This window comes from Genypterus blacodes, unplaced genomic scaffold (genome assembly GCF_046128005.1).
Source record: "Genypterus blacodes isolate CSIRO-AG114 ecotype Tasmania unplaced genomic scaffold, CSIRO-AGI_Gbla_v1 ptg000118l_1, whole genome shotgun sequence".
Taxonomy (NCBI): domain Eukaryota; kingdom Metazoa; phylum Chordata; class Actinopteri; order Ophidiiformes; family Ophidiidae; genus Genypterus; species Genypterus blacodes.
This window is the reverse complement of record NW_027466921.1, coordinates 1,211,725-1,355,903: the sequence shown is the minus strand read 5'-3', so window position 1 is coordinate 1,355,903 and position 144,179 is coordinate 1,211,725. Positions and strand designations below refer to the sequence as shown.

At 45.2% G+C, this 144,179-nt stretch overlaps 2 protein-coding genes across 2 annotated transcripts; one reads left to right on the top strand and one right to left on the bottom strand.

Annotated features, from left to right (window-relative positions):
- The first annotated feature begins 7,178 nt into the window (after positions 1 to 7,178).
- Positions 7,179 to 14,126, top strand: stx19 (syntaxin 19). The gene is made up of 5 exons (XM_076162033.1): positions 7,179 to 7,355; positions 8,232 to 8,515; positions 8,606 to 8,842; positions 9,722 to 9,934; positions 10,315 to 14,126. Exons 2-5 carry the CDS (start codon positions 8,294 to 8,296, stop codon positions 10,549 to 10,551), a joined length of 909 nt encoding a protein of 302 aa, XP_076018148.1. The 5' UTR covers positions 7,179 to 7,355; positions 8,232 to 8,293; the 3' UTR covers positions 10,552 to 14,126.
- A 40,158-nt stretch (positions 14,127 to 54,284) lies between these two features.
- epha3 (eph receptor A3) lies at positions 54,285 to 137,074 on the bottom strand. The gene is made up of 18 exons (XM_076161988.1): positions 136,937 to 137,074; positions 130,292 to 130,356; positions 122,457 to 123,117; positions 95,097 to 95,252; positions 91,478 to 91,828; positions 84,545 to 84,669; positions 80,004 to 80,166; positions 79,252 to 79,357; positions 78,825 to 78,889; positions 78,037 to 78,162; positions 73,927 to 74,112; positions 70,836 to 70,897; positions 68,874 to 69,083; positions 67,119 to 67,268; positions 66,636 to 66,829; positions 62,559 to 62,714; positions 58,557 to 58,679; positions 54,285 to 57,339 (listed from the first exon to the last, which is right to left on the bottom strand). Exons 1-17 carry the CDS (start codon positions 137,028 to 137,030, stop codon positions 58,598 to 58,600), a joined length of 2,952 nt encoding a protein of 983 aa, XP_076018103.1. The 5' UTR covers positions 137,031 to 137,074; the 3' UTR covers positions 54,285 to 57,339; positions 58,557 to 58,597.
- Positions 137,075 to 144,179: the final 7,105 nt, after the last annotated feature.

The window sequence follows — 144,179 nt, the reverse complement described above, 5'->3', positions numbered from 1 at the left end:
ACGTCCAGTACACTGATTTGGTTGTGGATATGACTACTCACCATCATTTCTCAATCAGAAACAAGATGTGAATTTAAAACCATCACAGATGAGTTACACAGCAGTGTTAAACGGTTTCAAGCTGGAGTTGATTTTGTCACCTCTTCCATTAACTGTGTCCATCGACCTCAAATGAAATAGCTGTCTGCCACCCCGCCTACCTGTCTCTCTGCTTGTTTGCACCCTCTAGCCTCCTGCCTACCTGTCTGTCTGCCTGTCTGCCCTCCTCTAGCCTCCCGCCATGGAATCCATCTGTCTTTCTCTCCGTGCGCTGCAGATGGAGCAACATGACAAGGGCACAGGAGCCAATCCATTCCCACCTTGTCATCTGCAGGCATTTTCGATCTGACACAGCGCTCTTCCATCTCGATTAGGGCCGGCCTGATGGCAGGAGCCCTGCCTGTGAATGTGTGTGTGTGTGTGTGTGTGTGCTAGGGAGGTGGGGTGGGGGGTCTAGGGACAAATTGCTACACCCTGCCCCCCTCCTCCTCCTTGTTGTCAACCAGCCTATCAAAGCCCAGCCCATTGTCATGCTATAGATTGGAGGTCCGACGCCACTTTACCTCCACAATGACAATTTCTTTCCCCTGGCAAGTGGAAATGGCAGCTAACCAACAGCCAATCTCAGATCTGGCATTTCTGATAATTGATGAAGAGGTGTAATATACGAGACAGGAGGAACGCACGCTTGATATGAACACGCACACACACACATACACACACACACACACACACACACATGCGCGCACACGCACACGAACACACACACACACACAAGCACACGTGCGCGCGCACACACACACACACACACACACACAACAGCCCATGCTAAATGTTGTTCCAATCAATGTCATATTCCACTGATGGATGTGACCCTGTTTGAAGAATGAATCAATATCACTAATTGTGTGTGGGAAGCTCTTAAGCTGCATGTGTATATTTGACCGCGGTTTTATTACAATAATTAACTCAAAACTATACGCTGCTTCCATCAAAATATCAATCAAAAACATTTCTATTCTATCAATAGCAATAAAAAACAATCATTTTTCCAGACCACACACAGACGCCCACACACACGCACATAGCTGCCCCCAGCTGTGTATTATGGAGGCTGATGATAAATGTTTATTCACCAAAATGAACCTGTTTCTGTTTCTAATGTTTGCTTAATTCTGTTTGTTAAATCCTGGTTAGTGGAAGCCAGCAGAGCAAACAGGGATAGAGAGAGTATTATCATGATATCACACACGAGCACGCACGCACACACACACATGCACACACACACACACACGTTGACATCCCCGTACTGGCCTTCTCAGTGTGTTTGCCATGAACAAATGAGTTTGCTCTTCCCCTCACACAGCTCATCAGTCCAGCCTGGATCTATCACCAACAGTTGGCTGCCATCGCTGTGTCCTTCACAAATCCCTCCATAGGCCACACTACCAATCACTGTGTTTACATTGCGCTTTAATTATTCCACACTTTTAGCGGTAGCCTGGTTTATAACAAAAGAACGTCCTAACTACTCACTGTTTTTCGTTTCAGGTGGATTTTCAGTCAGATTTGTACAGGGAGACACATTTCAGTAAAGTCTGACATTGTTAGAGCAAAGCAAGCACACTGTTGAATCTGCCTTCACCAGGTTTTTTTGTCCTTAACCTGTTTTTTGTTTGCATGGAAACATATTCAATGAGGTTGGAAGGCAGGTGAGGAAGAGTTGCTGGATTCAAAGTAATTTTTGTATTGTGGGACAGAAGTCACGATGCAATTAGTGGATTAAACAGTGTTACTGTGATTTATGTGTGATTAAAATCCTAATTAGACTTGAGAACACATGCTGAACACACACAAAAACACACAGGCACGCATCGACACCAAAAGCAAAAGCAAATCATGGTTTAACTGAGATATTCACTTTTCAACGTGTGAAACCAATATTGGCTCGGCTGGATCCACTTTAGTCTGCATTAAGGAGCTGCCAACATTTCCCCTTTATAGCTCATTTTACATGCTGCCAAGAATGGAAATCTGGGAACACACAACTTCATCATATTGGATTTGCATGAAAACCAGCACAATATCTCATCTCGATAAATGAATGGTGACCTGAGCTGGTGTGTGAGTGTGTGAGTGTGTATCTATAGACACTGTGATGCTTCAAAACAGCCACAAGGGGGAGGAGCTACGACCTTGAGTGAGTGAGTGAGTGAGTGAGTGAGTGAGTGAGTGAGTGAGTGAGTGAGTGAGTGAGTGAGCGAGTGAGTGAGTGAGTGAGTGAGCGAGCGAGTGAGTGAGTGAGTGGATAAGCAAGTGAGCGAGTGAGTGCGTGAACCTGGACCTGAAGGTGTGTATCTGTGTGTGTGTTTTGTAAACATGAGCGCTGAGAAGTGAGGCTGTATTTGTAAGTATGTGTATCTAAGTATAAGAACAAACAGTTCCTCAGTATGCGTTATGTTAAGACTCACACATTATTGTTGATGTTGCAGATAAGCCAACCTTGTGTTTTGATAGTGAAGTCACTATGAAACAGTGGATTTTAAAACCACAGATTATATCAGCTGAAGTTGAATCAACAATGTAAATAAAGCTATCTCATGTTGATTTACACTCAAAGCAAATAAGCAGAAAAATGAGGGAGTGGCTGAGTGAAAACAACGTTTAAAGTCATCTGAAAATCTGTATTTCCTTCTGCAGTGTATTCCATAATAGTAACAGTATGATTTAAAATATAACCTGATTTTTTTAGGCGGGGGAAACCAAGAGTACACACAGATTTCTGTCTCAAAATGAATGAATAGTCTTTGTGGGATGTGAAGCTTTTTCCAAACGTCACAGCTACTTGTGTCACTTCTCTCCAACTTCATACTGTAGTTATCTTCCTTAAAGTATGTGAGGCATATTAAAGTGCAGCCAGTAAAGTTAGAGGATCATACCAACCTTCATTCAAAGAAAACAAGCCAAAATGATATGCGACAGAGTAGAACAGTAGAAATTCACTTTATGAACAGCAGGGGGGGAGAGATGGCTGACGTGCTCACTCAAACAGACAGTGCAGTCGACTGTGTGGCTCCGGTTTGTGCGTCTCTATCACGGCCGTCAGGAGAGAGCAGATCTGCTGCTTTCCATTCAACACATCAAACCTGTGGAGTTATTTAAAAGTGTGATGTGTGAAATGTGTGTACTCATCCTGAGCCACCGGGGAAGAAACGGATATGTGAGATTCAAATCTGTATCTGAAGCTTCCATCACAGCAGGATCAGTGAAGAGAGAGGAAGCAGCCTCTGATGACAACCGGGAGAAATTGCTGTGCGCTGTAAAATCGACTTCAGGCAAAGTTGTGCAAGACTTCACAAACGCCCTTCAAGTGCTTTAGTGCATGAACTTTCAACAGTGTAGCACCCCAACCAAACGTCTGTGGCTGTATTAGTGCAACTGTGGTAAATGGTTGATGCCACAAACAAGCTGCAAGTGGCCAAGTGTGGTCAAGGTAAACAGAAGCCACTCAGTCAATGAAAGCAGTATATTTATCTTTGTTCCTATAGTGAGGGTTCCTTTAGTTCTTATAGCATTTGCTTGTGTCCATCTCCCTGACTGCTTAACCACTGAGGACCACATGTCTCACACAGGACAACAAAAGATGGACTGTAACACTGAACCAGGACGGCCAAAACTACAAACCTCTCAAGCCCTCCTAGATATCCTGAGTAGAGCACACAGCCCCTCTGGAAGCTACAGACATGTTACCATTGCACAACATTACTTACAAGTTGACCAAAACTGCTGAAAACCCTTCCAGACATGTTTGATTGAATAGATCTGTAAGCTGAAACACACTGGTGTTCAGCTGCAGACAGTACATCTCTGTGTGCATGGCTGCCCCGCAAGAGTAAATACTTGAGTCAATGTGACCACTACTGAGACTTGGAGTGTTTGTATAACTTAGGGAGAGTTTGACAGGGTGAGCAATGTGTCTGTGTGCTGCTACTGTAAATGAAAAGTGAAATGACCCGGGGCGGCAGCTTGTACAGTGCTCACAGGGAACATTTCATATTCACATCTTTGATTGCCTCATTTCAGCCGGCAAGGCCACTGACCTCAGTATCAATCTTGCTGATTGGCTTAATGGTGATGTTTTTGACCTCATTATCCTTCCCCTCTGACCGTCTCGCTCCGCTCACACATTTATCTCCTCTTTCTTCTCGCCTCCTCCCTCCCACTGTGGATCCCGTATGTTACGCCTGCGAGCCTTTTGTGGAAAATTGGATATTGTCCCGTTATGTCATCCAGCTTGGATATGATGGGCCTCCCTGTGACTGCAGCTAGTTCATGTTCATAAGGAAGAGCTACTCCACTCACTCTGTCTGATCAGATGGCACCAAAGGATGCAATGAAGATGCAAGAAGATAACTGATATTACTCTGCATTTGATGATGCATTAGTACTTGTTATTCCAACCCACATAAGCTTGATTTAATAAATCATAAACTTTAAATGTGAGTACAAATGTTGAAATGTGGGCTCCATTCTACACAGTAATTAGCTGTGTATAAATAACTGTGTTGGCATTTAAAAGTTCAGAGTTACTGAGAATGACAGTAACAACACAAAGCACCTCATAACAACAGCAATTTCAGATGCAGAAAGTAAAGCAATAACAATCAAACTGCTCAGCGTGACAGCTGACAGCAATCACACACATTGTCTTCATTTAAGTTTTATTCTCTCTCTCATTATATTAGATGCTTAACCAGAGTAACCATACCAGTGTGGTCTGGAGGGATTCAGCCTCACAGCTTTAGGGATGTTAAAACCTGCAAAACAACCCACTTTGTTCTTTTATCACCCTGGCTGACACAATGTTTAGTTTCCAATGATGTTCCACAGTAACTTCTCTTCCAGATGCTTCTCCATGCAGAGATTTAGCACTCGATGGAAACTCTTGAGCTCTTATTGAACTTTTGATATGAAAGCAGTCACGACCTGTGCGACCCGGTCTTTACCAGCATCACAGCTGGCCTTTACTTCTTTCTGTCTCAATCCAGAGGAAAACATTGCATTTTCCCTGGTAACGCTCAAACTCTCTGATAATGCGACTGCGTGGGTATAAACTGTCTCGCCCTCCAACAACATCATGGTTCGGTCCGGAAAAACTTTGCTTACAGTCAGTCAAAGAGCTGCAACAGGTTTATTATGAGACAAACTAGACCCGAGGCTGTCTCATCTATTAACAGCATTTGAAGTGAAACTTCAAGAGATTTTGCTTTTGATCTAATCCACAATACGTCTATGCTTTTTTACCCAGTGGATTATGTTATACTGAACTTTCAGATATCCACGTGCCAATCTCCTGCCTACACGGTCTTATTTTCATGGGCTTTGCAAATATCTTAACCTTGACCTTTAATATTTTTACATTCTGACATAATGAGGATGAATGACACTTATTTCATAACATTACACGCAGGAAATATAAGTTTGTTATATTTGGACAACTTCTGTGATTTTGCTGCTGGAAATGAAGACAATGACATAACATGTTTATCATCTTTTGGGGGTTTTTGTTGGCACTGGACTCCTTTTATTCCCTCAGCTGAGGTTGTCCGGCTGCTTGTCCATTCAGGCATCATAAAGAATCCCTCCACCTTCTGTACGATCGGCAGACCAAAACTTTGCCCATCTGTTAACTTAAAGCGTGCGGTCGGTGGAACTTGTTGGAGGGGGGCGAGAAAAAGTGCTGAAGGCCCCAGAAACAACAAGCTTCACATTTGATTGATGTGTATTCTCCAGTGTTAAGAGTTTCAGGTAAGCCCAGAGATGCAAAGTTATTGAATAAAGGCATCAAATGTGAAGCCAATCTGGATGGAACATGACAGTCCAGTCCTAAAGACAACGACGTGCACACACACACACGCACACACAGACACACACACACACACACACACACACACACACACACACACACACACACACACACACGCACACACACACACACACACACACACACACGCACACACACACACACACACACACACAGGCTTTCAGCTGCAGGGTGCAGGTCCACATGCAGGGAGCTTGTTCCTGTGATGCTGATGAAGGAGAATTGTGACGGCGGTGACACTCGCAGGAAACCGGTTTTGCTTTGTTGTCACAATATCTCGCCATTAGGGAAAGATGACTCACAGTTAACGTGTCGCCGTGGAGTTATTACACGCGTCGGCTGCCATCTGGAACAACTGAGATAACAGTTTAGCATTTTGCATAGTCATCACATGCTTATTTCATTTTTTTTTATTTCTCCCGGCAGTGCCACACCACCACCCAATGGAATCATCACTTGGGTGTAGTGACTCATCATTGTGTTGCTTTGATTTCTAAACGTTATACCCTCAGTTCAGGGAGTAGATTGTGCTGTTTGGCTGTAAAAACACAGAACGGTTAGAGTCAAATCAGAAATGAAACTATAGTACGGAACAAGCGCCTCTATGTTCTCTGTGGTTGTGTAACACGACAGGCGTGACACAAACTCTGCAAACAGCCTTGAAGGTTTAAGGTGACATACATAGATGAACTTTTGACCTTGCAAAACTCCTTTTATCCCGAAAACTTGTCTCCTCTCTCCTTCTCTGTCGCTCTACTTCAAACAGATTCTTCACAGAGGGACAGAAGTCTCTTGGAATATCTCTGTGCTTGTCAGTAGAAACATGTCAAAAGTGGGCCACGGAGTCGTGAGAGAGTGTGTTCCCCTCACACACATCCAGATACAGGGCGTAGAAATGATCTTCACAGATCAGAAACACAATGACCTGGCTGATACCCAGATACCTCAAACCCCATTGTTAGGCCTCAACAATGTAAACAATGCGTTTCTATTTGCTGTCCACTGTTCCCCTGCTCAGGAATACGCCTGAGGGGAAGCTTTGGGGGTTCTGCGTGCTCTCCTTAGTGTCTCTCCCTCCTCGCCATTTGCTTATTAACGTCATGTCTCATGTCAGCAGATAAGCAAACACTTCTCTAGTCTGTGCCGGCCCTATTGGCTGTAAGCAGGTTCTCCCTCAGGAGGAGGGGAGGTGCTTCACGCATGGCTCAGCTTCATTTCCTCAAAAATTCCTCTTTCCCTCCTGCTTGTCCTAACAAACAGTTAGAAGGAATAACTGTTAGCTGCTACACTACCCGCTCGGGCCGGTCAGGTGGAATGTGAGGAGATCTGGACATGAGCTGATCTGGAGGAATGTGAGAGCTCGGGTCACGCGGTCAAATCCGGATGGGATCTCTCAGCAAACTGCTCGCAATGGATTACTGAGGAGATTAAGGTAAAAACATGTTCACATTTAAAGATGGCCATTTGTAAGGGCCATGAGTTACACACACTGACCTTCGCTGTGATGGACACTATCTCCACTCTTCACCACCATTCACAAGGTCTGGAGTGTGTTGAGTATATGAGAGAATGTCAACAAAACTTTCTCCCTCTCTCTCTCCCTCTCTCTCTCCCTCTCCCTCTCTCTCTCCCTCACTCTCTCTCTCTCTCTCTCTCTCTCCCTCTCTCCCTCTCTCTCTCTCTCTCTCTCTCTCTCTCTCGAGCAACGTGAGGCAGGCATATTAATTCTTTTAGGGAGGAAAACTCTCAGCCGGAATCTTGAGCTTAACACACAATCTTTTAAATCAGCTGTTCTGGGTTAGAGGTGTGTGTGTGTAAGAGAGAGAAAGACAGCAAATGAGAGAGCAATACTTTTTTTTTCATGAAATGTGAAGAGATTGCTTGTTTGACTGAAATGAGATAGCAGGTCATTTGAAACGCTCCATTTCTCAGCAGCCAAACATTAGGTTCAGCACACAATCATGTGCTTGAGAGAGATTATGTTTAAAGGCCTCTAATACCTAAATCCTGCTGTTGCTAAGTCAGTTTTAATACTGGCTGTGTCTCTAACTGAATGCTTCAGACTGTGTGTTTGAATGCACTTGTCAAATATCAAATGATGACGCCACGATTCAGCTTCTACTTTCTACTGACAGATATCAACACAGAGCTGTTAAATGTGCAAGATGCTCATGTTTGTGATGTGTTTTCATGTATTTACTGTAAACACACACCTCACTTCTCATGGGAAAATAAGTTGAACTTAATTTGACAGAAGATGACAGATGAAATTGGAATAACATAAACATGTTTATGCTTCATTTCTCAGTGTTTGGATGATGAAGAGCACATAGAGCAGAAAGCTCCGGTCCTGCTGAGAAATCTTCCACAATGATAGATCGTCTGGAGGAGCTCCAGCAGAGAGCTCAGGAGGATTCTGAGTCTCCCGGAGAGAGCGCCAACCCTGTCTCAGGGGAGGGTGACCATGACGATGACGTAGGGGTCGAGATCATAACACCACAGGCGGTGGTGTTTGAGGAGGAGCCAATCATTGAGAACTTCCTGTCTGAGGCTCAGCAGATCCGGAATGACATCACAACGCTGGAGACTGAGGTTTGGATTGTTTGGAGGAAATGTTTGTTGTTCTATGAATTCATAAAGACTTTGTTGTTATTCTCAATCAATTGATCTGAATCTCAACAGGTGCTTAAGTTCAGTCAGCAGCAGAAGAACCTGGTGGCAACAATGCGTCGCTTCAGCGTGATGAAGAAGGAGAGCAGCATCGTCCGGGACATCAAGTTGCAGGCGGAAAACCTGCACAGACGCTTGGACGCTCTCTCCAAACAGGCCGAGAGGACAGAGGAGCAGCAGGGGCTGGCATCTGTCACATCCAGGATCCAACGCACCCAGCATGCAGCGCTGCACCGCAAGTTCCAGCAGGTACGACCCTCCTGCTGCAGCAGAAGAACAGGCAGTGTCTTTCAGCAGGAACATTTTGGGAGCCTGATCCCAGCGTTTACACAACCGCCTTATTTACATGAAACTGCTTTAAACAAAGTCAATATTCAGCTTTAAAGTGTTTTTTGTTCTGTCTGTTTCTGTGCTCAGTGTTACCTAATTCTGCTCAGATGGGACCAAGCAACTGTAACAATATGAAAATGCCACTTATGTGTGTGTGTGTGTGTGTGTGTGTGTGTGTGTGTGTGTGTGTGTGTGTGTGTTGTGTAAGGATTGTTATGTGACGGGATGAAGGTCCTGAGATACTACGACAATATACTATCTGAGGAGAACATTTGTCATTAAACTTAAAGTACACAAAGTACTACAAAGTAGACATCCGTCTTTAGTGGCTTAGCTGTCAAAACCTCTGTTGCCTTAGTTATCCACAGACACACACACATACACACACCCCACATGCAAACACACACACACAAGACCCAACAGGAGCCTCTAGAGACAAGTTTTGCTCTTAGTAATTAAGACAAGACAATCTCTCCATCACTTCCAACTGTTAATCTAAACAACCCGAGGTCCAGCCTGGTAGATGTAAAATGAAATCTCAAGATGAAATCTCAAAGTGGCGGATTTGATACTAGATGCAAACTCAGGAGACCAGAATCAACAAAGAGCACAATGGCAGAAAGTACCTCATCAAGAAAAACAAGGAAAACTATGTTCAAGTACCGACCCACACTTGAAAGTGAAGTGCGAAATCACCACTGCTACAGAAAAAGCCCTCTTCATGTTTGATTTCTGAAGATTGATGTTTCCATTCTCCTCCTCCTTCTCTCTCAACCTTCCTGCTATCTCTACTCTCAGGTGATGCGGCTGCATAATGAAGGTCTGCTGACCAAGCAGGAGCGTTGTAAGCACTTCATCATCCGGCAGCTGGAGGTGTCAGGAAGGGAAGTGACAGAGGAGGAGGTGAATGAGATGGTTGCCACAGGAAACTGGGAGGTCTTCAACGAGAACCTGCTGAACGACGCCAGAATCACGCGATCGCAACTGTCAGAGATTGAACAGCGGCACAAGGTGAGAACGCGCTAAACAGACTTTCTCAGACACGTGTTCCAAAAACTTCCAAATAGGGAAACAGAAGTGTGATTTCATACGGAACAACCAACGCCTGTTTGAACAAAATAACACCCAGATCCCTGTTGGTTTCTATTGAAACCAACTATGAGGGAATAAGGAAGATCTTGGGTGTCAGGTGAATGTAATTGACACTTTGGTGGAGACAGAAACCAGGAGCAATCCGGGTCAGGAAGAACAGATATGGTAAAATGCTGAGAGCAAGAAAAAATTGAAGCAGCATTGATGTGTTTCTTCAGTGAGGAAGGATTTGACCAATGAACCTCTGGCCTGGACTTTGATACCTCAGTATAAATCTCATGATCCTTTTGTGCCGACAGGAGTTGCTGAGCCTGGAGAACAATATGATGGAGCTGAGGGACCTGTTTGCGGACATTTTCATGCTGGTGGAGGAACAAGGAGCCGCCATTGACCACATTCAGACCAATGTAGAGAGAACACAAGAATACGTGGTTTCCTCCAATGACAAGATCAAGACGGCTGCCAGGTACAAGAAGAACAATCCCCTCCGCAAGCTGTGCTGCTGCTGCTGCCCTCCATGGAGATGTTGCTTATAAAACCCGCACTTTAACGGAAATGTGCATTGTGGTTGCAACCGGTTTGGATGTTTAACCTAAAGCGCTGCTTCTCGCACAAGTCCAACATGTTAAGAGTGAATAAGTCTGGATTCAAGCAGTGTCAGAGGAGAAGGTTACCGTCTCTGCTGCAGTTTGTGCCGCTGAGTAGAGAAACGATGGAGACAGATTCAGCAGAGCATACAAAGCAATTAGCAGCAAAGGCCAGATTTGATATTTGAAGCACTTGTTTCTTTCACAAGGATATGATGTGAGTGGCACCGGGTGAGACAGTTCAGTGAGCGCTACTCACCAGCACCGCTACTTACTGGAGACCTTCACTGCCATCTGACAGAGGTCGCAAACAAGGGGAGACCACAGCTCCATCAGCAAGACTTCACAGACTTTCTCACTAGAATCTGCCACAAAAAACAAAATGACCTTTTAAATGTACAATTCCTCTTTTTGCACATATGCACACAATGTAGCCTTAAAAAAATATATTCAGCACAAACTCACATTTATCTTCATGGAGAGAGAGGCTGGGTAGGAACGGGGATTTGAAGTCATTGCATAAATATGCATTTCATTTCTGGTCCACATGCTAATGCAAGAAGAACTTGTTTAACAATTAGAGATTAGTCTCATTTGCATTTCAAAGTATAGTTTTCAAATGAAACAATGTTATTCATTTATTCAGTTTCCTTTACAAGTGGGAGCAGACAAATTAATTTGTCTGCTCCCACTCATTGCTCAGGGTGAAGATAATGATATTCGGTGTCATTTAAGCAGGAATTCTAGTATGACTTTGAATCACAGGCGTTAATCAAAGTATTTTCGGAATTTAAAAAAAAGATAAGCTTCTTAGTCACACATTTCAGGCAATATTTGAGGTTTATACATGTTCAGTATTTTGGATGGGAGCGATTTCATCATTTAGATTGTGGTTACAAGGTGTAGTACTACTAACTAGGATGCATGACAGTAATATGTGGATTGTACTATATTCCAGATAAACAGACTCACACCTGGTGACACGTAACCACCTACTGAATGTCCCTATCTGGGCTGAGGCAATAATAGCCTATCATTAATGTTAATCACACTCTGATCAGCACAAAGGTTCATTTTCTGCTCAGTATTTACTGTGATGTTCCTCAGTGACCCGTGGTGAACATAATACAGGACATAACACAGGTGAACTGGGTGTGCCAGAGCCGGACTGGAAACTCCGGTTTGGCTGCTTTCACATGAGAGTTTTCAGACGGAGGAGTACCTGCAGGGCGTACTGTGTAAATAGAACCGTTACATCCACCTGATAGTAACAGGAGCTATCTGGGTTAAACAACCATGTAACAGAATAGAAGGACATATAACAGGAAAGGATTCCAGTGGAGAGAAACTGATTGTGTTTTCATGTGATGGGCCTTATGCCTCACACGTGCATTTACTTCATTTAGGTGATAACATACTGTGTGATAGTGTAGAGCTAATCTGTGTTATGCAGTTGGTGTTTGGTATGAATGAACGCTGCTGTGGTCCTGCAGGTCTAATAAAGGAAAGGAGGCAGGAAGTAACTGCTGGGATCTGACAGGAGAGATTCATCTCTGAGAAGACCAACCAAAAAATACATCTGATATATAGAATGACTGTTAATGCATCATCGTACAGTACAGCTTAGTTTGTGTCAGTTGCGGTCAGAGCTGGAATTATTAAGTACCACTGCAAATTACAGGGTTCCTGTACAGCAACAATGCCATCCAGTGTTCACTGAGATAAGTGCCAGTGGGAGAAAAAGGTCACACATGCCACTCACACACTCACACTCACACTCACACACACACACACTGCACACACACTCAGGTTAGAGAACATTCAGCCTGCAGGACTTATCATCACAATCAAACATAAATAATGTGGCGGTAATCGATCTTATGTTGTTGAATCTTTTATACCGCAGAACAACTACAACCAATTGCCCATCGACTACTTGTTAATCACGGCATTTACTGTGCACATGGGCACAAGAGGCTCCAACAAAAAGAGGAAAATAAAGCAGAAATGGTTTCTATTTTTAGCCGATACACACACAGACCCCACGCCTGCTCCGGGGACGATCAATGGGAGATGATTTATGTTACTTATGCAGCACAATCTGAGCATGATTATGCAAAAGCACATTGTTTTATAGCAATAATAACACAGCTCTCTACAAATCTCCCTCTCGGCTCTCGCACAGCCGTTCTTTTCCCATATATGACTTATAGTTAAATATCATTCCAGGTATGATCAAACAGATCTCTCTTGATTATTTAAACGTATCAAGTAAGAGTAAGTGTCACAAAAACACTGAGTAGGAGCGGGAACGTATGAAAGGATAAATTTCAGCTGAATATTTTGGTAGCAGCAGGCGCAGGTAGACAGCAGACCTGTGAGAAAGTTATCTGCAGACACTCGTTCGTATATCATCGGGTTCCGTGAGCGTACAGGGGTCGTGGGAGAGGCAGAGGAACCGCCGGTCAACTCAGAGGCAGACAGACATGTGACTGCCGGGAAGGTCAACCAGGGTCACCGGCTTTAATAAACTGCTCTGATTCTCATCCATGGGAACATCTATAGAGCTCCTTACCCTGAAATACCTGGAATTACACTATCTAAATACTTTAAAATGGCAAGATAGGAATAATATTGCTGCAAGGTTGCCATTTTTATCGCTTCGTCTTCCAGCAGTAACCAGACTGTATTTTATTGTGGCGAAGTAAAGCATCACTCAGTGAGTTTTAATGACTGAACATCCTGAACACATGGGGGTTTATGACGTTAATCACGACCGACCGAAATGATTGGTGACTTCTGTATATGACAGCGTTCCGTATGTATTCATCATATCTGCCCTGTCGGTCCCAGCGAGGATCCAAATACTTTGTCCACATGTTTGAGGAACATCACAGCGGGCCTCCTGCGGTTAGAGAGCGCTGACATTACTTTACTGCCGGTTTTTATCACTGCCATCAAAATGTGAACAGAGTTATATCAGGACCCTCAAATAAGAGATAAATCACACACAACTGTCCCGGTGACTCCTGCAACTACAGACCCAGGAAAAGGTTCCACGCCTGCAAAATCCAACCTTTTTTCCCTTTTAAACCTATTATAATTCAGCCACATTCCATTTTCTCATTATCTATGCCTCAAAGGTAAAACACTGATATCATATTGCTTCTGTTACAATCTTTTATCTTTAGAGAACTCACTTTAATTTCCATTTTAAATAACATAACAGTGTAAAACGCCCTGCACGTGACCTCCGGAGTTCCAGCCTGATCGGATTCCAGCTTCCTACTGTTCTTTGTGCCAACAGCTTCTATTTGTGCTTTTATAATGGAATATAGAAATATAATGAGTTATGCTATGGAGGTCAGTGAAGAAATGAGACGGAATAGTTACATCTACGCTGCAAAGTTTATTCTAATTTATACTAAAGTTAATATGGAAGAGGTGGCAGCCTTTGCCTTCAAATGTATTTTAGATGTGGTGTGATAATGTTATTCCTATTTAAAGGTGCAATAAATACAGAATACGGAGCCTTCAGCATTATTTTCACTTTGTGTCCTGCATCACACTGTTCCATAATCTAACATATTGCTTGATTATGCTCAGGGAGAAGCTGTACACGCACTAAGGTCCTGTTTGTTTATAATATCAACCAATGTGTGTGTGAGCTCTGTGTTTGCCTTTACATACAACCAGCTAATGTCAAAAATGGACGTATTTATGACTTATTGAAGGCTACACGTTGAAAGTTGTGTACACGGTGTCAGAATGATGTATGAGCTCCAGTAATGAGAGCGGCGGTGAGGTCAGAGCGCCGGCCCTCTGCGTGGATCAGAAGAAGTTACCGTGATAAGCAAATAGACACATCTGCGGCTGTAACGCTGACTGAAGACGTGTTTTCATCTTCTTTGACAGGTAGGAGGAGGAACGGACGGCGACTTTAATGCGCAGCACATGTGATGCGGACGGAAAACAAAGGAGAAGCTTTTTTTTTTCTTTTTTTTGTTCTGTGTGTCGAGGCCGTATATGATCAGTCATGTCCACTAAAAAGCTCCCACTGTTCTTTCATGTAGTGATGTATAGAAGAGGTAGAGGAAGAGGAAGAAGGTGAAGACGTTACGGTACAAATTATATGTTTTGTTATCAGCATTTTTGCAGCACATATATGTCCACACACACACACACACACCCATCACAGTGAGAATGCAGGCAAAACATATTGGGCAATGGTCCAGTTGGGAGCTTTCCTCCAGAATTCTCTCCTCACCAGATGTGATTGTCATATTGCCAAAGATGATGAATCTGAGCAAACTGGGCGACACTCTCACACAAAGACGTCTCCTACAATCACCGCACAACAAAGAACGGATGGAAGGCGGGTGAGGAAACAAAGAATGGTTCATTAAAACACCAGAAAGGAGATGAGACGAGGTTCAAACTGCTTTCAAAGAATAAAATCCATCAAAGCAGCCATTTCTTCCTCAATGACCTCTTCCTTACACCCCAGTGGTCAGAATCCTATTGGATCCCTGACCTTTGACCTCTTACAGATGGGTTTTCAATTTTTTTGATCATCTAACAATGGGAGCTAAGTGTGTGCGCTCTGCTTTAGAGTGTCGTTATGATGATATACTGTAAATCTAAGTGTAACTGCTCCAGCTGGAGACCTTAGGGAGAAGACAGAAGTGTCCAGCAGAGGGCACCGACATCCAAGAATTGCAGCCCCCTTGCATTTAATCACAGTTGGTTGCCATCATCTTTGCAATCCAGCTGCGGATATTATAATTGTTTTTAAATTACATCCTATAAAATGTAATTGTATGAAATGTAAATGATATTGAAAAAATATTTGCTGTTGTGTTATTGCCGTGCCAACAGCGCTGACGATTGATTAATTTAGTCAACAATAAAACATTAACAGTGTGAGGATCAGCCGAGGCACAGCTGACACACACACGCACACTCACACACACACATCAGCACAGAGCGGAGGTGAAAATGAACTGACATGCAGCGTCTCAGAGGATATTGTCTTGTTCTGCCAGTGTCTCTGTCGTGCTCAAAGGGACTCACAACCTCCCAGATGCTTAATCCCGTCTGTAATGACAAGACAGACACGTTCAGCCCCACGGCAAGCACACACACACGCACACACAACACAACACAACACATGAACACACATTTGGTCGACACACACACTCAAAGTCACCATATATGCTGAGGCGGTTCTGTTTTGGACTTGGTGCACTTAGAGGACACACGTTATTACGGTCAATTGAGCTGATGTTGTCTCGGTCCAGTCTGTGTGGTAATATGATCCTGACTCCAGGCTTTACTCTACCTTGTCATCAAACTCTGCACAGATTGATTAGATGGCTCCCTAAGCTTCATAATGTCGTTTAGTCTATTGGATAACTGTATGGGGAAACGGCGTAAGTGCATTCAGCGCAATTTCTGCTATCATAATCAAAAGTGGAAATCAGGTTAAGTTGTGTCTCGTCTACGAGTTGAGTCTGAAGTGCACCGCTGACATTAAGACAAACTGTTTGTGTACTTTTGGGTTTAGCTCGGCCCCTTTTTTTGGTGCTATAAAGACCCGTTCTAGAGTTTCACTGCAGCACCGAGCTCCAGCAGGTCCAGTTACACAACAGGGCCACACACAGTGCAGCTATTATGATCCATGACAAACCACAGCATCAGAGGAGCTATGAAAGGATTTCTCCACTTTTGGTGTTTTTATAAACATCTATATGAACCGTGACAATCAAATTTAATTCCAAACCATGAAAGACATAAAACCATGTCCAAAGAAGAACTACAGTTATAGAATCTGCTCTGAAAGAAGCTTTATAACAGACTTTACTCTCCTTTATTTAATTACATTTTATGATGGTTCCACATGTACTATTCCCATCAAAAGAACCCTAGAAAACACTGTTTTCTGTTTTCTTGATCTAATCATGCCAGTGTGTATGAATGACAGCGTGTGTGTATGTGTGTGGGTGTTTGTGTGTGTGTGTGTGTAGCCATCCACTAAGGCACAGACATTATGAATGTGTTCTTATGCTTTTGCACCATCTGTCTCTCCACTCGTCTATCCAACCCTTCCTCTCCATCCCGGTTCTCCGTCTCATCATCGCTCTGGTGTTCTACTGCACCGCGGGGAACGCAGAGCAGCTCCATCAGCCAGTAAAAGATAATGAGACAACATTGTCCACAAAATTGTGTCTTAAATTAAAAAGGATGAATTGGGAACTGCCTGCAGACAAAGCATGTGGCCTCTCAACCAAATTTGATTATAAACTTGTCGGTGTTTTTTGGGGGTTTTCTGCGCTGCGGCCCCAGCGAGAGAGCCGACAATCATAAGTGTCACTTGCGTTATGGATTACAACGGTGCAGGACTCCAGTTCTCACCTCAGGGACTTCATAAAGCTCCTTACTCGCAGCCAGATTCTCATTAGGCCCACACATCCCTTTGCCCTCTATCTGACAGCACCACTGTCTGAGCAAGTGTGTGTGTATAAGACTGTGAAGCCAAACCATTCAAGTACATCACAGCTCAGCTCACAAATGCACACACGCACAACCACACACACACACAGACGACGTTGTGGTGAAATATGTCAGTTTAGACGCATAATCTGCACAAATTTATCCAATTATTTATTTATTGGTGCTGCTCATTAGCACAATGAGGCTCAGGGGAGAACAGGAGCTACGTGATGAAATAGCCGAACGAGAGAGACCAACAAGGCCCAGACAGACACCAGACGATCCTTCCACAGCTCACATAAACTCACTCCTAACAATAACACAAGTACAATTAAATCCGCCGACTAATTAGGATATGAAAGACTGATCACAGACATTTCTTTGTTGTTTTGTTTTGAAGTGAACTCGAGATAACATACATTCATCCTTTCCGCAACAGGATATAATGAACACCTAAGAGTGACATAAAAAGAGTGAAACAGCACAAAACAAGCCGTATGTAATATTCTATATCTCTCTTGCCAACTTTGGTGTCATTCAGAGCGCATTTCTGTGTTTTCAGCAGAAGAAGACCCTGTAAACAAATCATCGTTTGTTGTCAGCAGCTGTCAATCTGTCTGAAAGAGCTTCAGATGTATTCCACCACATACTGTATAAAATGACCACTGTGATATGAATATTCCTTTAATCTTCTCCTATTTGTGTCAGCTGAGAGTAGATGTGTTCGTCTTGCGTGTCTGTCAGTGCAGATCTCATTGGAGGGAGGACGTCTCTGTCTGCGGCGCCTCTGGTGTCTCTTTAAATGCGTGTGTGTGTGTGTGTGTGTGTGTGTGTGTGTGTGTGTGTGTTTAATGCAGATACTGGGCTTCACCCGGGATATCAGCACTGACACACACACACGCATTCGACCAAAGTTGGCAAATGAAATAGAAGTGAAAAAAAAAAGACTAATCATGAATACATTTCTTTCATCCACATGGCTGAGATCTTCTATTTACAGCACATTTCTATGGGTCTTTATATCCTGTTAATGAGATTTCAAATAAATGTGAAGTGAACAGCATTTAAATTGCTATTCAGTCTGTATGGCGCTGGGAAAAGGGAAGGGATTCAACCAGATGACAGAAGAGCTATTACCAGACCTGCTGTGTTCAGTGAAGAGAACAGGTCTGGGAAATGAAATAAACACCCGGCTGGTGAGGAATAAGTGTTGATATGTTCAGTGTGGTGAAATGGAAACGGTGCTAGTTTGAGAGGAGAAAGAGGAGAAAGAGGAGAAGGAGGAGGCGGAAAATCTGTATCTTGGTGCAAACACACCCAGCTGGAAACCGGAGGTGAAGTGCTCATGACTGGCAGACATCACCCCATCATCACCAGCAGCACCACCATCAGCACCACAAGCATCATCATCACCATCATCGCCATCAGCACCAGAACCATCAGCACTACAACCACCACCAGTGCCACCTCCTATGTGCCTCTTCAATCAGTTCAATCAGCACAGGCCTCTGTCTGTAACCTTTGACCTGCCCCACTTTCACTATAGCAGCGTGGTCAAAGTTGCGATGCTGCACTGCACCTCACAGCGTTACATCAGAAATATTTGTTGTGTTGTACAGAGATAAATCCTCATGTTGTCTTGTGGATTATTAGAGAAGAAGAGTCGAGCAGGATCAAGCAGGTTTGATTAAAGTTTGTATTCCTGAAATAACTACATGATACATGCATGATGCTATCCTGCCTTAGGCTGAGTCAAGCTTTGAGTTAGGGCTAAACATGATCAAATATTCATGTTTATATCCAAATATGGATGTAAACAAAAGAAAAGATGCTAAGAAAATAAGTCGTAAAAATGTTTTCATCTTTGAGAGGACATTCTTTTCAAAAGGACACAGAGTAGCACCCAGCTCACATCACACACACACACACACGCAAGCACACACACACGGTCGACACACACATTCGCAGTCACCGCATCGACTGAGAAATTCTAGAATAACACACCGGTTTGACAACTCTTTCAGCTCAGAGAGAGAGAGAGAGAGAGAGAGAGAGAGAGAGAGAGAGAGAGAGAGAGAGAGAGAGAGAGATCCATGTGCTGTCTGAAGGTCCAGGGGCTCTGGGTCCACAGGGGACCTGCCAAATGCTGACAGCGCCTCCATGACACTTCATTAGATGGCAGCAGGATGTCAGAGCAGATATCTGAATCCAGACTCCACATTTGCAGAATGGAGAGAATTTGCACCCAGCATTAAGCAGGTACATACTGCAGAATGCATGCAGGTATATAGGATGTGTGTGTATGTAGGTTATGGAGCTGTGTGTATCTGCTTCTGTTGGATGTGCAGCAGCTCTGCACTCATGGAGGTTTTCTTTGGTTTTTGATGGAACAAATAAATATTCTGTGCGTGGCTGAAACCCCGAGGCGCTGAATGTACTTTAACTGCAGCGGTAAGTCAAAGTACTCTACTTCGCCTTACATGAAGTGAGTTATTCTACGTTTTGGACACTGCCTGTGCCTCCTCTTCCTCTGGATGTCTCACTCACGGCTCCGCTCGGCCCCGTCCCCATCGGAGCTGTTAAGCGTCCATCAAGGTTCCACCCCGAGTAGCTCGCTTTGTGGGATGAAACCAATACCTGAGCGCAGAGCTCCATCCGTGACATCAAAATGACACAGCTGCCATAGCTGCACTTCTAAGATTTCCTATGCGGACAGCTCTCATAAATACTCACTGGACATTTTGACTTTTGGACAGCTGGTTTTCTAATGCAGTAACATTCTTCCGGTAATGGTTTTTTAAGAGATTTTGGAGTTAGTGTTGCTTTTCTTCGCAGTGGACACTAGGAAGCAAGTTGTGGTCCAATCCATCTTGTCAGGAATCCCACAGTGAAGGGGAAAACCCACAATCAGGACACATTTATCACCATCAGAGCTGAAACGCTGGGCTTGATCCTGTCTGAATTGTATGTATTCTGCTTTCGTACAAAACGTGTGTGTGGGTGTGATAGTGAATCAGCAGCGATGTCACGATGAGACACAAGGCAGGTCTCAGTCTGTACGCGCTGTTTGCTACACACCGGCGGGAAATGGGGTCGGATCTCAGGATGGAGCTTTCCAACAATCACAGATACAAAAAGTATCACTAAAAAAATATGATACAACAAGCAAAAAAATGACATGGGATACAGCTTAGCTGGGCTATTTGACTGAAACAGCGTCTGGTGATGAAGTAACACCTGGTTCTTCACTCTCATCAACACCTGGGGCTTCAGCTGTGAGGAAGCAGGCGGGTGACAGACACGCATGTGGATGTGGCGACCGTGTTAACACTTCACCCTCCCCATTAACCCCATAAACCTGTAGACCACTTAACCAAGGTGCCAGACGTTAAGAAATACTGCATAATAACTGAATGATTGAATACAGAGCATGAGAAAAGTACAAGATGGTGATATTCCAATTTTTCTTGTGCCTTTGCTTCCTGCTCACATCTCTCATCTCCTCTCCTCTCCTCTCCTCCTCCTCTAAGCCTCAGGGGCCTTCTTGACAGCTGGTTTCGCTGACATTTGTTTGCCAACAACAGACTGGCGAACACTGATCACTCAATCCTCCTCTGTCCAAATATTGCAGCCTGTTTCCATATCAGAGGCGAAACATTGGAAACTCCACTGCATCTCTTATTCATGGCGGCCATAAATTATTCCCCCTGATATGAGCTCCAGTCACGTAAGGCGATGTTGGAGCGGCTGGCACACACGGACGGAGACGGAGACGGCGACCGATAGAGACAGAAAGAGAGACGTGAACAGGACAAAGAGTCGAAGAACGAGATCAGCAGAGGGTCCAGAGGAAACAGAAGAGGCACTTCAAAATAATGGAACATTTCCTCCTTGACGCTCTGCTGGCCACAGAGCCAATGGTTAAACGGTACAGAGTGAGAGCAGAGTGTGTGCCAGACTGTGTACGGGAATGTTTGACTCTGGAGCGTGAGCAGAGTGAGTGAGCAGACGGGCTTGTGTGTGTAAGACGCTGTGGTCTGCAGCTTTGATTATTCATTTATGATCCATAAACGTCAGTGTTTATTACGTGAAAATGTGGCTGGAATTTATTTGGGCTCTTATTTGTTTCTATGCCGGAAAGTGATACAGGTGACACTCAGTCACTCGCCTAGACAAGTGTTTTTAAGTTTTGGTTGATGTATTATTTTTAGTATCTTAATCTAATGGTTGATCAAAATTCCAAATTTCCTCTCGTTCCCCTGAAAATACAATATATTACAATTTTATGTCGTAACGTTTAAAGTAGTTCCAATCTTTTCAATTTCACTTTTTTCTTTATCTTATTTGCTATCTAAGACATTGAAACTGGAGCACTGCAGAACATTTTGAATTGATTTATGTCATAATGCATATTTATTCATTTCACCTTCATTTCATCTTCTATACAGATTTTTCCATCAAAAACATCTCTGATTCTTATCTTTCCTACAGTTTGTTGCCTGTGGAGTTGAAAAAGTTTAAAACTGCTCAAAGTGTGTGTGAGTGTGTGTGTGTTGGGGATTGGGCTTCCTGGCTGGAGGCTGGAGGCTCCACATGTATTTCATACTTTTCTTCCTTGCTTATAATTTCTTTATTTTCAAGTCAAAGTTATTTTTGAAAAACCAGATATCAGCTTTTTGAAGTAGGAAATTGTTTGAAGGAAAAACACAGAATGGAGTGAAAATATTTTAGTTTTCTATTTCAGTTTGAAATCGATTTTAGTAGAAAATTAAATCACAATCAGCAACTGCGAATACAAATTCAAATAATAAAACATTTATTCATTTCCTCTCTCTAAGACGTGGAAGTTGCAGTAATTTCGCGCTCTTCTTCGTCTTGTTTCTTATTATAAACCAGCAATTTCTGCACACGTGAGAGCAAATTGGTCGCGTGAATCAAATGACACGCATCACATCAGACTTTGAAACATGTTGCCGGAGCGGCGGCGGCGGCGAAGACGGCCATTAAGAGAAGAAAACAGAACGTCTGTGCAGCACCATTCATCAGAATCTTCACTACGCGAGGAAGTGCCGCTTCTTATCATCAACACTTCTAGTCAAAGCAGATCACACACGCACACACACACTAGCGCACATAAACACATTCAAGGTTATGTTCCTACAAGCGGCGTGGGGCCCCCCCCCGGTCTGCTCCATAATAAATCAGCCCCCCCTCCACCCCACCCTGGTTGGTATTGTATTGTGTATTATTGTTGAACCCACCCTAACTCGGCACTTAAAGCATGTGATCCATGAAGAGTGCTGGTGTGTGTCACAGTGATGGATATAGTCATTACCGTGCCCTCCTTCTCTCGCCGCGTCTGGCCTTCTGCTCACGCGGCTGCCGCTGGATTTTCCATTTGCGCTATTCCCCTGAAAACTTCCTCTCCTGGTGTCAAAAGAAAAAAAGCTCGATTGAAGTTAAGATTTAACCGTCAAATAGGACAATAACTCTGCAGGGGCGTGTGCAAACATGAGGTTGTTACGGGTTTGAGGACACTTTTGGTTCAGCCTCTTATTCTGCAGTTTATCAAAAATATTCAATCAGGTTTAGAAAGAAGATGATTTGTGGGGAATAAAAGCGTCAGTCTTTTCAGATGTCAGATCTTGTTAAAAGCCGGATTATTATGGATTCATATCAGTTTCCACATGAGTGACCTGTGAATGAGGCCTAGTTTGTTGTTTCAGAGCAGATTTCTAACAATGGAGTGTTTAACCACCGCCACCACGCGCTGATGTTTGAATTTTCACAACACGCCAACGTGGCACAGCAGGAGGTGTAAAACCCCGATCGATTCTCCCCCCGACGGCCGTGGAGCAATCTCACACACTCCTGCCTGTTGTGGTACATTTATTGTCTGACAGATACGGGGGCACTGCGAATTAGTTTCCTCTCTATTAGACAGAGAGGAGAGAGGAGCGAACACACGACACGTTGAGGAGCAGTATTGACCAAGAGGCGCTCTGCTGCTAATGATCTCCACGGGGAGACGGAGGCCACACACACTCACACACACACAGGGAGAGAGCGCGAGAGAGAGAGATAGAAAGAGGGAGAAACCTCTATCTCTATCTGGGGAGTCTTTGAGAAAGCCTAAGATTATGATTGATTGCCACCACTCTGTAGTCATACATATCATGAGAGGAGAGAGTGTGTGGGTGTGTGTGTATGTGTGTGTTATGGCTCAGAATATCGTTGTTCCCTTCATAGCTAAAAGAAGCCTCTGTATTACAGAAAAGGAGGTTGAAGTTGTTGAGTAATTCTGCTAGAAGAGACAGAGACAGTGAGGGTTTAATGAACTTAACTTCATTTTTTTACTTGCATATGTTAGAAGCTATGCCATAATGACAAAAGTGAGATTTAAAAAAAAGATTGTGGTAAAAACCTATAATAAAACCCAAACATTCACGAGCCATAGTAGATATATTGGAATCTGCTGCGTTGTGATTGGATCCAGTTTTAGTTACAGAACAAACATATAATTGTGATTATGTTCAAATGTAAATATGATGAATATTGACACAACTGAAGGTTCAGTACCAGTTTATATCAGTGAATCTAACATAAACACACATGCAGGAAATCTGAAAACAATTCAAGCCTTGTTTTTGTTTTTGAGATGCAACAGAGAGGAAAGTGTGTGAGGCATTTATTGCATTTTATACACCAGGGCTTCATCCCCCTGCATATGCAATGGCGTTTTTAATTGAAAATGGAAATTTCTCTATTTAAGTCCTGATTATCATAGCAGGTGGAGAGCAATTAAAGGAAATGAATGGCAATGTTCTTCTTTGTGGGCACAAGTCAGCGCTGCAGGCATCTCACATACATTAATACAACTCAGACTCTCTCTCCACTCGTATCACAGATTGCTTTTAACATGTGGCCTACATTCAAAGGAAGGAGAAAGAAAGTAAGTGTGTGTGTGTGTGTGTGTGTGTGTGTGTGAATGCAAACATCTGTGTGTGTGTGTGTGTGTGTGTGACCTGGGTAAAGAGAGGATGGTTTACATTGAAGCTTTTAGTATTGAACAGCTGAGAATGTAGAAAACTCCAGAGCCGGTCCTGTGCAGAGCGTCTGTCATCTGCCACACGGAAAACTGAAACATTCACATCATACATCATCATGATCTCTCTCTCTCACACACACACACACACACACACACACACACACACAGACAGAGAGAGAGAGGGGAGGGGAGATGGCAGGATGAAGGAGAGTACCATTAGAGAAATAAACAATTTCCACTTTTGTCCAAATCTTGTAAAAACACTAAATCAATCTAATCATCAATCTAGGCATCATCAATCAGCCAAAGAAAATCTAACACATTGAATTGAAAAACATCATGAAATAAAAGTAAATATGTCCATAAGAGAGGAAACCAAACCAGCACACCAGTGAAGCAATGCTGATTTACGAACGGATCACAAAGGTGTGTGTGACAGGAAACATAGCTGCGTGTGTCATGGCTAAGCCTCAGCTGGGTGTCGTCTTCAGTTCCTGCAGCCTGTGATGGATGATGAGACACTAGTGAGAGACGACAAGCAAGGCAGGGACGGGAAAATGGACCCTCATGTCTGGAGCTGCCCCTCCTGGAGCTGCCCCTCCTTTGTCATAAATTAAAACAGGGCGGATTGGATCGCAGTTTGATTTAGTGCGGCCACAACTGGAATGTACTGGGCATTCTAGCAAAGGCTAAGTGTTTATTTTGTTCCTATATTTCTCAGGATAAGATGTATTTGTATTTATTTGAAACACACTGAAATTGTATTCGTCAAACATAAACCAAACTGGAAGTGTAGTTAAGGTTTGAATGGAATTGTTCAAAGATTAATTTTGACTACACACAATCGAGTGTGTGTTCAAGACTCATACATGAGAACAAAAACATTGCCATGTGTACAGTATACATTTGTTCGTGCTCATCTGTGTGTGTGTGTGGGAATATCCGAGTGTATTGAATCGCATGTGTTTGCAAGCTCATATTGCACCCAGATGTCACAGAAAATCAATTCAAGTCAAAGACGGCTGAATGTGTTTCATAAGGAACTGAAACCAGCGGCAGGTGCAGCCCCGTCGACAACTTTAGAGGATATATGGAGTTAATATTTATAGTTCCGTTTAGCCCAAACAGTCAAATTTTATATCGTCACTTACTGATATGTCAGTGTACGGTTGGTCAGAAGGTATTTAGTAGGATATGAAGAATGAAGGAACGTTCCCACGGATTTTAAACTCTATCCACAAATTGTTTGGCGTTTAAGTCACACGATATCATTTTGGCTGCGATGTCAGACTGAGTTGACTTGTGAAGTTGTGTTTCAGGACCTTTCAGAAACAAGCAAATACTTGTGATTTTAGCACATCATCAAGGGGAAGTAACAAGAGTACCAGCTTTAAAGAGGATTTCGTGAAGACTTGGGTTTGCTCAGAAGAAAGACCGAGACGGAGTTGCTCGAGGTGTTAGCTTTCATCCAACGTGAGATCACAACACTGGAAAGTCACAGGGTTCAATGTCTTTCGTGAATTGCCAGAAATTTGTTATTAAGTCAGAATTCAGACTTAAATATGTTCTGTTTCACCCAATGTGGCCTTAATCTTCCTGTATTGTCCTGAAATATCCTCATGTAGCCAAATGTTACATTTTCAGCAGAGAAAATCATTAACATTTTCTTCAACTTGCCGGTTCTTTGTTATTTTCTGTCCTTGTTGGACCATAATACATCCCTACGGTCAGGAAGTTCTCCCGGTTCTCACGGTCCAGACCCTGTTTAGATAGCAGTTACAGTTTTTATGAGAGAGCCAGTTGTTGGAGGTGTGGTTCTCATGCATCTTCTGCCTTCAAACTGACTCAGCTCTGCGTCTCTGCCTAATCGGCTACATCTGTTGTTTATACACAAACAGTAGCTCCAAATGGTTTGCGCTTTAGCTGTCACTCAAACTGCTTGTAACTTCTTCATTCAGGTACAGAAACCATTCAGACATTTTCCTTTCTTCAAAATGGCTCCTCACCATGTTACATATACAGTAGTACTATGGCATGTACAGTAAGTGCCGCAGCCAAAGAGAACAAAGTGAATTCTTCTCTGCGTTCCTCATTCCCAACCCTGGATTATCATTCCCAATCCATACATCACATACCAAGAGCCATTTGCATTGTTGCACACATGCGCAGCCATATGAAAACACACACAGGGCTAATGAAACGCGCGCACACACACACACACACACACACACACACACACACACACACACACACACACGCACAGGCACAGGAGGCACTGAACGTCGGCCAAAAGCCATTCATCCACTCCGTGACTGGGAACGGGTCCAAATGTGCTTGTGTTTGTGTGTGCCGGAGTGTGTGATGTTTAGCTGCGAGGCGTGTAGCGATCAATCCTCAGTGTGCGCTAATATGATTATTACTCTGTCATCTGTAAATGGGCCTCTGAGGACGATAATGGCACAGAGGACCGTGGCTGACGTTAAGGTAAATGCAACACAAGCATTTCAGATTTACACAATAAATGTTTTCCTTTCATCATAACTTTATCTTTTCTACACTCTGCTGTAATCTTATTGTAATATTATCACTCCTTTGTCACAGCCTCAGGATGCAGTGATCCAGGGTGTTTGGCTTTGTGCCATGACAAAATAAGCTTTTGTCATTTTACTCTTGACTCTGGCCTGTAAATGACCCAAATATCACATGTAGGCTTCTGTTCTCAGTGAGAGCAGAGAGCAGACTTACAGATGTTTCTGCAGTTGGAGCAACATGTCTAAACCGCGTGTATGTAGAATAAACTGTAAATATTTGTCATCTTGCTTCTCCTTCTCTGCCTTCCTTGATTTCTTTTAAGGACAATACATTACGCTGACACTGAGGATTACACGCAGCACCTTGTACATTGAATGCCTTTATGAAGTCTTTGTTTCAGTAAACGTGGTCGCTGGCTTTCTAAAAACACAACTAATTGGCATTAACCCTTACACAGCTGAAAAATAACGACAGTCTCTCCACAATTAATTGTGGGCTGAGTTTTACCTACATGACCAATATCATCTATCTAGTCTATTCTCCAAGCGTATGCAGACGACGTCATCCTTTCATCCTCACCTTTCCTTCCATCTGTGACACCACTGGGATTAAAACTGTCAGTTTTTCCCCCCACACACACACACCTCCTCTGCCTTTGACCCTCTCTGCCTTTCAATGATATAAGATGTGTCAACAGCAGTGGAGAGAGACACTGCGATATCCTCTCATTAATGTGATGTTGATGATGGCAGTTCGTGAGGTAACACACCTGTAACACATCATTTTCAGCTTGTCGTCTGACCACCTGATTCCACGTGAACTACCCCCTCACACACACACACACACACACACACAAGCGCAATTTCACACACTAACCTCTAGCTGCGTTAGGGTTGCGGTGTGTTCAGACAGTCATCACTCGCCCCGGGGGTTAAAGATGCTGTGGATGATGGCTGTTTTCCTACAGGAAATTAAAACAAAAAGTTTAGAGGAAAATGAGGACAGGATGGATGGAGACACGAGGCCGGGATGATAAAGAAGATGAGATTCTTCTGGAAGCATGTTTTTTTTTCAAAGCAGATGTGTTTGATCAACCACCTCAGCCTTTCTCTCTCTCCTATATGTGGCCTCCTATACATTTCCACCTGCCCTCCTTTTATTAGCCTTCCACTCTGTTCCTGGTTTCATCACTGCTTTATATCTGAAAGAAGCTGGTGCAGCACTCCCGACACACCTGTTGTTTGCCGCGTGTGTTTGTCCACCGATCTGTTTTTCCAGCACAGACGCTCTCACTATTTTAATGCACGAGCGGAAATACTGCACGATGTTGACCTTGGACCCTCCACCTCTCTGTGCAGCTGTCTCTCATAGCGCGTATCCATTTACTGTATGTGTCCCAATGATCTTCTGCCTCTGTAGGCGCAGATACGATCGAGTGGGACTGCGGCCCAACAGCTGCACGGCACCCAATTTCCTGTCTGATTGTATAGAAGGAGCTCGCCATCCCTGTCAGTAGATCTGATCTGATGAATCATTGCCACACATCTAGAACAGTGCACAACAGTTTCAGTGCTACTATATTCAATTATATTTCTGTCTTTGTGATGTGTTTATGACTTATTTGTTTCCATTTTTAATTAATACTTATTAGGACAAATTTAGGACAACGCAACTGCAAAGAAGGATCAATAAAATAGAACATAATTACTTCATCTAATCTTTTAAAGTGGGTATGAATTGTGATTAAGACAGCAGGGGGTGCTGTGATGTTAGAATCCAGGCCCGTGGACTGTCCAGGCTTTCATTACGATACACAGGTGAAGTGTGAGAGTGTCAAACCAAAGGGCTCTGTAGGTTTCTATAAAGTCGTTAACTTCTCTCCTTCTTCTTCTCTGTTTCTTCATTTTTTTGCCTTTTTCTGCAAAAAACAGACGACATCATTTTCCAGTAGATGAGCTGACCGATCCCGGGGCGGTGATAAAGATGGCGCCTTTGACCTGTTCTGGCTTCACAAACTCGCCCCCCCCCCAAATCAATTTCTCTTTCCATCATCACGACCCGACCGTCCGTCCCTCTCCACTCTATCCTGCGTCTATCTCCGCACCGTATCTGCTGCCAATCTCTTCCTTCATCATCCTCTCACTCTCCATTCTCTCCCCCTGTATCTACTCTCAGCAAAATTGCCGCTGTTGAGCAAAAAAAAAGTTTGTGGACATGACGAGAGAAGAAAGGAATCCAAGGATAAAAGAGTTTTGGACTTTTGGAAGAAGTTTTGCCCTGAAACCTTTTGCTCATGCAGTATTCATGTTCTCTCCCTGGTCCCGCTTTTGTGTTTCCTAACTAATCAGGCACACAGTTAATGATGATGACCTCCAGGCATGAGCAAAACAGCGTGACTCACACCTGCCGATTCCTTGCATACTGTGTGTGTGTGTGTGTGTGTGTGTGTGTGTGTGTGTGTGTGTGTGTGTGTAGATTTGTCTCAGAAAGTGAATTTCCTTCTTCTGTTGTGCTCTGGACGCTCATTCTCTTGCAAGAAGTATCGCCTCATTCATTTACCTGAGGCGGTACTTATCGATTCATATCGCTCCTCTTCCAGTCCCGCTCCACGCCTCCCCTGCAGTAGCTCTGCCCCTCCCCTAGGGGACGCGCCCCCCACTTTGGGAAACACCGCTCTCACCCATATTGCCAACATCATCAAATTACCGCATCGCTGCTTTTGCGATTATCTCGGTGTGTGTGATCACACTGAAGCGTGACACATCAGCAGGGAGGAGGTGAGAATTAGTTTGGCCGTAAATCCGTCCTCCTCGCTGGCGTAATCTCCGACTGGAGCATCGGCAGAGATGTGAATCCATGATGGTATTCGCTCTGTGTTTATCCCGCCGCCGATCTGCTGTCATAAGGGATTACATTCACCTACGCCTTCACACACCCCGACAGCCATCAAGAGGAGGGCCACACACACTCCTGCTTCATCTTTCTGTGTTTCTCTCTTTGTTTGTTTATATCTTTTTTTCTGGCAGTTCTTATTATCTAAGTAATATAGATAGCTGTGTGTGTGTGTGTGTGTGTGTATGTGAGTGTGTGTGTGTGTGTGTGTGTGTGTGTGCGCGTGTGTGTGTGTGTGTGTGTGTGTGTGAGATAGGCCTATGTTGGCTTTCTCCCTCACCTCAGCCGAAAAGTATCCGCGGATACAATGAGATGATCACACAGCAAGCAGGATTAGGTGTGGATGTGGAACGTTCCGGGGTTTGTCAAACAGGAATACAGCCTCGGGATTATAGGGGGGGGGTTTAACGAGACAAAGGCGAGGAAACAAAGAGCGACACGGGAAAGTAGAAGCAAACCGAGGAGGGGAGACGAACCCAGGGAGGGATGTAAAACAGGGGGATCTGTTCTGAGATTCATTAGGATGCATTCAGCAGATTGAGGTGTACCTGGAGTGGTGAACCAGGACAGAACAAAGAGCCACAACACACATCTGCCCTTTCTGCTCTGCATGCAGGAGACCTCCTCCAGCTGCCTGCATAATAAACACACCGTCTAACACACACACACACACACACACACACACACACACACACACACACACACACGATCGCTCTTCCCAGTGAGTGTTGCTACGAGCCTGAACATTAAGATGTTGTAATTTTTGGGGATAATTAGTTGGCCTGTCAGTTTTATGGCTGTACCTTGCCGGCTCTGTAGATTAGGCCTCTGAGACCTCCTGCTCTGCTGCACACAGGGCCGTGTGTGTGTGTGTGTGTGTGTGTGAGACTGAGAGAGAGAGAGAAAGAGAGAGAGACATACAGAGTTTTATGTTTCTGTTTAATCAGCAAAGCCTCATTCAGCTTCATTTCTTCCATCAGCGATTCTGTGCCGCCATCATCATTAAGGAGACAAAGATTCACTCGTATATTCTAATGTTTCTGTTCATATACAGCAAATTTACATCCACAGCCATCATTCATATCCCAGCAGTACATTTCATAATCTTCATAATCGCCTCCTGACCAAACTAAGTTATGTCATAGAGGATGAGGAGTGTTTGATCTCATCGGCTCTGACTTGCTGGACCACAAATAACTTCCTAAAGACTTATCCTGAGCAGACACACACACACACACACATGGAGAAAACACAAAACATGTCCATGTCTTTTGCCCCACGGTGTGTGTACTCACAGTGTTTACAGGCTTTTATTCACTTCCTTTGCTGTACATTCCCGACTCATGACTGAAAACAGCAGAGGAGACGTAATCGAATTACACTCCACACACACACACACACACACACACACATAATAAACTCAGAAATAAACCTGCTGCTTCCATACGGTCCACTTTACATACCACCGCTTGGCACACTGCCACACACACACACACACAATCCCTTTCACATATGGACACAAGCACACATCAGTTCACTTCCAAAGGGCTTCGGCTGCAGATTACGTAATCACAAATAAACCATCGCAGGCGGCGTTGAGCTCATACATTACACATATAGATGTGTATGTGTACGTGGAGATGAAAGGGAAAAGAGTCAATCCGTCACATCAGAACAAAGCTACTGCTGTGTCGTCCTGCACACAGGGACTTGAATACGTCTCTCCTAATGCTGACGGTGCATTTAATTGGGCGATTGCACTTCTTCAGCCCCTCACACACTCTCCGTCTTCCGTCCTCTCGGTGTCACATTTCTCCGGCTCTAAGCGTTTGTCCCCAGCAGATAAATAGATGTAGACGCACATAAATCATCGGTTGTTTATTTTCTAGACGGCTGCTCTCAGGCTCACGAGCACAAACACGTTCAAACTGTTTAATGAAAGGTACAAGACAACACCAATGTTATGATTCCACTGCTGCTCACTTAGTGCACTTGTGTGAGGTGACATGTAGACAGGACCTCTCTCTCTCTCTCTCTCTCTATCTCTCTGTCTCTCTCTCTCTGCTTCTATTCTTTCCAAACATTTACCTTACACTGCCTTATCTCACCCAGTGTGCGCTCATTTCTAAAACCTCATTTTTAAATACATCACATTTTTAAGGCCATCTGTGATTGCGTGACAGACGAGGTGAAGACGGGCAGATTTTCCCAGGACGCAAATAGTCGCCACGGTGATAAAAATCAACATGAGATCTTTGGGAAGACGCCTGGAGCAACTGGCTGCTTTGGTTTTGTGAAAGGCGAAAGATTATTCATCACGTATGAACAATTTAAGCTGTCAATCCGTCTGTTTCTTATCAAACAATATCCATGATATTACAAACACGAAAGGTTGTGTACTATAGCCCCTTTGTGAGGAGATTAAACTGCTTGTGTGACACAGATTGTGCAGCAGAAATCACATGAACAGGGCTGTGAAGGTGGTTTTTCCTTTATTAAAGTGAAAGCTGGGACATTCTAATGGAGACTGAATGAGTGGCAGCTGCTTTCTGCCTCTCTAAACAGGTGAAACACACAGATGCTTACAGGGACATTTGTGATTGGGATGATGGCTTCCTTAGACACAGAGAACGGCCTGTCGAGTTGGGAAAATGGATGGATGGAAGTGGCCGGCATGATGACCCGCTGGGAACCATCATGTGACCGGCACCCCCGGGCTAAATGTGCCAGTGAGCGCCAGACTGGATGTCCCTCACTGGAACATCACTATTTGTGCTTTTTGTCTCTTTCCTCCTCTCCCTCTCTCTTAGCAGCGAATCCGGAGCCGACAGACTCGTTTGTGTCAAAACAACACGTGATTCCCCCTGGAGAAAGCTGGACCATCAGGCCCATCCAGGGTGACAGCATCAACGCGGCGTTACCCTGGACCGAAGAACGCTCTGCATTTTAAAGCAGAGAACGCAGGCAGTCACCCAGTTACATGAAGCTACTAACAGACAGACAAATGGTTTGCGGATGTCTCTCACACCACTGAATCACACCTTTACATCTCTCCTTCACGTGTAACAAACTTAAATTGTAGCACCGCCCCCTCCCTCCCTTGCCCCGGTCATTGCAGCCATAGTAAGCAAAGGTGTTAAAATCACACAGGAACATAAACAACACCCCATTTTTGAAAGCTATTGCTATTTTCGCATTCGCCCCGTCTACATTGTCCCTCACAAGTATCGAGGAAGCAGCTATGTGAAAACAAACTTCCAGTGTTGCAATCGTTCCCTTGTTGGTTGGAGTTATCCGGAATATTCTCCCCCCTTTTTTAAGAGAAACATTTCCAACAAAGCTCATGAAGCAAATTGGCTCTGACTGCGGCGCTGGGAGCAACACGAGAGCACGATCGATGAGGAAACAACGACAAAAACCTGAAATTAGTTTCAGGCTTTTTTTTCAGATCATCTGTCAGGGGAACTTTAAACATTTCTCCTCGCTCCCCTAAATCCCATCAAGTGTTTGGAACGTAACCCAACACTCTCATCCATCTTTGCCGCGACCGTAGACGCCGTTTATTCTTCCCTTTCCGCAACCCCGGAGCGGCCACTTGTAGGAGAGAGGGCTTTTTTCTTTTCTCGTCTCGCACTTTACATCTCACGGCGAGAGTGTGAAAGTAGAAACTGTAAACACTTCAGACGGAGGAGCGACTGAGAGGAAATAAGAGCCAGCGAGTCGCTCAGGGTTCATTCCTGATACGTTCGCTCGGGCCCGGAAGGGAAGGGAGAACGTGGGGCTCTGACCTGATTGAGACACAATAGGCAATCTTAGTCTGATGCAAGAAGACGATGGCAGCTGAGACATGAAAAGAACAACAGAGGAAATAAAGAGACATTAAAAAACAGATTTGACACAAAAAGAAGTAACGTTTCACATTGTTGGGTCACGTTTAAGTGCCGATATTTGATTGGTTGCTGTCTGTCTTAGTGGAAAAGACAACCCTAACCGCACGCACACTATGACACACACTGTGAAATGTGTGACAGAAACGTTGATGGAGGAACAGCAGCCTTCAAGCCGCAGCATCGCAGACGTCCCAATGTGGCCTGATGACCTCTGTGAAATAGACGGCAACCAGCAGACACCAGAGCCTGAAGGTATTAACCCTACCCTACACACACACACACACACACACACACACTCACACACACACATCCCCTGGCTCTGTCCTGAGCAGCATATGGCAGACCTTGAAGTTCAAGGACACCACTGTTTCACAGATTTAGGAGATTCATCACTGACAAACACATTCATCTCTGCCGTAGCCTGGAGAAAACACACACACACACACACACACACACACACACACACACACACAGACACACATGCACACACGCCTGAACAGGCAGACTGAAGCAGTGGTGGCCACCAGCTCTGTACAGATTAGTTTCTATCTGATGGCTAGAGATGCATGACAGTGGCTTAACAAAAGGCCCTCGAGGGGACCCTAAACACACGCACACACACACTCACACACGCACACACACACACGCACACACACGCACACACACACACACACATTCGTAGAGGGACAAACCATGACTCCTTTCTCTTTGGTTGACCTTGTGTGGGCCCAGGAGATTTGATTAAAGCTTTTTTTTCCACACTTTATTCTTTTGTGCAAGTTTGCTGATCACTTCACAGTTGAATCCCGGAGGTTTGGCTCATTTTTGCAGCAGAGATTTGATTTGAAATGACATGTGGAGACACTGGAGACACTGAGACGGAGGCGCACAGCAGCAGCTCATGTGACATACAGCGTATTCAACAAACAACACAGCACTGAACTATCTCCACTTATTTGTCAGAGTTGAGCCTTGGCGTCTGAGGCTGACATGTTTGAATAATCCGGGCTGCGCTTGAATAAGCACAACTCATATCAGAGCAGCAGGATCATATCACAAACAAAGAAAACACACACATACACACACAACAGCCATGGTAGCCAAAGTCCAAAGCCCCGGCCTGCCTGAACTCCGAGTGTGCCGTGTGAATAGATTTGTATTATTCAGATGATTTTCCTCTTTAGGAGCTTTTATAATGGGATGTAAAACGAATATGGATCAGTGTCAACTTTCCTCACAAAGCGTAGATGAGGAGTCGCTGCAATCCGGGATTACCTTCGGAAATTTTGACGAGGCAGACAGCATTTCAATTATTATAATATTTATCAGTGGGGATCTGGTGACTAAAGGGGGCGTTTGCCTACTTCCGCCTTGTGTCTGTTTGAAGTTTGCCTCTTTCTCCCGGTGGCTTGTTTGTGTTTTCTCTGTTTCTGTCTAATCTCAATCCGCTCCCTAAACTGGTGAGATAGAGCTGGACTGTACCTGCACAAAGGGAGAGGAAGCTCAGTCCTGCAGAGGTGTTTATAGGCTCCGTGTGTCCCGTCCTGCATGCTGAAAAGACAAAATGGCCTCTGCGTCGGTGGGAATTCCAGGCCAAGTTACTTTCCTCCTCCTCCTCCTCCTCCTCCTACTCCTCCTCTCGATCCACATGAGCAAAGTCGACGATCATCTGCAAAGAGATAAAAACCGCCGACCAACCGGGCTAATTTCATCACTGCTGGGTAAGAAAAAGAACAACAATTTAGAAATTCCACAAAATCTCTTGAATTCTAATGAAAAACAGCCTTTTGTTGATCTCCATCGCCGTGTATTTTTGTTTTCCAAATGGTTTTAAAGGTTTCCGGGGACCTACGGGGAGCAGAGTAATGGCCTCCCTCTGCTAAAATTACAGCGCCAAAATAAATCACAAAGAGTGGTAGCAAAAGCTGTGTGTGTATGTGTGTGTGTGTGTGTGTGTGTGTGTGTGTGTGTGTGTAGTAGGTACAACAGATGGGCCTCTGTAGGGAGTAAGGTGTGTATGAGCCCTACCCATAAAACATGCAGAACAAACTGCCTAATTAGTTGTCTATACACACACACACACGCACACATACACACACATGCACGATTGCGTCTGACAAGAAACACTGATGGATCCCAGTCAATCTATTTTATTGAATTATCTCATCTCAGTCTCGCCCAAGGTTTGTATTCCTCAACTCAGACTTGGGCTTCATAAAAAACCTGTCAATAGGTCATCGATCCACTGATATGTGATAGTGTGTGTGTTGGGTCTATGCGTACGTCTCACACGCTCTGACTCTTTAAATCAATCTCAAAATAGGGATGCCAACCTTCCCCATGAGTTTGTCCCAGGCCTCCACGTTCCTTGTTTCTTTAATTAATCACTGTGGATCGTGAACTTAAAAGGGCAGCCACTAACACACACAAGCAGACACACACAAGCAGACACACACACACACACACACACACACACACACACACACACACACACACACACACACACTCAGACACACACACATCTCTCCAATCTTTACATTTAATTGCTTTTGTGCACGTTTCTTCTTCAACACATTGTGGCTGTGAGAGCAAAACAGAGGAGCAGTCAATATTCCACCTTTATCCGAGACACAGAGGTGTGAGGCGCAGCTCTAGCGCGCGGCGTGGACAGCTTTTTCTCACTTGGCTAACCTTGAATGAAGCCTCAGATGAGAAGAAAATGCTATTTTCACCTCACTCCTCAGCCAGAAGTGCCTCGGCGATGGAAATGTGTGTGTGTGTGTGAGTGTGTGTGTGAGTTCTATTTTCAGTCAGAGATTGCTTTTACACAATCCCAAATCTTTTTAATTGATGTTTCAGTGTGTTCGTGAGTGGATTCCTCACTTGTTTTGCTACATAATGAGGGTTTTGGGTTCTAATGATTTGGTCCACGCTTGATTTGCGAGGCCCATCACCGCATCAACCAGGGATTTGGACCCTGCAGTGCACCGCTGTTGGTCACTGAGTTCTAAGCAACACAAAGGAAGTCTGAGTTTATCAGACTCGTCACTGCTGCAGTGACTCCTACTGGTTGTTTGGGGAACAAGCACACAAGCAGACAGTGGAAAGTATGAACCTTCTACTTCCAACATAACAACAGCATTCAATAGGTTCTGAAAGCAAGTGTGTGCGATTGTCAAACATGTAGCAGTCAGTGAGGCTGCTTGGCTGCGTCATATTAATATTTGGACGATGTGAGAGAAATATAATATCCATGCGTGAAACTGATTAGAAACGGGTTGGGAACGGTTTGGGAACAGGCTGCCAGCGGTAATTTGCTTGCAACACGAGGGATCTTTGTTCTTTTTGTGATCAAGCTGCGTAAACCCAACGATCAGGATCTCGCACAATATCATTTTTCATTAACTTCCAACTGGAGGCAACGAACCCAACATTTCATTCTGTCTGTGCGTGCTTGCGTGTGTGTGTCCTGTGTTTTCCCCCGTATAGATCACAGTAGGATGTCACTTCACAAGTTCATTCCTCTGACCATCTTTCTTTCACAGACACACACACACACACATACTGGGATCCTCCTTTCAAGGCCCTAAACCACTTTCCCTCTGACCTCTGGCCTCTTGGGTCACATCCTCCCTGTCCCTGACCCCATGATAGCCAAACTAGCCTTGGGAAAAAGAGTCTGCGGGCTGATTTACTGATACAGTGGTGCTGGAGGTTAGCGGGGGGCTCACTTTGCTCCACTACCCCAAGACGGAGGCCTCCACTCTGGGTTAGTTAGTGATTTAGTGACTGAGTGCTGTGGATCCCAGGAGCCGGGTCAGAGGAGCCCGTAGTGGGAGACCAGCAGAAATCTGAGACGTGTGTAGCAAGGAGGTCTAGTCTCTGCATGAAGCTCCATCATTTCAGACAGGCAGGATGAGAGAGAGGGGGGGGGGGGGGGGGCTTATGCATCTCTGCTTTCCCATGATGTCACTCTCAGGACATTCAAAGTGAAGGTATTATTCTGTGTAATAGTGGATAATGTGGTTGTTGACATGTTTCCAGCCACAACACAAACACCAAACAGGACAAGATCTCAGACGCTGCAGTCAAACATTGTGCAATCCAATCAATCAATCAATCAATCAAACAAACAAACAACCAGTTGATTTTGCACAACATATCCAAACACAACACATTCCTGCTGGGGCTCATTAAAGGCACAGTGACTCATTTTGGACCATAGTTCTGAAGAACACAGGGGTCATTTTGTCTGTATTCACTTTCTCTTACTGGAAGCAGACGCACACAGTTTGAGCTTTCTTTAGCACCGGGTGAACTTATTTTGTGTGAATGTGAGAAATGGGAAATGAGATCCAGCTTAATCAATCCCAGATCAGTTTGATGCTTTTTTTAAGAAGTCTTAAACAAAGACACTTAAAGATCAATTAAAGATCAATAGTTTGAATGCAACTTGAGCAGTGAAGCGTTTCACAATAAACTCTAAAAAAAAAAACACTATTTTCTACTTCATGTCTTGAAAGTGCTTGCTTGTTCAAGGATGACAATTGGTGCAATATGATATCTGACTTTATTGGTCCCTGTAGAAGGATTCCTATCTCGCTTTACGGGAAGGTCAAAGGTCAGGGTCAGCTAAAAGGCTGCACCACTGTAGGTGGTAGACAGAGAGGGTCCAGACCCTCAGTGTGTTGACCTGATATATATGTATTTATATATATGTTCTGTTCTGTTCAATTCAAACCAAAGCAGTGCTTGGCCGAGGCTCATACATGAAGAGAAAATACACAATTCAAATGTATTTTTTTCCTTTACACTCTCATTATCAAGCAATGACCTCTGAATGTCTTTCAATGCATTTCCATCAGTTGAACTTCAGTCTGTAGATAAGGCATTGAGCTGAAATGGGAAAATACAGGATAGGAAAGGAGGATTTAGTGAGATATGTCAATCACAATAATAACAACCAACAATCAGGTTTTGTCAGGCTGGACCTTTATGCAGACAAACCCTGAGCTGAGGATTTAGATAAAACACAATCTTCATGGATTAACATGGTATTCTGCTGTTCCACTACATATCTGACTGCTCGCTCTGTGTGTGTGTGTGTGTGTGTGTGTGTGTGTGTGTGTGTGTGTGTGTGTGTGTGTGTGTGCGTGTGTGTGTGTGTGGGCCCACGTGTTTATCTGGCAGAAGGTAGGAAACATATTGTGTGATAATAGAACTTATATTATCATGTTTTGGCTCCGCAGCTTCATCCTAATATATTCTCAGAGAGCCAATTAGAATGGTCCATCTGCTACTACCGTTTCCGATGCATAGATCCCCACATAGCCGGGTAGACAGTCTGTGTGTGTGTTAACAGCAATACAATCTGCTGAAAACAGTAAAATTCATATTCCAAACATTCCTGGCGTTACATTCATTGTATGACGACTTACTTATTACGACAAAATAACAAAGGCGGCTTTATTTACCGTGCAAATCCTTGAAAATACACAGTTTATATGAATCTGATGAGTAATGAGGACTCGTCTCCTGGTGCAGCATGGAAACATTCATTAGCGCTCACTTAAACTGTCAACAAAAATTTACAAACGCTGCCGTGTAAAAGGTCTCAATGTGACTGTTTCCCCCTGCGCACAATCTCTCCATCATGGTGGTCCTCATTTATTGCCTCTATTAATCATATGGCAGTCATTAATGCAGCCCGCCATATAAGAATCACATGGATTTGTCCCATAACAAACATGTGCTGCTTTCTTTGCTGACATGTTTAGAAACAATGTCAAATCACCTAATGACAGCTGACATTAAACAGATAAGTCGCCGCATGACATGTGTTCAGCTTTCCCTTCATGTTTAGGCTTTACTCAAACAAACACCATCAATTATATTCCCGCTGCTGCTTTTCCATATGAGGGAACAAGCAAAACACACTCATGCACGCACGCACACAGATTACAATGTTCTTTCCAAAACGTGATCCAAACTGTTTCAGTAAACCCTCTTCCACTCTTGCTAAATGACATATTGCACACATTTAAAGCTAATTATTCCTTCAATCACTCATTGACCCGTACAGAGGAATGAGAAACTTGTCTTCTTACTGCACTAAAAGCAATGGAAAGGGAAACTGCACACTAATAAGTAAGTAAGTAAGGAATCAGTACACACACACACACACACACACACACACAACAAAATGCCAGCAGGGTGTCTGTACGGTTGAACACCAAATATCCTTCAGAAATCTGGGGCTCGTGCAGCCGTTCCTTTTTGAAACGCAACAGTTGCTTCGACCAATAAGCAAAGGCAGCCCACAGGCACGGATTAAACATTAACACACTGAAATGTACGGGCCTGTAATCCTGCGCTCTGAAGCCAAGGGGACGCTTCAGCCTCTTAGAATGTACAGCCTCACCCGACACGTATGTCAGCGTGTCTCGGTAGGATTGGAAAATGTGCGCTTGGATGTATTCTGTCTTCCGGTTTGAGCCTGAAGATGCTAATCACCCAAAGCACCGCTACAACTGGACATCTCTCTGAGAAAACAAGAGCTTTCTCCTGAACATACAGCAGAAAGACCCTGACCTTAACACTGACACTTACCCTTTAAGGTTCATTCTAATGTGAATTATCTGGTATATTGATCATTCGGATCACTCAGCGATGAATAAAGTACATTCTGTTTCCGCAGGAGTGCCACGCGTTTGGTGATGGATTTGGAAATTGCTTGTTGGCAGGATGCAGTGACAACCAACATGGTGCTGAGATCATGGATTCATCATTTAACCACACTTCCCCTCGCTTGTCAACACACACTGATTGCTATGAAAGCCACTGGGAGCTTCCTGAAGATGGGCGATGATTAGTCTGCGGCCCATCCTCTCTCTCTCTCTCTCTCTCTGTCTCTCTCTTGCCCTTTCTCCCTCACTCTGTGTGTGTGTCCGCGTGTGTGTGGCCTCCTGTTTGTATGATTTACAGTATTTTGTTTTTGTACTCCCATTCTGGTGAATACTGTGAGTTCTATCATGGCAGAGAACAAAGGAAGAGAAAGACACACTCACACTCACACACACACACACACACACACACACACAGGGCCTGGTCCTAGTTAATGCAGCGAATTATGCCGGCATTGCTCAGTGGTTTGCTGCTGACCGCTGATGGTATTAATGAACGCTGGTTAATGTGCTTTATCAGGAGCAGATTGCGGAGTTTGACGAGATGATGTAAACTCTCTCTTATAAGCTTCCAAGTTGGCCTCCGCCTAGGAGAGGAAGTGCAGTGTGTTGTCATGGGGGGGGGGGGTTGAGCCGATTCCGCTCGCCACGGTAAATCATCCCACAGTTCTTGAACCTTAGATGAAGGCGCTGAGTGTTTGACCTCCGTGGAGGTTGTGTGAGTCGCCTCGCGCCGCTTTGAAAAGAAGTAGAAAAGTAGTAAACGTCAAATGTATTCAGACTGTATTATTTAAATGAGTCGGGCTCCTCTGTGTTGCAGTTTGTCTGAAGAAAGTCTCTTCTTATGCCACACTTTTATTTTGTCTCACCCTTTGTGTTTCAGCACCGTTTTCACACCGTCTGTGACTCGTTTCCTCTCCCCTCCCTGTGCTACCTTCTGCTTTTTGTCTCACTTTGTGTTTTTTGTGTGGTTAGGTGCGCCTGGCAACACCACAGCATCTATTTTTGCATTCTCGAACGCCGCATTGTGACATATAAGTTCAACTTTTGTGTGTTAAAACATCCCAGCAAGCGTCACTCTCTCACCCTCAACGGACGGCGAGTGACCCCATAACCCCCAAACGCTTCTGCAGCTGTTGCGCAATTCGTTGGGTTCAAGCTGAATGATTACATCGCTGCTTTGCTCGGGGAATATTTCTGTACAGAAAAGATCTGCAAGAAGAGAAGCACAGAAACACTTTAAGGAACACTAAGGACTGTGTGTGTTCAAGTTTCGCATGGTTTATACCTCAAAAAAAAGAAAAAAAACAAAGTGGCGAGTTGAGAAGTCTGTAAATGTTCCCAACTTAGGAAAACAAGACATGAAAACTCAGGAAGTGGGAACAGTTTTTATTGCCGCAAGAATTTTAATGCGACCAAATTCATGCATCACATTAACGGGGATTTTCATCGCAATATTATAAGAAAGTATTACCAAATCATCTGTTTCAGTCACTGTAAGTGCACCAAACCGCCGTTAAAGAGCTCCACCCCGAATGATCGGGCAGCACTGCGAAAATCGAATGGAAATAACAGTCCTGTATTTGGTAATAGAGTAAAAATAACCAGGCACGGTGGTTTTCCCCTTTCACGGTGTCTGTTCAAACAAAAGGCCGAGAGAGTGAGAGCCAAACTTTTCTCCTGATTATGATCCGAGGCTATGATATATTGGAAGGCCAAATATGCTTGATGGCATCGTAATTAGAAGCCATACATTCTCCCCCAGCGATGTGACGCCACAATCATTACAGCGAATCGGCCCTGATGAATGTTTCATGAGTGGGTATGAATATATTTGTTCCCATTTTGTATGTACATATTAAAATTATAGAAAGTTCCCTGAGAGGCTGTTTGAGAGTATTAATAATGAAGCACGCCAGTCATTGTTAGAAAAAAAAATACAAATAAATTAAAGAATAAAGCTAACCGGTGCTAACGGAGCGTTTTGATTAGATAATATGTTTTGCAAGTGTGTAGTTTATTATCGTTGTCGTTGTTGTTGCTTGATATTCAGCTCTTTCATGACGTGCCAGAGGGAAACTCAACTCCTCAGTCATTTTCTGGATTTGCAGCATCAAACAATCGTTGTTTGTTTGGTCCTTTTAAAGGCTGCGTGAGTCAAAGCCGAGCGCCGGGGAAAAAGAATCAACGTGCAATCATCCACATGACGCAGATGTAAACGGAGCATAAAGAAAATGTAAACACAGACGACCCTGCGCCGCACAATTCAATTTATCTTACACGCAAAATGTGCCCGCACGCTTTTAACGGTGACACACACACGCTCACACTCAGGCACACTCAGATGCAGGTGCAGGTCGTTTGACTGATGAGCGTCTTAAGTGTTTCTGTGACAGCTGTCCCTGCTTTGGTCGTTAACATGAAACTGTGAAACCCTTCTTTCTGCAGCCGCTCCCCATCCCTTTGTTCTTCTCCTTCCTCTTCATCCCTTTCTTTGAGAGCTTGGCTACAACCCCCCCTTCCCCTCCATCCCTCCCTCCCTCTCCCCTTTTTTTCCACTGTGGTCGAGCTTGGCTGGAGTCGATCTTTCATTCAGTGAGAGAAGGGTTGCCAGCTCTGAAGGTATGGTTAGAAGAATATTACAAAAAAGAAAGAAACTCTAAAAAGAAGTTAACTTAACTCTATGCTTCCTTAGCAGGGCAGAGTGAAAAGCAATCAGCGGTGGGTCAGGGCAGAAAAAGGGAAGCAGCTGCATCTACGCCGGTGCCAGGATTGCATTTCTATCTCCAACGCATTGACAGAAAGTTCAACAATTACCCCAGAGCCCAGCCTCAAAATATGATTAGCATGGACTCAGATCATAATGGCTTTTACATGCAATTACGCCAAAGGGGGAATTACCAAAGTATGGGAATAATGTAACTGGGGAATGAGACAATTGCTCGCTAATGTCTGTTGTTGTTGGCTGACCCACTGGAAATTTGTTTATTATAAGGTTTTATATTCACATAGATGCTGTGTCTGCAGTAAATCACGTGACAGACATGCTGAGAAAATTCATCGTTATTCAATTCAGTTTTTGGACAATACACATACAGATGAGTGATGGTGTACAGTACACACGCTCTTCATGATGGACACGTATGAAGCTTGTGTTAAAGTCAAGAGCTATAACTTTTCGGTCTCGCCCTCTGCGGCGGCAAAATGGACTTTCAGCTAAAGCGAAGAAAGCAGAGCTGTGGTCGGTTTTGTGGAAATCAAAGTGGTACGTGTTGTGAAACCTCTCATTCGCCCTCTGGGAGATGATGCAGAGTGGATGAATGTAAATCTACTCGCCTCCAGCTCTCAATTGTTCCTCCCCTAGTAACCCCATGGAACATCTACTGTATATCTAAAGCAGGGACACAAGTCTGTGCAGACACCACTGGTACGACCTTAGGGAAATGTGTATGAGTACAACAGGTAAAAGTGTAATAAGTGGTTACGGTTCTATACTGTGTGTAACTCTGCCGGTGTGTTTTGTCTGCTTTGTATATTTGTTTTGCCTACGAAGCAGCCGAGTCTGAGAGAATCTGCCGCTGACAATGAAACACACCTTATCTTATCTTGTCACCTGGGACAGAAGCAGCTCAATCACCAAACTCAACACCTGCAATGTGAGTAAACGTGCCTCTTCTGTGTTTGCCGTGACTCCCACATAAAGATGGTTGTGTTAATAGTAAATGTGTTTCTAAATACAAACTCCAGATACCAGCTCAGAGCACAGACGTGCATCAAAGCTGGTAAATAAATAACCCTGCTGAAGAATGATGGCTCACTCTGTTGTGTTTGGGGTTATGTGTGGACTCTGGAGGACACAGTGGACAGAGGGATGGACGGTGTCCTACATGAACATCTTTCTTTTGGACTTAACTTGATTTCCAGAATTCCCTGAAATACCTCAGGGTGCGACCACCCAAAAAAGCAACAATAACTCTTTCTATCAGACAAACATTTGGCTGTGATGATGTTTCCAACTGAGCTGAGCATCACTGAGACTTCCCTACCCCAGTGAGTGTAGGCACATTCTCACTCACACACACACACACACACAGTTCTATACTTGCAAAAACACGCGAAAACAACTTCTCTCTTCTTCAAATAATCAACAATAAATCCAAAATGCCAAACGTTGGAGGTTTCTCTCTCACTTCTTTCTCAGCTCTTCTTTCTCTCTCCCTCTCTCTCTCTCTCCTTTCTCAGCACCTCTTCCCCCCCCCTCTCTCTCTCTCTCACTATCACAGAAAGGTCCTCAAAAGGATGGAATTCCACAAAACACACAAATTACAGCAGAAACTGGATTTGATAAATTACCCAAATAAATCATGGGAGATAGAAGATTAATGAGGGACATTGTAAATAATAGAACATTGGCTCATCCATTAAGTAATTTATAACTGCAAACCAAATACTGCCCAACAAATTGATACATTTATTTATTTGAAGATTTTTGCAACACGATATATAAGTCTGAACTTCTATCGTGACCCGTTTCTGTCTTTATTTGAAACCAAACGGTTCTAAAAAGCCGTGGCTGCCTTTTTCACCGAGCGTCAGCTGCCTTGTCTGGTGGTGTTGGGTAACCCTGACTCAGAGCTCTGTGGCTTGTTCTGGTGTAAACAGATGGTCTGGGCTCTGATGACTAGTGTCTGATCTCACCCAGATAGGGATTCAGGATGTCAGATGAGATTTCCAAGCTCCGCAGAGGTGAGACGGACGAAAAGCTCTGAAATATGTTGAGTGTAAATAAAAGCCCGGGTCCAATTTCCTTTGCGAGTTGCTCTATTTAGGTAATCGCTATCAAACTGCAGCGGGAGGAGAAGCCACGCGTGGGTGCGTATGTCTCTGGCACGTCTTCAGATTGAGCATATTTACAGAGAAACACAAAGGCTCTCCGTGGGTTTGGCTCGGTTGCTAAGTAGTTGTGAAAAAAATAAAGCAGAGAATGATAATTTGAAACCAATTACAAGGTTCCAGAAAACCTATCAAAAGAGCTGTGCTTTCACTGGACAGCTGCTTTTCCTCCTACTGTACCCTGTGACAAAGTACAGGACACAGGATGAACACGAATCAAATATCCTCAACCTTCACAGGCATCATCCTCCTTCCTTGATGTACACATTCCTCGTACGCTGACGCTATTCTTCCATCTCATGATGTCAGTCTAAGAGCCGTGGTATATTCTCCGGAGCGGGCGAAGGGAGGAAGGAAGACTTTCCGAGCGGGATGAAGCGATCATCCCTTTAGCTGGTTCTCTGCTCTCGTAGCTTACGTGCTTGACGAGGACCAGGGAATCCAAACGAAGCTTCTTAATGCAATAAAAATATTCCTCTCCCATCTCCCCACCTCACGTCCCAGATGGTTAACAGGGTGTGGGGGTCGGGGGGAGATTTGGAGGTTTAGCGTGGATTGTATTTGATCACACTGGACCTTTACTGGGATCACTCCTCACATTTTCCATTCATAGAGGCTGAGGCGCTAGCAGACCATCACATCATTACAAGGGCTTTGATAGCCATACCTCTGTTATAAGGGAAAGTAGGCAGGGTGCCCCGTGTGCACGTGCACGTGCGCGCGTGTGTTTGTGTGGGTGGGCGGCTGTGCCATCAGAAATGTGAGATTTCTAGCATTTCTCTTGCATTTGCCCTCTGTTCTCTTCTCTTACACTTCTATTTATGCACGGTGTTGCTTTTTCACAAACCACTTTGCAGTCATCCATTATCTAACATTATGTTGCACATATTTCCTGTCTTTAGCATACGTTTTAGCACTTGACCTCCCTACAGTATTGAAAAGGTACATTGGCCACGACAGCCTGAAATTAACCAGAGCCCTGAACACTTCACAGACTCTCATCCAAATCTGTCTGCCTGGAAAATGAGCAATAGTCCTCCTCCTCCTCCTCCTTTTCTCCAAGATCTCAGGCTCTTCCTCTTGACAAAGGGCAAGGTCACTTACGGGAGCTTTCCATCCAGTTTCTCACTCAAGGTCAGCAGTTCCTCTCCCCTGCTGAGAGCATCCTGAGGGGAGACCTGCCTCCCTTTCCTGACTCATCTGCTGGTATGTCAGTTACACGTTTGAGGCCAACCAGAAGTGCTTCTCCATGAACCTTCAGTCCATTCAGCCTTGTGGTGCCTGCTGCTTCAGACTCACTCTGGGGTAATGAAGTCTGAAAGGCTTCATTCTGCATCTGCTGAGCAGCTTTATGTTTAGTCGCCCGGCAATTCAAACGTCAATGTTCAGTCCGTTTTCCAATTATGTGGGATTATTGGACATAGACTAAGGGATCGATTTATTCTTGGTCTTCTGATATTAAAATCTTAGGGATGGTAATATGTAATTTCCTGTGGATGGTTGCTTGTTCGAATCCTTTGATCCTTAAACAGTGAGGATGAGGTGCCCTTGAAGAACACAGTTGAGTAATAGATCCTCTCGCCCGGAGCGTCTTATCTGTCCCAGCTTACATATCTGCACATATGTATGCATATATAGGGCTTTTACTCCCCTAAATGTAAGGTTTGGCCCTCCAGTGGCCTGCTGTAATGCTGGATTACAGCATGATGCCTCCATTAGGACAAAGTGTCCTCTTACCAAATCAATATGAACAGATTTGACAGTCCCCACGAGTCTGTCTGTCTGTCCGTCCCCTGTTAACTGTTCGGGTCATTTGTGCATTAGAGCAGCCGCTTCCCTGAACTGTTTGGACTGCTGTAATTGGACAGGAAGTCAGAGAATCGGCAAGCATGAAAGCTCAGCCGATACTGGCTGGCTTGTTAATGTCGTTTTCTCTCTCATGACAGCCATAGGAAGTGGAAAGGTTTTATCATTTCTCAATGCGGCAATAAGTTCCATCCGGTTTGCGAAGTTCCCTCGGCGAGTCTGCAAACCCTCCGTGGAAACACACAGGTGCTTGTGTTCACATGGATCAAAACGGCCCACAAAAATGCGCCAAACATGCCAGCTAGGCTTTACCTTGGTTACCTCTGCGTGTTCTCACAGACATTATACAGCCGATGAAATAAACACTCGTGTAAGCAAGGCTAAGCACACACACATTCCTCCCACTCAACACACACAATAAGGTCCCCAGAAAGGCTGAGATCTGAGGAGACTTAACAAAGTTTGACAGTCAACAGGCCTATTAAAGCAGGACCTGCCACAACCAAACACATCGGTAATTGTAAATGTCAGGCAGGATTAACACAAAAATAAATAGTTCAACTTTCCATATCGATCTATATATACAGTTAAAGAGTGAAGAAAGGAGGAACATTATAGCACAGAACCAAAACACACTCATGAAGCTCTTAGAGTTCAGTCAAAATGGAACCAAACTAATGTATCGAATTATACATTTTGACATTCAAAACATTACACAGCAGCATTTAGAGGACATATTTGCTGTTCTTTTCCACGTTCTCTTCCTCGCTGTGATCCCGTTTGCAAATCAAGTGAGTCATGATGAAAGGATTAACCCCGGGGCCGGACTTCTTCTTCTTCTTCTACATGCTACATTCCTGCAGGACGAGTGTGGTATGACTGAGTGACTGCTTGGCCGTCTGACAGGCCGATTGCGGTAGAACGCGGGCCGACTCACTCGGAGGAAAAAGGCCGGAAAGAACATGTCATGTCTCCTCTGCTTACATGGAAACACACATACACACACACACACACACACACACACACACACAAGGATGGATTAAGAAAGAGAAGCAGGACAATGACAAAGAGAGCGAGATAGGACAGTTTCTGTGGGCATGATGTGGACGCGATCATGCATGTGCCCCTCACAGTCGCTGCTGTGTGTCTGCTTTTGTCGTTTTCTCGTGTAACGTCTCCCGTAACCCGGTGCTCTGGGTTATGGTTTGGTCGGCTGGTAATGGTTCCTGGCCGGAGTCCTACTCTGGCTATAGATTCGGATTCTGGTACTTCTGGGAAAGCTTGACCACAGGATGTCTCACCCTCTAACTCTAACATACACAGAACTAACACACGTCCGTAAAATGGAGGCTGTAGGGAGTCAGGGAGCAAAGGGGATGAATTGATACTCTGCATAAAATAGCAGAGGAGCATAATGATAAAGCTCAGGGTGAGATCACAACAGATTGGTCTTCAGGGGTTCCTGTGGGGACGTGGGGTCAGGACCACAAATGCTGACAAGATACATCAGATCTGATTTTATGGAAGAATGCAGCAAATGGGGCTGTTAGACTACACATGACTGACACTGACAACACTATAATTAGGAACCTGAACATCTTTGTCATCCTACGGCTTTAGAAAGAAACCAACGCTGAATTGCAAAACCGTTGTTTTTCTGTCTGAAGTGATTTCCTTCTTGTGATAAATCATCCATAAAATAGACATTTAGCAACCCACCCAATATTAAATAGTCTTGCGTGGGCATTCCTTCCTCTGGACGATGACACACCGCATTCTGGAGCTCAGCTGTCTCAGTCAACAATGGCATTAACATGTGGACTTGCAATTGACTGAGGTCATGCAGAGCAAAAAGGCACAGAAAGTGCCAGAAAAACACCAGTAGTCAAAGAGAGACTGTGTCAGAAATGTATCCCTGTGTCCCTGCTCCTTGACCTCAATCATAAAACTCACAGACAGAGAGGAAACCCAGCAGTAAATCAGTCTGTCGCTGAGTCTCACACACCGGGTTTGATCCTGGTGATGTATGGCTTTAATATGTGGACGGAAAGACGGAGCAAAGGAGGAAATAAGAGAGAGGGAGAGGCGAAATGGCACGGGGCCTGCGTGGGTACTGCTGTGTTGGTTGTACGAGTGTGTGTGCCAACGTTTTCACCAAATGCGAATGCCAGTCACACATCATTATAGCATCATTACAGCAGAAGCTTATTGACAGTAGACCTGACAGATCCAATGTTTCATATTCTAAATTAAAACCTCTAAATCTCCTTCGCCTTTGGCAAAAATCTATAAGAGCTGGATATGAAAAAGAAAATAAGCCTGAAAACCTCAACTCTTATTCTGCATTTTTCATGACATAATCCCTCCTGCTGTTATTAAGCACGAGGGGAAAATAATATATAAGTAATGCTGCATTTAGTAAATTTAATTGTAGAAAGGTGAGAGGAGGATGAAGTCAAAGGGAACAAGGAGAGGTAGAGAGATTTAAGAGAGGGAGAAGAGGTGCTGAGAAAGGAGAGAGAGAGAGGGAGAGAGAAGATGTGCTGAGAAAGGAGGAGAGGGAGGGAGAAGAGGTGCTGAGAAAGGAGCGAGAGAAACAGAGACAGAGAGGGAGAGAGAAAGAGAGAGACAGAGAGGGAGAAGAGGTGCTGAGAAAGGAGAGAGAGAGAGAGAGAAGAGGTGCTGAGAAATGAGTGAGAGGAACAGAGACAGAGAGGGAGAGAGAAAGAGAGAGACGGAGAGGGAGAAGAGGTGCTGAGAAAGGAGGGAGGGAGAGAGAGAGAGACAGAGACAGAGACAGAGAGAGAGAGAGAGAGAGAGAGAGAGAGAGCAGTAGGCACCACAGAGCAGCAGGCAACACAGAGCAGTCATTAACATTAACAACCAGACGGGTGATAGCATTGCTAACGGAGGATCAGCACCATTACACGCTCACTTTGTTCTCTGTGTGTTTAAGGTGCGAGAGCCGCGAGTTTCCAAACGCCGTCTGCAGCTCTCACACCAAAACCCTGTGGAGCAATTAACAATAAAGCTGACAAACACAACATAACTGACGGGGATTTCTCAAATTCTTGGAAAGTCCTGGGATTAATTCTCAAAATTATGAAGCAATGGTAGTAACAATAATAAGCAATGCAGCAATGGTATTACTGTAATTAATTGCATTCTTAAATTCTTTGTCAACATGCAATATGGCACTTAAATACATAATTCATAATGCTTCAGAAAGAGTAATGTTGTGAACTTCCCGAAGTAGTGACTCAGAGTTAACTGCCACTGGGAGTGTCTCTCTCTCTTCTCCCTCTCCCTCTCTCGACAAGGTCTCCGTCTGATGATTTGCAGGCAAATAAACGAAAACTGCGAGGGAAAACGACTCCAAGGTCTGAAAATCTCCACTCCGACTATTTCTTGGAAACTACCAGGAGACAAAAAACCACCTAAAATAAATTTCTTCCTGAGGTACTTTCCTACCAGAGTACATAACAGCGTCCAGACGAGCGCTTTGAAAGTACAAGATGTTTGTTGAACAGAGTAGCCAGAAGCAGTATAACCTGTCATCTGCACACACCCAAACGTCCTTGTCTCCGTGTGTGTGCGGTCAGAGTGGAAGTGAGTGGAAGCTCTCCTTGGCTATTTCAGACTCATAAGTGCCGCAGTTATACGCTTTGATTTGATGTTTACGGCGGCTTCCCTCAGCTCCCCAGTGGCCACGGCTGACACTAGAAATTTGGGAAGATACAACAAATCTAGAGAGACTTAATTAAAAAGGATGGTGTGTGTGTGTGTATTTATGTGTGTGTGGAAAGGCACGAGAGGCTACGACAGGCGACACATCACAGTTTGTTTGGCTTTAAAGACGGCAGCCGTGTGTGCGTGTGTGTGTGTGTGCTGCGTCGCCATATGCTCACACCAGTCAACCAACATGACAGCACCAGTACAGAGGGAAGCATCGGGTTCACATTCAAATACCCTCAGAACAAAACCAGGATCTGGAGAATTCCCCTTTAAATTTTTCTGATGAAACAGAACCCAGTTTCCTTTTAAAGCCTCATTGTACCTGAGACGTCTCCATGTCTCGCCGCTCCGCTGGCCTGTAGCCTTTGAGCAACCTGTACGTTCCACTTAAAGAGACAAGTACTGATGTCTCTCACTGTGCCGCCACTGGTGAAGGAGCTTCCACTGTGAAGATAATTTCACTTCCCTCTGTGACAGCGCCATTTGTTAAAGTGACGGGAGCCGGGTGAGCACAGCACTACTGGGACCTCGCCATGTGGGTGTGTGTGTGTGTGTGTGTGTGTGTGAGTATATGTGTGTGTGTGTGTGTGTGTGACGATGACACTGCATGTTACCGCTGTAATAAAATGATTGAGGAGTCGAGTGTGCTGAGGTTCCACAGAGAGCACAGCCACTACAAAGACAACCATCCGCCGTACTGTATGTGTGTGTGTGTGTGTGTCTGTGTGTGTGTGTACGTGCAGCTGAGACAGTATTGTGACAGCTTAGCACTCCCTGCAGCGTACATGTGTACATATAAAGTCGTCTTGGTGTCATCGCTGCCTCGCCGTATATCCTCGCACGCCGCCCCGGTCGCCTTAAATCCCTCCACAATCTGACTGCTGCAGACAAATCACAAATGATGGCGAACACATGACACATCCCCCATCCTTTATCGGTGACCTTTGAACACAGGAAGTGAGTTTTACATGAGCAGCATCCTCACAGCGGGCTGTGGGGCAGCTGAACAGAGCGTTATGTCTTTTGCAACATGGCGTCACGCCCTGCAAAGCAGCTGCACACAGCTGGAGAGCAGAGGGAAGCCAGGGGAGGCAGGGTCAGAGGTCAGACCTGTCAGCCATTGTCCTGCTCTAATGATAACAGTTGTTTAATTTGTTATTTTTCTGTCATAAATAATACAAATAGAGTGGGAAATGTCTTGTTTATTTTGTAGTGTAATGAAAACAAATCTCACTGAAATTTCACTGCAGCAAATTTCTGTCACTGTTAAAGAAAATGAGCTCAATTCAAGAATTAAACGTTTAGAGACATGATCCGTATTTGAGCTTAATTGTACATTACCAGATCCGTGTCGCCTCCTCTTTTGGACCATAAAGTTCTGGTTTAGAGCATGTTTTAAAAGCAGCTCCACAATATTCACGCCTGTGTAAATGTCTTTTGCAGAGTTGTATTTTTAATGAGGGCGTTTTTGCAGACGAGTCCTATTTCCTCCGTTCATAGTGGACATTAATTTTACACATCATGGCCGTGTTTTCTCATTGCTTTTTACTCACGCACGATGATGAATTGTGGTGGTAAAAACTTTTACTGCCTTGCTCCACGGGCGTATGTCGCCGTTCTTGGAGGTTCACAGAGCTGCCACACCTTCGCCACACCTGCCTGCTCTCCTCCTCCTCACTCACTCCCTCCATCTTTCCAGATACAGATTATAAAAAAGCAAACTGTTGATCTTGTCTACCAAACTGTCCATTCTTCTTGGACTCGGGCGAGGAGGGGAGGGGGGGTTTCTCTCACTGCACATCTGTTTGGGAACATCTGGACAGTGTCCGCCTCTCCACATTCAGCAGAGAGACCATCACTCTTTCCCTTCACTGACACATCTCATCTCCTCCGAGTCAGAAGAAAAAACCTCAGAGAGATCTTCCACGTTTAAAGTCACACAACAAATCATCTCTGTAAGCATGGCTGATTGGAAATTAAATGGTTTATTAGAGGTGGTCGGGGAACAAAGAGACGGCACTCTGAGTCGGGTGGATGGGATTGGAAACAGAAGCCGAGGCGGCGGCTGGGTTTGGGAGCTGCGTGGCAGATGTGGGGGTTATGTGGACTATATGGAGAGTGGAGTGTACAGTACGTGAACTGCTATTCTGGAAGATGTTTATGTCTGTTGTGAGCATGTCCAGGAGTCGTGTCTGTGGATTAGGTTACTGAGAGGGCGCATGTTTAAATACTGTAGCAAGTAGGGGAACCACAACTTAAAAGTATGCAGAGATACGGTGACGTCATTATTAGGGAGGACCTCTATCACAAAGATACTTCATTACAGATGCTTCAATACTTTTAAAGCTGATCTAAGTCAAATATTATGACCGACGTTGCGATCAAACCAACTGCTCACACCCAGCAGAGACAGGCACATGTTTACAATGGACTCCCGACTGTATTTGGATAAAGCAGCGAACTTTATAATCACTGCATCTAAAGTGCGTTTTAGCCACAGTTCCACTCCTTCTACACTACAGTTCCCATGAGTTGTGTTATGATGTGCCACATGGCCTATATAATCCATGAAATGCGGACTTGGAGCCCAACCAAGACGTCTCCCAGATTTCCATCCAGCGCTGACGACCACGTACTAAATTTAGGGAAATATGGCAGGATGACTCATTTTCCTTTGCAGGCTGATTGTGGACTGATTGTGTAGCCGCCGAGGGCTCTCTGGCCCAACAAAGCCTCACTCACACTGCAACAGGTGGGAATGGAGGGAGAGACGGAGGGAGAGAAAGAGAAAGACAAAGAGGAGCAGATGTCCCTGAAGGGTGACTGAACAATTTAGATTTGACCGTCAGTCAGCACAGATGTTCAGATAGATTTTCAATCCGAGGCGAAACGTGTTTCATCTCACAGTGAGAGACTCGCACTTCTTTTTTTCAGGTCAATAGAAAAATCTCTCTCCCTCTTTCACAGACTTTTCAGAATCAGAAATGATACTGCAGTGTGTGTAGGTGTGTGTGTGCGTGCCTCACTTCAGTCAAGTCTATGAAGTCGCCTTGAAATGCTGAGAAAGGATGATCAATTATTCCCTGCTGTCAGCTTCTGGCATCATCAATACAGAACAAATAAGTGTTTTAATAATAAATCATTTTCATCAGCAACTGAATAAACTGCTGTAGATTAGATGGTAAATGAGAACTGTTACCGTAACCACAGTAACTGTCTGCTCTTGCTTATTATGAGCTCAAACCCAAGTTGAATCAAATGACAGTTTAACTCACTTCCAGAACGAAAATCATGCAAATGCTTGTAAATTAATATCCAAATCTGCAATCTCTCCTCCTTGCTAGATTGTTGGCCTATTTGGAAACCAATATCCATTATCAGATGCCACTGCGACATATTATTAATGCAGTATCGCCCATAAATCCAATTTCCACAAGGTGAGCTCTGAGGTTAACAATAGTGGTTGCAGATTCGCTTCCTTTGCTTGATTTATGATGCTTTGTGGAACATGTGGTTCACTTTATATCATTTCTAAAACTGAGGAGGTTTGCAAACCGTGTTGCCATAGAAACCATCTACAGTATATGCAAAATGTTGTTAGTTGTGGAACGGAGGCAAAGCGGCGTGAGCTCTCTGTAGCGTGATTGATTGAGTAATGTGTTTTCTTGATGTTTGCAAATCCAAAGACAGCTATCACATTATCATCAGCAGCGTATTTATTGCATTACAAAATACAAAAGAAAAAAACAACACAAAAACACCAAAGAAAAAACCCAGGAACAAATCTATCAACATCCAATGTTGGAAAATATTTTGAGAATGTTTATTATAAAAATATAAATGTTTGCACTACAAATCATTTTACATTAGTAGACAAGGCGATCTAGATTTTGCACACACACACATACATCCACACAGCCACACACACACACACGCACGCACGCAGACACGCGGGTCAGTCTAAAAGAAGAAATGGAGGGTCTGGATGGTGTGTAACAGTATTGCTCTCTCAGATGTCACAGGCTTATAAAGTAAGTCAAAGTACAAAACACTGATAGCATGGACACATTGTTTACTGCAAATGCTATGGAAAAAAACAAAACAAAAAAAAGTTCAATGTTGCACTGCATGTTAAGAAATAAATAATAATGTAACCATAATTGATTTTTTTTTTATTGTAGAAAAGAAAAACAAAGCCGACAAATATAACTCAAAATAAGATAAAATATAATACAGATGATTTTTGTCTCTTTTTAATTAAAATGTGTTTTTTTCCCATTCTTTTATATATACAAAAATTTGTACAAAGAGGATGTTCATGTACATATAGTGGGGTCTGTAGTGCTAGTCGCTATCATTTAGTCGGGTTTTACACTATGTACACACTAATTAGAACACGTAGCAGCACCAGCAGCGTCCACAGATGGAGCAGGTAACGGAGGAGGACTCGCACTGATCAGCAACAGGTTTCCCAACAAAAACACCAAAGTCCGTGCCAAGGCAACGAGATTTCATTTTCACAGCAAAAGTGCTCACGCTTTTTTCCGTACTAAGTGCTCTGAACAAGCTTAAAGACGACACACACATGGACGTCTTTACTGGACGTCGGCTGGGTGGCATCAAAGCAGCAGAACGCAAGATCGTCTAAGTTCTAAGGTGCCTTCAGGAAACTCCCGTCCTGTACGCTTAAGGTCTCTCGTTTACGGCGTTTTTACTCCTGGCTGCTTTAGGGCAGCGATAAATAAAGGCTGTGTTCACGAGCAGGCACCTTTTCCTCACTGCTAGCACCTTTTCCTTTTTGCTTGTACTCCTGTGGGAGACGCCGTTTGTCAAAATGTGCTGCCGGTGCTTTAGAATGTGCCGAGCGCCGTGATTTCTTTTTTTCTGAGGTTGAAAGAAATTCAACTTCTCAGTGTCTTTTCTAGCTGACCAATCATGGCAAGGATGGACTGCGGGGGAACCAACCGTTAACATGTCTAGGGCCGGAGCAAATGGTATCAGAATATGACGATTTAGTAAGATTATAAGATGATTAAAAGCTCGATGACAAAGGAGGACGACATTTAGCCACAAGCCTCCATGTTCCTGTCCTTGCCATCAAAGCAGCAGCTAGAGAGCAAACTCAACTGAATCGTCAATTGTAGCAACAGAAAAAAGCCCTCGGCAGCTCTAAAGGTGCTCTGAGTGAACACAGCCGAGTGTGTTTTTCCTGTTCGAGAGCACAGACATCAGACTGAGACCTTAACTACAACATGTTGGCACCCACCGAGATCCAACCGGACCCTAGCAGGCACCGAACACCAAACAGAGCGGGAATCAGGAGTCAATACGCTACATTTCTGACCCAAGACGGACACGACCGCTGTCACGTGGCTTTGTGGGTTTGTCTGCTATTTGTCAGGTGAAACATAACAGAATGACCTCATACTGAAATGAAACAAAACCAACAACTCGTCCAGATACAGACTGACTGCAGGTAAAGAAACACACTTACAGTCTCTACTGACATGAAGACTCGTTCCTGCTGCTTGGTGGAAGAGGAAGAAGAAGAAGAAAAGAGTGAGGTTTGTTATGCTAACTTGAAACAGACGTGCAGACACCCGACAGCTCCGCAACACCACAACCGTGACATCAGTGTATGAAACTCCTCCATTTGCATTCTCTTTCTTTCTCTCAATCTCTCTCGTGCAATTTGCATCGTTTTCCTCCCCACCTCGCCCCGACTTCTCGCTCGGCTCCGTTCCGTTTTCCTCCTCGTTAAAAGGAAATGCGATGAAGAAATGTCCGCTGTACATCCTGAGATTTTGTAGAAACAGTACTGGGTGAGAGAGCAGCACTGTAACTATACAATATCCGCTCGTAACCAAGAAAACAAAAATGTGTGTGAAGTGAGTTATGGCCCTTTCATCGACAAAGCACAGCATTCCATATGTTGTAAATGTGAGACAGACTCATTGCTTCTATATAACTGATTATCATAATTATTGCTTTTATATGACAGGTGTACTGAATGCAAACGCTATGGGCTAGAGATAAGGATTTAAAATGGCTTGGGTTATGGTTTAGGTGTGTCTGCCTATCGTACCGACTCACTCTCACTGTCATGGGTTCAGACAGTAAACTCAGGTAGTTATAGCAAATTGTTGCATCTGAAGACTTCCAAGAGTCCAGAAAAAGAAAGGGGTCCACGTCAGGGGTCTGTCCGTCCTCCCCGCAAGAAGACTCAGTCGTTCCATCGCCTCGTGAAGGGACGAGAGACGAGAGCGTTCCCGACCCCGAACAGCTCGGGCACGATGCTTTTCCAGTCCCATCTCCATCCAGGTTCCTCCGACTTCGCTAGCTGTTCTCTACTTGCTAGCCATTCTCTACTCTCTCTACCCTCCTTTTTTGTCTGTAAGGCATCTCAACTTGTTTCACGGAGGGCCGGAGGTTTGAAGAGTCAGCTGCTTACCTCCCAGACAGGTCTGCGCCCCGCTCCTCCTGTTTTACGGGCAGGGCTCGGCATCGTCTTTCAACGGAACGACGGAAGCCCTAATTTTAGTCACTATTCTCGCATTTCTCCATTTCCTTCCCATCTCTAGTGTGGATATGGAAGCACTGTGGGTTAGAGCACACACTGACACTGACTGGTCTCTGGTGAGTTTCGTTGGTTTCATGTTTTTAAACAGGTACCGGGCCGTCCTTGGTGAGTGAATCAAGGGCTTTGAGGCTGCTCACGATCTTCTTCTGAGGTCCTACAATCGTCACTCCCACCTTCTTCAGGTCCCTGGTGTGCAGAGAAACAGAGAGATAGAAAGAGAGAGAAAGCCAGAATGAGAGACCATCAGGGGGGAAAGATAGTGACAGAGAAAAAGGGAAAAGTGTGTGTTAGCACTGGACATTGTGACACCCGTGTGACATTTAGCTACATGCTCCCCTGTGCTGCCCCCTTCTTCTTCCCCTTGCAGCTGTCAGTCACTAAGGACTGCATTTCCCAGAAGGCCACTGGGCTGCCACATCTTTGCAGGAGAAGACTGCGGGGGCTGCCAACATTCTCCCATCACTAAACACTGGGGGGGTGGGCCTTTGGGGCTACGCTGACAGCTGCCATTATGACCCTGTCAGCGCAGGAGAAAATGGCCACAGTGGCAACCCTGCATCACGTGTGTGATGTGTGTGATGTGTGTGTTCACGGGGTACATAGTGTGGAGAAGGGAGCAGCTCGGGTACATGTGAAGGACGTAACGCTGTGACTCAAAACAATTCATCAAAAGCTCATTAAAGAGGTTAGAGACATGCATATAGATCTCCCAGCATCCTTTTCAGGTGTGTACAAGAGATGTTAGTCAGGCTTGGGTGATTAGAGCTATCAAATCATTTCTGAAGAATACAGATCCTCATCATAGATAAGTACAGCAACACACACACACACGCAGAGCATTTGTAGATAAACCAGCTGGTGTTACGGGCTCTTCTTCTTTGCCCGTCTGAGCGAGTGGCAGCATTGTATTAGTAGAAGCATTAGAGGACAGTCGGCGCTGTGGCAGAGCATCGCAGACACAACTTCTCGCCGATTGTCAACTTTTTTAGTGCACGCAAACCGAGGAAGTTTACACAAAGTATTAAATCAGAAACTGACACAATTACGTTTTTTTTATTATGTGCAAGCGAGCAGATGGTTTGTTAGTTTGCCAGCGGCAGCCAAAACAGTTTGACCGTCCAGAAACTGAAAGTGACGAAAATCACACAGTGCTTCAACTCAGTGTTACAATATAAAGGGACAGTCTGCATCAAGTTTTTGTTGTTGTTGGTGTCTTCAAATCAGCACAGTAATAAATGTAAATGTGAATCTTATTTGTATATTCACATAACATGTCTCCTTTTCTAGTCTGCCAACACTAGATTACACTGTCCCTTTAAATGCACAGTGAGTCAGAGCCCGTCAGCGGTTCTGGAGGGAGGTTACAGCTCCCAGGTGGGGGGCGGCGTCGGTCCTCCACCCACCATCCAGCCAGCCTGAGGAGGAGGAGGAGAGGAGCTGGGCACTAGAGAGTGGTGATCCCCATGGACGGCTCCCATTCTGGGCAAGAGGCCGGCGTGACGTGGACCTCCGTCAGTACCACTCTACTGAGACACAGCCAGGTCCGGCAACGTTAACACAATGGCACGTATGGACACAAAGTATACATAAAGTCTAACATTTAATAGCTACATTTAGAGTAAAAAGCAGAAATCTAGTAACTGGTTTAGCTAACATGAATAAATCAAATATGACTATGTAACAATATGAACATGCAAAGCAACTTATACTAGAACAATTCCACAGAGATCTCATTTCCAGTGTAGATTTGTACAGATGTTTTAATCTTTATGAATCTATACCAGACACAGCATTCATTACACAATCTAAACAAATAATCCAACACATGGTTCCGTCCTATCAAGCTGCCGCGTGATTTCAGGAAATGAAGTGTTTCAATGTTTTAAACACTCGGCAGATTAAGATCTTCAACCCCGTCACACACTCGACACACTTGATAAATCCATCTCTTCCTCCCTTTGACATTCAAAGGACGTACTCTGACAAATGACATAATTCCTCATGTTCTAACCAGATGCTAAACACGCCACGTCAAAGCTAATTCTCCCCTCGTTTATCTACCTGACATGGCCACTCTGGTTTATCGATGCGTGGATCACCGGCTGAATTTCTGTGATTACATCCGCGACGTGTGCGCCTCTGGCTTTTTAAAGTGGACAGAGCAAAGTACTGTATTGTTAAATGAGATACAGATGTAGAACGCCGGCGTGACTAGCGGCTCTGTAGGAGACGTGGAGCTCAGCGGGACCTCTGTGCTGCGCCTGAATCCGCCGGGAGTCTACGCTCGCTGCTGAGTTGACATCTTTTCTTTGCTTCACTAATGTTCCGTGGTGCATTTTGGGGCCTCCGCTCTCTCTCTCCTGAAGGAAGAAAGATATGAGCTGTCTTTACTTTCTTTCTTTCTCTTTGAGACTTCAGATTCTCTTACTGGATCAGGACTCCAGTGTTGTATTTATTTTATTTTCCTTTATTGTCTCCTCTCTTCTGTCTCTTTGTAATTGGTTTCCTTCCCCACCTTGGGCTCCTATTGCACACCTGGTCCTTTGAGGAGAGGGAATCTGTCTTTGAATTGCCCCTTCAAACATTTCAGCCATCTCTTTTTTCCTTCTTTGAGAGCTTTTTGGCTCTTGGGAATAGTTTGTTGTCTGGCTTTGTTAAGCCCTTTCATGTAATATTGGGCTAAACAGATAAACTTGACTTGACATTTGGTATATGTCGCCCATATACAGAAACAATCACCGTCACAGTTTCTGGCAGCGGCGTGTCACGATGTTTACTCTCAGACGATTCCAGAAGACGTTCTCTTCGGGGTATTTCTCTGCCGAACACTACACAGTAACTTCTACCATAAAACCACAATTAAAAAGTGCGGTGTGGCTGTTTGCATCAGCACAGGTGGACCCATATAACAGGTTGGTATGCTTGAACGCTCAGACAGGCGGACAGAGCCGCGGCACGGCCTCAGGCATCGGAGCACAGTGACATTCCAGAGTGTAGAGAGTGACGGAACGATCAAAGCCTCACAGGCGATGAAGTCATCACTTAGCCGGCGAGCGAGAGTCACACTCAAGAAATGGGGGCAGAAGACAATCGGCTGGTAGCGATGGACTGAGCAGGGAAACGAGAGAGGCCGGGCCAGTAAAGCACCAAAGAGGAGAGCAGTGTGTTTGATGGCCGGTGATCCTCTAATTATGTTGCTCTTACCGTCACTGAAAGTAGGTGAATTCTGGGCTCAGGCATGATTAGCCACTTATACAGCCGCTATAATGTAGAGGGAAGGTTTGTCTACCGGGCAGGCTCTGAATTGGAGGTTGTCGGAGGAAATGTCAGTGTTCATTCTGTTCAGATTATTGCCATTTGCTGTCATTAACTCTCCGCCTCCTGGAGCCCTGAACTCTGGCTGCACTCTGGAGAGAAAGCTGCAAATGAATGATTATTTCCTCGTCAATCAATCCCTTTCCCGTCTCAAAGAAGGATTTGAACAAACGACTGTAGCAGATGAGTCAGCACGCTGCTGCCAGGTATGATTACTGTTCCTCAGAGGTCAGTGCACCGACATGCTTTGTGCTGAATATCAAGGACTAGATTAAGAGCGTAGGGATCAATACACGAATCCATACGGAGCCAATCCATAGTCTGGGCCGAGGCTTGTATCCGAGACGGCCTCGGTGCCTTCAGCTCCGCCTGCAGTGGATTAAATACCCCACTCATCCAATTTAGCATCTACAGAAAAGCCATCACAGACAAATATGATTTGTTTGCTACAAGGTTATCTGCTGCTTCATCTGTGATGTCAGTCTGCAGCGTAAGCCTCTTAGTTCGGTGATGCATCGACTCGGCGCAGCATTCCATTGATTTCAACACGATTCTTTGATAAAAAGCACGAGAAAAAGCCTGAAAAATAAAAGACTTTTGTGTCGTGTCATGTGAGAGAGAAGACAGAGCCACAGAACAGAGACTGAGGACATCTGAAGGTCTTCAAACAGAGAGAGACCATCAACAAAGCTCAACATAAGCTCTAAACATTTACAATACAGTATCTCCTTTCATTTAACTGAAGGACATCTTGCAATCAGATGTATAATATTAAGAGGTTGTACATATGTCTAATTGTGTATGTTAGATTCTTCAGTTAAACAGATGCGTTCATGTTCTGTGAGTTTTCTGGGCATCTCCACACACGGTCCCTATTGTAAATATACACAATTAAATGCATTTGTTTTTAAATGAAAACCATACGTCACAAAGTGGTTCAGCACTAGAAAACAGAATCTCATCCAGGTTATTTTTATAAGTTGACATTTCGCTGGTCCCCGGCCGGAAATCGTCTTGGTAAATACCCGTTTTGTTTTGTGCGGAGACAAAGCAGAGACTCTTCAGCTGTTGGGAGTTTACTGACCTAATATCAGCAACAGCTTGGAAACGATCCCTTAAAGGATTTTGAAACCATTTATGAACATTGTCAGATTATTAACTCCACACGTTGTTATTTACATGCTTATCTGATTAAAACATAAACCCTCGTTAATGCCGACTGCTGGCAGACGTTCCACGCAAATGACTCACTGAGAACATCTCACCCTCTGATTTACCAGTTGGCACCAGACACTCGCACATGTTTAACTTTAACAGTAAAAAACTTTAAAGAGTGAAGCAGAGAAGAAGTTTGAAACGTGAAGAACACGGTGTGATTACAGACACACAGTTCGTATTGATCTGCGCTGTGAAAAGACCGTTATTGACAGGGGGTTAAGCTGAATGCAGCCCTGACAACCCCCCACAACTAACCCCCCCTCAACACACACACACACACACACACACACACCCACGCACTCACCACTGCTATCACCACCATTAACTGCTGCTTTGATCACACTGATTAGAAATGTCCAATTATTTACCAGGTCACATACCATGAATTAACCAACCAGCAGGCCACCAACGAGAGAGAGAGAGGGGGGTGGGGGCGGGAGAGAGGGAGAGCGCGAGAGGGATAGAGCTCTGAGTCCAGAGGTTTGTATATACTTGTATTATCTTGTTTTGGCTGTTATCATTGTGCTTCTGCTTGATTCTCTACACGTGGCGTCCCCGACACATTCTTCTCTATCTTTGTTTTTGGAATCTTTGCTCTAGATTTCATTAATTGAACACATGAGTTTACATTTGGACCCACTTAACCAAAGTATGCAGACTGACCAAACCAGAAGCCAGGGACATTCTGATAAGACCAGTGAGCGCTCAGTGGGACGAGCAGCTGAGCTCTGGCCTTCACCTTCAGCTAAACATCACCGTACCTCAGGTCTTATCTGGACGCTTCCATATCGGCTGTATTTACACGAACAGGAGACTGCGATTGATTACACTGAACGTGCTTTTAAATGTGTGTGTGTGTGTGGTGGTCTTACTCTGTGGAGGTCTTGGCCAGCGTGTCACAGGAGCTGTAGCTGACCCCGGAGAAGGCCTCCTTACAGGGCAACGTGCGCATCCCGTCCATCCAGTCGGCCATCATCCCCGCGGACGGATCCTCCACACTGCTCCTGTCTAACAGCAGGTTGGCCGGCCTGCACACACGCCGGGAGAGAGGATGGAAAGAGTTACATCACCAGGAAATGTGTATTATTAGATACTTTTGTTTTTCACACTGGTCCCTAATGCACATAAGCGCCCATAAGCCAGGAGTCTTACTGAGCGTTCAGCACTCACCAGGGAGGGATACGTGTGTGTGTGTGTGTGTGTGTGTGTGTGTGTTATTGGAGCATGCACATTGCCTTTGGGTTGGTGAATTCCTGCGAGAAATCAAGAATTTCCATAATACATTTAACATATTCAAGAGTGGGATTATTAACACGAGTGGCATCGTCTTCTGTCTAATGTCGTTACGCTTCTGCTGCAACATGTGCAGCGTGCAGCAAAACCCGACGTTCCATTTGATAAGAGGAGGAGGAGGGTTGCAATTGGATCAAATCCCAATTTGATAAGAGCGTCGGGGCTTTGGAGAGAGAGAGAGAGAGAGAGAGAGAGAGAGAGAGAGAACTCCATCAAACTGCAGAAGGTGAGGAGAGCGGGTCTGATTCATGGGTGCTGACGAGGACGGGTAGAGAGAGTGAGACAGGAGAGAGAGAGACAGGAGAGAGAGGAGGGAAACGATGAAGAACGGAACTACCGCTGCTGTGGTTTCCACTCTGCTGCTTTAAAAACCGATCAAATCAATTCAGGGAACCAGGTCATAGGGCAACGGGTCAAACCGGGTCACCACACAAACACACACAATGAACAATGCTTGGCCCTGATAGATTTTACTCTCTATGTACGTTGTGTGTGTGTGTGTGTGTGTGTGTGTGTGTGTGTGTGTGTGTGTGTGTGTGTGTGTGTGTGTGTGTGTGTGTGTGTGTGTGTTTATTGAATGTTTGTGAGTGGCATTTAAAACTGGGTTACAAAGGCTCTTTGTTGTAGGACGCAGCAGCAGCACCTGTATTACACATCAGACAGGCACCTGCATCAACACACACACACACACAAACACACATACACACCACTTGGGAATAGAGCCTTGCTGAACCAGGCAGGACAGGAGAGAGAAAAAACAGGGTCGTTCTCCCTCAGGGAAAACTATTCATAGCCGTGTAAATAAACTCATTAGAATACCAGGAAGTCCTCCTCCTCCTCTTGACTGATTCGGATTGGCAGTGTGTGTGTGTGTGGGTGTGTGTGTGTGTGTGTGTGTTTGTGTGTGTTTGGCACGGGAAAAGGGGACTTCGGAAAATGCCAGCGTCAGGCTTCCTCCAGGGAATTCTCCAGATGAAAGGCGGATAAAACAACAGCGGCCCTTTAAAGACTTCAATCCTCCATTTCCTTGTGCTACAAATCATGTTGTTGAAGATTCTTTGGGTGTCTGTGTGTGTGTGTGTGTGTTCAACTGCATCTTCAGACTCAAGCTATGAGAGGTTCCATGAGGAGGTTTTCATAAGAAATCATTCCCGACGCTGACAAACCCGCATATTAAGACGACAAAAGAAAGAGAATCGAGTTGACATCTCAGACAAAAGCAGAGAAGAAGAAGCAGAAGAAGCAGAGTGGGAAGTTGTTACAATGATTGAGTCTTTCTCCTGCCAGATCAGAGGTCTGTCAAAAGTTGCTGAGGGCCCCGCAGGACCCCCTGGAGAGCCGGGTGGAGCGCTCACTCACGGATGAGGGAGGTTTGCATGAGGAGAGGGAGAGAGAGAGAGAGAGAGAGAAGAAGAAGAAGAAGAAGAAGATGTCTGGCGGAAGTGTAGACATATTTTTAATGAGACGAAATAAAACCATTGATCTGAAGAGTTTGGTTCCTCTCCTCTTCCTCCCTCTGATCTCCTCTCCTCTTCCTCTCCCAGCTCCTCCGAGAGCTAAACTGTGAGTGACCTTGTTTTTCTCTCCTCTTATCGCCTTCTTCGCCTGCTTTGTTCTTGCGTTTTTCTCGGCAACGTCTCGCGGCGGCACAAGAGACAAGACGGTTTGGAGATTAAACAGAGAGAAAGATGGGGAGGGGGGGAGGGGAGGGGAGGGGGGCTGCGTCTGATGGTTTCTAAACCCCCTTGTGGACCGAGCACCGTAGGTAGTGAAGGAGGAAAACACACATTTGAACAGGAGGAGGTATGAATACGCTAGAGAGAGAGACAGAGAGAGAGAAAGAGAGAGACTAAAGACTCCTGCCTTCTCGTTCTCCTCTTTCGTTTCTCCTCTTTCTTCCATTCGTCTGACCTCTGAATAACCAGGGCTGTGTAGTCTCATGTTTTTCGGGGAGGCTCCCGGCGGAGGAGCGCAGGATGAGCACATACGTGTGGGCAGGAGAGCGCGGGAGGAGTTCACCCCCTTCGCCGCATCCCAGGGTGCACCTGGGAGCGGCTACAGCGATCACACCGGGAACTATATCATGTGCTGGAGTTTGAGAGACCGTTTGGGAAATTCCGGAAAAGTTATCAAATGCAAATTACACAAAATATCTGCCGGTTGTAGATTTATATCCAGAATTTTGGGGTCTCTCAGAGCATCGCAGCACAATGTTTACATGCTGCTGTCGCCCTGTTATCTGCCTGTTTATGACTTCCTCATGAAACTCGGAGATGAACGATCATAAAGAGCCGCCGCTGCTTCCATCATCATGGCGTCTTCAACCGAATGATCATCCTAGGTCACGTTGAACCGGTTGATCCAAAAAGCAACACCTCCTCCTCTGTAAAGACGCCCTCTCGGCCTATAATTACTCTCTGATGGACACCCGTGACCTCCTGACCTCTGCTCCTCTCCGCTCATGTCCAGAGACCACTCAGGTCCCGGGCTTTGGTCTGGGGCTGTGGAGTGGATGGGGGCTGTGGGGGGTTGAGGGGGGGGGAGGCAGCGTGTTCCATTAGCCAGCCAGGACAGCCCAGAGACAAACGAGGTGTGTGGAGCTGAGTGCAGCTGCTCTCCACACACACACACACACACACACACACACACACACACACACACACACACACTTCTCATAAATCAGCACACCCTCCTCTGTCGGCCGGTCTGAGCTCGCCCAGTGTTAAAAGCCAATCAGGAAAATTACATGCAAACTCCAAGGGACCTATTTTCACTTTCTTAAGAAATCATTAGTCAATGTTATGAGCTTTGACGTCTCTATAACACCACAGCCCCCCCATCTCACCCCCCCTCCCTCCCACACACACAGCTCTACATGGGCTGTTCTACTTCCTTCCTACACCTTTGTTTAAAGCATGGCGGTCCCAACGAGGTGGCACAAGAGTTAAAAAATGGGAATAGCAGTGAGGAATATGTCAGGGACAAACTGTACGGACTGGAACGATGATGTCGAACATCTATTTAAAATTCAAATTGCATGCAGCGGTCCGGCCAACGGAGGAACAAAGATGTTAAAAATGGCCAAAAAGAAGGAGCAAAGAGGAGGCGTAATTTCCTTAATGTTTCCTGTTGTTACCGTCTGGGAGCATTGGGATCACCAGAGAGCAGGAAGAGCTCTAACCTTTAATGACCCATAATGCATTGTGTGGGAGGTGTGGTGAGAATTAGATCCAGAATGGGACCGCCTGGCGTCTGACGGGCAGGTGAGCGCCAATCAAAGGCCGAACTAGCAGACGCTTGAAATCATTTTGCCTATTTTCCACACAGGAAATAATAATGACATTAGTTTTAGAATGTGAATCCTTCCAAGCTTCCCTTTGCTTTACGCCAATATCCATTGTTCCGAATATTCCATTATTTTAACATGAATTGATCCCTGGAGGCTGCGGCAGTATTTAGACTCACAACAATGATGGAAGAACAAACGCCAATAAAGGAAAACAAATACAAAAAACAGGAAATAGCCCAACTGTTGTTCTGAGTAAAGGTTCATGTATGTTAAGGTTAAACTTGTTGTCGAAACCAGTTTAAAAATAAACAGCGCATTCAAACTCTCAGCTGGAGGCGGCGGTGTGATGGTGGCGGTGGTTTGGTACCTGGACGTGGTGCTGGCGGTGATCTTCAGGCTGCCCGGGTTGCGGATGAGCTTGTCCAGGATGCTGACGATCTGGTCAAACTTGGGCCTGTTGTTCCGCTCCTTCTGCCAGCAGTCCAACATCAGCTGGTAGAGCGTAGCGGGGCAATCCATTGGCGGAGGAAGACGGTATCCTTCATCTACCGCCTTGATTACCTGGACAGAGGAGGAGGAGGAGCAGGAGGAGAATGAGGAGAAGCTTCATGCAGGCTGTGGTCGGGCTGGAATGTTCCTGGAGGACTTCCCGGTTTTAGGAAGAACCTTTGTGGAATGTTTGATTTATTTGATGCCATCACACGATCATGCATGTAAACACACTTGAGCATAAGGAGAGCGTTCAGTAAGTAAGAGTGTTTAACTGTCAAACACCATCAGCTGTTTTGTTGCTACATGTCCAGTCTTAATGTTTGACACTTCTATCCCAACATCGTGCAACCTCACTCACATCCTGATTGGACATCTCCCAGTATGGCCGTTCGCCATATGACATCACTTCCCACAGCACGATGCCGTAACTCCACGCATCGCTGGCTGACGTAAACTTCCTGTAAGCGATAGCCTCTGGCGCTGTCCACCGGATTGGAATCTTACCTCCCTGAGAGAGTGAGAGAGAGAGAGATTCACCGCTCAATCAATCAGTTACTCAATACGGGAATGTAACCACCTCATTACATCAATTAAACATTACGGCCTGACCGGTCAGATTGGATTATTTGATAAAGACAACACGCAAACATTCAGGTTAAAGCTCAAACAGGAAGTGGATACACATTTCACAGACTGGATTACAGATTGCAGATTGTACAGTTAATGTGTTGTTTGTGTTTGAATTCCGGTGAAGCGATCTCATAACTAAGGAATAAAGAGGAGGGAGGGAAACACATTTGAATCAAAACTCAAATCGTCCAGGTCTGGACGGTGTGTTAGCATGCGTGGATGATTGTCAGTTACGGGAACATGACACAGTTTATTATTCCGGGTTATTATTTTAGATTATGTATTTCTGGGAGAAAGGCAAACGGCAGGCTCACTGTTTATTTGACAAAGAGTTCTCGGCCAGCGAATTATACTGTGTTTAAAGGGGCTGCACGCATGGCCTACAGCACACACACACACACACACACACGTAGCCCCGAGCATGGCGTGTTTAATTGCAGCGATCCGTTTCTCGATGTGTGTGTGAGGTGAGATGAAACGGCTTGTTAGGCGTGAGGTCACCAACGAGCTGAAATTCATCACCATCTTTACGTTGACGTTGTAATTGTAATAAAGGTTTAATTTTCACTTTAATCCCTTTTTTCTGTTGCATTTTAGTGCCGTTGTGTCGTTCAAATAACATGAAACTGTTGGATTCTTGCTACTTTAAGTGGACGGATACAAAACTGGACACGTGACTTTTCCCCACACACACACACCCTGTCGTCACTGTAATATATCTCAGCGCACAGGTTCTCCTCACGACCTCCAGCCGGTGTGTGTGTGTGTTTCATTTCTGTCTCGTGGATTTATGTCCATCCAATCACAACTCTGACTTATTTATGTGCCCCTTTTCCTTCACCGCTGCTCGGAGGACGAGACAGGGAGCCAGTGTGTGTGTGTGCGCTTAGATCACCTCTGTGTGTGTGTGTGTGTGTGTGTGTGTGTGTGTGTGTGTGTGTGTGTGTGTGTGTGGATGAGCGAACAGACCAGGGAGACGGTGTGTGTGTGTGTCCATGTGTGTAGATGCTGTTTTTTTATATGAATGCATTTTGGACAGGACCTTTTGAAGTTCTCCAGTAAAAAGAGGTTGAGGACATTTTATTGGGGAGCATTTTCTGTAAAGTGGACAATAGGACGTCCTGTGACTCATTGGGTCACTTCACACCGTTGTTAGCATTGGTGAGGTCATTGAAATCACATGTATAAATGTTCAAACTACAATTGATGACTCAGGACAGCGTTGTAAGTAGGTGATTTGTCCAGTTTGACATACAGTACGTCTCACCGGCCTCCTTAATGTCTCTTTCAGCCCTCTGTCTCGCCCTGTATGTACACGATGCTACAGCCAGTGCTGGGACTCCAAACGTTAAAAATAACCAATAAGTGCTCCCAAGGAATATCACTCAACCTTGCAAAAAAGCTATAAATTCATAATAGAGGTGACCAAGTGACCTAAAAACCCTCTCTGCATATGTGTGTGTTAGTGTGTGTGTGCGCTCACTCTGGTGGTGTACGCAGCCTCCGGGTCGTCCTCCAGGACTCTGGACAGGCCGAAGTCGGACACTTTGCACACCAGGTTGCTGTTGACCAGGATGTTCCGGGCAGCCAGGTCCCTGTGAACGTAGCCCATGTCTGACAGGTACTTCATGCCCGAGGCGATGCCGCGCAGCATCCCCACCAGCTGGATGCCCGTGAACTGGGCGTCGTGTTTCTGACAAGGGGAAAGGAGAAGAGAGGAGAGGAGAAGCCGGTCATGCACACGCGTGACAAACGGAAACGTGCGGCGCGGATCGTGACCTTTCAGTACACAGAATGAACCATTTTCATTAACCTTTAAAATCCACCTCTGATATTCTGCAGCTCATCTGTGAAATCACAAACGCTAACGTATGGAAAATAAGAGCAGAACTTTAAGTGTCTTTTCTCTGTTAAATATCAGTGCACTCAGTATGATCAAAGATCAGTTGCAGTTCGGTCATAGAATTATTGGCTGAGAATTGTATAGCATGGATGACTGATTACTTAATATTTGCAATATTTAAACACTCCTCTCCATGAAATTGTAGGGAATTAGTGGCCTATGTTCACTGGGGATGACTTTAAATTTCTTTTTGTATTGCAAAGCCAGATGGTTTGCACAGGTTTGTGTGTCTGTCTGTGTGTGTGTGTGTGTGTGTGTGTGTGTGTGTGTGTGTCTGTGTGTGTGTGTGTGTGTGTGTGTGTGTGTGTGTGTGTGTGTGTGTGTGTGTGTGTGTGTGTGTGTGTGTGTGTGTGTGTGTGTGTGTGTGTGTGTGTGTGTGTGTGTGTGTGTGTGTGTGTGTGTGTGTGTCCATGCAGTATAGGATGCCTGCAATATGGAATTAAATTACAGGGACATACGACACCGTATATGGTTTGGGGTTTGCAACACACTCCATTTAGTATGAGTGAGAACAGTGTCTGTGTGTGCGTGCGCGTGTTTGTCTTTCCATCCATAGCCGCTATCATGCAGTGTGTGACAGACCACTTTTTTGGTAAGACGAGTGTGTTTTCCTTTTGAAAACCAACCAGGCCTCCTTCAATGAGGCAATTACAGTCCAGACCACCTGGTTTAGTCGCCTCAAAGCTCCCAGACCCAGAACATGGAACATAGGCTACAATGCACGGGCTGTGGATTTGCATGCGTGTGTGTGCTTGTGCGCGTGTGTGCGTGTGTGTGTTTTTTTTATGCCCATATGACACGTCTGCAGTGATGAAGTGCAGGCCTCGGAGAAAATAGCAGGAAACAACAGCTTCCCTCCCGGTGGATGTGTGTGGACGCTGAGCAGACGCAGATGCCTCCGTGCCAGAACCCGCGTCCGTTTAATCTGTTCTGTCCTGTTTGTGGGTTTGGGGATGCTGTGCTTTGGCTAATTTCACCGAGGCGGGTCAGGCTCTCGTTACAAGACGCAGAGAAGGGGCGCGGCTGCGGGTTTAAGTCTCTCCTGGCTAGACGAGCGCAGGGGATTAAAAGCAAACATCATCCAGTGAGCCGTGCGGACGCAGACTCAGGCGATCTGCTGAATCCTTCCAAATCCTTCCCAGTAGGACGGGATCATTTTGTGGAAAGTAACAAAGCGAAGACTTTTAACAAAAACGCGCCACAGCTGTTTGTCCTGGAAAAATAACCCGCAGTCACACGTTGTCGTTCTACCTGAATGTTTCCTTAGAATCCATGTTGTTCCCCACGGAGACGTTGGAGGTAAACAATCAGAAGCCAGCAGATGCGACTGTCAGTTTAGTTATGTGAACATATGTGCTGTAACGTAAGCAGACCTGAAGTTTGATGTCTGAATACAGCCTTCATGGCACACTGTCAGATTGTGTGTGTGTGTGTGTGTGTGTGTGTGTGTGTGTGTGTGTGTGTGTGTGTGTGTGTGTGTGTGTGTGTGTGTGTGTGTGTGTGTGTGTGTGTGTATGAGAGTGTGTGTGTGTGTCTGCTTACCCTCAAGAAGCTGTCCAGTGATCCGTTCTCCATGTACTCTGTGACAATCATGACGGGTTTACCTGTGACAGAAGGAGGTGATGGGAAAATGCATGTGTTTAAATCTATATTCACATCGTACACAAAGCAGATGATGTAAAACAGTGTGTAAGAGTGTGTAAGAGTGTGTAACAGCAGCGAATGAACTCCACCAAACAACAACAGCTGCCACACCCGCCATCATATTTTTCCCGGATTTATGCTCTGAAAATAGTGCAGGGAGTCTCTTTATGTTTTCTGGGAGGTTTGTAACTTTGACTTAAAGCAGGTACAGTACACACACACACGCACAGACACACACACTCGGAGCAGAATGAAATGATCCCAGTTATACTTTAAGGGTCCTGGCAGGTCAGCTGTCAGTATGTGACATCTTTATTCCCATGGAGGATCAAGCTGTAAATCCCGGCCTGCCCGCGATCATCTGCACCTGATCACCGCTCAGGTTTATTACGGGGCGAGAGAGAGAGAGGGTTAGAGAGAGAGAGAAAGAGAGAAAGAGAGAAAGAGAGAGAGAGAGAGAGAGAGAGAGAGAGAGAAACCCCTTTGTGAAACCTTTAAAGCTAGTGTTAAAAAACGGACCGGCGGGTCGGCGTTATGATTTCCTCGTGTCCCACATGGTTTCGTTCCGCCGCCCTCCTGACCAGCCTTGCTTCCTCTTCCTCCTCTTCTTCTTCTTTGATTTACTTTGATTCATGTACGTATCCTCCCTCCCTCCCTCCTCTCTACCTTTTCCCTTCCCTTCTATCCTTCTCGCGTGCATTAATGGGAACCCTCCCCACATCTGGAGAGACAAAGACTCTTTCCCCCGGCTGACAAAAGGCCGAGCAGAGAGGAGGATTTAATAAACTGAAAAATCCTGGATAATAACAACGTGCCGTGACTTATAAACTTCACAGACTTTTCTTTCCTTGTGAACGCCGTGATGTTCTTCTGATGCTGCAATTAGCCAGATTGAAGTCTGGAAGCGGAGCACGGATTCACTCGGCCGTAGCACTTTTCTCACAATTAAGGAGCGATCTTAATCTAAACACACAGTCACAGATACGGTCACACACACTCCGCCCTAAGAGGCTGTGATGGATCGCCCCGTTTACTACGGCGGGCAGGACAGGAACACACACACACACACACACACACACACACACACACACACACACACACACACACACACACACTCCTGTCCCCTACCCGCTCACTTTCCTTCCTTCTCCTCTCTCCATTTGCAGCTTTGGCAGGAGAGATAAGGCCCAGAGCCCTTTTGTTGTACGTGTGACTGTGAGTGTGAGTGTGTGTGTGTGTGTGTGTGTGTGTGTGTGTGTGTGTGCGTGCAAATATGCAGCGGGTGATTCAGCCAAAAGCAGCAGCAAGGTAAATGGGGTGTGAAAGTCTCAGGATTATTAAGAATTAACAGGAGCAGCTTAATAAATCACCCTATAGCAGTGTGTGTGTGTGCGCCCCTGTGTGTGTGTGTGTTTCAACATACAGTATGCAATGGACCTCTTCAAACTATGCCCTGCACTCATGCTACTCTGACTGACTCACACACTCAAGTGTTCAGGGTATCCACACACACACACACACACACACACACACACACACACACACACACACACACACACACACACACACACACACACACACACACACACACACACACACACACACACACACACACACACACACACACACACACACACACACACACACACACACCGGGTTTCCCCCCTCATATTAGCGAATGAAAGCTGGGCCCTGTGTAATTGCAGCATTTATCAGCGGTGGGTTATTATGAGTGGATGTCTTAGACTAACAGAGCTCCAGTTTGATGAGGGATCAACATAAACACACTGTGTGAAAGTCTGAGTGAGAAGCAGTTTGTAACAAAGTGTGCGTGAGTGTGTTTCCTCATGTGTGTAATCAGTTATAGTCCCTTATTATGTATTTTGTGCTTTTGCCACAAATTTGTCGGCAGCTGCAAAAATGTGAAATGAGCTGAAATTAAACAGGAAAATACAGATGGAGGTAGAAATCTAGACTGGGAATCCAAACTGGTGACACAGAAGTCTACATGATCGTATCAGGGGTGAGACGGGGTTCATTTTCTTTTACTGCACCTTACGTTTTGTCAAATCATTTAGTAGTTTTAGTCCAGTTATCATTCAGCCGTGCCCGCAAGTCTCTGAATTAAAGTCTCTGAATTAAAACAGAGGAAGCAGGAGAGACGGAGCTCTGAGGTTCCACCTTAAGCGGTGAGATGGAGAAAAACAGAGGGAAAAAAAAGAAAGAGAGGAAGCGAAAGTGAAGTGATGGGAACTTCTCCTTCTTTTTTCTCCCGGTCTTTAGAATCAGCGATGGTGGCAGAGCGGCTTAACGAGCGCGGTGCCGCAGGGAGACGTCGGCGCCCAAACTCACTTCTCAGCGACAAAGTTCAGACTCATTATTTTGCTGTTTCGGCACTCGCGCTCCTTTTAAAAGACTCCTTGGCCGTGCTAATGATATTCTTATAAAGAGCCCCGGCGGCACAGATATGGATTTATAGATTTACGCCCTGCTTTGGACACACTCTTTGATCAGAGCTCATTGATCTGCACAGATTTACACCACAGACACTCCATAAAAAAGAAAAGGAAGTCCTGAGCGGTTTCGCAGCGGAGGCGACGCACCGTGGAGCCATTCGTCAAAGACAAGCTCAGATCTGGAATCAGTAAAAAGACTCTCAGGGGAGACGCAAACGGTGATGGAACGCCAATGGAAATGTGTGTGTTTTTTCTTCTGTTTGTTCAAATAAACTCCAGCTCTCATCAGGACATAATTGATATTAGTAAATGTATTCTAATTAATGCTTTAAGAAAACTTTGGATGGGAGTCCTTAATTACATTTTTAAAAGTTTCCTCTTGTTTTTTTTGGTTTCATATCTTCATTTTTTCAATTACTTTTATACAAATCCTTATATTCACAATAATATGACCCCATGCACAAACTTTGAACAGCAGAGAGTGAGTTTCCTCTTGAATGTGTGTTTGCTGAGTGGTGTGTGTGAGTGCTTACTGCGTGTTACCACCCCCTCCAGTCTGATTATGTTGGGGTGGTCAAACTGTCCCATGATGGACGCCTCCGCCAGGAAGTCCCGCCTCTGTTTGTCTGTGTATCCGCCCTTCAGAGTCTTTATGGCCACACAGATCTCCTTCTTGCTGGGCAGCTTCAGGCGGCCGCTGCACACCTCCCCGAACTCACCTACAGAATAAAAAAACAACACATAAAAACCCATAAGTTGCAAAATAAAATAAACTCATTAGTCATGCCATAAAATAATAAACACAAAATGAACCTCATCTATAGCAACACATAACTCATCAATACTGCAATAAAATGAAATAAAATAAAATAAAATCACCTCCAGCCAACAACACTTAAAGGCTCATAAGTTACACCATAAAATCAAAAACAAACCTTCCAAATTTGCCTACAGACTGAAGGAAAAAAAAGCAAAACTCATCGTCGATTCAAGTTCAAAAAAGTAAACACTTTAATGGATCAAAGTTTCATTTTAAGATCTCTGGCTCATTAATCAAAAACTTATTTTTCATATTGTGCATGCAAATGATTCACAATTAAATGCTTATATTCCCTAATATGCTGAAACACCTCTCCTCATCGATCACTGCTAACCTGACAAACGGACCGCATGTGTGAATCGACGAGGTTTAGACATCAAACTGTTTCTTTCTTCCATTGTGGTTCAACAAAGGCTCGACTTCATTTGTAGAGAATTACCGAAGATGAATTGAATGAAGGAAGAATCTGCAACTAATCGGCAACATTTTTCTTAGAAACAACTTCACATTTGCTGCGTCTGACAAGCAGCAGACGCAGACGCAGCAGAAGCAGCAGCAGACGCAGCAGCAGACGCAGCAGCAGACGCAGTGACGGTGGTTTGTTTGGAGTAAATACAGGAGAACATCTGCTTTCTGCATTAAACCAGCGTGCCTGAACAGACGGGGAGAAATCCAAACCTTCACCGATGGAAAATAAATATGCCTCAATAGTCAACGCGCTGACAAATGATCTCTGAGACGCGTTGGTCAAACTGGCGACGCCATACGACGCGGCAGAAACACAAAACGCCTGCGTGTCTCGCTCTGGATCGGCAGCCATTCATCAAACGAAAGCAATTATTGGTTTTGGAGAGGAGGGAGGAGAGTTCCCCAATCTGATGTTGACACAATCCAACACTAATGAAACCATGTGTGTGTTAATAATCGATCCCGAGTCCAGATAATAATTCCAAACTGAGCAGACTGCGAACTTTCACCTTTCTTTCTGTGTCATATTTAAACTTTGACTCAACATATACCCTGAGGAAGACCAATTATCATTCCTTACCAGTGAGGAGATGTGTGTGTGTTTGTGTGTGTGTGTATAGATACTGTAGACTTTCTATTCACTCTGTCCACTTCAAAGTCAGTCAGCCATGTTACAGTTGGTGACAGGGACTTGGACGGAGAGGAGAAGATGAGTGGAGTGTGTGTATCTTTGCAAGCCTGTGCGAATCTCCGTAATGTATCTATGCATATTGAGCTCAGGCGAGGTGATGTCAGCGCCGGGACATGTGTAGGTAGGTCTCTCTCTCTCTTTCTTTCTCTCTCTCTCTCTCCGTCCACTCTGATCATTTCCCACAGCAGCTCCGGATCAGAGAGCACGGGTCAACAACGTGGACTTGAAGCAATGCGGTCTGGAAAAACTTAAGCCGGAATAATTACAACCTGTCTAAATACCAGCAGCAGCAGCAGCAGTGTGTCTGTTCTTTCCCCGCCGCTGCTCGCCTCCGCTGGCCTTCACCGGTGGACGGGCGAGCGGGGGCCGAAGCACCTCTATTCATGTGGCCACTCTCTCTCTCTTACACACACACACGATCTTTGTCTAATAAGGCTTGATTAGGGACGCTCGCTGGAGTCCCTGCAACGTGCGCTTCTTTGATGTCTTCCGAGTCTGACCCGTGGAAACAGAGCGGGGGGACATGTGTTCTGTCTTTTAACACGCAATCACCGATTGGCAAGAAGATCAAAGTCTGGCTAACGTGCTTAATGAAGACAAATGGGGATTGAGGCAGAGGAGTGGAGATGTTGTAGATGGTCTGCTGTGCTTATCCAGCTTTAGATGAATCACACGGACGGCTGGTACGATGTCCTCCAGAGACGTTTATGTCACGGCTTCGGTTTTAGGTTACGCCGCGGCCGACGCTCCACTTCATTCATTTGTTTACTTGAGTAACGCGCTACAAATAAAGGACTGTCCGGCTGGGAGGAGACCACAGAATACACGGGAGATTATACCGTGTAGCCCCATCTGGCACGGATGTTTGGGACCCCCGGGAGGAGCCGGAGAACGTGGCCAAGAGAGGGAAATCTGAACTCGGGCAAGTGACGGGAAAATGGGATGGAAAATTGACAATGGTGAGTCAACCGTGATCCAAAACAGTGGTCCTAGATCACAGCATGACACACTCCACAGAAATTAGACGCAATTTAACGGCTGCTCCAACCCGTGACTGTAATCCGGAGCAGATGGATGAGAAGTAGGCGATGCGTTTCGGCCTGAGTGTTTTTTTCCGCCCGCTTGTCTACGATTCAGCAGATATTCATCTCTGGATCTGTCTGCCACAGATCACCACCCAGATTTAATTGTTAACACACGCAGGTAGGATAAACAGGAAACTCTACATCGCCGCAGGTTTGAATGACTTAGTGTGTGTGTGTGTGTGTGTCAGCCCTGTGATAAACTGAGATGGAGATGAATGGATGGATCGATGAAAGGATGGATGGATGGATGGATGGATGGATGGATGGATGGATGATACAAGGATGAAGGGATGTGAAGTTGCATACAAGGATGGTTGGATGGATGAATGTAAGGACGGATGGATGATGGATGGATGATAGCTGGATAGATGATGGATAATGAATGGATGGATAGATAAATGTAAGGATGGATGAAGGATGAAGGATGATGGGTGAATAGATGATTGATAATGAATTGATAGATGTAAGGATGGATGTAAGGATGGTTGGATGGACGGACGGATGGATGGATGGATGGATGGACGGACGGATGGATGGATGCATCAGTGTTTCCAGCTCACTCCCCTTCCTGATTGTGACCTCATGGCAGCGTTCCGGAGAATATGACTTGTAGACAACCTGCATTAAGTGCTGTGCTGCCGTAGAGGAGCAGACAGAATAAATCTCTCTCCCTCTCTCTCCCTCTCTCTCTCTCTCTCTCTCTCTCTCTCTCTCTCTCTCTCTCTCTGCGCTCTGAGATCTACACATTAACACCATCACGCTCTGGTCGGCCGCGCATCCGTCTTCAGCGTGAACTCAATTGGGGAGATTTACGTTCACGAGTAGGGAGAATCCCAGCAGAACGTCTCATTAGAGGCAAATCCATTCATGTTTCTCCGGCGTGAGCCTCATAAATTGGACAAATGAATCTGCGCTCCTTCATTTCAGGGGAGGACACTGATTTGACCGTATCAGGCTCTTTAATTAAAAAACAATATCCGCCCCGATACATTACTCCACCTGTTAGAAGATTAATACCCTTTGTCTCTGCCGTGCACAGCGAGAGGAGCAGTGCAGAGGCGCCGCGGAGTTAAAGGTACTAGATCCTGGGGGCTGGAGTCTGACAGCTTTACAGCGAGGAAGAACTGCCGGGACTGCGGAGAGAGCGAACCTGCTGCTGCTTCGCTCGTCTTCATCCGTTCTGTCGGCGCTATTTTTTTCCCGCCGTGAATCACAACGCGTTACCCTCCCGTCTGCTCCGGAGGCGAGGAGCAGAGGGGAGGGGGAGAGAGAGAGGGCTGAGGGAGAGATGATGGAGAGAGCGAGAAGGATGAAGGGAGGACAAAGGAAGATACTGTCAAAGGAAACAAAAGCGGGGAAGGAGAGGAGTCGCTCAGTTTCTCTCTCTGCTTTCTTACTCCTTCAGGTTTCTATCTTTGAGTTGGAATTGAACATAAATTAGCCAAAAAAGTGTTGAAATTATTCAGATTTATAATGAATCTTATTTGTTCTGTAAAGACACAAAGTATGAAGGAAGGAAGGAGTGAAGGAAGGATGGCGAAGGGGGCTGTAGACTGATTTGTTGTGTGTCTCCTCTCACCTGCTCCCACCACTTTATCGATGGCGATGCAGGAGGCGTCCAGCTCTTTGGCGAACTCGTGGACGGCCTGGCTGGGGTCCTCGTACGTGTGGGGGTCCACGTAGGTTCTGATGCCTGGCAGGCGCACTGCAGGAACAGGAAGCAGATTTTAAGGCTGTGAAAATGGCAGATTGGCAGAAGCGTTGACATAAAAGCCACAACACGTCCAGAACAACACAAAATACCAATAACTAAATGAAAAAGCATTAAGATTGATTTAAATAAAAGGAGAAAAGTGTTGTTTAGCTCCTGCTGCCCTTTTTTCTTTCGACACACATCAGTGGATGAGTTGAGAGTAAAAGTTCTTTCACGGCCAGTGTGTGTGAGCGTCATCTCAAAGCCATAATCAGAGCTTGCTGAACCTGCATTGCACAACGTTTCCTGTATCTGGCCGTAAACACAGGCCCGGTCCCGCCTCTCTCTCTCTCTCTCTCTCCTTCTCTCTTATACTAGACGCAGCCTCCAGGATTGGTTTGGAAATGGAGCGAGAAACCTCCTCTCAACATGGTCTCGCTCCGATTACCGTCTTCTCATATGACCAAATGAACCGAGGCGGAGGGGAAACCACTTCGGGCGCGGGATGAAAGAAAAAAAACTTCCCTCCACCGACTACTGTAGGTGTGAAAACGCAATTAGAAGGAGCTTGCGTCGCTCCCCTCAGGTAGCTGTGCAGAGACCTGAGAGAGGACAGAGAGGACAGAGAGGACAGGAAGGGGGGATGGGGGACGATGACAGGGTACAGTACTTACAGTGACCGTTGCCAAACTGGAGTCTTTTCTCGTCTGGATGTTTGGATTTACTGCGGCAACAAAACCTGCCAATCCAAACAGAGGAAGGTCACAAACACTGCCACATCTCCCTGTAAGACTGTGTGTGTGCGTATGTGCGTGTGTGTGATTCCTGCTTTTATAAGCCAAGAGAGGATCAGTAAATCTTATAATGAACCATGGATTTGGACTCTGTGATGCAGTGTCTGCCAGCATCAACCACACACACACACACATACACACACTTACACACATAAGCACAGACACACACACACATTTTTGTTAAACACATGCAAACACACACCTACTCTCACACACATAGGGAGAAGACGTCCTAACCAATGAGAAGGGGGAGAAAAAGGATGGTTGCGACACACTGATAATCTGGCCGCGCGATTGGTGGACTGACCTGCCAATCAGGACGTAGAGCAGCACGGTGAGCAGGATGATGGCCACGGCAGAGGAGATGGCGATCAGGACCACCTGGCTGCTCTCACTGGAGATGGAGAAGGCTGCTGAGAGGGCGACACACAACAACACAGCATTCATTTTGCTGAATCATTCAAAGGAATAATAAACACATTTATGTTGCGTTAAATGCACTTTTAAAAAACTCGGAAAAGAGTCAGAAAAGATCACAATTTAATTTAAAGTAAAAAAAGCATTTCCTGAAGAACCTTGGTCTGAAAGATTGAAAGCTTTAGCTGAATGAATGAAGAAGTTACAAGCAGTTTGATTGACAGCTAAAGCCCTAATCATTCAAAGCTGCCCTTTGTTTATTAACAAAAGGTGCAGCCAATTAAGCAGAGACAAAAAGCTGAGTCAGTCTGAAGGCAGACGATGACTGAAAACCACATGAAGAACAAATGGCTTTATGAAATTTGAAGACATTTGAATGGGGTTTAATGGGATCTTTCAGCAGGAAAATACTGAATATTTCAGAAACACTTAAAGTAAAGTAAACATAGCAATAATGTTGTGGATATTGTGAACAGTTTGGTGTTTGAATGTTATTTGTAGGTTTAACTTTCAAAAAACAAGTATTCAATGTGTATTTCAATTAATTTAGGGACTTTAGGCAGATGGATATGATGGTAACAAAAGTAAAACCCCCAACTTTTAATATATACGTTATAATTGTGAGTGTGTTAATGAGCTTACAGTCCGGGCTGGTCTCAAACTGGAAGATGGGGCTGCCGGCTCCGTATCCGGCGGCGGTGCGAGCTCGGATCTGCAGCAGGTAGGCGGCGTTGGCCTTCAGGCCGTTCAGAGTCACGTTACAACCCCGGGCGCGGAGCACCGTGTAGCTGGTCTCCTGCTCCTCCTGTGAGACAGAGCAGAGCAGGGGGAGAGAGGAAGAGGAGGAAGGAAGAAAAGGCATTGTGAGATTTTGCGTAGGTTCTTGTGTGTGTGTGTGTGTGTGTGTGGATTCAAAGCAACCCAATCTCTTGGAAACATCAAGGTAAATCTTACATTTAATCTGGAAAACACACAACTGTTCTGATTTGCATGCATACACACACACACACAGACACGCAGACACACACACACACATTGTCAGACAGTTTAACTGCCAGCTTTCCAATCTGATGAATGATGGCCTTTACATTTTATGACTTGTACTGATGTTCCCTGATAAAACAACAGGAGGATTTACACAGCAGCGCCGCATTCATCCCATTGTTTCCAGATGTGGAAAGATGAAGAATAAAGGGGAAAAGATAAGACGGCAACAGAAAGATAAATGATCCTTTTCATCAAAATATGAGTGTTTCTGTACTAAAGTTTCCTTAAATTTGATCTTTTCCATTTCAAGTCTGTGTTGGGAGTTTAAATTTGAATATTTTTCATTGAGCAACAACTTCAACAGTCTTAGGAATGAGCTCTCGACGTTTAATGACGTCAAATCCATAAAAATCCTTCAAAACTGAGCCATGTCCTAACTTAGGCTAAAGCTGTGCAGACCTGCTGATTATCAGGGAGAGCAGCACACACTGTTACACAAACACACACACACGGCATCCGAAAGGAACTTCATTCCCATTAATGGAGTGGATACGAGTTTTATGGAGCACAAAGCTTTTTAACCTGGAATGTGTGAGGAGGAAACTGATACAGGCGGGCTGCACCGGGACGACTCGTCATCACAACCATAAATCTACACACAGCTCACCACCGGAACGCCTCTGAGGGCTCAGGACAGCACGAGAGCTCACAAAACGGCACACAGGTGGGTGCTGCGAGGATGAATGTGTGTGTGCGTGTGTGTGCATATGGGCGTATGTGCATGAAAGAGTGTGACAGAGATTTCAGCCCACTCTGTTCTATGCGTCCTGAAGCCTGACAGGGCATGTGATTGTGAACTGTCCACTGTGTGTGCGTGTGAGCGTGTGTGCGCGCGTGAGTGTGTGTATGTGTGTCAAACCGGTACACTGCTCGAATTAAATACGGCCTCTGTGCTGCGTTCTGCTTTGACAATCTAAACAAAGCTGTAGCAGATTATGGCTTGTATAAAACACACACGCACACACACGCACGCACGCACGCACGCACGCACACACAAACAGGAGATGTACTGCAGAAGTCGTGTAAATATGGTGTTTCAGCCAGCATTCCTTCCATCTAAGACTAAATAAACAGGCCAAATTAAAATGGATTTGAAGCTCTCTCCCCTTTAGATTGCAGTGATAAAACATGCAAAAACAATCAGCAAAGTGTATTCCCACAAATTCTATTTCCCCAAAGTGCTCTTGAAAATGCCTTATCGTTCGGCGTGGCACCCTTTAAGCTGGGTGAAGCGACAGTCAGATCATACACCAGTCTGGGATTCCCGAAGATGAAATGCCTCGCTCCCTCTGGGAAGCTGTGGCTTTGGGAATTCCCAACAATATCACCAAACATTCCCCAAAAAAAAGAAATGTTCCATATATAGGCAACATACTTGACCAGATAGTAAAAACGCTCTCATCTATTCATGTCATAGCACACAACAGGAAGTCTCACCAATGATTGACTTAATCACATTTCATTAATTTAAAAAGCGGCCCAGATCTCAGTGTTTCTGTCCCTCTTTGACATTTCTTTGAACCAATTCTTCAATAAAACAGACTTAAACGTTCAAAACCACACCAGGAAATGCGTGCGATGCTCCACGTCTATGATGAAGCATCCGGCACTGTGAAAAGCTGCCATTTGTTGACTACATGTACCTTTTTGCGCACTCAGAAAAGTTAAAGCGGTCAACAGATTGCTCTTGGGTTACATGATAATGTACTCTGTGTTTGGCTTTGTTTCCACGCTGTGTAAATACAGACAGAGAACACTACAAACACGCAGGAGCCGAATTTGGGTCTGACGATGAAGATCTGAACATCTTCCTGTGAGAAGCTCTGTTTTTGTGCTTTCTTGCCTCATCCTGTTTATGTGCGTGCGAGCAATTATGTGTAAAAGCCTCTTTCTGTCTGAAGTGAGTCACAGTGTGGTCTTGGTGTTGGGGAATTTGCTCTCCAACTATTTTCCCTCGCATGTCTTTCAATCTTCCTAAGCCAGAGGCCCTCGGCGTGGCCCTGCCTGCCTCATGACGAGGCCTCCGTCCTGGATCAAGCTCCCGTCTGTGATGAGGGTCTCTCCTGGATGTCCCAGCTCACTCTTCTGCATGGAGGAACCCTTTGTATGGGACAGGAAATCCTGGATTTTGTAAAGCTGCTGGGGCCGATCCATGGGTATGTATGTAGGAATGTGTACGTGTGTGTGTGTGTGTCCAAGTGTCTCCAGTAATTATTGAAAGACACTGTGATTAATGCGGAACAGAGCAAAGGCCCTGTAGTTGATCGTCATTTTCTTTTATATCTCTAAAAAGGCATTGGCGTTCGGTGGGTGTGTGTGCGTTTGTGATCTGTGTGAGCAAATGAAAGCACCATATTTGACAATGAGACCTCCAGTGAGCTGTGACCCAGTATGAGTCATTAACTCTTCCTCTTGCTGTTTTCCAACCTTGTTTTCACACGTTAGGTAAGGACGGCTGAGCAGGGAGCAGAAGAGGAGAGCTTCTGTCTGCCTACTAATCAACAGATTAGGGGCCAATGTTGGCATTCGAGCAAACTGCGATCTGGGACACGGCCTCACACACACACACATACACACACACACTTACGCACAGTGAATCTGCCGTAGTGATTAAACTTGCGTCCACGGCTAATTTCACCATCAAATGTCAGCCGCGGCACAGCTTCGGCGCTGAAAGCCAGTGTAATTCGTTCTGCACTAATTTCTCTCACAGAGACACGGAGGGACCCCACAGACACATTTAGTGTCCCCCATAAAACTCGTCTCCATTAAGGAGAGGAGGAGAGAGGACAGGCCCGGGCGATAGAAAGAGAGATAAAGAGGGGATGAGAGGTATAAAGGATGGGGGAGAGGAGGAGGAGGAGGAAGACGAATTACAAGCAAGAATGAAAAATGGGGGAAAAAGTGAAGAAGACGGAGGAGAAACAGTAGAGGAGAGAGGAGGAGGAGGAAGGGAGAGAAGGAAAACAAAAAAGGGAAGGAGAAGAGGAGACACGCCAATTTCGTTTTGTTAATGGCGAAGACCATTCCACGCCATTTTCTTCAGCGCAGAAAGCCCTGATAGCACTCAGCGAGTCGTTAACGCACACAGAGCAAACAACACATCCGACATTAGCAGAGGGGACTTTTTTTTACGTTAACAACTTTAGACGAAAATGTCCATTAATAATTCATTTAGTCTCAGAGTCATCCATTTTTGATGTGCATTTGCATATTCACGTACGAGTTTGAGTCTGGGCGAAAAATTGGCCGAGTCCCAGGGTGGCGCACAAAGATGTATAAGTGGTGGAAAGTATGCGAGAAGATGGAGAGGAGGTAATCTGTGGAAAGCTACGTGCCGCTGTGTGTGTGTGTGTGTGTGTGTGTGTGTGTGTGTGTGTGTGTGTGGAGAGCTTCGTCCATTCATTTTCGAGAAATACGAAAAGATCAAAAACTGCAAGACCGCCTGGAACACTTTGTCTACAATCTTATCTCACAATCAAGCTTCATATGTTCTTCTTAATATTCAGTAACAGTGCAGTTTTAAACACGCCCGCCAAAATAAAAGCACGATACTGTTGTAAAAGTAAAACAGCAATGATGAAGTTGAGGCTAACATGTCCTGTTATGTTGTGTGAGGTACATGTTTGACATTACATTATAGACATTAATTGGCATTTCAACCATAACTCTAACCATCTGACAAATGTTCTGCAGCTTTATCTGGAAAACCGGTGCTGAGTAAAAACCTGGAACACATGATTCCAGTCCAGTCCCTGTTCCAGATCCGGGGTTTTTGTACAGTAAAGTTCTAAATCAAACCTGCCTCTTGGAACGGGACTCTGCTGTAAAACAAGGCCGATATTTTCATCCCGATGAAAACAAAAGGTTTATTTTTAATCTCTGTGCTTATATGTGAATATACATGGACTTGTACGGTATAATGTTCAAATAAATTACACATTGGGGCTTCGAGCAAACATCCGATCAAGTTACTTCGAAATGACGTTATTAATGCAACATGGCTTTTCAATCGCGTAGGAACTACAGGGTTCTCGTGTGAGGGAAGGCAATGTAACCACGAGGCGCAGGTTAAAAGGGTACGCGCCTTGCTCAAGGGCACTTTGTGTACATGTGAGTGTCACCGTTGTACCGACCTTCTCGTAGTACTTGATCTCATAGTCGAGGATGATGCCGTTGGGTCTCTCCGGCTGCACCCAGGACAGGGAGACGCTGTTTCTAGACGTCTTCTCCTTTCTGATCACCGTGACCGGGGAGGGAGCTGAGAGAGAGAGAAAGAGAGAGAGGGAGAAAGAGAGAGAGAGAAAGTGAGTTCTTTATATTGAGGTTCAGTGGAAGTTCAGTTCAGTGTTGCATCCTGGCAATTGTCTATGGTTCCTGTTAGCCTAATTCAGTTTGCTGCCCAGTGGGGCCGCATTAAAGGCTGCGGCCCGGGGTTGGTGGGTGAGTGGAAGGGGACGACATAAACAGACACACACACACACACACAAACAGATTCATTACACCGCTATACACGAGGCTAAATCTTTATCCAATCATTTATTCTTTTCTTCATTTGTCCTTTTTCTAAAAAAAAAAAAACGTCACAGAGCCACATTTAATATTTCATACTGACTGCCATATTGACATAGCTGTGTGTCAGCAGTGCTTCTCGCAGACTGAATCTGTGGTCTGCATTGATGAAACACAGACATGGTGGTGAACTCCAGCCTGTCGCCTCCCTCAACACTCCTTATTACTCCTTCAATATTCATCCATGTCACTGTCTCTGTTTACAGATTAAACTTTTCCTTAAACATGAATAAATAGTCTTGTTTTGCTACTAGGAGACGCATTGGAGTAACATGTGAGTGAGCGTCTGGTAGGTGTTTCATGGGAAGAAAGAAAGAAAAAAAAGATCCTCCAAAGCAAAACTAACGACGCTCGTTTCCAGAATAAATAAGAGGACAAACTGGATGGTTAACATGAGCGTCTCCACGGCTGAGCAGAGGCAGAGCACGCTGCCAAATCAAACCTGACTAATGATCTCTGGGATCACATATCAATGTCATCAAAACAAAGAAAAACAAAGACCTCTTCTGGGTCACATGTTTAAAGTCTCTCCGGTGCAGGTGAGGACGTCAACACTCCGCCCCCTCCCTCTCCCCCCGCAAACATTCATTTAAGATTCACACACACGTTTCTGCTGGATTCTGGCTGAGTCTGGGCTGGTGGGTTAAGGATAACAAGCGGTTGGTTTCTCCCTCAGCGTTCCGCTTTGTTTCTCCAGTAGTCGACGTGTTGGATTTTAAGCTCCATAAACCTTTTTCCCCCGCTGCCCCCCCCCCCCCCGGTTTGGCGCCCTCGCTCTTCCTCGCCAGTCCTTCACCCATGCATCGTTTTGCCTCGGGAACTTCACATGGTCCCAATCTAGTAATTCTGCACATCCCTCTCCCTCCATCAAACCCTGCTCCCCTACCTCCCTCCCTCCCTCTTTCGCTCCCTTGCTCGCTCCCTCGTTCCCTTCACTCCCTTTCTCATTTCCCATTTTTACTGCTCTCTAATTGCCAGGCAGCTCCAGGGCCAGCCCGGCATCTGAGGCATCGACTTTTAATTTTATTAGACCACAGGAAAAACATGTTTGTCTTTGAAATGTTCGAGCCTTTCTTGATTGTGATTACATAGCTGCACCGTGTGTGTGTGTATGTGTGTGTTTGTGTGTTTCCATGTGTATTTGCAAAGGAAGTTATTTTTTCTCCCGTAATGAATCCAGATGGGGAGAATCTGTTTCCCTGCCTCCTCCTCCTCTCCCTCTGGTTCTGATAGTGGGGCGAGGCTGTGCTTTTTATTGGCTCTGTGGTTTATGGTGGTAATGATTTACTGTGTCTGCACCGCTCTGAGGCAGCTTTAAGTTCATCTCCTCCTTCTCCTCCATACTTTCTCCTCCTCCCCTCACTCTCATGCATGTGCACTGCCAAGCACTTCTCTGCGGTCACTGTTCCTTTGTCTCGTTGGAATAAATGCAAAACCGATGTTTGTTTTTTAATCAATAAACACCAAAGCGGCATTGAGTTTCATTCACCTGTGTGACGAGAGACGCCATGCAGACTAAACCTGTCGCATAGTTAATCCTATATTGGCTGAATATGTTAACACTATCATTCTATAGTACATTCTGTTATAGTAGTAAGATATAGTTTAGAAGGAATTAATGATTTCACTTCAACACGGTGAAATTAAGTCAAGCTAATCATTTAATGAAGACATTTTCATTCAGTCTGTTTTTAAACCCTGCAGAGCTTGAATAGGCAAAATGTATTTATTAAATTTTACTCTCCTTAACTGCAGCACTGCTGTGTATGCACACTGAGTGAAAACCTTTTTTTTTAGGCTGTGGCATATTAGGCTCTCCTGGAAATCTGAGGGGACACCTGACCTACCACCTACAGGTCGCGGCCCAGTCCAGTCTCATACTAGTTGGGCGTGTCCGTTAAAGAGTGAATGGAAGCAGATCTAGGCATGTTAGCACGTTATGGATGTAAAGGACCAATCAAAACGAAGAGCAGTTCGTGACCATTGATTAACTGGACAGTGTGTCTGTGTCCATCAACAAAGCTCTGACAGAGTAGAGGAGAGGAGAAGCAAACAGAAGAGTGATGTCTGACAGCACCTTGACGACACTTCCAGGACACACTGCTCCTTTCCAGACACTTAATCCAGCTTTTAACAGCACCTCTCTATGTGTGTGTGTGTGTGTGTGTGTGTGTGTGTGTGTGTGTGTGTGTGTGTGTGTGTGTGTGTCAAGTGTGTGTGTGTGTGTGTGTGTGTCAAGTGTGTGTCAAGTGTGTGTGTGTGTGTTTGTCTGAGTCTGAGAGAAAGCGTGTAGACGGGCGGGGCTAGTGCGCTGACATACGTAATCCGTGTAAACTCTCAAGGCTGATAGAGTGGGTGCAGCTGCAGAATGAGATATCTGAGAGGTGTGTGTATGTGTGTGTGGTGAAGCTGTTGAGATGTGTGTATGCTTGCTAGATCATTTGGATTGTTTGTGTCTGCATTGTCTGATATGGAAATACAAACCCTGCTCTTCAGATGATCAATTTGATCAAACATTTAAGGCAGATTTCACCATTCTGAGCACACACACACACACACTTTATGTTTATAAGCCTCATATTTGTTCACATCACACTCACTCGTCCTAATCCTCCCTAAACCCACAACAGATCGCTTTTCTAAACCACATTGTCTTTTATTTGGTTTGTCTTCGCTTAAAAATACAAAGCGCAAAATCCAAAATGCGTCTCGACACAAACACATATTTTAGCAGACACACACACAAACACACACACAAGAAATCTCTATTTACAGCCCGTCCTCGTCTTGTCACTTTAAAGAGGTCATGTCTGGCCCCTGTCACTTCTAACACAACCCAGCTGTGACAAAACAAAGCAAATAGAGCAGACGGGTCACACAAATAAGTGTGTGTCTGTACTGTGTGTACCGTCTGTACACGTGACCTTTCATGCGTTCATTAAGATGACAAGGTCCCTCCATATAGGCCTCAACACTGTATACATGTGCGAATGTGTGTACGCTGGATGTATACGTGTTTTCTCAGACTCCCTTCACGTTCAGTCGTGAGTTCAGTCGTCGATGCAGTCGGTAATCGCAGGAAAACACTGTGCCAGATGTATTTTGCAGATTTGAACAGTCAACATAACAATTTACAGACACGTCCACCGATGCCGCGGCGTATTTCTTTGCTTGCAGTCATGCGTGTCAGAATCAACAGCTGCTGCGGTGCTATAAACGTACTTTAACCGCGCGGCTGTCAAAACACAGCGCAATAATTCATTCTGACAAAGTAAATGTGGACAGACAGCCGTCAAAATCTGCTGCTGGTTAGAACTGAATCATCCTCCTCCTTAAGAATGTGAGAATCTGTCCGTATCAGGAGAAATACTGGTTCTGTTTCCCTTAATGTGACGCCTGGAATGAGTCCATTGGCTCCCTCAAATAACTAATGGCATAATAACTAAATGTGTTTGCTGTTGTGTTTGACAATCACAAAATACTCACAACTCTTAAACTAAAATGAAAATAGAACTGTAACTGTTGGAGGAAAGCTGACACTGAATGATGGGGACAAATGTGTTAATTTGGAGGTAACATCAGTGTACAATTCATCACTTTGACTCGTGTCAGGCAATAAATTAGGACTGAGGTGAAAAGTAAAGTACACTGAGCGCACCGCGTAGTCATCTGAGGCCATGATTACTACGCTTGAATGCACAAATTAGTCATTTTAGGCAACCATGTCTCCTCTATGACATCTGTTGGCCTCGTGTCTTTTCCACTGAGCCACTTGTCTGAGTCTGTCCTCAAGGTGCGGGACACTTAACAAACCCAGACTCCTCCGGATCCCCTGCTTTGAGTTTGTTTGTGTCTGTTTGTGGATTGTAGCCCAGCGTTCACATTAATCACAGAGCTATAATACTGTAAAGCTTCCCCCGACCTCCCTCCCCCTCTCACAGCACGAAACCGCCGATGCGGGAACAGGAACCTCTGCAGATGCTTTACAGCTCAGAGATCATTCTGATTAATCGCCACCTTATGCTGCACTGTAAAATACTTAGACACCGCCGTAAAATACAATAAAAACCACAGTACCTGCTGTACAATGTGCTTTACAGAGTCGCTTGTGTAGCTTTCCTGTCTACAAAACTCTTAACTCAGCTATCATACCGCACTCAGGAAACCACTGACTGTGTCCGCTCCATTTCAACCCACAGAACCTTATGAATTAAGTCACCTCTCCTTCTGAACATTCATAATTTATAAAGCAGAACTGCGAAGAGATCACAGCAGGTAGAAGCTCTGTGTCTGCATGCAAATGTTCTTTTTTGACATGGAGGACATTCACAGTCATCTACCATCCATGATCAAGGTGTGGAGTTCACCCGATCCAACCACATTGACAGATCTTGCCTCAATCTTCATCTGTTTTTAAATGGCTGATGAAGAAACCAAGCAGAGAGAGACTCTGGTTCCTCCTGCTTCTACTGCCGTTTCTCACGAGTGCTAAGGTTTGGAAAGAAAGAATCCGGAAGAAGTGTCCAGAAGGAGAGACCAAAAGTCAACGAGAGACCAAAAGGGTGTGATGAAAAGAGCAAACAAAAAAAGTAAACTGCTGACACACAAAGTGGAAGAGAAAATAAGAGATGGTGAGGGGAGAGGGGACAGGAAGAGAATAAATGGACGTACTAAAGTGAGACCATTGTGCTTTTCATAGTACAGTGGGGGATTTGTGAGGTTTGGCGCTTTCTACTGCAGCGAGATTGATTTGTCTCTTGGAATTTCACAGCAGCCCTTCCATGTGCGTTTTCCTCCTCCTCCTCAGGATGCGATCCGTGGAGATATTTGTGTAATGGATTGATGGAGGTTTTAGGAATCCATCCTCACGTTAAAGAGTGTCTTTTAAGACGACAAGATATTTCTTGAAGAAGGGGGGAGACATCTAATCCTGGTCGTTAAACAAGAGAATACCGGCCTGGGATCTCCTTGTAAAAGTCTGTGGGATGATGGTTGGAGTGCATGTGTGTGGAACATGTGGACTAAAGTGTACGAGACTGGAACGTAGCGTGTGTGTGTGTGATCAGAGAGCTACAGTATCCCTGAGTTAGGTAGCTGTTATTCCTTATGAACAGACACAGTTACGTCTAATATAACAAAGCACACACTCACATCCATCATGTTTGTTTTCTTGTACTTCAAAGTTGAGCTGAAACTGATCTAAGTCTGGCAAACTTGGGTTTTTACAAGATTTTAATCAGGAAAAACTCCAGCGAGTATAAATTGAGCGTGGCAGCTGGAAGCTTGGACCAATCAGCAAATTATGGGAAGTGGTTTAGATAATGACCTCGACTTCAAGAAACCCTGCGATCCAAACGAGGCCGTATAGATATAAGATCAAGCGCGAGGCGGCTCCTCTCCACATATGCGTTCCGAATCGGATTTTCGAGAAAAATTTATGAGAAATGTGATATTTCCACATCTATTGTTTAGAGGGAAAAAACAGTGGTAAAAGTGCATTCATGTAATAAGTCGTAGGAATGCTTCATCATGCTGATCTGTCAGCGGAGGAGACCGCTGTGAATCAACTCCTCAGCCAAACATTTGAGAAGTACGATGTGGCTTTGTGAGTCTACAATCAAATGTGATTATTTCTCTTCTTGAGTTCCACTGAGTTGGGAGTCACAGGCCAAAGAAGAGAGATTCTTTCTTCTGTCTGAGATGATTCTAAGCCATCTGAGTTGCAGGGGGTCTGAAATTAAAACGCCGTCCTTTCTCACGTGATTTCATTCCGGTACGAATCTCCCACGGTGGCCAAAATGCAAGTGACACCAGGAGAACCAAGTAAACTTCGACAAAACCGCACAGACAAACCAAAACTACTTAGACATATTTTGTTCTCCAGTCATCAGTCACGCCTAGTCTGCTGAGATGGACTTGGTTAGACCGTTTCTTGTGAGGTTCAAGACTTTCCAGATACTTCCAAATTCTCAGAATGAGAAGTGACAAGATCCAACAAACCAGCCTGTTGACCTCATTCAACCGGGCAAGTGGAACCAATGATCGCCTGGAGTGTTGGTTGTTTCGAGAAGTGTGTCTGAACTGGTGCCACTTGAAAACCTTGTGGTAGTTCAGCCTCGTATAGCAAGGTGTGCTTACAAGTACAATTTATTCTCTACAGAAGAGGAATACAAGAGTCCATCCAGTTGTGTCGCTCCAGATTCAAGTTTAGAAGAGAAAAAAGGAGAAGCAAGACCAAATACTGGCATTTCATTGAAAACAACATCTTGCATGGGTTTACTTGTCCGTCTGTGTTTTCTTTAAAGCACAAACAAACACCAAACACCCTGAAATCAGATGAGTGTGTCAAGCTACAGCTACACTCTGTCCTCCAGCATCTTGAACTTTGGGAGGGGTCAACTTTGACACTCGGGGGCTCAAACTACAAAAACAGGCTTAGAACCACTGGTGAGGAAGAAAGACTGGCTGTAGATTCAATGGTCTAACTGGGATCTCACCGGCTTGGTTGGTGGTGATGGTTACGGCTGCGTACTGCCTCATCTTGGGTGTCAGCGGCGACACGGCGTTCAGCGCTTCTATCTCAAAGGTGTAGTTGGTGTGGGCCAGCAGGTCGGCCACCGTCACCGTTGTGTTGCGGAGGCCCGTGGCTCTCGGCAGGAAGCGCACGTTGCTCCGGCAAGGCTCGCAATGCTGGACGCTCGTGTTGGAGCTTCCGCCCCGGCAACGCTTGCAGACCACGGAAAAGGCCATGTCCCGCCTCCCTCCGCTGTCTTCCGGCCAGCCCCATTCCAGGATGACCGACGTCTCGTTGATGGAGGAGATCACGTTCCGCGGAGGTGACGGAGGACCTGGCAGAAACGGAGGAAAGGAGACGATCAAGAGGCGAGTTTGGACGAGGAGGTAGAAGTTGGAGGGAGAGCGGATGGGTTAGAAACGAGCGCGAGAAGATGTCACTGAGCGGAAGAGGAGGAAGACGCTTAGGAGGAGGTTTGATTAGTGGAAAGAAGGAAGGACAAACGAGGATGGGGGAAGGGCGGAGAAGAAGATACAGAAGGAGCATATTCAACACCACCTACTATAACTGCTGCTCTTACATGTATTCACACCTGTCAGATAAGTGCCTTGCTCGAGGGCATTTTGACTGGTTTGCGGAATCAAAGCATAAATCCCATGCTCCTTCGCTCGCTCGCTACATCTGACCTTGAATGACTCAGCACCGAACTGAGATACTTGGTACGTTCTGAGATATTTCAATAAACAAGTTAAAATGTTTCTTCCCCTGACACTAAACAATACTCTAATGTTCTGCAGCCTTTTCCTGAATTTCAAATCAAATTCTTGGTCATTGTGAGTTTCTATGCTCCTCTGTAACAAAGGCAGCATTGTTGGAATGACACACTAGTACATTTTACACAGAATGTTGGGGCTGGTGTGAAATTAAAAACAAAACCGAACAATGCTGTTGTGAAAAAAGTCTCAGTCATAAATGCTGTGAATATACATCCAAGAAATAATGCAGTTTCTTTCCTTACTGATATAAAGCACACACACGCACATCACACAGACACATCACACACACACACGACAGCTCTGTAACTGCAGTTCACCATGTTAATATCAGGGGTCACGTGAGTGTGTGTCTGGTTTCCTTTTTCCCAGGGAGAAGTCAGACTCCGACATATTAAAGTGAAACGTCTTATTACAAACAGATCCCTCTGAATAATTCCAGACTTTATATCAAAACTGTGACTGTAATTACACTCAGGAAGAGAACAAGACCGTCAAATCGCTCCGGCGAGATGGCGAGAGGGAGGGAGGGATGGAGGGGGGGCGGGAAGTCGGGAAGGCGACGGAGGCGGAGACAAGCTTTGTCGGATTGTGTTTTCGGATAAAAAAGGTTTTGTTTGGTTTGTTTGATTTGACAGAAGGAATTTACTCTGCATCCAAAGATATGCAGAACTCCTGTCTGCATAATCTAAAATACAGTACCGTTACTGCTCCCAGAGAGTGTGTGTGTGTGTGTGTGTGTGTGTGTGAGAGAAGGGAATAAAATGAAAGATTCAACAAAAGAGTTTGATCCAGAGGAAATCTGCAAATCCAGCAGAGCCAAATAGAAGACTGCTTTAAACATGTTTAATATTATGTAGAGTTTAAGACAAAACCAAGCTGTGTCTGACATAATTGGCCATAAGAAAAGGGACAGCAGGGAAACACGACCTCCATGTCTAATTCTGTTTGTTAAAGCACATGTAACAAAAGTAGAACACATGTTGCATATGCTGTGTACACTTTTGTACCCGGACCCATACACACACCGACGAGGGTGGATTAACCCCTTGAGCGCTTCTCCAGCATCTTTATCTCCTCTCTTTCATCTGTCCATCTTTAGTTACACGTTGTCGTCAGCTGTGCTCACTTTAAACTGCTTAGATGGGCAAACTGATGTCATTGAACTCATCGCAAAAAAAAAAACGTCATATTGATTAAATTTGAGAGTTTACTGGCTTTATTTATTTAGCATATTCTTCCTGAAACGTATACAGCGTTGTGCCTGAGGTCAAAACTCTCCCCCACAGCATGTTCATATATGTACAGTATGTGTGTGTGTGTATACAGTTTGCATCCCCTGTCACTGACGATATCCATGTGTGCGCTGCACTAATCTGTGAATTCTAGAAATCTTACAATATTTTCAGAGATTTGATCCAATCACGTGGGAGTCCTATGGGTCATCTGTGCGCAGCCAGAACCGTCAGGCACATGCACCTCGCTGACTCGCCCTCCGCACACACACACACACACACACTACACACACATGTAGGCAATCACATGCTAATTCCCAATGTCAAAATAATACATCGACATGGAGATTAACATGTGACATGAATTATGGCGTGTAGGGACCGAGGAGGTATGCGTGCTCTTCGATCCCTCGCCGGCGATGTACAGTGTGCGTTAACCCTTCGCTGCACCTTCTTCCCAGGCCCCATGCTCATTACTGTGCATGTGTACATGTAGCAGGATTTTCTGAATTCAACCTGGTTCCTGCAGTGGAGGAACTTCAGAACTTTTTTGTGTTTTTCTTGGCGGAGGTTGAATCCGTTTGGGATTCATTTTTCGTGGAGATATTACCTGCGAGGGTTTTCGTGTAAGAATAAAGCCGACTGTAAATAACCTTGAGCTCCGTGCCAACAGCGAAATCCACATTATGGAATAATTACGATCGTTATCTTCTATCAAAGTATCTCTTCATTAAAGCTGCCACGCTGCTGATTCGATCCCACTGAGGAGGAATTTGCCTACCTGACAAGATGCTGCCGAAGATTACAACACTGAGCATCTTCTTCCCCTAATTAGGATTCTGTCTGTGGCTCTGGGCGTCGTTTCAGATTTTCTGCCGTACTTTCTCCGGTGTGTGTCGCACCCTCCCTCCCGTTAAAAAAGCACGTACTCATAATCTGACGTGAGGGAATGTGGTGATTTATAGTTTTTAAGGGGGGATGCATTTTTTTGGGGGAAAAAGGCTTTGCAGGAGGCGTCTGCATCTGCAAACCATTTGCATGGGGAGGAAGACAAAGGGAAGCGTGTGGGGAGTGGAGAGTGGAGAGCTTGTGACAGAGCAGCTGTGGCTTCACTGACCTTATACATATACATACATAAAATCGGAATGTTGACCTTGTTGGTCCGGGGAAAAACTATTTTTCACTGCTGATTGGGAAATTGGACACTATTATCACAGACGCACTGCAGCTGACAAACACTAACACAGCCATTGGAGGTCTGTGACATTGTCTGGGTGACATCATCTGGACTGTGTTGATTATGCATTTATGAAGCTCTGCTGTAAACCTGCCTGCTCCTCTCTGTTCTTTGATCACAGGCAGTAAATATGACGTCAGGGCGCGGCACCTCATCATTTTCCAACCTTGGTAACATAAAAACCAGGCTTCTCATCCTTAAAATCGCAATCTCTCATCCTATTTGAAAGCTAAATGAAGTTGTTGATCATCTGTGTGCTGCACCTCCTACACCAACTTTCCGCATGCCTTAAAACAAAGACCCATACGTGATGCTTAATATCTGTATCTGATTGTTATGTTACTTTGTTACACTTACGGGTGCAGGCCATGGACGCCGGGTCTCCCTCAGCACGGTAGTAGTTCTTCTCACAGCCACAGTGCAGCGCCCCCTCATGGTGGGAGAAGCTGTGTGGGGGACACTTGGAGCATTCCATGTTCCCAAGTGAGGCTTTGTAGAAGCCTGCCCGGCACACTGGGAGACAAAAGAGAGGAGAGAAGACGGATGTTACTCAACGTGAATGGTTTCACTTTTTTTTCAACGGTGTAGCGCATCAATCTGCAGTATTTACGCCACACACTTTGTATCACTAACGCTTAATGCATTTATACGCTCAGGTTTTGTCTGGAGGGGCAAATCAATAGCACATAAAACACAAGCGAGTAAAGATGACACACAGGGAGTACTTCTCTCACACACACACACACACACACACACACACACACACAGATACAGGTAAAAAATCGTTAGATGAGGATCGAATGTAAAACCACTGTTAAGGAAATGAGCGCCCATTAGCTGCTGGTAAAAGAAGAAAGAGATTCCCACAGATTCCTTTGCCTCTCCTTCTCCGCCTCCATTCTTCAGAAGCTGCGGTGTGAACTTATGAATTATGCAGACTGTCCCCTCAGATAAAAGTGTTTTCGCTCTTTAAATATCTCGGCTAATACGACTGCAATCAGCACTTGTTTTACCTCCTTTCGCAGAGGCGTGTTGCAATCTAGTGACATTCCACCTGTGCATGTACGCAGCATGGAACCGTACTCTGTGTGTCTGTCTCTGTGTGTGTGTGTGTGTGTGTCTGTGTGTGTGTGCGGAAAGATCTCACGTTCCCTTCACCATTTCCCTCCCCCGGTCTCTCATGTTTGAAACCCTTGTCATCTGATCCGGGCTCCATGATGGGGGATGCAAAGCGTTTAAGCCGGTAAAAAGCCTGGCTGAGCACGTTTAAGTCCACTTTACTGCTCACAGTCAGTCGGGGTTAACATCACCGCAGTGCTGTGTGCTCCTAAGCACCGGAGGTATTTCAGCACCAAGTAGGGTACAAACGCTTCACTGTGTTAAGTTTGTATCGTGACAAACCAGGATAAACTGGACAAAAGAAGGAGAGCGATAGTTCTGTCCTATAGATATTTGTGGGGGTGATGAGTTTCTAAAACAGCATTTAGGAAATCCCCTCTTGACTGTGGAACATTGGGATCAATTTGGGTTCATCGCTTGGAATAGAAAAGGAGGGCGGCGTTGATCAATTATGCAATAAATCAACCAATTAAAAGGCATCACATCGCTCATAGCAGACATGGATGGAACTGATTGTACCCGACCTCATTTTGGTGATGAGGCGACACCTTTACATCAATCACACAAACTCTCTGTCCCCCTCTCTCTCTCACTCTCACACACACACACTCATACACATGCACACACACACACACACACACACACACACAGGATTTAAAAAATGGCTTGGAGCAACAGCGGCGAGCCAGCAGAATGTGTGGGCTCAGCAGAACGACTCTGACAGATCCCACTGGTGGACAACACACTCCTGCACCAGCCAACACTGCTGATACCACTGACATATCCATCACTGACACTGGCACACCAAGGTCCCCGCGCTGCAATAAATACTGCACTGCCACCTCGCTCTCTCTCTGTGTGTGTGTGTGTGTGTGTGTGCATGTGTGTGTGTATTACTAGTAGCATGACAACCACAACAGTTGCTGACACACACAAAACAGACCACCCTGATTGGAGGACACACCAGGAAATTAAACCTGACAGCCAGTACCTCCGGCCAATCAGGTAACAGAAGCGGCAAGACAACCGCTTAGGTCAGCATAAACCCCCCCCCCCCCCCGGTGCATACACACACACACACAAACACACACACGCTCTCAAAAGAAACACAAAACAGAGCCGTGGATAAACAGACAAGGAGGCGAAATGAATTAATCTTGCAGCAGAGACGGATGAAGCTTTAATCTGATCCCTGTAAGTATAAACAGGCTGTGACAGAGCACGCAGGGCCCTGAACGCCTCACCTCTGGATAACACCAAACAAAGATGCCTTCACTGTATTCACTGGACGGTTAAATTACTGGGCCGGGGTCCAACACAATCTGTTTCCATTTAAGCTACCGTCGTACGTAACGTCTGGCATCGCTCGCACCGCCAATTACAAAACGCTTATCACTTATGGAAATATGCTAATTAATGTAGAGATGTTGACGTGTTCAGGTTCGCAGGGTTCTTCCCGAGTGTTTTTTAGATTAATTTAATTTATGTGTTTATTTTAGATAACACGGCGCCCTTCTTCTTTTAGAGTAAAACAAATCAGATATTAGTGGTTAGTGGGATAAAGTGGGACGATGTACAGAGGCTCTTCTGTGTGTGTGAGAGTCGTGAACCCTGTTTCGCACGTAGACGGCCTCGTAAAACTTCAGCGTAAAATTAATGACCACTGCTGCACTTCCACTTTGGGATATTCAGATGACAGTAGTGAAATGTCGTATTTTCAACCCGACAACCCCACAAAATATTTTTACAAGAGTGTCGCAAGAGGAGTTTGCCAAGATGGAGAAGACGGGAAGAGAGACAGCTGATGGTAAAATCAGACGGACGTGCTCATCTGCAGCATGTGTTACACTGACATTCACCAGCAGGATGGGTGTGTGTGTGTGTGTGTGTGCGTACGTGTGTGTGTGTGTCTCTCAGGAGAGGAAGCGTAGCACCTCTACAGATGACAGAGTACGCGTGATTAATTAAATGCACAGAAGGTGTGCTAAGATGATATTCCCCGGAATGTATAACACACACGCACGCACACACACACACTTGCCTTCACAGATACAGAGAAGATGAAATATTTACAGAGGAGGAACATATGAAGGTGATCCCCTGTGATTCATCTATTATTTACATTTAAATCAATGAGAGCAGCAGCAGCAACAACAACAGCATGAATCACTGTGATGCACACACGCACACATGGGGACCAGGCTGCAGTTCCTCACCTGTCCACCAGCAGTCACTACTGAGTTCACCTCACATGTGCTACCAGTTCCATAATAAGCATTCTGTCCCTACATACATGTGCACTAAACAGTCAATCCAACAGCTTCTTTTGCTTAATATGCGGTGAACGTTATACTCTAGCGTCCTTATGTGTACTAAAGTATTTTCCGCCTATTTCTGATTGTGGTCATGAGGAACCCACAGTTGACCCACAAAGTCAAGTTTATACACATTCCGGTCAGTACATAGTTTTGTGCTCAGCGGCTCAAAATTACTGCAGTATTGGGATTGGTGCATGTGTAGGATTGCACCTTTGGGAGATTCTGTCTTTCAAGATTTGTCTGTCTGCTCTCCTGCTCTCTCCATCACAGACTGTAAACTTGGCTTTATGACTGCTGTTTGCCTGCCTGCCCCCTTTGGAATTGTTAAACCATTGCTTAAGTAAAAAGGAACTCTCCCTTGCATTTGAGCCCAATTCCTGCGTGTACATAAACACGCACACACAGCAGCAACAGCAGCAGTCACACGATCCGCTGGTTGTAAAAGCCCTCTGCTCTGCGATGAGCACAAATAGCTGATCTACACTTTGCTCAATCAATAGCAGAGGTCACGAGACACCCTCATCAATAATTAACATGACAGTTAGATGGTCCGGTGGTCACATGTGGCCCCTTTTATCCTGCACGGCGGGGTGAAAAATACTAGCCTGTAACTCGGTAAATTCCCCTAATAAGTCACCTCTCATTGCAATCGGGGGAATTAAAATGTGATTCATATCATGTTTCATGTTGAGTATAACTCGCGTGGGGATTTTCCGTGTTGCTCTGGTGGGATGAAGAACGCTCTTAACCTTTGTTCTCTTTTTGTTCATCACTCCAGAGAGAGTAAATCTAAGGACAAACCTCAACGCATACATTTACAGGAAACATTTGCCCCTGACAAAGACATCATGTCAGCACCCCAAAGGTTTCACGGGAGGATTTACTGGAGGGAAAGTTATGATGGGACCTTTTTAAAATCCAGTTTCCACCACTTTAATTGGAGCTAAATCTCAAACGCCAGCTTTTGCTCCGCACCGTGAAAGGTTACCGGAGCTTCCAGCAGGGTTACTGATTAACACTAATACCACCCTGATGGAACCTGAATCACTGTAATCCATCACTGCATCTGTGTAATCCCATTAGAATCACAGATAAGATTCTATTGGACATACATGACCAGAATTATACTCAAAGGGATCTAACATCTTAGACCCACCCGGGGACCTCTGACCTGCCTGACTAACCTGATTGACGTCAGGCAGGGAAAATGCCTTCGTCCTTAACCTTTGACCTTCACCTCTGTCTGGTTGTATGGGAATCAGTGCTGTGTGCGATGACAATAAGAGATAATCCTGTGTAATATAAGAGCGACCACAACAAACAAATCCGAGTCATGGAAGTATCAAAGTGAAAGAAGAGCCACACACAGTAGCACACTGTGGACTAATCACTTTACTTTATGATCCCATTATGGGTTTGGAGGAGCAAAAGTGGTCAAACCAGTCTGCAGCGGCCGCTTTGATGGGTTCCGACGCCCTGATGTGCTGTGTTGTGGTCGTTCGCCGGAGACCTCCAGTCTGGCAGGAGCGCAACACCGAACCCACCAACCGATTGTTTTTAAAACCGCTTCCTCCTCTTTCCTTTTTTTCCTCTCCACGAGACCCAATAAGCACATCGACTTTCACTCCCTCTCCTCCATCCTGCCCACCTCCTCCTCCTCTGTTTCCTCTCATGTGGCTTTCCTGTCCTTTTCTCTGCAGCCATCCTCTTTGCCTCCATTGTAGCAGCTTTCTTTGAAACAGAAACGTTATCTAGATTCTCTTGTAATGGCACCTGCAAGCACCCTGACCCCCCACAAAGCAACCCTTGCCTCAGATCTGTCCAAAGATCAAAGTCGGTTAGGAAACTACGGGACGTTAAATGCATGACAGCAAACTTGTATAATTCAATGGCCAATTTCCATTCGAATCCATATGCATCACATCAAATCAATGTAACCCTGGTGCAACTCAATAAGAGACAAACAAACAGAGAGACTCTAATTCATTACTAAGGAAAACTCCCAACACGCACAGGTGACAAATGCATCCATTACACAGGGTACCAATCCATTTGTTGAAGCTAATATGTTTGTAATCCAATAAAATGAACTCCTTTCTGACAGGAATATAAATGAAAGCAATATCTGGCATTGATAAGTCGCGTCTTGGGGCAAATTGCTGCGCATTCCATCTCTCTTACGTTCAATTATAATGTCATTTTCCATGATAATCACATTGGGAACATATTAGAGTTTATTCACGTGGCAGCGAGACAGACTGTGTGTGTGTGTGTGTGTGTGCCAGTATCCATCAACTGAGAGACGCATTAAGAGTCCAAACTAAAGCTTTAAATGTAATGTCTACTTCCTCTAATGTGATGAGAGCAGCCAGAGTTAATCACAATCACTAACCAAGGTCTGTAATAGACTCCCGGCTCTTTATGTTCGACTTAACACGGACCGCTTTATATTGTGTGTGTGTTTAAATCTGACACTGGCGCAGCAGAAGCTTCATCAACTGAAGCTGAAGGAGGAATCACTCGGGACTTAACAGCCGAATCCCTGAATAACACTGTAACATTTATCCTGCGAGAGATATTATAACATTTTCACACTGAATTTAAGACACTTGTGTTCATTTAACTCGATAACAGATGAATTTCTACACCTGATGTTCAGTTTTCATTGTCAGCATTCTGCTGCTGCCTGGGTGTGTTTGTGTGTGTGTGTGGTAAAGTTGAAGTGATCTGATCCAACACTTATTTGCATAATAAAGCAGCCTAATGAGGGGGAAGATGTAGGAGAAAGACGGAGATGTGAAGAGGAGGGAGGAGGAGGAGGAAGGGGAAGAGGAGGAGGTTCTAGGTAAAGGACGTACACATTGGCGGTATTGTGGGAGGCAGGAAAGCCAAAGGAAACACGTTTGTGACTCAAACGTGGTCAAATTCACAAGAACTAAAGGAACAAATGCGATCCATTGTGTTTGAGGCCAGATGACTAAAGTGGGCTGAACTAGTTTAAAGCCACAGTCATGGACAGTTTGAGAAACTTTGCCACAGCTGCAACTTGTAAACTTTGGAATCATGGCTGACCTCAAATGAATGAAGTCGATGTGCAAAAAACGTGAGAGGACTTCAATCGTTTCAAGCATTTGTGTCAGGATCAGAATTTATCAATCAACCTGTGTATCAGAGATTACACATCTTCTCTATGTGCGTTTTCAATGAAAGGATTCCACCATTGGTGCTTCGCTTCAAAACTCAATAAATAGACCATGTGAGAGCTGAAATAGTGCGTGTGTGTGTGTGTGTGTGCAAAACTGCTGTAGGGTGAAGGACAATAAACTGGGGCAAAATAGGGCAAGTACAGTACACTTTGTCACACACACACACACACACACACACACACACACACACACACACACACACACACACACACACAGGGAGGCGAGAGAGAGCGAGAGAGAGAGAGAGGGGGTACGGATCAACTCCCTGCTGTATCCATCAAGGATGTAATAACTGCTTCCTACATCCTCCACACTCTAGAGACGAGGCAGGTCAGGAGAGAAGAATCCAGGACAACCTACACACACACACACACACACACCGCCACCCCACACCACCTCACACACACACTTCTCTTACAAAAATGCTAATATACAGGTCAGTGAGACATCCCTCGTCCGTTAACCTCCCACCATCTCTTTCACTTTACCAAGTGTTGCTTTATATCACACACAAAACGGGGTAGAGGGAGATTTGCAATTGAGGAATCCGTTATTTTATCTTGATTATGCTTCAATGTCTAACAGTGGTCTAACATAACTTCAACTGCAGGGTTTGACCTGGTGACATATGAGGAGGAGGACATGCCAGTGTTTCCAGAGGCTAGAGGGCGCTGTTCAGGCAAGTTAGCCTTGGCTCGCTCCCCTAGTTGAAGACAAAATCCATAATAGCTGGAACGTCGACCAGTCATGATTCAGACTGACTCAGCGCTGTGCCTCTGCTTAATTGGCTGGTCATTTATAAACAACTGGCAGCTTCAAATGACTTGCGCTTTAGCTGCCACTTTTAGCTGCACTGTTAGTCACTTCTTCACTCATTCCCTGTATATATTTTCAGCACCAAGAGATTAATCAGATTACAATAAAGTCACGAAAGTGATCAGTGAGTAATTTGGACAAAGATGCATTAGGTTTATAATTTATATACATGTACATCAAACCCACTGGACCACTCTGTTCATTTTTTATAGAGTCAAAACTCTGTCTTTCTCTCTCTCTCTAATTGTGTGTGTATGCGTGTGTGTGTCTGTGTGTCTGACCTCTTGGGGTCCTTTCTCCTGCACAAACACAGGCACACACACATTCCACATTTCCTCTCCCTGGAAACACACACTGCGCACACTAACCAGCCTTTGCCTCCACTCATCCTTTACAGGACCATTGTGCTGCTCTGAATACTGCTGATAACCACCCTGGTACACCAGACACACACACACACACACACATTATTCACCCACAGCCTGGCGATTTAGCGCTGGCCAGACAGTTGTGCTATTACTCCATGTGTGAAAACAGTAACCGGTGGCAACCGCGTGGCCACTTTCATGCTGATTTGGGAGGAGAGACATTGGACACAGACAGGTTTCCATCTGGACGGCCATTAGAAAGATTTACACACAGCAACAGGCGTGTCCACAGATACTGATTGAGTATCATGACCGTGTTTCTCCCGACAATAATATTCCCTGTGAGACTTGATTCGTTTCCGTTTCAACAACCATCCACAGATGATGTCGTGTTTTCTACTCGATAAACTCGGTGGAACAAATAATTCTGTCTAGAAGGACAAACATTGGCTTTACTTTATGATCAGTTGTATAAATCATTCCTTTTGTGACATATTACTGGGAAAAGAGATGACGATACTGAATGATCTGATCCGATTGATCCCTGAAGAATATGGACGGACAGATGGATGGAGGGGGGGTGACTAGCAGAGAAAAAGAAACAGGAAGAGAGAAGGGAACGACTGTGAGAGCAAATGGATCCTTGTACAAACAGAGGGGCCCAGCTAGTAATTCCAATTCCATATGCATCATTCAACGTGCAGTATATTAGTGTGTGTGTGTGTGTGTCTGTGCAGTCTCTCTTTCTGCCTTTATTGTGCTACGAGCAACACCAGCCCAGAGTTACTGACCAGTGCCAGCTAGGACACAATGTCTACTTTAATAGAAAATAGGTCATCTACCAGAATGCACGCACACACAAACACACACACGCACACACACACACACACACAAGGGTGACCCACTTCACTCAATGTGCTCAGTCAAGACTTAAAGCAATAAATTGATGTTGAGTGGTTACACAACGAAGCACTTTGAGGCGTGAGACCACACAAACACACTCACACACACACAGCTACATATACGTTACATCCACTGACTTACACTTTACTGCTGCTCCACAGAAACTCTCTGAAAAACTCCACTTTTTGGCTGAAATGCCGAATAGATCCTAGACCAGATTCAGATTGTTGCGTTTGATAATGACATCAATGAGTCGCTCCTCCGCTATGCAGACGATATAATTGCGGTGGAGCGAGTGTATTCTGCAGTTTCAAAGCTCTCTAGTGTGTGTTGTAATTCAGATGAATAGGCGTCCATATGGTTGCTGACACGCAGACACAGTCAGGGGGGGAAGCTGCTCTGACGGCTGAGGTCTAGGTGGAGAGCTGCAGTAAAGCCCACTAGGGAAGACCACTTTCACTGCTGGAGCACCTGAGGACAGCTGAAGGACGTACCTCCACTTAAAACACACACACACACACACACACACACACACACACACACACACACACACACACACACACACACACACACACACACACACACACACACACACACACACACACACACACACACACACACACACACACACACACACACACACACACACACACACACACACACACACACACACACACACACACACACACACACACACCTCTGTACACGGCTGCTGCCATATGCTAAGGAGCCCCCAGGCTCCACTCACTTCAGACAACATGACATTCTGGCAGTCATATTGCCCACTGTGGAGGTCTCACTGGGATCTATATGACCCAGACTGCACACTGAAGACTGAAGAACAGAATACTAATAGAAACACAAACATATGCAGTATAGGAACTTCCAACACACTATATGTTTGTGTCTTCTTCTATTCTGTTGTTTTCCTTGAAACTTTTGACTTTTACTCATTGCCTCAGTTATTCATTATCTTTATCTATATAATTAAGAAAACCCTGGACTCCAGAATCCTAAGGTTCTATGGCACAACTGCATTATTTTAAAGTGCATGTGTTCTAATGAAAAGCTGTAACGACAAGATAACACAAGCACACATCTTAAACTTTAAGAGAACAAAACCCTACTGGGAAATTCTAACAGAATTGTCCCACTGTGTAATAAACCATTGCATGCACAATGACTGCAATGTTTAAACTATTCAAATGGTAAACATTAAGTTAGTTTACAGTGTACCCTTCTCCTAAATATACCATAAATCCAAACCCATTGGAACCGTAACGATGTAGATACCCTTTGTTGCAATGCTCACCTTGAGCAAACAAAAATACAAAATCACATTCGCAGCCCTGCAGCCTCTTTGCATTCACACCGGCTCGGTCCCAGTGGAGGCTTTGTTACGTTTCCTCGCCGCGTTCCTAACCTGTGACAGATCCAGGCGAGTGTTTGTTTCAGTGCCGCTCAGCCTGCGAGTCCAAATTCCTTCATCATCTTAATTGAGACCAAAGATCGGAAAAGCAACATCACAAATCACCGAAAATTCCATCAAACTAATCAAACGACCTCATCTACATTCGAGATGTGTTCTTTTCAGAGACAATAAAATCTATTTGTGTAACAGTATCAGCCAGAACTTTGTACTGGCAGACTGTACGCTGATAATAACATTTGAGCAGGATCTCTATGACGATCACATCAGTCTCCTGTTCCTGTTTGTGTCACTGAAGGCCATTGAGGTGTTTCCTTCCCTCCCACTTTAAACTGCATAACTGGGAATGTCTCAAGACCCTGTGGAAAGGATTGCATATCTTAATCACATGAAAGGATTCGTATGTGAGCGCATTAGCACAAGCTCGGTCCGCTGAGTGCCGAACGGTAACGTACAAATGTGCTGATCCTGACAGCATTAGAGACTATTTGTATATTATAGGGTTATGGTTGTGCTTCACCGAGTGTGTGCGAGTCTGCGAGTCTGTGCGTCTGTGTGTGTGGATTCCTGAGGCAGGTGTCTCTGCAATAGTTGGGGCAGAGCGCCACTAAATCATTCCTCAAATGACACACAGCACCACGGGGTGTCCCGCCATGTGTCTGAGAGAGGGAGAGGGAGAGAGAGCAAGAGAGAGAGAGAGCGAGAGAGGGGACCCAGGGGTAGTGGTTACTGGGCCACACGGAGAGATAAACCCCCTCTATAAATCAATATCTTCTGTTTTTGGTGCGAGATGATATGAGGGAGGGAGGGCGGGGGAAAGCCAGAGAGAGAGCAAGAGAGAGAGAGCGGTAGAGCATACATTCCATGGCCTTGCAAATGTGTCTTTCTGTGCTTTATCATGTGAATGTCCGTACCTCCTCAGGTCAAATATGTGTGTGTGTGTGTGTGTGTGTGTGTGTGTGACAGACCAGCGCAGGTGAACGACAGACGGGCTCAGACATCCTGGCACGGTCCATGTGCACATCAAGCCTCTCACCTTACCTTCCCTCCCTGACTCCTACTCCTCCTCTTCATCTTTCCCACCTCCCATCATCCTCAGCTGCTACACAAGATGACCTACACAACCACCCACACACACCCACACACACTATTATACCCTCATTTGTTGTGAATGCATTGTCTGCACTAAATCATCGACTTCAACCTTTGTCCTCGCTCATCCTTTTGTCTTTACATAGACGATCCAACACGTGAGCAACAACTCGGCCCCAAACAACTTCATACGCACAAGAACACGCACTGGAACAGCTGGTAAACATACTAAGGGAACCCCACTGAGCGAGTAAACAGTATAGTGTGTGTGTATAAAGTATAGTGATGACACAAGCACGGTGAGGATTTACAGGCTTTGTTCACAACAAAGGGAACGACACAACAGAGGCCAATTAAGAACGACCATAACAAAGCGTACTGACAACATGAAAGACTGCCACAGATCCTCCTTTGACTCATTTACCACCGAGGAGACAAAGTAAGAAAAGTCTGCAAATGTGTGAGAGACAGTGGATCGCCTCCTCTGATTTGACGGGTAGAGCCGGGATGAAACAGCGATGAGTGAAGTGAGGTGACGACAGGCCGAGCTGAAGATGAGGGAGAAGAAGACACGACCGATGAATCGATGTTTGACGAGGTCGTCGGCGGATAATAAGACAAAAGTTTTCCCAGTTTTTTTTTGCTTTTTCTAAGGAGGGCCTATTCGTCATGAGTTTACTTTGTTGCCGAAAACTTTTGCTAGTATGCGCTCTGGCAGTATGGGAGTGGGGGTGGGGGTGGTTGGGTGAGAAGGTGGGAGACGCTTGGAGAAGTGCACGTTCAGCAGAAGCGGTGTGTGTGTTTCTGTGTAGCACCCTGCAGTGTGAACGTTAGTGGGAGCCCGGCACATCACAGTGGGGAACACAAGTTAAATAACCCGATTCTAGGCGCAGACCCTTATACAGTACATGGGGCTTCCATTGGTGATGCTGCTCCCGGCATATACACTACGCTCTGTGCTCCATCACACACACACACACAAACACACACACACACGAGCACACACCTTCAACGTCAACAGGCGAAGAGCGTTTAGTCATCGACGTGGCAGAAATCTAACTCCTAGTGATCCCACACACCGAGGGAATCGACAGCAGCCAGTACACTACCCAAAATCAATCACCTACTGATCACCTCTGGAACTGATATTGATCTTTTATTAGAAATCATTATTTAACTTCAACTGTCGACAAACTTAAAAAGAATCCGCATTCACTGTGACTTACTGAGCAATTTGGTCGCTCGCTATCATTTAAATTCCGTGCCAGAGATATAAAATATGCAATTTTCTATTAATCATTGACTATTGATTGATTCGAGGCTTCTGGGACTCTGATGAAAGGCTTGCGGTGAGCGAGCGTCTAAAGAATAAGCCACCAGGAAAGAAAAAAAAAAAACGATTGCTCTGTTCTCAAGACCTCTGCTTCTTCTTAAACGTCATTACTTAGCATCGCTATTGATTAAACGTGCGATGGAGCAACAAAGGGCTTTCACCGGGCCTTCATTCTTCATCACGACCAAAGGGGGAATGTGTACATTCATCATCTGGGGGGGGGGGGGGGGGGGCTCGGCTAAAAGGATCTGCTGAAGAATGGAGCTGACATGGCCCATTTCAGCTGAAACTGCAATTAGGAGTTTTGTATTATTTTGGTATTAGGAAGCATTAGGGAGCTGGAGTGTATTGTTTCTGTCAAATTGGGAAATTATTTGTAATTAGTGTAATGGTGAATATTTGGAAAGACAAACAGCTGGATGAACGGTCACACACACACACACACACACACGCACACATTTGGGGTCCCTCTTAACATCGGGGCCGCTGACAGGCTGAAAGGCAAGAGTGATGGATGGGCAGGACTTAATCACCTTTAATCAGCTCCGTCCTTGAATAATGATGAACAGCCCTCTTTACACACACATAATACAGACAGAAAGAAAGGGGAAATAGAGAGAGAGAGAGAGAGAGGGAGAGAGAAAAAAGATGAGTGTTGTATACAGTCTTTGTTGAACTCATAAGCGGTGGCAGATGCCGTTTCTGCCGCGGCGCTTTCATTCCGCACAATCGGTCAATACAACACATCCACGCTTCCGTCGGGGCCCTGGATGCGGCCCGGCTTCTCACGGCATCGCTCACGCTTCCTTTATCGGCGAAACAAAGGCCGGCGGCAGAGCGTGTCCTCCTTTTTAGGTTAAGCTGATGTAGTTAGGCGTGCGTGACTTTACCGGAACGGGGTTCTACCGCAGAACTCGACTCTACGGCGCGGCAAGAGACGCCCCGCCGCTGGGTTGTGTTTACGTTTGGCTTCGATTGAAGCAAATCTATTTAAGAGATGCCAAAATAAACAGACATACATCAGATCAAAGCGCCTTTTTGCAGAAAACAGGAATAATATCTGTTTTGTGTTGCACTTGTAACACTATCTCCACTATGCTTGACCACCCGGCTCACTGTTTATCCAAACCTCCACCAGACCAAAATTCCAAAAGGTTCTGGAAACGTTTACACCTGCGGACCATTCGGACTTCGGGGGTATTGAGATAAAGAATTTGTCAGGCAATGTGCGTCGTATTGAATTTGCTACGAGCAACATTTCCGATATGGAAGCTGCCTCGACCCGAACGCGGCGTTCCCTCCCTGCTCCGGCCTCTCATCCCCCCTCGACCTCTCTCGCCCTCCCCACCACCCGGCGGTCCGGGGCTCGGTGCGGCTCTGACAGGCGGCTTGAAGGGCAGCGCTGTCAGGGAGGCCAAAAAGCGGCATGTGTGTGTGGGGGGGGGGGGGTGTGTGTGGGAGGGCGGTGGGGGTCTGAGCGCCGGGACAATGCCATTACAGTGGAGGATGAGGATGGCATGAATGACCTGAGGAAACCATGGGGCCAGCAGGAATGTCCTCCCGCAGCGTGCACACATGGTATTTTACTCTGCAGCAGGGCGATAACCCACATCCCCCCCCCCCCCCGCCCCACCACAAGGACAACCAGGCAGAGCAGTGTGTCATTACACGCAAACACGGCGCAGAAACACACTTTGGTTATATGTATGCAAACATTTAGACGCTGCATACGCTTATGTATTCATAACCTTTGCCGTCTCTCTCTCCCTCTCCCTCTCTCATCATTCATGCGCACACACACTTGACCTTGCTGTCATTTCCACCTTCATGTCTTTCACTTACTCCCCGCGCTTTGTATGCAGCTTTCCTCTTAAAGCCAATCTTTTTGTTTTACATCTCCCACCTTAAATATCAGATTTGATATCAGCTCAAACACTGATTTAACTATAAAATGCACTCACACTCAAGTTACAAACACATCTAACACACTTTCCCCTTTGTAGAATCTATCTCACGGTAGCCACCCCTTCATTCCATCTGACAATGACAGTGTGTGTGTGAGGGGCCTCCCATTGAAGGGGGCCCCTGAGCTTCACACACCCTCATGTGGCCCCCATGTTTTTAAGCCTCAAAGGAGGCATCAGGCCCGTGTTACAGCCCCATAAAGGCCGGCCTATAGTGTGTGTTACATACTCCTCACTGACAGCGGCTCTGGGTTACCGTAGTTCGCCGACTGACAAGTTGACAGGTTATGGAGTACCAAGCTCACCAACCGAGCTTCAATGTAACAGTCGGCTGGTCCGTGTGTGTGTGTGTCAATACCTCAAAGGAGCCGGAGGGTCAAATCCCAACGAGGGACGTGGCGTTGGAGAGTCGGGCCCAAAGGAACACACAAGCTCATTACTCCGAACCTGTATTTTCATAGAAACTGCTTCATTAGATGTGGATTGAAGCCATTATGAGCTTCAGAAGGCTTCCATTGTGTCTAACGTAACGTTTGGCCCTCCTGTAACCAGAGGAGAAAAACAAAACCCCTGCCACTCTAAGCAGGACAATTAGACTCGGCCCATCCTTCATCCTCAGCAATCACCGTGCCACCACACCTACTTTAAACTGAGCGGAATCTCTAACAGACTACACGCAATAAGTCAAAGGTAACACGCTGCAAATATATGACCAGATGTTAAGAATCTCACGCAATTAACCGAACGAGACGTGGTCCATCTAACCCGGCGCTCTTCCTCCTCTGTCCCGTGCACGGCGGGCGTGTGTGTCGTGCCAGTGAAGCCCTCTCCTCTCCCCTTATTGTTTTTATAGGGCCATAAATAGCCCGGGCTAAATTAATGAGGCCACAGAGACGCTGATGGAAGGAGTGAAGCGGATAAAGGAACGGAGAGATGAAGGGAGTGATAGATGGCATCATTACACTGCAGCACATCTTACTCCAACGCAACTGTCGTCTTTGGAAGTTGCGCATTTTAAGCGTGTGCCAATTCCCCTCTATGGATTACTGATACACACACACACACACACACACACGCACGCGCACGCACAGCAAGTGGCTGAACCCATGTTAAGCTCTGCACATGGCACACACCAGCCGACGCACCAGCAGTCTTAAGTGGCCCATAAACACGCATATGCGCACAAAAACACTGGGAATCTACCCAAGATGTACGTTCACACACATACACACACACACACACAGTGATAATTAGCTCGAGTGCAGCTATGAGAGATGAAGATGGAGCCTATTCTTTCTCCACCTGGGGACAATTTAGTGAGTGTCTCCGTTAAGCAGAGCACACTGGTAATTAACGCTGAACTGCGGTGGGTTTAGCCGCCCGGTGGCAGAACTCCGCATTACCTCATCGTTTCAGCTGAAAGACAACGAGACGAGACTCGGTTCCAGCGCCGCATCCTCACGCCAACGCACACGGAGGGATGGAACGTAATTACGGACAGAATGTGTGAGAAAATAGACAACGAGCAAAACAACTTTCTGTGACAAACAAAAGCAAGCAAGCAAGCGTTTGAAAGCAATTTGTGCAGAAATCGGCAAATAACAAACCGTGCCGTCACCCAAGGCTCATGTCTGGAAATATCCGCATTATGATGTTCACATTTTGAAGACGTTTTAACGATACAAAGACAAACTGTCAGCTAAAAAGCTTCTGAAACTGCTTTTATAGTTCAACTTCCATGTTACAGTGCGAAAAACTTCACAGGGACGCCGTGATGTGTGTGTCTGTGTGAGGTGGAGGAAGATTGACTGTCTAGGTGCGACACGTTCACATCACAATTAAAAGGTGCTTGCTGCCGTGATTAACGTACAACACCGTCATTAACACCTTATTTAGCTGTTAATGGCATGCAGCGCAATCTATCAGCGTGTCTCTCTCCTTCCCCTTTCTGTCTGTCAGCCAGGAGAGTTTCTGCATGTATAAATGTGTGTGTGTGTGGGGGTGAGTGTGCGTGTGTCACTCAGTGTGATATTAGCATGGTAAGTACATGCAGATGGCAGTCACAGCCAGTAACCTTTCAGGAGCCATTTACATGTAAATCAATGGATTAATTGGCTAAAGCTCATTAGGGCTGCGCTTTCATCAATACTCCCACCTCAATTACCCCTGGCACCCTGGCACCACGACCCCCTACCCAGCCATACACACACGCGCACACACACACGCACAAAGCAATGTTAGATGGGAGGCTATTAAATGAAACTGCCCAAACTTCTTAGTTTACCATACGGTAGCTATTATTCATCATCTTATACCGAATCCATTGCGAATAAATGTTTTTTAATAAGTGAATATACTGTATATATGTAGTATATATCCTTGAAGAGGAAGACGAAGAAGAGGAGGAGGAGGTAGGGATGATAAATTGATATCCATGTCTTTCATTCATCAGTGGGATTTTCTCCAACGTTCCTCGAACGCGTCGCGCTTTTGGAAATCCCCGCAGGTGCGCGGGATGGAACAAGTTAATAGTGGGAAGGGCAGCGAAGTGGAGGAAATGGGAGAAATTGGTCAGATGTGTCGCCTTGCGTGGGTTATGCTCCCTTCACCTTGACAAATGCCTGGTGCCACCCCGGAGATGAAGGGGAAATGAATTGTGGGAGGTTGGAAAATCTGTGGGTGATGAGTACAGTAATCTGGTTGGACACCGCGGCCCGGCATTCTCTCCGCTCACCTTCACGCCGCTGCATACCGCGCATGCATATATGTACTGTATGTGTGTGTGTGAGTGTGTGAGTGTGTGTGTGAGAAAAGGTCAGTGCTCATCTCGACAGCATCCGTCAACCTTTAAAGGTTGGATCCTTTGTCCTGGTATAAGTGACACTTTAGAGGTGGAGAGAGGGAGAGGGACGGTAAGAGAGAGAGAGATTTCAATTAATAAATAAGATATTTCATTAACAAATAGGTGTAGAAACGTTTGACATCTACCACCAATGTGTAGCTGAGACGACGCTGATTCAGCATAATAAAGTGCTGATGATGATCAGAAGTTGAATCAGAGATCGGTCTTGGCCTTGGTGGAGTTATGAACTTTAGTTTCGATACACATACATTCTTTGACTTTTTAAGCTTAGTAGGAGACGCAAGAGGACAGTCGAATGCTGAAATGGCGACGAAGCAATACACTGAATGACACACACACACACACACACACACACACACACACACACACACACACACACACACACACACACACACACACACACACACACACACACACACACACACACACACACACACACACACACACACACACACACACACACACACACACACACACACACACACACACACACACACACAGCTGCCGGCCTTTAGGATTGTCCGGCGTGCTCTAGCGTTGCAGGCTCCATGCTCGGCTGCTCTGGGCACGCTCTGTTGTGTTTGGCATTCAGAGTGCAGGGACAGCTAAAGGCCTGATCACTGAGGCCTGACTGCATTTAATTAGCACACACACACAATCACGCACGCAGGCACATATGCATACAGTGCAGCACAAGAACATAATATCTCTCCCTCTCTCACACACACTCACACGGCAGAGGGCACGATGTTCCGTCTAACACTCTATGTGACTCTATAACGTCGACTGAGAGTAAAATGTCAGCGGTGGACTTCTTTCGGGTGGACAGTGGACTTGGTGACTGAGCGCAGGGACAGGTTTTCTTCCTCATCTCCTAAATGTGAGAGGAGGAAGTGTGTGTGTTGAGTCTTGGCTGCAGGTCAGGTTTCCTGTGAACTGGGTTAGGTGGATCGAGTCAATGAGTGAAAGGAATGTGGTTGGACCGGATACAGAACTTTCCTTCTATTCTGACGTTCAGTATCTGGTGTGTGTGGGTGTGTATCCTGGGTCGGCGGGGTTTTCTCCCAAGAGTGCAGGTGTGGAGAAATCCATCTGCCATCTTTGAAGAAGCCATAAAGTCGTGTTACTCTAATGACGGAAGGTGTGCTTGATATTTGACTGCGAAGGAGTTTAGAAAATTAATGATTGGCGGAAGGAATTAGTTTGATTAACAGCTTTTACATTGCTCAGCTTCAAAGTCACAATGTAATTCAGTCACAGTGATGCAAGCGTATGTGTGTGTGTGTGTGTATGTATGTATGTGAGAAGTGGTTTACGCTGCGGTAAGCACTTTGTCTCCCTGTCCTCACCTCTGCACACCTCTGCTTTACTAATGACCTGTATATACATCGACAGACGTGCCTGTCGCATGCATCACGCGCACTCCTTCACACACACACCCACACACACACCCACCCACATCCCAGAGGGAGCTGGAGGAAGCCGCGTACCTGCAGACCTTATTAAGATGGAAGACAAGAATGAATAACACCAAGGTTACCGTAGCAAGGTCAACAACATACAAACAAACACCGGGTACACGGAAATGAAAACATCCCGAAAATCCAATCCAGGCCGAGCGGACGAGTGGAGCGTGAACGTACCGAATGCAAATCACAAACCCCCTCCATACATATATACGCGGCATATCATGAAATCAGGCTGCCCTCTGTGTAGCGATGGCAAAGTGTGAGATAACACGGCAACCGCATCTGGCGCGGGACGTTTAAGACCTCCAAGACGACCTTTCACCTGCTTATTCACCTGCTTATTAGCTTTGACTGCATTCCCTCACACGGGGTATGAGGTACAACACCCGAGTGGCTCGGCGAGCTTCCGTGCCACAGATCTATTGAGCAAATGTGATTTGCGAGCAGCTTCCAGGAGGAAATTTGTCGTCCTTAAAGGCCTCGTAACAGCCGCTTTGATCCGCGATTTGCTGCAATCCCTCACTGACGCCGGGAGGAATGGAGATGATTTCAGGGGGAGGAGATGATGAAGCAGGACAAGAATCACCAGAAAGTGTTTGGGAAAAGCAGTAAATTGTCTTGTTGTTTGCAGTTTTAACCAATTTCCATGGCCGTGTGATGATGGAGATCAGTTAAAGCATTTCATAAATTTGTAGTGGGTAGCACTGCTATTAAGTCTGAGAAAATGAGGCGATGGACCGATGCTTCAAATCACTGAACTTGGGTCGGGTAGTTTGTTTTTCTTCCTTCTTATTCCTAAATCGACGCGGGACTCGACCCTTTTAGTCTTCACGCTGATGTAGAAAAATGTTCATCAGTGAATTTAATGGAAAACTTAAAAGCGAAAGCAACACCCGGCGGGATGATAAGTGGAACGACCCGGCGCACAAACGCTCTGCAGCCTCTGCGGAGGCTCCAATTGATGGCAGCGACGTGGCAAATCATAAAACAGACATTCTGTTCCAGAGCCGTTTCAGCAGGAGGTCCCTATATCCCACTGACAGCCCCCCCCCCTCTTCCTCCCCTGCCTTCACTCTCTCCTCCCTCTTCCTCCTCTCATCAGTCAGGAGTGATTGAGTGACTCCCCTGCTCCGCTCCAGAGTTTACTTCCTCACTTTCACGAGATGCTGCGACACGCAAGTCCATCAAACAGGGCATTTGTTCCACTGTCCTCATCACGCACACACACACACTGAATGCCGATTACGGTCGCTTTGCCATCAACCGTGTCAAGCGTTAAGCGACCTGAAGACACACACACACACACACACATTCAGTATCAACACAGCTGGATTACATACTGAACAGTATAATCACATAATGCATGCAGGCACCTAAAGATAAAGTTTGTGTGTACTGTGCATTTAAACACTTGAAACACACACATGCAAAAATGCGCACGCACACACACAGACAGATAAACACACACAGACTGACCACGGTGACTTGGCCCTGACAACTGCACAGGGGAGCCTCTTATAAATAAACACCACATTTATCCATTCTACTATGCCTGTGTGTGTGAGTGAGTGTGTGTGTGTGCATGTGTTTACGTGCGTGCGTGTGGTTGAATTCCTGTGCCTGTGGTTACCAACGGCTTTGAAGTCCTCAGAGAACCAGGCCCCCCGGGTGACCGGCTTACCCGCCGCCCCTGAACCCCCCCCTCCTCCCACCATCACCCGGGGTTTACATTGGAAAAGTTTGTGAAGAGAAAAGTAAACAGGCACTAAGACCCTGAATGTACAAACCTTTCCTGCATCCCTGACGACAGCCAACACACACACACACACACACATTCCATACCCACAAAACAGTATGCAGTATGAGTGCGCACGCATAATGTAGCTATAGATACGCCAGAGACAAAACACAGATATACAGTATGCTCGTGCCATATGGTACACACAGACACACGCACACACACAGCGAGGTTGAGAGATGTATGGACCATATAGGTTTTATTGCTGAGTTTTCATTTTTAATAATTCCTGACATGAGACACAAAGACAGCTGAGTGGTGTCTTTAATTATCTCCATGTCTATCATCTCCCTTTCTATATGTGTGTGTGTGTGTGTGTGTGTGTGTGTGTGTGTGTCTCCTGCAGGCTCCTTTGTAAGCTTTAATTAGCCCGGCATTTTTTTTTTTTTTTTCCCTGCCACATTGAGCTATAGGGAGAATCTTCCCAAAAGTCAAACAGTCCTAGAGGGGCTGTGATGTGAGACTGGGAACGCTTCACATGGGAACAGACACGTCACAGTAGCAGGACGCCCCTCTGACGCTCCCGTGACTTTGTGCACGTGGGCGGTGGGTTCCCTTTTAACCCTTGAAGCAGTTGCGGCGTATATAAGTGACACAACGTCTGACAATAGCGAATAGGGACAGAATGAGACGTGATACCCTGATGTGAGAGCTAATCGGCTTCAAGCGGGACGGATGGACGGTCAACAGAATGGAGCCGTAACATCACCACCACAGACAGAGTTCCATTAATAACAAGAATAGAAATATTGTGGCATGGTAATTGTATATATTGAGTTTCCACCACGACGGAGATTTTCATTGACGGAACCGCAAAGTCTGGACATGTCAGGATGAGACAATCCCACTGTCTGTCTGTCCCAAACATCTGCTGTCCTCCAAAACAAACAGGACCAAACGACCTCTCGCTCGCCTGCAGAAGTGTTTCAAAGATAACGGAACTTCTTCAGACTCTGGCAAATAATCGCTTTGACACTGCAAAGACAAAAAATAGTTTTTGACGCTCAAAGCTCAGATCTATTCTCTGTTCATTAGTTGGATTGGACACCGAATTTCAGCAATTAGGATTTGGGCAGATTTTGCATATTTGAGTTGAATGCAAGCCGTTTCTCACCCCCTCCCTCTCTCCCTCCTTCCTCTCTCTCTCTCTCTCTCTCTCTGGAGAACTCAATCCAGGCCTTGTCCTCTCCCTCGTCCAGCCTCTCCTCCCCTCTTCATCTCCTCCGAGGCTAAATGCCAGGCAGACAGCGCGCAGCCAAGAGGCTACAGGGGAAAGAAAAAGCCTCCAAACTAAGCTGAGGAGACAAGAGAGGAGGGGACTGATGCAGCAGAACCCAACCCTGTTTAACACACACACACACACACACACACACACACACACACACACACACTGGGCAGTGGTGAAACAGATACCCGCACAGGTGGAGAAAATGTGTGTGTGGAAGCAAAGGAGTAACAATGATTTAGTTCAACAAGGAAATGAAGCGCCTGGCGTGAGTGTGTCCAGCTACAGTATGAATCTGACACACACACACTGACACACACTGACACACACACACACACACACACACACACACACACATTTAACTAAAAGAGCGAAGAGAATATTAACCTGTCACTGGGTCAGACATACTTTCAATACAATTTAGGGGATGCGGTGTCGTCTGTGTTGCCTCTCTCTCCCTTTCTCTCTCTCTCGCCCCCTCGCCCTCTCGCTCTCTTTCTCTGTGGGTGTGTGTCTGCGTGTTCTTGTGGAGAGCCTGGCAGTTACATAATGGCCAACACAAACAAACAGAGTCCTTCCAAAAAGAGCAGAATAGAGCCAATAGCTCCATGAATTCAAAGCGCTGACAGAAAGATACACACACACGAACTAAAACACACACACACACACTCCAACACACAGTCCAAAAACAATCTGGATGAGGAGGAAAATAAGATGGAAAATGTAAGCAGGAATATCAGCACAGTGCCTTTTGTTGAACTTGCCTGATATGGACACTGGAGGCAGATATCAGGGATATCTGATGCAGACAGAAACAGAAATACTTCACTGTCAAATTCCCAGAAGATGATGTCATTTGCTCTCTGAGTGGGCAAAAGACACACTGTGTCTCTGAAGTCTGAGAATTAAGATGTGATTAATTGTTATTCCTATTGCTGATTATTCAAACACATTGTATTTTTATGAAGGCCAGGAATGTTTTTTTAGTAAAATAAAATCATCTTAATTTGATTTAATTTTATCCTATTTCGCTTGACTTGTTACCAAATTTGAATTTCTGGAGGAAACAGAAACAAAATTGCTTCAACGGTTCCTGTAAATGTCTGCTGTCGATGCTCAGTGTGATTATAAGGACCAACAACACTTAGCAAATTACCGGAAGTCATTTGGTTGAATGTTAAAATCATTGATGATGTATAAGGTAGACATTTAAAATCAGACAAAAAACTCCAGCATGTTTGCATGAAAGCCAGTCTGGATGTATATATGTGTGTGTGTGTGTGTGTGTGTGTGAGTGTATGTGGGCAGCCACTAAATCGCTTTAGCGAGGGAGCGCGGAGTGATATAAAACATTTGGCACGGGATCGACAGCGGGCTTTGAACCGGCAGCCAAGACCAAGACGAGCAGCGGAGACGGAGGGAGGCGAGGAAGTAAACAAACGAAAAGAGGCCGAGATTATCTGAAGCAGCAACATCAGCTGGAAACCATTTGACTGCATGATACAATGAGCTAATAGAACCACAGCGGGCCTGTGAGAACGCACACAGGAACATAAGACACTATTCTATTCTATTACACTATATTCTACTCATTTCTACTCTAGGATACCCAGTTGTATGCTAGGATACCCAGTTCTACTCTGATACTCGGTTCTACTCTATGATACTCGGTTCTACTCTATGATACTCGGTTCTACTCAATGATACTCGGTTCTACTTTAGGGTATTCAGTTCTACTCTAGGATACTCAGTTCTACTAACTATAGGATACCCGGTTGTACTCTATTCTACCCAGTTCTACTCTATGATACTCAGTTCTACTCTATGATACTCAGTTCTACTCTATGATACTCAGTTCTACTCTACTCTTTTAGTTTCTATTCAGTTCTATTCTATTCTCCTCTAAGATACTCAGTTCTTCTCTTTGATATCCAGTTCTATTCTATTCTACTGAGTTCTATTCTATGATACTGTATTGTACTCTATGCTACTCAGTTCTTTTCAATTCTTTTCTTCTCTATTCTGCTTTATTCTGTTCTCCTCTGTATTCTGAGCCACGTAGCGTCGGTGTGTTTAATGTGTCGGGGCCAAAGTCGTGTCAGCCTCGGTGATATTGAGCATCAGTGACTCTGACACTTCTTTGGCAGAGAAGGTCAGACAAATATTAAAACGGCGAAGCAGCCCTCTCTTTCCCCAACCCAGAGGAAAAAGTGTAAACTTATATATTACCAAAAAGAAATCTAAATCCAAACATCAATCACATCAAATACATCAATCCACCAAAATGATCGGCTCAAAGTGCAGCTTAATGTTCAATTCTGCATCTTCTGACAACCAAAGATTTGACCTTTTTCCACATGAGCATCAGATTTCATATTCACAGCAAACTGAGCATGAATGTGCACACACACACACACCACTTTTGAAACGTCACAAAGGCGCTGAGATATTACCAAATCAGCATAACTTATAGCATAAAACGTATTCTGCTCATTAGATGTAGTAAGTAACCACTGACTCTATTGTGTGTGTTTGTGTGTGTGTGTGTGTGTCTCTGCATCTGCGTACACATTTACATGCATGTGTGTCATTATAATAAGCATTACCGCGCTGGCAACTTGCAGCATTGTGTGTCTTGATAAATCCAGCAAGAATGTAAACCTGCATTTTTCCTCGACGCACAACAGAACAGCTGCCGGCATGTGCAACACACTCATACACGCGCACACACACACACATCCGTTTGCTGTTTTAGGATCAAATTGGAGTTGCAGGAATTTCACACTGATGGTAGATAGGAGCGGGTTCACCTGCTCCAGTCTGTTCTAATGACAGATGAAAGAGCGACTTAGCTAGATTAGATCTGGCCTCACATTCTCCGCACAAGGGCCGGAGCTGCCTGGTGAAAACACACAGTAAAGCCCGACGATGAAGGACGCGTCCATTCACATCATCCTCACCCGGAGAGTCGCCGTCTGCTCGCGACGGCTCCACACCGCTGCGAGAGGAAGTGATGACATTTCTCCCCTCTTGTGTGGAATATCAGAATACATTTGCGGCGAATATACACGCCTGCCTGTGAAATATGGACTGACATGCATCCAAAACAGCCACACACACACACACATCCCCTTCCCAAAGCCAGACAGAATGTATGGATTTTTTTGAATGCGCTACTAACAAAAACATACCTGCTTTCACATATTTCAAGCCACACACACACGCACACACACACGAAGATAATGACTAATACTAGACCAAGTGTACTCCACTAAAGCCGCTGAATACACTTCGGGGTCTGGATAAACAAAGACAACTGCTCTAATTCTCTTTCACTCCCACAGACACACACACACACACACACACACACACACACGGAGGATGCTGCAACGAGGCGGCGTGTTGTCAAAAGAACACACACGTACAGTTGAAAACAGAAAATAAAGATAACACATCTAACATGGCCCTGAATCGTGGTCTGCGGGGCCAAATATGTGTTTTTGTTGGTCTCCGATACGAAGAAGCACGGGGAATCGGAGCTCACATATTGAATCTGGCCGCAGGAACGAAGCGCCACTGACCCCGACGACGGCCGCTCATCTATCTGTTAACACGGAGAGCCTGCAGGGCGAGCGGCGCGCTGGGGGCCCCTGGCTGTGGGGGGGTGTAGGGGGCTGCTGCGGAGGCCTGTTGGTGCAGCTGTCCCACTCCGGGGTAACATAAGACCTTATTAGAGTCCATTAGAGCTCTCTGAAACTAATAAGAGATTGTCAAATACATCCAAACATTCACACAAGTGACAGGGGGACAGGAAGCGAAAGGAGGGCAGCGTGCGGGGGGGGTCGGCGAGCTGGGGCACCGAGGTCTACCTGCCATTTGTCAACGGAATTCCATTCAGTGTTGTCATCTGATAACGGGACGTTTTTTAAATGCCATGAATTTATCTTTAATGTATGAGAATATTACAACTGTATTTCATGTTTTATTTGTTATTACTTTCATTACTTTCACATTGCCATTTAATGATTCTGTGTCACACTTAGTGGTCAATATCTGATCTTTTTGCCATGTGGTCATTTTGTTGTTGCTCTCCCCCTGCAGGGTTCACATTTGGGACGTACATGTTTTTCACCCAACAGCTGCACCGAAATGTCTCCCCTGCATCTGGACAGTGAGACGGTCTCTCTGGAGGCCACGGCCCCCCCGAGAGACGAGAACGCGTCCTTTTGGCGACGTCGTGGGGGGGGTCTGACCTGGGAGATCTGCCTTTGATCTTTAATTAACACTGGGCACGGCTGTGGCGAACGGAGACAGTGAATGAGCGCTGGAGCGTTGGGAGGGCCAAGACGTACCACACACACACACTCTCATACACACACATACAGAGGAACATTCGCAGAGCAGATGCTGCGTCTGATTTAATTCTTCTGAAACGTTGTGAAGAGACGAGCGACCAGTCACAACAAAGTCACGGTCGAAACAAACTCACAAATTCATAGAATATGGACGCACGACAAACTGTTGCTTCTCTTATTATCATAGTAACGTGTGGTTGGAGAAACACTTTTTATCTATTTACAATAACAGAAAGTCGATGAAAAGCTGCAGGATAACAAAACTGCCGTCACCAGTGTGCCACACATAGACGCAGTAACTGCTGAACCACTAGCCACAAAAAACACACACACACACACACACACACACACACACACACACACACACACACACACACACACACACACACACACACACACACACACACACACACACACACACACACACACACACACACACACACACACACACACACAGTTTCTGTAGATAGATGCAACCATTCAAACGCATGTGTAGATAGTTTGAGCGAGTCTATATCTTAGTCACCCGCAAAAAGAGGTTACCACGGCAGCGCAGGTCGGCCGTCACATTGGGATGATTTATTATAGTGTTTGGATGAATAGGGATGATGTAAAGCAGCCCGCCTCAGTGCATAAGAGTATCTGCAGTCCAGTCAATAGTTTTCCTTTAGGCCTTTAGATCTCCTCAGATGATCAGCAGCCAGGAGCCGAAACGTTTTACAAGCCGTCGACTATTCCAGTATTTTCATCCACGTGCGTCAACAACAACCTGGCTCAAAACTGGCGACGGCTCAGATGGCTAACACGCAAAAAAGACGACATTCCGGCCAGGAAGGAAGTGGCTGGAGGAGACGGACTGAACTTAAGGAGGAGAAGCAGACGTGCAGACGGCAGACTTTGGGGTGGGATCGAGTATCTCCAGACTCAACTCTCTGCAGCTCCACCAACACCCCTGACCATCACCGCAAATATTCCACCAATCACCATCCACCACCACCCTCCTCCTCCTCTTTCTCCTGCTCTATCAGTGGATCTTCCCATAGCTAATGATGTGACACAGAGCAGCTTACTGTTGAACTACTGCAGGCTGCGCCCTGTAGCTCAAAGGCCTGGATAACACATCACACACACACACAGACACACTGGGATTCTTCTGTTCTTTTGAAGGCACACACACACACACAAAGGCTGGGCATTTGGCTTTGCAGAGCTCTGGGCTGACAGATATGAAGTGTGAGAGTCTCCTTATCAAACGCTTCACTTATGCAACCTTGGGAAACTGCATAAAATGAAAATAGATTTTATTTTTACACACTGCAGGTTCTTAGATGGGACCAGAGCACACGAGGAAGGAAAAAAAATAGAGCGGTCGCGAGGAACTAAAGGAGGAAACCAGAGAGGGAGAAGAGGAGAATGGTGGGAAAGTGAAACCCAACGGATGAAAGTGCGTCTCACTTACTTTGGCAGGTGCTGCTTCTCTCCTCGTATCCCGGGTTACATAGACACTTTCCTATAGGCACAAGCCACTCCCCCTCCGTGCTGCAGTACATTCGCGGAGGCTCCTCCTCCTTGGAGTGATTGACACACGAGCCCTTGACTTCCACCAGTGACTGGGAGTCCATGGGCACCGTGTCAGGGAAGACGGCCAAGTTTTTCACGGTGAACGGGCATTTCTTGAAGTAAACCCTCACGGAAACCAAAGCTACGCAGGCCCCCACGTCCTGGAACGCCAAATAGAAGCCCTTCCTGGTCATGGGTCCCACCTCGCGCACCTCCGTGTTGAGCTTGAGGATGCGGTCGCCGAGGTCCATCTGGGTGAAGCTCTCGTCGGCGGCGATGGTGTCGATCTTGGAGAACTGGTGCTCTCGGAAGTGGCTGCCCTGGTCTTCGTCCGTCTCCTGGTAGAGGAGGTTGAAGGTCTCCTTGCAGGTGCCCAGGACCAGCGGGATGGAGTTGCAGTCCCTCAGCGTGAACTTGAGCTCCACGTAGATCTTCTGGGCGGATCTGCGCGGGATCCAGTTGGTGCGGAGCCAGTTGTTCTGGCTGTACTCCATCACGTTGCAGACCTGGAAGGTCCTGATGGGAGTGTAGTGCTCATCCACGCCGCTGATCTCCTCCCACTGAGAGAGATGGCGAGAGGGAGAGAGAATGAGAGGAGCAACGAGAGGGGGAAAAAGTAAGGAAGGGGAAGAAGACGGGCAGGGGGCAACAGAGAGGTGGGAGAGGAAGAAAGGGTGAAAGATTGGAACAAATTTAAATATTTGAAGAGATAGAAGAAGAGGAAAGGAGAGGAGGAGAGAAAAGACAGAAAAATAAAGTTATCTCCACCCTTTAAGCATTAACAAATCAATTATTTAGACAGAAACTCACACTTGCTGCATACTAAACATCCATTAAACACTTAGGGTGAAAAATCACACCACCAGATCTGTGATTAATTAAAAGCAAAACTTGCTGAGCTCAGCCAAATCCGCTCGATTTGGGGCACAAATATCTCAGAGAAACACGATGAAGTGTGATTTCCCAACTGAATCCTGCTAAACTAGTACCAAGTGGCTTAATTGGTGTTAAATATTAACATAATCCCGTAGTGTGTTTTTCACCCTCATACTAAACTAACATGTTCTGTTCTCTACATGTGCAGACGTTTGGAGCGGCGGACTGGTCGACTCGGATGGCGGCGAAGCGTGCTGAGGGAACGACGTGACAGTGTGTGTGTGTGTGAGTGTGTGTGTGTGTGTGTGGACAGAGCGGATTTGTGTCCATCTTACATTTTCCCTCCACTGGGAGACAGCAGTGAGGGAGGAGAGGAGAGAAGAAGAGAAGCGAGGTCATTCCTTTAGAATTCAAGAACAGCGGGAAACACTCATTGATCATATAGGCTCATATGGGAACGCCGGAATGTTCTCTTCAAAAAACAAAAAAACAAAAGGCGGAATGGGAGTCTGGCTCTGTGGAAGCTGAATTATCGCGACTTTCACACCAGCGTAAATGGTAACGCACGCCCACACACACTCTCTCACTCACACACACACACACACACACACGGACATAAGGCTCGTGTGAAGTGTTTAAAGTCTCATAGCGGCAGACCCAGCAGGTGCTTTCAGCCTGAACATAGAAATTAATGACGAGCTAAAAGCCTAGGTTCTCCATTACAATAATAGCATGTGTGTGTGCGCCTGTGTGTGAGTGGGTGTGAGAGTGTGTGTGTGTGCTTGTGTGTTCTTATGCATGTGTGTGTGAGAGGGTGTGAAGAATATCTATGAATGCCTGGTGCTGGAGGAGCTCTCAGACTGAGGGATGGCCACTTGCTTTTCATCTCATGGCAAAGTTAATGAAACACCCCCGGACAGAGTGACAGCGGGCCAGAGAGGGAAAGAAACAAGAGAGAGAGAGAAGAGGGAGCGAGAATGAGAAAGGAGTGTTGGGAGAGACTCGCTGTTTATTGTCCTCTGCCATGCTTTCTTTGACATCACCTCTTTCTTTCTCCCTCTTTCTCTCCTTACAGGTTTACTCATAATTATAAAACTATATATAAATAATCTATTCACTATATTCTGGGGGACATGGTATTAGCCCGTGTAAAAGGAGGGGGGCAAGTTCACGTCCCATATGTTTAGAGGACAAACACACGCGAGCAGGCGATCCCGAGTCAGTGAGGGGTCAATAATCCTCATCCATCATCACACAATGCAAGGACGAGCGGAGTGGTGCACATTATACAGCACACACACACACTATTCTGTACAATACACACATGTGGCAACACAAGCTTTGGCGTACTTCGATACGTCGCGTCGCGAACTCCACTAAATGTAAAAAGCGACTGCGAGTGATGTCTCTTTGCGTTTAAGCCGACTTTGGTCGAGGTCTGCGGTGCGTGGAACACACACACACACACACACACACACACACACGGGCACACAGGCTTCATAATCAAACCCAGGTGTGGTGTCTATTTAAGTATGTGTGTTGGAGAGAAAGAGTGCGTGTGTGTGTCATGTCCTTTTCCATAGAGAATGACTCAACTTGATCAATTCTTTGCCAAAGAACACATGACCTCCTCTATGATGTGAGGATCGCCCTCATGAGGATAACGCACACACACACTCCTACCATGGCCCAACCAGGCTTTGTGTGGGTTGCAAACTCCTCCAACTCTGAATAATAGTCAGTAAATATTTTACCATGCGAGGAGAAAGAGAGAGATGGGGAGACAGGAGAGAGAGAGAAAATAGGAGAAATGTGACATCATAATCCAGCTCCAGATCATTTTACAGAGGAATTGCACTAGATAGGAGACAGTGACATGCCGGCGCTATCATATAAACGACCACAGCAGAGGATTACACACACACACACACACACACACACACACACACACACACACACACACACACACACACACACACACACACACACACACACACACACACACACACACACACACACACACACACACACACACACACACACACACACACACACACACACACACACACACACCCCTGGAGCCAGCGCTGGAGTTTCGCATGATAGGTAAACATGCGCTTCAATCATACGGCAATTAAGGCAAGGACTCCTTTTCTTTCCTCAATGTCAGATCTTGATTATGTGTTTTGAAATCTCGCCCATTTCAACTTTAAAAACATGTTTAACTCTTAACTTCCACAAATTTGACACTTTACAAACAAAACATACAAAGACAGGTAGGACTTTGTCCTCTTTCAGAAAATTAATTTGTTAAAATGTAACTGTTGTTTTTGCTCTTTCTGCCTGTAAGGGACTGACTCAGCTAAATTGCTAAATTGGCTGCATCTGTTGTTAATAAGCTTCAAAGGATTTAAGTTGTAGCTGTCACTCAAACTGTATGCAACTTCTTCATCAATACAGGTACACAAACAGTTCAGACATTCTTCAGGCCTTCGCCCATTCAATCCTTGAGCCTTGAACCTTTAGAACACACCAATCTACTGGATTATTCAATGATACTATGAATCTTATATTATTGTTTACATGTTGGCATTAAGAGTCTCTTCAGCTGTTGCTATGGAGAACGCAGCAGCCAGAGCAAGAAAATCAAGTTCTCGCATTTTGTGGTCTCCTTAATCCACAAATCAGTGCACTGTTAGTGGAATGGAAATTGATCCAAGATACAAAATTGGATCCATCTGCCACATTTATGGAGATAATCACCTCAGTAATAGAATATATTAGTGCGCATACAGTCCTACAATGTGTATTGATTAATGGCGTCGCAATGTGATTTAAAGCTGATTTGTTGGCTGATTTTACCATGTTAAAGTTATTTACAATGAACTCACTGTCAAATCAGTCTGTACAAGTTTTAAAATGATTGAGAAGTCCTCCTTAAGGGGTTTTGATACCTTTCCAGGTGTGTTTCATTGAATACAGCTGATCAGTGGAAGTGTGTTACCAGGATAAATAAGGTCTAAAGTGAGAAGTCCAGCACTTGTTCCTCTCCAGGGGGCAGTTCTCCCCCCCACCCGTGCCCTCTAATTGATATATAACAACATTAGGACCCGACACCAGACCTTGTGACCTTTGACCCTGACCCTTGATGGTCACAGCTGGGGCACGGTGTGGTGCGATCCTCCCTCCCTCCCTCCCCCTGGCCTGTCTGATCTGTGCTGTAGGTAAGGTAGCAGGGGCGGCCAAAGGGACAGTAAAATGGAGGGCAGTAACCCGATCCGCCAAAGACATTACAGCTATGGCAACAGGCACGTTTCAGAGTCACACAGTCAGCACACACCAGTTCACCCACTTCAAACGCATTCTGCTCACTGGGAGCTGACGGACCAGTATGTGGACCAGTATGTGGACCAGTGTCGGATAACAAAATGTTTAGGCCAAGACTGGTTTTTTTTTAGGGAAACATTATAAACACTGACTGAGCTTCCTCCAATTCAAACAATGTCCAGTCCAAAAATTCTAGTAACTCAAACCTTTTATTGATATACTGTATGAAGAAACACATTTAAGTTAAGTTAAGTAACAGGTTACGGGTTAAACAGTTATCATGAGTGGCATGAAGTGTGCGTTTGTGTATTTCCGAGTGGGGGGCTATTAAATGGAGCGTCCACGACAAGTGCAGAGGCAGCTTACGTTTCCAGCTCTGCAGGTCACGGGGTCATAGCCACGACAACTGCAACATATCAGTCAGACAGCTTTTCATCGGTCAGTCTTGAACGAAGGGGAAACTTGAACACACACACACACACACTAAATGAAACCAGCTCCTTCTTATTATTACTCTTCCTCAGCCTCTTGTCCTTCCCAACAGCTGGCTTCTCCAAAACTTTGCTTATTCTTTGCTCAAAGGCACCTCAACAGTCATTTTGGAACGTGGGTAGGTGTGTTACTTGTTGATTCCCCTAAAACAAGCCGCGATTTAAACTGGCAACCTTCTGGGCTCTGCTCAAAACTCAAGGTTGGCTTAATTAATCCATGTTCACGGGTTCTGACTTATTCAGGCTTATTCAATACTCAATGTTTCACGTTTCTCCATCTTTTGCCAATACATCTCACGGTTCAGGAGTTACGAAGAAAAAGAAAAAGCCCTTTATAAATAGTTGTGTATAAATAGCCGGTTGCTGCTTTGCTTTTGGCCTGACTTACAAATGTCTGTTAAGTAGTTTGTGAGAGCAAACATAACATCTTACAACAAGAATTCAACATTGGCAAAGCAAACGTATCATTAAAACAACTACAGGCCATTCTATTCATGCGGCATAATTCCGAGTCGGAGCAATAACAGCGGCCGAACCCTTTTTATTTTACGTTAAAAATGGACCTTCATCTTCATGCACTGCTGGGTTTCATACCCTGGATCCACGTCTGCTCTGTATGCACAGCATCTACTGTTTGTTAATGAAGAATCTTTTCAAAGCATTCCACTGGGTAATCTTTAACACTCTTTAGTCTACTGAAGGACTAAGCTGCCTGGACACTGCTCAGTAATCAGCCTGCCCCCCAGACAGATAACAGTATAACTGGACGGATCTCTCTCGCACGCACACACACATACACGCACACACACTCATCCGTCCGATTGGTAGCTACAGAGCCAACATCCGGGGGAGGCTAAGCTCTTAATTTGTTCTGACCGGAGCACGTTGTGTCTCGGTAGGCCAATAGGCCCGGTCTCTCCATCAATATGAGTGAGTGTGCGTATATGTGTGTGTGTGTGTAAGGGCTCAGTGCCACTGCCACATTATGAAAAAATCATTTGTGAGCGGCGCTCTCCGAGGGCAGGCTGCTTATCGAAGCGCAGTTGGTGGATGACGTGAGTAATTACAGATGATTCACCTTGAGGACTTGATCATGAGCAATATCTCTCTTTTCCTCATCCCTGTCCTCCCCTCCTTTCCCTCCCCCTCTCTCTGATCCTCCCTTTCTCTTGTTCCTCTAGCCTTTTTATCAACTTTGCCACCACGTGCTTCTCTCTTCAACTTGTTCAAAGCAGATAAGGTGACATCAAACGGAGCTCACGCCGCTTCACCTCTGACACACGGGGTCATGTTCTGCTGCAGGCTGTGAAGCAGCAGCGGTGGGTAAAGTACCTGGGAGCTGGACTTGACTAAAAGCAGAGACGGGGCCATTCAAAACTGACTTACATGTAAAATTGGCCCATTAGGAAAAATACCTTAATTTAGCTGCCTGATGTTATGAAATATCACAGGTATTCCTTTTAATAATAACTCTACTCAAGAACTGAAAGTAAAAATACAAACCCTGTCTAGACGAGGAAAAGCAGCTACTTTCCATTTCAACTTCATTCTCAAAATATTACAGCTTTATTCAAATTTTTCACATTTCACAACCAAACTCATCCAAAACATACTTCAATACTGTTATGAAGTATTTTCACTCCATTATTTTCGAGTACACTCCTTCTTATGCGCTTACAAATATGAATAGCTTCTTTCATCTGGACTCCTTTGAGCGCTCGACCTAATCACCTGACATTGTCCGCAGCCTGAATTTTTCAAGAGCCTTCAATTTTACCTCGGGGTGATTTTATTTTTGAGTTTCGACCTCACGACAAAACTTTGAATGTTTGGACGGTGCCAGTGCTGTATATCACCAAAGGAAACAAGGTTTGGCAGCTCTATGGAACAAATGACTGGATTACCCTAAGCCACTGCCAAGGAGTAATTCTAACACTTAATAAAGGAAAAACGAGGAAGTGTGTGTGCGTGTGTGTGTGTGTGTGTGTGTGTGTGTGTGTGTCGGTGGGCAAGCCCTGAGGCACAGTAGTCTAACCAGTAAGACAAATAAACGCAGCGAGCCCAGTGGAGAGGCTGTGTGTCGGCTGATAGATGAGGCAGCGCAGACCTTTTTTTTTTTTTTTTTCCACGTTGGTGGATGTTGCTGCAGCTACGAGAGCTCCACGCCTGCCGGCTTTAATCGTTTGGAGCTGTAGAGGGAAAATCCAGCAACAAATTTGAATTGATGATTTATTAAAAAAAAAAAAATTGGAAATCAGGAGTTTTTTCTTACACTTCTTTAGAGATCTACAATGATGTTATGATATTTTTGATGGCAGAGAAGAATCTGGGAGAGACATTTTGTGACATTTTGTGGCTACATCAGAACAGAAGACCCAATTCCGAGTGGGTCAGGATTGGCAGGTATCAGGTGAATTCACACATTAGTGGCGGAGGACATTTGATTCCCTCAGTTTGGGTGTCATATAAATTGGGTCACTTGTATCTGTTGTGTACATGTTAATGCATGCATGTGGTAACCGTATCGAAGTGTGTGTGTGTGCACGCGCGAGTGTGTGTGGATGGAAGTAAATCCTTAATCAAAGACATGAAGAGAAACAGAACAAAGGCAGCACACACATCATGCAGCAGAAGTGAAACGCTGTCTATGACTGGCATTTAAAAAAAAGGGGGGGGGGTTGATTACTTACATTCTTACATAGATGCTTTTGTCTCTACAACCTCAAATCCGTTAATACTTTAATCTATCTCCAGCGCACACACAGATATCCACACACAACGCGTTTTCTTCTAAGCATCTTGGCCATATGGCGAGCTCCGAACGCTTAACCTTTAACCTGCGAGGAGGCGAATGAACAGAAAACCTCCAAAGAAAAAGTGGGTTAATCTGCACTTGGCTCATTAGGTCAAACGGACCACAAGAGTGAGAACCACAACAGTCGGAGAAATCCAATCCATTCACAGCTGAAACCCCTCTGGTGATATGGAAAATAAATCATATTCAGACATCCTTGTGAATAAATGTGTAAGATCAACTCACCCCATGTGCCGGGTAGGAAATCCATCCCAGCTCTCCTTGGCTCGCTTTAGAGTCTAACAGGTTGACTGCGGAGAGGAGAAACACAGAGAACATGAGTATCTCGTCCTTGTTAGCCCCAATTAGCCTTTATCTAATCCCACAGGAGGGCCCGAGAGATCACTGATCATGACTCTATTTACTCAGCTGCCACACACACATACGCACGCACGCACACACACGCACATACAGCACTCACACACACACCGAGAGTGAGAGCTGGAGAGTCACGCCTTTGACTATACACAGAATCCAGCCGTCAACTCCCATAAACCATGAAAAGTAGACATTTATATGCTTTTAAACCATTTTCTATAGGACTACTTCTCCTGCAACATTCACACAGCGGCGTCGCATTATTAGGCGAGGTCACAATCCGCCCGACAGATGTGAGAGGGCATCGTGTTTCCATGAACAGTGCAGATGTTTCGGGGTAAAATACAGTATCACAAACCCATCCATCTAACATGGAAAGTTCTCGTCCATTACACAACCCCCACAAGGACCTGAGTGGCGTGAGCGCGGCGCCATATCTCACCGTACAAGCCTGAGAACGAGCCAAACCACACAAAGGGGTCTCTAACGGGGCTGAGGTGGAACAAACGGCACAAATATAAAAACAGTGAACGGCACTTTACGGAGGATGTTTTGGGATTTGCACTTGTTTTTTGGTTGAATTTACCATTTGGTGATCCAGAATTCAAGCAAACAAATGTGATTTACACGTTTCACTGATTTTGAATGTTGATGTTCTGCAGATCTACGTGAAAAGGCCGAAGAGGACCTCTTAATGTAAATGAGGGAGAGATAAAATGCCTCTATTCCAACCGTCTCTCCTGTTGTGGCTCAGTCGGCAACTGACTCAGCCCCTTTCCCTTCTCCGCCTCTGAGAGCAAAGCAGTCTGCACATCACACACACACACACACAAGCACTCAGCACTGGGAAGCACCAGCGCAATAGAGATACAGGCCCTGCAGCTGTGACTCTATTCACTGTGAAATAAGGAGGAGAAATCCTTCCAATATTCTTCTCTTCGGAGCTGCAGTAAACAAGCACGCACGTCTACAGAGAGAGTGAAAGAAGAAGAAATAGAGACAACGTTTACGGCGGGAAAAAAGCTAAAACTCAATGAACTCGCGTCTGTACTTAGTGTGACATTAAAAAGGCTTCAGACAGAAATCCTAATTTTCTTCAGGTAAATCTCAATGTCAGTCAGCAAACGTGGCAGATAAGGAAGCCGAGAGAGCGCACACACACATACGCACACACACACACTTGGGAGACTTATTATCGCATCCCAGCTACTCTGAAATGCCAATAATTGAGTCTCACCTGCGCTGAGGCGGGCCGGGGCCCATCAGCCGGCTGAGTGGCAGCAGAGACGTTGTAATGAAGCTGAATCTGTTCGCGTCAGATAATAGCGGCGCAGCATCCGGGCCCATTGCCTCCAATTTACATTATCCCAACCAGCCGAACCCACACCTCAAATTGAGCCGAGCGAGGGAACTCGAGAGCAGAAAATTAGAAGACTCTCATATTGCACGGAGGAGGAGGGGTGTGGGGGGCTGCACACACACACTCTCACACTCTTTCAGACCCACGTGCACTCACACCGAGCAGGCACAAACTACGAGCACAGACAAACATTTGCTGGCATTTGCTTTCTCAGTCCAACACATACACACTCAGCGAGCTCACATCAGCCCAGCATACCCCCCCCCACACACACATACACCCTCGCCCCAACAGGGAGTGTCTGTAGCCGGGAACTCGAGGGTGTGTATTAATAGCAAACTGAGTCAGCCTGCCTGTAAGGGACCAAAACATCACAGAGGTACAAACAGGTGGATCAGCTCCAACACACACCTATAGGCAACTATCACACACAAACACACTCACACACTGATCCCTGGACAATAAGTGAGGAGGAGGAGACAGAAGGAGAGGACACCACCTCAACAAATGACTCATTCACTCAGTGCAGCTGCTGCTTTAGATTGGAGGGATTTCAGGTGATTTCATCGGGCGGCACGGTCGATCTTAAGCCAAGCACGTTCATCAACCGTCCACAGCTTTGAATTATGCATACGAGAAAGAATAAAGAGTTTGGTCTGCAGTCATTCAGTTTAAAATGCAGAAACGTTGAACATCCCAAACCGAAAAGTCTGTTTTCTCACTTGTAAGATGGACGCCAAGTAGGGACGTCTGAGCAGAGAGCACCGCAGCAGAGAGCGTCACTTAAAGGCTATAAGACAAGTTGATCCAAACTATATATGCACTACGGCGGGAGGGAACACGCTTAGGAGACGAGCAGGAGGGGAACAGAAGCAGAAGGGAACTGAACCCTCGGCTACAGACACAATTAAGTTTTTGTTTATATGAGAGGAAGATGTTTTTAGATTTTGCTCTCAGATCAACAAATGGCTTGATCAGTCGAGGGAGACACTCCCATCTGGATCTGCAAAGCTAGAGCTGGTGACGGAATAGAATAGAAAAGAATAGAATGGAATAGAATAGAGTGGACACGTGTGCATGCTCTGATCATATCCCCCAGCTTGTGGTGGGGAGCAGTAGGAGGGGGTGGGGGGGGGGGGGGGTTCTGGCTTGGTGGATGTGAGGTTGGCAGGCCGCAGTGCAGGCAGAGAGGCGACTTGTGTCTGTGTTAAAGGGTGAAGTGTTCAACTCCCATTATGAATTATTCAAGCGCAGAGTCTCTCTCAGTCTGATGTTCCCGCTGCCCGCCCAGCTCCTGTGCCCCCATTCCTCCTCTCTCCCTGTCTTTCCTCCTCCTCTCTCTCTCCCTTTCTTTCCGTGTCTCTCCTTCGTTCTTTGCGCACAAATGGCTCCAAAACACGCACCGATCACCGCAGAGCACTTTGTCTTTCCCTCCCTGACAGCCCTGAAGCGTTGTGTTCAATCGAGGGTGCCACTCTCCCTGTTTGGGCTCTGACAGCACCTATAGGCGCCCGTATACGTCTGTGTGTGTCTCTCTGTGTGTGCGTATACGCGCGTTAAGGTGCACCCATCGCTAAACACACGCAGATCAAACCCAGCGGGAGCGCCGCCGCGGGCTCCCCGGCACAGGCTTCCCTGCCGCCGGGTAAAAATACCCGCGTCCTCCCGCGGGCCCTGAAGGCAGCGGGCCTGCGCCGGACCGCGCACGGGGACAAACGGAGGAGAAAACACCTTCAAGTCTTCCAGCGACGGAAGAAAATAAAACATCTGCTTAATGTTACAGTAACTCAGCAGCTCGTATACGGCGAGATCCGCAAATGGAGGTTTGTTTCCCCACTTTTCCCTCTAGACTTCAGACGCAAAACTGTTAAGGACCGAAATGGAGCCGCAAAATAAATGTGGAGATTAATACTGGAAGATTGGACAGGAGATTAGAACGTTAAACTATACGGCTGCCTCTCTGTTATACACGTGGGAGGAATAAAATAGGAATTATATTAATAACAATAAGAATAATAGCGTGTTTTCAGTCAGTCCGATCAGATCACAGCTTTATTTTCCATCTCTCTGTATTCTCCAGCTCATCCATTTGTCTCGTTAGAGCCTCGCAGATTTCCCACAGAGTCCATAAATATGTGAGCAGGACTAGGATCGAACATTTACTGTCTTAAAATGCAGTTTAATTCCCCCTTAACGTAGGACCTTTGATCGTCCTGAGCGCACTTGTAGATTCAGATCCAGCAGCTATAGTGCAGCTCGGGAGTCTTTCAAGGACGTCACTTCAGATCAAATAGATCACAATCTGCCATCATTTTGTTTGATTTGGAGAGGAGTTTACATCTCTACCTGGTACGTATAAACGTGACTTCTTTTATCAAATAAACTGATCGGGATATTTAGGTTTTATATAATAAGAAACACGTTAAAGTGACTCATCTGGTTAAAACACCATCAGTGATCTTCCTTTCCTGAAAAATTGCCATTTAAACTAAACGACGTTGTAATGAACTTCTTTTACCATAAGGAGAATTCTTCATTTAAGGCGTTTCTAATGGCTTTTTTCTAATGACTACCACATTACTGTAAAGGCAAGTGTGTCAGATTCAGAAATGGGACGCCCCCCCCTTCCGCTTGATATAATAAGAAACTGGACTTAAGTGCAGTAACGCAAATACAGTGTACTGTGTGTGTGTGTGTGTGTGTGTGTGTGTGTGTGTGTGTGTGTGTGTGTGTGTGTGTGTGTGTGTGTGTGTGTGTGTGTGTCCCAGCAGCAGCAGCATGTGTGTGTGTGGTGAATGTATATGGCTCCATACTGACACTCTCTGGCAGATTTATGTCTTAGAAATTATATTTTTTTTAATTTTAATTTTACTCTTGGCAGTTATTTCAGCTCACTTGTAGACAAAAGAAACAAAACACCTCTCCTGGCTTTAACATCACCAAATATCAAAAGAAATCTTGCCATCAGTTTCTATTTTCTTTGTAGCTCTGAAGTGTTTATTTCTCTTTCATACACTGGAGTCCCTCTCTCTCTCCCTCTCACAAACACACACACACACACTACTACACACTTCAATGCTCAAGTACAGCTTTCTTGACATAAATGGTGATCTATTTAGCCTTGATGGGGGCTGCAATAAGTTACTCATCAAAGTAACACAACAGGCCTTCCTTGACCTTGGCAGTCAGAGGTATACATTGAAGAAAATAAACAAATAAATAAATAGTTACACAATATTCAGATAAGATTACTGGAGTTTTTCAGCTATGATCGATTGAACCGGCAGATCCCCGGTGCTGCTTTAGAAAGCTGAACGCGACCCTGTGACTGTTTGAAATGAATCGTGACGCAGAATGGAGGCCGCGGGGTCGCAAACAGGCACACACACACACGCACTCTCTCTCACATACACACATATGCGTTTGAGAGCGAAAACGATCATCAAAGCTGCAATTTCAACCTTTTCAAAGAAGTATTTGGTTAAAACAAAGAAGAAACCTGTTTGAGGGGGCGAACTCTTTAAATCAAACAGGTCCGAGATGTGTTTAAAGGTTTGTTTACGTCAGATTACAGGATTGGACGTTTTTGTAAATAAACTTCACGGGAAACAAAACTATCAAGACATCAGATGGGTTTTTTTTTTTTTAATTGCTACACACTTAACTACAAACTTTCCTCCCCCAGATGAGGATTACTCTCTCTTATATCATCTTTGATATCACTTTAAACAGCTCAAACATCAGTCTGAAGTTACGTCACTGCTGCCTTGATTATCGTTTCTGATGTCTCACTCTTTAGTCCGCATCCAAACTTTTTAATTAATTCACCATAGAGCGTGTAAAGAGTTAATCGGATGCTGAAAATTGCTTTCAATCGCGTTTCTTAACTGTGTGTGTGTGCATGTGTGTGTGAGTGAAGCTCTAGTTCAGGGTTATTCTTCAGTCTAAACGCTTTTCACTATGGGTATTAGATTTATTCATCACTTCCTTCTATATTCTCTATTATCTATTATCACTTCTATACATTAAGGAATTGCCGTGTGACCGTCGTACACACAGACGCCATGACCTCAATCTGCATATATATTTGTTTTCTGTTGTGCAATTTTCCCACGTCCACGAGTCTAAATCAGGACTGAGGGACGTTCACGGCTCAGCCCGGGAGCCTCTTTACCTCCCTTAGCTTTAAGTACACACACATTCATGCTAAATATTAACCTTGGAAATAAATATTTTGTAATCCGGTGTAATCTGGTGCCGGGAGGTACAAATGTATTTAACAGTTTTAAGCATTAAGTCAAACAAATCCCACAGTTTGACTCGTTTCCCCGCAGATCTGCTTCACTCCGCTTCATCTCTCTCTCAAAAAATCCTCGTAAGAAATAAAAGCAAACTAATGACGTAAACGCGATGTGTGATGTTGATTGAATGGAGGTAAATTTGGAGGGATGCGACCGAAGGAGGTTTACGGTCGTTTTCGATGATCCGTGGCACTTTCCGGGGCTGTTCGCAGCGGGTTGAGGTCGATGCTTGTGGATGGATTCAGGTCAAACTGCTCCGCGCGCTGATTTACGCGCAGAACCGCCGCGTCCAATGCCTATGTATCGATTTTAAATCAATTAACTAGTAAACCTCGCTGGGATCGAACGCAAAACACAAACACAACGCGGCTTTGACACAAACCATAAAGTGATGAACGCGAGCCCGTCACTGAAACACACACACACACACACACACACACACACAGACACAAACACGCACACACGACGGAGTTTCTTTGTATATACTGCTCGCCCCGTTATGAACTCATCTTCTTCACCGGGACTTAAACACACCGACTGACCCGCTATCTGGACCCGCGCGTTCCCCCAGAATCAGGCTCGGTGCCGTTTGGGTTCGGACCTGTGATTGAAGTTGAAGTGTGTGTATCGTCTGTGGTTGTGTAGTTACACTCCGACTCTCTCCGCGCCGCCTGAGCTCAGTTCCATCATTGTTACACACATTATTATTAATATTAGTATCATCACTGGTACAGTAGCGAGTCCACGGAACCCCCCGACGCAGCGCTCCACTATCAGCCCGCACACACACACACACACACAGACAAACACGCACGCAGAGATACACGTGAAGGCAGCGTGAGGCGTCCTTACCTTCGTTGAGCGGGTAGATGACGGGGAACGCGGGCAGGACGCAGGAGAGTAAAAGAGGTAAAATCAAAAGGAGTGATCGCGGATTGCAATCCATGGTGGAGGATCAGAGGCACATAACTCCATGAAGCCACTGACTGATCTGAGGGAGAGCGGCTTCTCTCTCTCTCTCTCTCTCTCTCTGCCCCTCTCTCTCTCTCTCTCTCCCGATCCCTCCGGGTAGAGCAGTTTTCCGCTGGGTCCTACAGAGTCGGTCAGCCCTAAACACGGAGATCAGGTTCACCAAGGGTCACTTTGAGTGCAACACCTCTGGTCTCTACTGCCCACAATCCAGGTCATCTGGACCCACGGCACCACGTGTTCCACACCTCTCCACCACAATGTTCCTTCAAGTATCACTACTAAAAAGATTGATAGCACAATCAAACACAAACACACACACTAGTACAAGCTGTGTGAGAAGCTAAATCAGGTGTGTTCAGCCAATCAAGAGCTGCTGCATCACAGGTCTGGGCCGGGTGAACATCTGAGTTCATTGATGGGACATGGAAAGTAGTGTTGGAGTCCAAGGGAACAGGATTGATTAAGAACATATAGGTGCCAACCCGCCGCACCCACTAAGGGGGAAATACTAGGAATGTATTTGAAATAGTGTCTGTTTTTAAACACACCGTGTTGCACAATTCACTCCCACAGATAAACTTCTTATTAGTCATTTCTCAGCAGGAAGATGAATCTGGATCGACCAACAAGTTAGAGCGAATAAAATCTGACAAACAGTGAAGTGTTAAATCGCAAACCGTGGTCGTCAGCTCCAAAACTACTGCAGATTTTGGTTTGACAGCACACGATAAGTGTAATGAATTGGGATATTAAGCAAACTAGAGCTCTGGTTTATCTTCCACTTATCACAAAAAGGAGGACACAGCTATTCACATTATATTACAGAGTACAAATACTTCTGTGACTACGTGTTATGTGCTATTGTTTTCTATGTTATGATTGTCAGGGGGCAGTTGTACAGTATATGTGTCATGCTGCATGTTTGGCTCTATTGTGTGTATTTTCACATGCAGTCCATTAGGGGCCCCTGACACCACAATACTGGCTCTATGCTGAGAGGCTGGGATGGCAGTCAGGGCCCTTGCTGAGACACCAGCTGTTATGGTGGTGGGGATGTATGTGTGTGTGTGTGTGTGTAGGGGGGTGGGGTCTGTAACTTGGGAAGGAATCTGATGTATGGGAAACGTTCAGATGCTGCTAGGAATCCTGAAATCCTGTCATTAATTTCACTTCATCTTAAAATTGTGGGTGGAAACCGTCTTTCACACACAATTTGAATTCTCATCATTTAATCTAATTCAAAATTTCCCCTTTATTCTTATTTAGCTGGACGTATATTCAACTCTCATTAAAATCAACTCTACCATTTTCCTATTTTACAGTACCTTTGATGTGGATTTTTTTTTTTTTTTAAATAAATGACTTAACAGCACTTTCTCACCGTGGGAGATTAATGGCTCTCAGGTTGTCGGTGGTTACAGTGAAGAATGAAGCCAAAGGGGTCTCTGGCCACATTATGAAGTGGCTGTGGCATGTGGATTTACAGCAGATTTTCGACATGCCAGCCTTCATCATACATCATCTGCTACATCCCACTAATTCACTTATTACACACTGAGAGAGATTAATACAAAGGGGCCCCTACGGCGAAACCGGCCCATTCTCGGCCCAGTTGCTTCCTCCCTGCGTACCGATGGAACATTCTAAGCCAAAACGACGCTGTACTCAAAATCCAAAAATATTTATGAAAAAAAAAAAACTGCGGTAATTTTAAAGTTGCCGTTAGCTACAAATGAAACCAGGTAGACTCCAGAATCTGGACTTCATTTAATCTAGTTTTTTTAAAGTTGTTTTTATGATGTCTGTAAAATTATAAAGATTATTTATAGAGTGCATTTTAACACGAGAAACGCGGCTGAAAGTGCTCTTAGGTTTAAAAGAAGAAAACACCTTAAACCAATTATGTTAAAGTGAAAGCAGGCGATTTAAAGCACAGATAAAAAGGTAAAAACACGTACGGAGAGAGGGAGAGTACGAATAATCACTGGTGTGGAAGTGAAGGCTTTAAGTGCAGAGAAACATAACCAGTAGTAAAAATGTTTGTTCGCCTGTGAAGTTCACTCACTGTGTTTTTAGTCAATAAAGCTCTGAGTTGCTTCAGACTAATTATTGTAAATCTGTTTCTTATTGTGGCGAATTGGAAGAAGTGCTCTGCTCCCTCCCATCTATCCTCTCCAACATTTCTCCCTCCTTTTCAATAAGCGTTTGTCCATTCCTGAACTTCTGCCAGTGGAACAATCCAGAATGAGACGTGGGGGAATATTGATTCTGTAAGTCCTGATGTGTCCTGGCATGGCGGCACAAAGCAGATGTAGTGTCTCTTCACACGGTCGCGTACTAACAGATCGGCTGCTTGTCTTACCGCTCTCAGTGTCCTCTTCCTCCCTGCGGTTCCCTGCGGAACATTCCTCCATACTTGCAGCGCGCAAGAAGAAGAAGAAGCCGGCGGCCCTGGCCTGTAACACAATCCCCCACACCAAACATCATACCAGGGAGGCTTTCTGACCACTGCCAATACCACCAATCCTCTCTTTTCCCTCTGCCTTTTATTTTCTTACAGCACTACAGGGGATTCAGAAAATGAAGCAAAGTACAAAGGCTTGGATACCGAACTCATTAAAGTACAATTACTCTTACCTCTGCCAAGGAGGTTACGGTTACGCGGACATTTGTCTAACTGTCAGCAGGATACAGTTGACATTTTGTAGAGACAGATCTGGATTAGGACAAGATAGGACACTTGTGTCAATTCCTAGGAAATGGGGAAATCAAAAACAGGCACGATCGTGAAGAACTGTGATTATCAACAGATGCTGATAACAATTGGAGACTTAAGTATAGATGTCCACTTTAAAAGAAACCGTTAAACTAATCTACCTTCAGGAGAGATATGCGGATGAAGTCATAAAGGAATGTTGGCGCTTGCAAATTATATCCGTCACACTCTGCAATCTCTCACTCTTGCAGCTAATTTCCAGCTAATCTTTAAGTTTCATCATTTGGCAGAGAGGAATTTGAAAAGTAGAAAAATCTCAGTGTTTCGCAAACCGCCGACATCCTGTCTGACACAGGGTGTGTGCGTAGACTAGAGTGTGTCTGAGAGATCAAGTGCCTCTGCGCTACTGTTAAACCAGGTTAAGATCCAGACATGTTGCTCGATTCTTCTTCTAAGCCCCCAGCCAGACAGATGAGAGTGTGACGAGACAGCAGACACAACACGAGCTGAACTCAGCCTCCCCACGTCTACCAACCCGCCTCGTCGTAACGCTTCAGCTTGTGAAAACGAGCAGATAGGGAGGACACAGAAAGTAGGGTAACATCATTATATGCTCATAATGCTTTGATTTATATGAACAGCTCTCAAAAAAATCATATTCTGTACGTAGACCTCTATTTATATAACCCATTAATGAAGAGCTCTTTCCTCTCATTTCCTTTCGACACATACAGCAATGATCAATAGGACTTTCACAGGCGTCTAGTGTCTTTACTGAAGACGTCAGAAAGGCATCAGCAAAGGCAGAAGCAAGATATACTGTATACTTGTTCCTATAATCAAATACTTATTCAAGTACTGGATTTCAGCTGTGCAATACCTCAATAATCATGACAACAAGGAGGGGCTTCCACCATGATCTGTGAAACGGGCTCTGCACTAAAACAGTTTCATAGCTTGAAAAGTAATGGGCGGAGCTTCGTCATTCCATTGAAAGAAACACTGTTAATATGAAAGAGTACGTTTAAAGATCATTTTGTAATGATGGCTGTTAGTGGAACGTGTTTCGCCTTATCCCTGCGTTCTTTGTGTTCCTCCATCTTTGATCCTCACTGATGTCACTATTTCGCCGCACGCCTCCCAGAGTTGAGTTGCCAGGTAAACAGTGTGGGTGGGACCGGGTCTCCTTTTCCCAGAGTTTACGTGTTGACAGAGTTGGATTTTCTGTGGGCGAATTTAGGTCTGTTTCTCGTTGCCCCCTTACCTCTTTCTTTCAAACAAAGGCAACAAAGAAAAACACATAATTTCTTGTGCGTCAGAGGATTTTTTTTTTCGGCAGATGTGTAGAATAAGCACAGGATCAGTCACTCTTAACACTACTGATGTTGTATCCATTTGTGAAAGTAGAGAAGTCAATTTTGTCTTTAAGTGAATGTTGCCAATTCTTTTATAATCCTCTAAAAACAAAAGCATGTAACATGCACAGTGTGGTGGATGTTCTGGAGAACAACTAGACCAAGCTAAAGCCTGCGATCTACTAATTAGAGAGAGAGAAAACAACATTTGGTCTCCATGATAGCACTGAGGTTTGGACTCAAACTCTCTCTCTCCCTCACGTTGCAGTTGTAAAACATGTGAACGTCAGTGAAACAGTGCCGCAGCATACTTTGATTTTTCCATTATTCTCATGTTAATGCAGTTTATCCACAGACTACTAATGTCTTCACTGTGGGTCAGGTTGGGTTAAGTGCCTGGCATTTACCCTCCTCACCCTCATTGAACTCTCTTTGTGTTTAGTCCTGTGTCCTGTTGAAGTATTCATCTGCATGTACAAACAATAGAAAAGCTCAAGAATTTTGAACTGCAGAAACAAATCGAAAGCAGTAAAGCGATTTGAGCATTGTTCTTTAAAACTATCAGCGGTCAACTTATAGTTACATAATGGTCATAAACACACACACACACTTTCTCACAACTTGGTGCTTCAAAGCAGACATAAAAGTGACCAGACAGAGAGGGTTGTTCATGTTGCTCTGTGTGTGATTGTGTATAATGAGATCTCACGGAGCCATAAAATAACTGTTAATCACTTACTGGAGCTTTCTTTTCACTTTCACTCACTCTCTCGCTCTCTGTCTCTCTCCCTCCCTCTCTCTCACAGACACACACACACACACACACACACACACACACACACACACACACACACACACACACACACACACACACACACACACACACACACACACACACACACACACACACACACACACACACACACACACATATACACAATGTGTTGATTCCATAATAGTATTCCGGGTGCAGTGATAAACTCATTTCACGATACTGCACCATAACACAAATGGCCATGTGGTTAATGTGTTGTTTTTTCTGGGCGGGGCTTTGCTCAGAATGCAATAAAACCTCCATTCTTATAGAATCCGTTCTCATCAGTGTTCAGAGGACAACGTCTCACCGCCCTGTCTCACAGCCTCTGTCTGCTCTGCCTGCCAGTATTGTGTTGGACACCGTCCCTCCATCTGCTATAGGATTAGTTACACACACATGCACTCTAACATACACAGACAAACCAGCACAGGTTTTTACGACTGCCTCTGCCAAACATGAGCTTGGCAGAGAAGCGCTGAGATTTCCATACTATTGCAATGTGACACAAATGCAGCATAAAATCACCTTCCAAACTGTAGTAACAAACACAGAGGGGAAGAAGGGGATTAGAGGCAACTCCATCACAAACTATTCATCTCAACAAAAAGCCACATGTTGCCAAACCAAACAATTTAGACATTCAAAGCATATTTCTTTCTAATGTAATGTACATAACCACCAGCATATTTAATAGTGATTGATTATTTAGTCTGAAAACGTGGAGGCAGGTATTCGTTTAGATTGGAGTGAAGAATGTCGAGAGTAATGAAAAACAGTTCCAACCTGAGAACATAAAGTTACGTAAATCAATTGACATACAGTTAAGGGAATATCAGACATCGAATTTACCACCATGTGTGTGCGTGTGTGTGCGTGTGTGTGTGTGTGTGTGTGTGTGTGTGTGTGTGTGTGTGTTCTTATTTTCGATATGCTTGCTAATGGCTTCCCTCTGAGAGCAGAAGTCTTCATTGAGAAGACAGTCAGGTCTGTTACAGAGACATTTAACTAAAATATTCAGTAGAAAAGCACCTTAATTATACAGATGATGGAGCGCAGGCTGTGAAGTTGTGGGCTTATGCAGGTGTGTGTGTGTGTGTGTCACATTTTCCATAATGGCATCTAATTGGTCCACGGCTCAGAGGATTGCTCACTCTCATGCATCTGTGTCGTCTAGACTGTCACACTTCTTCCTGCAAACACACATGTATATGCGCACACACACACACACACACACACACGCGCGCGCATCCTGGCACAGCATGCATACTGTATGCAACACCCACATGTGCACACACACATTTATTTACCTTGCAAGTGTTCTGACAGACATTTTTGTTTACTTGTGGTGCTGTGGGGAAGGAAGACGAGACAAAATGGAAGACACTGTAGAGTCAGGAAGCCCAAACACACGAACATGCACACACACTTGCTCGCACACACACTTTTCCTGGCCTAAGCTGGTAAATGTGCTGTTTTGTTTTTCATTAATCACGGTGGTTATAAAGCGACCTGAGCAACACACAGTCAAAACATTTGGAACTGGAGTATTGAGTGACATTGAACAGTGCATGTGTGCTAATTATATTACATTAATACAATAATTTCATCACCTACTCATTAAATTACACTCTCTCAGCCTTATTAAGGGTTTCTGTTAGAGGGAATTTGTGTTGGAGTGTAGATATGACATTACGATTAATGTGCGTTTTGAGAGTGACCAGTGGCTAAAACAGAAAGTCGTTAGCGTGCTAATAGTAACGTCTTTGTCCGCCGTTATAAACTATGCCTTTGTGTGGAATTCTGACGTTCTGGCCAAGCGCTTGAAGTCTCGCGTCTGGAGCTTCGAACTGTTTGACAAGCGTGGTGAAAAGCAAACCGAGCGCCGGGGCGTGGTGCACGCTCACAAATGAGATCCAAACTTGGGTTAGCGCGACTGGTGTGGAGCCGTCAGCGTCCTGGCTAAATCCTGGATGAAACCTCACTGGAATGTCATTTTGTTTGCGGCGACGCGCTGCGATCTGAGATGCATAAAATGCAGATTACAAGCCCACTGAGAGCAGAGCGAACCGTTCATTACAATATAGCTATTCATTAGACAAACATCACAAGACGAACCTTTCAACCACAAGGCACGTTAACTGCTATCAACTGCGCAGAACTGTGGAGGAATGCTTTCCTTGATGTGTTTAAAAGGAGATTAGAGGCCCATTAGCAGAAGATATAAACCTAGAGATT

Excerpts from the sequence above, each read along its gene's own strand:
- stx19 (XM_076162033.1), top strand. The coding sequence starts at position 8,294 with ATGATAGATCGTCTGGAGGAGCTCCAGCAGAGAGCTCAGGAGGATTCT. Across the intron at positions 8,843-9,721 it reads TGCACCGCAAGTTCCAGCAG|GTGATGCGGCTGCATAATGA; the intron begins GTACGACCCTCC and ends CTCTACTCTCAG. Across the intron at positions 9,935-10,314 it reads AGATTGAACAGCGGCACAAG|GAGTTGCTGAGCCTGGAGAA; the intron begins GTGAGAACGCGC and ends TTGTGCCGACAG.
- epha3 (XM_076161988.1), bottom strand. The coding sequence starts at position 137,030 with ATGGATTGCAATCCGCGATCACTCCTTTTGATTTTACCTCTTTTACTC. Across the intron at positions 91,829-95,096 it reads GGCGTCCATGGCCTGCACCC|GTCCTCCGTCACCTCCGCGG; the intron begins GTAAGTGTAACA and ends CGTTTCTGCCAG. Across the intron at positions 80,167-84,544 it reads AGATCAAGTACTACGAGAAG|GAGGAGCAGGAGACCAGCTA; the intron begins GTCGGTACAACG and ends TCTGTCTCACAG.